We start from the raw sequence: 142,166 nt of genomic DNA on the forward strand, positions 1-142,166 counted from the left end.
CATGGGAGTGTGAGAGCAATTCAATAGACAAAAAATAACCTCTTCAACACACGATGCTGGAGTCACTGGATAGCCATGAGGGGAAAAAAGCCCAAAATGGCTCTGAAACTAAGTCTCACACCGTATGGAAAATGCCTTCAGAGTGGACCAAAGATCTGAATGTAAAATGTAGAGCTATAGAACTTTTAGAAAAAGATCATAAGAGAAAATCTGCAGGGTCTGGGGCAAGGCACAGAGTTCTTAGACTGGACACCAAAAGCACTGCCCACTTAAGGAAAAATTGGGTTAAGTGTGTATTAGCCTCATAGAGCTACCACAGCAAATTCCCACAATCTGGGCGGCTTAAGATAACAGCAGTCTATTCTCACAGTTCTGGGGGCCAGAAGTCCGAAATCCAAGCGTTGGCAGGGTCCCGGTTCTCCCGAAGTCTCTAGGGAAGGATGCTTCCTGCTACTTCCAGCTGTGGCGACTGCCATCCATCTATGGCTTGTGGACACATCACCTCATTCTCATCCTCTTTCTTCACGTGTCTCTCTCTGTACATGAACACCAGTCTCGAATTTAAGATCCACCTCAATCCAGTACGACCTCACCTTAACTTGATCACATTGGCAAAGACTCTGTTTCCAAATAAGGGCACATTCACCAGTACCGAGGTTAGGACCTCGGTGTATCTCTTTCCAGGGACACACAATTAGACCGCATGAAAATTAAAACCTCTTCTTCTGCTAAAGAGTCTGCTAAGAGGGTTAAAAGACAAGCTGCAGAATGGGAGGGAATACTTAGAAACCACATATTCAGAAAAAGACTAGTACCTAAAATACATAAAGAACTCATAGAACAACGATTAAAAAAACCCAAATAATCTAACCAGAAAACGGGTGAAGTCATCAAGAGACATTTCACCAAAGAGATGTATGGATGACAAACAAGTACGTGAAAAGATGCCGTGATGGTTAATTTTAAAGATGCTTCGCTAAGCTGTGTTACAGGCTGAAGCGATCACCCTCCCCCCCATCACCACCAAATTCACACACTGAAGTTCTATTCCCCAGGACCTCAGACTGTGACTATATCTGGAGATGAGGCCTTTAAAGAGGTGATTAGCTTAAAATGAGGCCATTAGGGTGAGTCCTAATCCAATCAGACTGGTATTCCTATAAGAGGAGAGAGTCTGGACACACCCCAGGCCACACCAGAGGCACGCGCACAGAGGGAGGCCACCTGCAGGCCAGGGAGAGGGGCCTCCGGAGAAACCAACTTGCTGACGCTTTGATCTTGGACCTCTAGCCTCCAGAACTGTGAGAAAATAAATTCCCGATGTTAAAGCTGCCCAGCCTGTGGTATTTCTTATGTCAGCCTTAGCAAATAAATACCCCATCAGACCCAGATATTTGGTCAAACACCAGTCTAGACGTCTCTGTGAAGGTATAATTTAGATGACATTAACATTCAACTGAGCAGACTTTGAGTAAGTGAGATTGTCCTCCATGATGTGGGTGGGCCTTATCCAATCGGTTGAAGGCCTTAAGAGAAACAGACGGAGGCTGCCCAAGGAGGTGGGAATTCTGGCTCTGGACAGTTTTTGGCCTCAGACTGCAACATTGACTCTCGTGTGGGTCTCCAGCCTGCCCTACAGATTTTGGAACTGCCAGCCCCACACTTGTAGGAACCAATTCCTTAAGATAAAGACATCATTAAGTACATATTTGTGTTGGTGCTATTTCTCTGGAGAGCCCTGGCTAATACAGATGCACGGCATAATCAACCATTAGGGAAACTGACCTTAAAGCCACAGGGGGCTGTCAATGCACACCTGTCAGGATGGCCATCATGAGACACTGACCACATCTAACAATGGTGAGGATGAGGAGAAAAAGAATCGCTCACACAGGGCTGGCGGGGAGGGAGAGTGGTAGGGCCACTCTGGAAAACTGTTTGGCAGTTTCTTAAAACAACTTAAACCACAGGTTTTATGCAGTATCTGTACTCCCCGGCATTTGTTCAGAGAGATGAAGACTTATGTCACTCAGAAACCTGCACATGAATGTTTACGGCCACTTTTCTCATAGCAGACAAAAACTGGGAACAACCCAGATGTCTCCAATGATTGAATGGTCAGATGAGCTGCAGTGTTTCCATCCCCTGGAGCTCTACTTAGCAGTCACAAGGAACGGAGTATTTCAGCGACCTGGGGGTAACTCCCAGGAGATGGGCCAAAGGAAAAAGACGCTCAATACCAAAATGATAGGTACTGTGTGATTCTATTTATATGATGTTCTTGACATGACAAATTATCAAAATGCAAAAGCAAATTAGTGGTTGCCAGGGGTTGGGAAGGGGTTAGGGGTGGGAGGGAAGTGAGTGTGGTCACAAAAAAGGAAACAAGGGGAATCCTGGTGGGATGGGAATGTTCTGAATCTTGACCGTACCAACGTCGATGTCCTGATTTTGATATTATACTATGGTCTTGCAACATGTTACCTTGGGGGGAAATGAGGTCTCTCTGTGTTCTTTCTCTCTCTCTCTCTGTTTTTTTTAGAGAAAAGGAGGGGGAGAGAGAGAGAGAGAGAGAGAGAGAGAGAGAGCATGCGCACACTAGCAGGGAAGGGGCAGACAGAGAGGGAGAGAGCGAGAATCTTAAGCAGGCTTTGCACCATCAGCACAGAGCCTGATGCAGGGCTTGAACCCACGAACTGTGAGATCATGACCTGAGCGGAAATCAAGAGTCAGACACTCAACCCTCTGACCCACCTGGGCACTCTCTGTTACTTCTCATAATTGCATTTCAATCTAAAATTGTTTCAAAATAAAAATAAGATATATATATTACATATATATATAAGATATACATAAGAGATATATATAACATATATATATAAGATGTATATAAGATATATATATATATATGATATATAATACAATTTTAAAATGGGCAAACAAGTTGAATCAACCTTCTTCTAAAGATGATATACAAATGACGAATAAGCCCATGAAAGATGTTCAACATCATTGGCCATCAGGGAAATGCACGCCCACACCACGAGATACCGCTTCACACCCACAGGGATGGCTATAATCAAAGACATACTACACCAGGTGTTGTGGGGACGTGGAGACACTGGCCCCTCGTCCACTGCTCGTCCCCTTCCTGGTCCTCCAGGAAGGCCCTGGAGGACCGGCCATGGATGGACCACAACAGGAGTGTTCTCTTTCTCGGCAGAGTGGGGTAATGGCACAGACTGTATCCTCTGCCTCACCCAACCAGACAACAGACCAAATATAGGAAACAACTCTGCCAACCAGTGGCCCCTGGGTTACCGCCTAGAGAGTTTGATGGCCGTAGAACCGGGAGGGGGCCCAGGTGTCACCAGGGAGTGGTGGAACCCTGAGATTGGGGTGGCCAAGGGAGTTGGGCTTCACAGGGGAGCGTGCTGCGGAGGAGCGATCACAGACAACTCTAGGAATCTGTCTGCAGAGACTTGACCTGGTTCTGGTAAGTGCGAGTACCTGAGGGGACGGAGGCCAGAGAAAGATCAGTCATGTGGAGCAGCCCTCAGGCTCATACAGTCGAGAGCAACTCATATTCCACCAGTCAGACTGGAAAGACCCCCCAAAACAGCGTGTTGAAAAAGGGTATTGTTTTAGCAGTGGGGACTGATAAGTTCCACAGTAAACAAGTCTCAGAAGGGCCAAATCCTTTCCAGCATCTTCAATAGAATATTCAAAGGGATACAAAAACCCAAAACAAAAACAAAAACCAACAAAACCCAAACCCTGTACCCAAGGACATATTTATGATATGTCATGCAATAAAATATTACCAAATATGCAAAGAAGCAGGAAAATATAACTCATCATTAGTAGAAAAATCAATCAATAGAGACAGATCCAGAAAGGTGCCAATGTTAGAGGTAGAAGACGAGGGTGTTACGACAGCTGAGATCAATATTTTCCAAATATGCAAGTGGTGGGAAGGAACGCATGTGTACAAAAGAGATATAGAAAAAAGGACCTGAATAGAAAGATCTTCAAGAAACGAAAATACAAGTCTAAGATGAAAACTACCCCGATGGGATTCACAGCATCTTAGACAACTCAGAGGAAAGGTTAGCCAAGACGGAGCGACGGAAACCGTCCAAAATGCAACCACACTGAGTTGCGGGGCACGAAAGTGGCCTAATATTTTTGTATGGAGGGAGGGGATTCGATGAACACTCTAAACCCAGAGCTCAAACAAACAAGCAGGAACAAAAAACAGAGCTCAACAACCCCAAGCAGAAGGAACATGAGGAGAAGGACTCGAAGCCATATTCTAAGAACATTGCTCAAAGCGAGTGATGAGGGACAATCTCCCTAGTATCGGGAAACATCGATGCATTGGGGGCAGAAAGGTGACCGTGGTGGGGTGGCCGGTGGCCCTGGGACCCTGTGCCTGGAATGCCTGTCCGTCCCCCTTCTCCTCCAGGGCCCAGCTCAGAGCCGGCTCTGGTGAGGGGCACGGACTGCAGACTCGAGGCTGCCGAGGTCCGTCTTAACTCTCCGTGCCTGTGCCTCTAGACCATCTGGGGAGATGAGTGCTTGGACAGGGCAGGGGGGGCAAGGTCTGTGAAATATTCTGAGACAGGCCTGGTGATGGAACCAAAGGCACGCTGATTTGTTAGATTTTAATATCAGGTGAACGGGCCGTCACAGGAGAAAAGTGACTGTCCTGAAGGGCAGTCAGATGCGAGCGCTTCTGTGTGTCTTGATAGGGGCAGGGGAGGGGCACGTTTTTTAGGAAGGATGACTGGGCCCTAGGAAGAAAAGATGGCACATGTAATACTGTCAGAAACAAAACAAACAGGGCCCCAGATGGTGTCACGACACTGGGGCTTAACACCCAAACTCGCTGTGGGCTCGACCTCCCCCAATCTTAACCGGCCAGTGAGGAATGCTCTGCATGGCACCAGTGAGGTGATCTGCCCCCTGGGCCCTTGCCATCCCCCAGATCTTCAGGATGAGACCCTCGCCCTTCCCCTTAGAGGACCGTGACCTTGCCTGCAACAGTCCTTTCTTCCTTGTGCTAATAGTTCCGCCCCTTTTCTGCCTACACGATGCTTCCCGGTGGCACAGCTCCCCAGAGGTGCCCTCTGCCTGCTAGGTGGCCGCTGCCTGGTTCCTGAGTGCAGTAAGAAAGCCAAGGAGACCTTCAAACTTACTGGGTTGCATTTTTGTTCTTTAACAACAGTTTCGGACAAAGTCTGTCTGGCTGTGGTGGTGGCTTCTGGTGTCCCCTGCTCTGATCAGAGCCAGCCTTGCTGGTGGATGGGCTCTCAGGATGGAGGGCAGCTGTCCTCCCCTGGGAGGCCCTGTCCTCAGGCTGAGGAGCGGGGGTTCAGAGAAAGCCTCTCCCGGTGTTTGCATTTTTTCAAGCGCCTTCATCTCAAAATAATATTCCGAAGAGGCATATTTTTGGGTGGCGTGTCCTGACTCCTCCGAGAGACCTTTGAATTTGTGTGTGCACAGTTAGGGCCTCAGGAAGCACAGGGTCCAAGAACGGTCACTTAAATATCTTACGACCACAAAACGGCAGAAATGCCGAATGCAGAGAGGTTAGCTGCTGTCTTAAAGGGAAGTCTGCAGATGGTTATCTACCACATAGAACCTGAGTCATTGGAATGTGGGCTGGGCTGCCCTTTGGCTCAGAAATATGTTCCTCGCATGGAACGGAGGGATTGGACACGGCCTGGGAAGGCGTCCTCACCCACTCATGGCTTTGCTCCCGTCACCTGTGCCAGGCCACACACTCGTGTCTCTGGTGTGTAAATGTAGTTCTTTCTTTCTTTTTATAAATTGTTTTGAATGGTTATTTATTTTTGAGAGAGAGAGAGAGAGAGAGAGAGAGAGGTAGAGCATGAGCGGGGGAGGGGCAGAGAGAGAGGGAGACACAGAATCTGAAGCAGGCTCCAGGCTCCGAGCTGTCAGCACAGAGCCAGACATGGGGCTCGAACTCACGAGCCGTGAGATCACGACCTGAGCTGAAGTCGGATGCTCAACCGACTGAGCCACGGAGGCGCCCCTAAATGTATTTCATTCCAGGAAGATTTGAGAGTAGGTGTGGACCTGCTGACACTAATCGAACACACAGCATTCATATTTTTGTGCGCAGTTGGCATTTAAAGTATTTTTAAAGTGTAAGGATCTGGGGGCACAACGGTCTTGTGATTTCAGTGTAAAATGTGAAAACAACTGAAAGGGCTTTTTATTTTAAAAGGTGATCTTTCTCTTCATAAACATTATCAGACCATTTGCAAGAATCTACAGTGTATGAATTTGTGAAGGTTGCTGACTACCCTGCTTGTACACTCTCTCTCTCAAAAACCAAATAATAAATAAAACTTAAAAAAAAAGTGTTTTAACAAAATGAGGGCCACACCTGTCCTTTCTTATCAAGAAAGAGTTGGACACAGAGTGCAGCTGTTGATCTGCAGTCCTGGGGGAGGGGCTGGGAGCAGCCTCCCCCCACCGAGGGTCCTGCTCCCCTCAGGGGAGGTGGCCCAGGGCAGCCGAGGAATGATTTGCCTTTTGCTGCTCCAAGAAGAGGGGCCAGCTGACATTTGCTCTTGAGAACCAGAATTTATCTCCCTTAGGAGGATTTTTAAAATAATCTCTACACCCAATGTGGGGCTTGAACTCATGACTTGGAGACCAAGAGACACGGGTTCTGCTGACTGAGCCAGCCCAGGGCCTCTTCTGGGCATACTGAAAGCTTTTAATCTTAGTGTTCATTGCCTACTGGTCAATAACAAAACTCAACCTAGCAAATCTGAAGATCTAAGTGGCTTAGTTTTTTATTCTTATTAATTTTATTTTTTAAAATTTACATCCAAATTTGTTAGCATACAGTGAAACAATGATTTCAGGAGTAGATTCCTTAATGCCCCTTACCCATTTAGCCCATCCCCCCCTCCCACAACCCCTCCAGTAACCCTCAGTTTGTTCTCCATATTTATGTCTCTTTTGTTTTGTCCCCCTCCCTGTTTTTATATTATTTTTGTTTCCCTTCCCTTCTGTTCATCTGTTTTGTCTCTTAAAGTCCTCATATGAGTGAGGTCATACGATTTTTGTCTTTCTCTGACTAATTTCACTTAGCATAATACCCTCCAGTTCCGTCCACGTAGTCGCAAATGGCAAGATTTCATTCTTTTTGATTGCCGAGTAATACTCCATTGTATAGATATACCACATCTTCTTTATCCATTCATCCATCCAAGAGCATTTGGGCTCTTTCCATACTTTGGCTCTTGTCGGTAGTGCTGCCATAAACATGGGGGCGCACGTGTCCCTTCGAAACAGCACACCTGTATCCCGTGGATAAATGCCCAGTAGCGCAATTGCTGGGTCGTAGGGTAGTTCTATGTTTAGTGTTTTGAGGAACCTCCATCCTGTTTTCCAGAGTGGCTGCACCAGCTTGCATTCCCATAAGTGGCTTTATTTTTTAACGTCTATTTATTTTGAGAGAGAGAGAGTGAGATTGCAAGCAGGGCAGGGGCAGAGGGAGTGGAAGAGAGTCCCAACTTGAGGTTCAAACTCACAAACCATGAACTCACGACCTGAGCTGAAATCAAGAGTTGATGCTTAACCGACTGATCCACCCAGGTGGCTTTATTTTATTCTATTTTATATTTGTTTTGTTTATTTATTAATTATTCACTTATTTATTAAATGAATCGGCAACGGCCAACACCCGTCCTAGGGCATAGCGTGTCGGTGTGCAGAGCCGTGGGGACAAAAATCCCTCTGCAGAAGAAAAGGACTGTTGCACAGGAGGCTGACTGCAGGGGGAGGGCAAGGGGTCATCCTCTCCAGGTGGCAGACTCTCTGGCCACTGGAAAAGCACACGTCCTGAGTGGTGGGTGAGGTCCAGTCCACGGGAGGGGACGTTGAAAGGGCAGTGAAGATTAGGAATCAGCCCTGGTTTGGGGACTCGGTCAAAGTGACACCATTTTGGGCCTACGGGTTTCCTAACACTGGCTCCCGCAACATCACCACGGGCACGGCGGCACTGCAAGTGCGCGAGCTGGATTAATCATACTGAATTGAGCTGACGTCAAAGGCGGAGGGAAAAAGCCGTCCTCCGCCAGACTTTCACGTCCTGATGCGCTCATCCGGAGCACATTCGCACGCGGGGATGTGTGTTCAGAAGGCTTTCGGCTGTGGATCACACGTGCTAGGAATTCATCTGTTGAGAACATTTGAACCTCCTCGCCTCAAGGGAGGGGGGATCCGAAGAACTGAAGAGAACAAAATTCTTGGCTTTTGATTTACCAAGTGGGCTTCTCAAGGCAGAGGTTGTAGTTTGAGGCAGAAACGGGAAGTGTTCGAGCCGGGTTTGAGACTCAAATGCCAGTCCCTAAGGACACCTGGGATTTGGGGATGTGGCAAGAGCAAATGAGGACAGCCCTGCCCTCCTGAGATCAAGTTATTTACAAAAACTCTTTACACATTGAAGAATATTCGTCTTTTATTCTCCTCCTCCCAGGCCGAGAAGTCTGGTGATGCCACGAAGGATCGAGACCCTGAGAGTCAGGGGTGGGACAGATCACGGGGGAGGAGCCCACAAAGGATCGAGACCCTGAGAGTCAGGGGTGCGACAGATCACGGGGGAGGAGCCTCTCCTTGTTGGTCTTGTCCTGGCCGCCGGCTGCATGCCAGAGAGGTTACCCTGGACGTGTGTTGTCCTCTGGAATGCCAGTGCTCACTGTGTGTGCCCAGACTTTGCTCAGCCTCTCTGGGTCACCCTCACACCCAGAAGAGGTGTGGTGAGGCCCAGCATCATGCCTGGCAGGGACACTAACCTCACACACTGAAACTGAAGTTGGTGGAAGGCCAGCCTTGAAGGCACATTGTGAAAATAACTTGCTGAGGGTCATTGTTTGCTAGCACTGTGGCTCCACAGATTTAATCTCTCCCATTGTATGCTTATTACTCCCATTCTTAAATTAAAAAAGGGAGCCTTTATGTCCTTGAGGCCAGTAAGGCCAGGGAAGAGGGTGCGGGGCTCTTTGCTCCAGCCTAGTAAACAAGGTGTGCCCCCGAGGGACAGGGACAACACACACGTGCACCACTCCAGACCCTAGGGAAAGCTTGTTCTGGATTTCTAGGGAAGTCATTTGTGAATGATACAGGCTAATATGTAAACATGATAGAGAATAAACGTAAAAGATTTTGGCTATCTGACAATGAAAGCCACGTTAAAAACATGGAGATATGTTTAAAAACAAAGTCAAAATTAATCGTTTCTAGTCCTTAAAGTTATCATCTATAATTCTTTTTTTAAAATGTTTATGTATTGGGGCGCCTGGGTGGCTCAGTCGGTTAAGCGTCTGACTTCGGCTCAGGTCATGATCTCACGGTTCGTGGGTTTGAGCCCCACGTGGGGCTCTGTGCCAACAGCTCAGAGCCTGGAGCCTGCTTCGGATTCTTTGTCTCCCTCTCTCTGCCCCTCCCCTGCTCGCACTCTGTCTCTCTCTCTCTCTCTCTGTCCCTCCCCTGCTTGCCCTCTCTGACTCTCAAAGTAAATAAATACATTTTAAAAATTAAAAAAAAAAAGTTTATTTGAGAGAGAGGGAGAGAGACAGAGAGAGAGTGTGCATGTGTGCATGAGCTGGGGAGGGGCATAGAGAGAAAGGAGAGGGAGAATCCCCAGCTCTGTGCTGTCAGCGCAGAGCTGGACGCAGGGCTCGAACTTACAACTGTGAGATCATGACCCGAGCTGAAACCAACAGTCAGACGCTTAACTGACCGAGCCACCCAGGTGCCCCATAATCTGTAATTCTAAATTCCTAAAGAACAACAAAAAAAAGTTTTCTGAACACGAGAGGAAAAAATGTATTATCTCATCATAGGTAAGGTCTTTCTAAACATGGTAAAAACTGAAGAAGTGATATAAGAGTAATAAATTTGTTTGTATAAAACTTTTTAAAGCTTTGCATGAAAACAGATACCCGGGGAAAAAAAGGACAAATGAAAAGTTAGGTAAAAATTTTGCTAGCATATGATAAAAGACGAATATTCTTCAATGTGTAAAGAGTTTTTGTAAATAAAGGAGAAAAATAAAATAAAAATCCAAATGGAAGAGTAGACTGAGGCCATGGACAATAAATAAGAAATAGCTATCCAATGACTTTTTTCTGTTCGATTCTCTTATTTAAAAATTTTTTTAAGTTTATTTCTTTTGAGAGAGAGAGAGAGAGAGAGAGAGAGAGAGAGCGCACGAGCACAAGTAGGGGAGGGGCAGAGAGAATCCCAAGCAGGCTCTGCACTGCCAGCACAGAGCCTGAGTGGGACTTGAACTCATGAACCGCGAGATCATGACCTGAGCTGAAACCAAGAGTCAGACGCTTAACCCACTGAGCCACCCAGGTGCCCCATGTTTTATCCTTTTATTTAGCAGCTTATTTTAAGATATAATTCATGTACTAGACAATTCACCCACTTATAATGTACAATTCAATGGCATTTGAAGGGGAGTATATTCATATCATCCATCACCACAATTCTGGAGCATTTTAATTACCCCCCCCGCGTGCTGCGCAGTCACTGGTTTTCTTTCTGTCTCTATGGATTTGCCTGTTAGGGACATTTATAGAAGTGGAACCATACCATATATGGCCCTTTTGATAGCTGATGCCATTGCGCATCTTTTCCTGTGCTTACTGGCCATTTGCTGATTGTATTGGGAGAATTATCTACTCCAACCCTTGGTCCATTCTTAATTGAGTTGTTTGTTGTTTTATAATTTTAAGTTCTTTATATGTTCTATATACAAGCCTTCTATCCCAAGCAGGGTCCATGCTATCAGTATTGAGTCAGACATGGGACTTGAAATCATGACTGTGAGATCATGACCTGAGCCAAAATCAAGAGTCAGACGCTCAACCAACTGAGCCACCCAAGTACCCCTGTAGGAAGTTTCAAAATTGAGAAGTGTGATTCCTCAAATTTTATTCTTTTTTTTCAATATTGCTTTGACTATGCTGGATCCCTTAAATTTGCATACAAATTGGTCAATTTTTGCAAAAATAGTTAGATGGGATTTTGATAGGGATTGCACTGAACCCAGAGATCAATTTCGGGGGAATCACAATCTATAAACATTAAGTCTTTTAGTCTGTGACTCAGTTCTTTAATTTCAACACAACTTATTTGGCAGTTTTCAGGGTATAAATTTGCATTTCTTTTATTAAATTTATTCCTATTTTAGTCTTTTGAAATCTATTATAAAAGGAATATTTTTAAAAAAAATTTTTAAAGTTTATTCTTTTTTGAGAGAAGAGAGTACACATGAACACAAGTGGGGAAGGGGGGGGGAGAGAGAGAGAGGAAGACTGAGGATCCAAAGCAGACTCCATGCTGTCAGCACAGAGCCCTGTGTGGGGCTCAAACTGACAAACCACGAGATCATGACCTGAGCTGAAGTCGACACTTAACCAACTGAGCTGCCCAGTTGCCCCAGGAGTATTTTTTTTAATTAAAAATTTTTTTTCATTTTTCTTTAAAATCAAGTATAGTTGACATACGTTACATGACTTTCAGGTGTAGAGCATCATGATTCCACAAGTCTATAGGCTATGCTGTGCTCCCCACAATTGTGGTATTATCACCATACGACACTATCATAGTACCACTGACTACGTTCCTTGGGCTGTGCCTTTTATTCCTATGACTTAGTCATTCTGTAACTGGAAGCCTATGTCTCCCACTCCCCTTCCCCCATTTTGTCCGTCTGTCTACCCCATTCCCCTCTGGCAATCACCAGTTTGTTCTCTGCATTTATGGGTCTGTTTCTGCTTTGTTTTGTTTTTTTAGATTCCACATATATGTGAAATAATATGGTATTTGTCTGGTTTATCATAATACCATCTAGGTCCATCCACAGTGTAGGAACGGTCTTCTTAATTTCACTTTGTTTGCTCATGGCTACTACACAAACCCACAATTGATTTCTGTGTATTGATCTTATATCCTGCAACTTTGTGAACTCCTTTATTACTTCTAACAGTTTTTAGTGGATTCCTTAGGATCAAATGACTTTTAAACACATGGAAAAAGACCGGTTTCTCTTATAATAAGAGAAATGCAAATGTAAAGTATCATGAGATATGGTTTTGTTCACCTACTACATTGGCCAAGATCTAAAATTCTGGAGGCTCCTGGGTGTCTCAGTCTGTTGAGTGTCCAACTTCGGTTCGGGTCATGATCTCGTGGTTTGTGGGTTTAAGCCCTGACCTGGGCTCTGCGCTGACAGCTCAGAGCCTGCTTCAGATTGTCTCCCCCCGCCCCTACCCTGCTTGTGCACGTGCACACACTCTCTCAAAAGTGAATAAACATTTTTAAAAAAAGATCTAAAATTCTGATATCATTGTATAGGTTGCAATCTATGAACACATGTACCTCATTCATCAACCCCACTTCCAGGGGTGTACCCTACAGCACCTGTCTTCCAGGTTGCACACAGTACCGCTGGTGAGGCACAAATACTACTTAAAGAGTATGTGGTATGCAGGCCCGTCATTGTTTGGTTCCATTTTCGTAAAGTTCGAAAACAGTCAAAACTAATCTGCTGAGAGAAATCAGCAGAGTTGTATTATCCTCGTAACAGTTGATCAAGATCTTTAGGACGTGTTTTAAATGAGGATTTTGTCCTTCTTAACCCAACGGTAATACCACCCAATGAAGCAGTAACTCCCCACTATCGAGTATCCAGTTTGCTGGTGGCTTGGAAGTTATTACTATATTATCCTTCCCAAAAGCACTCCGTTCAGCCCAAATCCTGTCCCCCAGCATTATTATCAGGGCCTTCCACATCGTCTCTTGTATTTCCTGATTCTCTAAATTCTCTCGAGCCCTAGACAGACTCGGCAGCCACCCCACAAAGCCGACTGAACATCTTCAGTCGTCTCCTCCTGGATGGTGAAACTCCCTTGTGTGTGTGTAGGGCTGTACAGGGTTTATTTTGATCCTTGACACAACCTTGTGAGCATAGGTAATGAGAACTGAAACTGCCCAGCGTGCTGGCATTTGAGCCCTTGATAAGCCCCGCGTCCTAACAAATCCACATGATCCAGTATTCCCAGAACAAGTCATACCTTCACATAATAAATAGCTGTCGGGTCCTTCCTGCCCCGTAGGAGGTGTATTGATGAGGACAGCAGCTCTTGTCCCTGCCATCTAGACTTTATAACAGGGTGGGGAACAGGCAATGCACATGTAAACCAATCAGTGCGGTACGTAAGCACAAACGAGCATCGGTGCTCCAAAGAGAAATGAACAAGGACGTGTGTAAAAGAGAACAGCAGAGAACCACCCACTTGTGCAGGTGGTCATGGGAGCTTCTGAGGAGACACCTGAAAGCATTTCTTTGCCTGCAGTGTAGAAAATGACCTGGAGGGAGGCAGGAGCCAACCGGGGAGGAAGCTGCACAGTTGACCAGACGGCTGACCTGTGCTCCTGAGGTTTCTCTTGGGGTCACTCTTTCAGCAAACATTTCCCTAGAGCAATGCGAGATTCCCTCCACCGAGCATATTCTTGTGGACTCGGACGTACTGTCCCTTCTTTCTGGTCCCACTGCTGACGGTGTCTGCAGGCTCTGGTCACCTCCGCACTGGATGACAGCCCTAGACCTCTGCAGAGTGTATATCAACGTGGCTTTTGGTCAGAGATCTAGCCCCAGTGCCTTATCAGGACCATCGGAGAACAGATGCCTCTGTCCTGGCCAGGCCACCATCTCATCAGGATTCACACAAGGCTGCCTAATTAGTGTAGCCATAAACCTGTAGCCACAGGTGGGAGTGGCAGGGCCAGCAGGAGCTCTGATCTTAAGGACTGATGTGTTAGACATGGAAGAACCCTGAATGTTCCCAGTTCATCAGCCTCGGCCCCCACAGTCTGGGAGTAGCAGGGCATTGGGTCAATTGGAGGAGGTGACCCAGGTAGCCAATGGTGAGAGAGCATCCTTACCTACAAGGTAACTAGCAGACTGTCAAACTCATCCACCTAGTTACACGAAGAGAGAATTATTCCTGTGTGTAGCATGCATGATGCGTTTAGAATACTTTTTGCCATGTTCAAGAATTGGATTATTTTATGATAAACGTAATTACTCTGAAAAAGCTTCTGAAGACTGGTTTCCAACGATCACATCAATGTCAGCGGGGTAAGTACACCAATACATCAAGGTCCGCTGTGGGTCTGAGCTCACCCCACTCTCCCACCACAGATGTGCTCATCTCTGGGGCAGAAATTCCCTTCTCCCCAAGTGGGAGCCCAGGGACTCAATATTAAGAGACATACGCCTCGTAGAGGTTTGGAACGGTTAACATGCCAATTGATACTTGCCAGAAATAAAGTTCCCGCAGGAGGAAAAATACATGTAGGCTTTTCTGACCTAATCTCCAGAAGTCAAGTGTGGTTGGGAAACTTGCAGAAACTAGCTCTATATTTAAGTTTCTGGAAATGCTTGGTCAATGAGCTGGAAGACAGCAGGGGATGCTTACTTAGCACCCTAGAGATTCATGAGATAACTGGGGCTCCGCCCAACTTTTCCAACCTGTTATTTTGAAAAATTTCAGTTTTCCAGACTCGTTTCAATTGGACAATGAACCACACACACTCATCACACAATGTTAGCATTTTTGTTACATTTGCTTTATCTCTCTGTAAAATACATATATTTCTGAACCATCTGAAAGTTGTGGCCACTAGGACTCTTGATTTTTCAAATAATCCAAGACAAACCTCCTAAGGACAAGGGCATTCTCGTGACAGACATCGTCACACTGACACATTAAGGATAATTCAATAATACTCTCTCTGAAATACATTCCATATGTAAAATCCTCCAACTGTTCCCCTCATCTCTTTGGTTGCTTCTTTCCTTTAAAGTAGTGTAGGTTCGAGGGTCATGTGATGGATTTGGTTGCAGTCTCCTGTGTCTGGCCTGATTCTCTAGCTTTTCTCATTTTCTCCCAATATTTTTGGCAGATTTAAATGGGTGTAATTTTTGACATTCAGCATGCTAATGAGCAAGGCTTCTGAGGGGCGGGGGTGAGATACCTCTGGCAGGAATGGTGGTTGCGTACCTTGGAAGTGCCACCCTAGCTGACATAGGGTGGCTCACCTCCCTGGCCCGTGCATTGTCCTGGCCTGTGCATTGTCTCCCAGTGACCATCGCTAGAGGCAAAATTTAAACCAGGACTTCTCCAAGAGGGAGGGGATGGGCTGACACATTTAGCTTTGCCTGGAGACATTTCTGGTTGTCAAAATGTTGGGGAAGGTGTGTGCTCAGGGCATCTGGTCAGTAGAGGCCAGGGACACTGCCAAACATCCTCCTTAAAAAAGAATTACTCAGCCTCAGATGTCCATAGTGGCAAGGTGGAGAAACCCAGGGGATGCCACTGCAGGGGATGCCACTGCAGTGTTCCAACCAGTGGACTCTTCCGCACCTGCCTCTTTCCCGTTCCTCTGAGCTCCTGATGTGCTCCATGCACGTGAAACACAAGTGGAAGCATCAACCCTTCAACACATCCCCACTGGTGAGCACAGCGACACGCTTCCGTATTTGTGTCTAAACTGGCCCTCTAGTTGGCCTGTGAACTCCCTGTGCTCGCCAAGTGTGTCACCTGAGATGAGCTTTAATTGCTTGAGCAGGCACATATCAGTCTTATTTGAGAGGAAAGAAGAAGGTGCCAGTAAAATCCCAGAGGGCATTGCTAACTAGCAGCTCACTGGGCCGCACGTGAGAGCCTAGTGTGTTCTCCAAAAGTCCTGTCATCCGACCTGACAGCAGTCCGTGAGGCGGTTTACTACGAGGTGGCTGGCCGTTTGCGCTCGAGGAACCAAGTCCCCTCTGTGCCCTGCTCCCTGCTGGAAGACACCTCGCTAGTGGGGGGCCGGGGTGGGGGAGGGGAGAGCTCCGGAGAGTGGAGGACTGTGCGCACAGAGCTCCAGTTCAGACCCAGGATTCAGCTCCTGCACTCATCTCATCAGGAGTCAAAACTGTTTCTCTTTTCCTTCCTCTCCCCATGCTCCCGGCAAACAAACAACAAAACACTCAAAGGGCATCTTGGGTAAAAGAAGTCAAACGAGTTCTCGAGCGACCTTGGGAACGAACGCCTGGTTCCCAATTTCGGAGGAGAGCTAGGCTACTTCTCTTGTGTGTGTCGGGGGCTGGGTTCTCAAGGTCACAGGTGCGTGGACAAGGCCCGGGTTCCTCCCCCCCCATCCCCGGCGGGACAGAGGTGGGTGGGCGAGGCCCGGGTCTGGTCGGACCGGGACCCGGGTCCGCAGGGCGCCCCTCCCTCGCCCCGCGAAGAAGGTGGGTGGGCGAGAAGCGGTTCTGGTCCGAACGGGACCCCGGTCCGCAGAGCGCCCCTCCCCCTCCCGGCAGGGCAGGTGGGTGGGCGAGGCCCGGCGGCGGCGCAGTGCGGCCGCGGGTCCGCGCGCGGGGAACGGACCGGGCTGGGGCCGGCGCCCTACCCGGCGTGTGGCCAGTGTCAACGCAGCCACGGCTCAGCCCGCGGACGCCCCTACCACCGTACCCGGCCTCATCCACCCGGGCGGCGTGCGCGCTGCAGGACGACTTACTGCTTAGATCCAAGAATGAGGAGGGCAGGTCCATCCGCGAAAGTCCTCCCACTGAACGAAAACGAAACTTCCCAGGATGCCTGACTTCCGGCGCGAGCCCTGGCGCCCCAGGCTCCCGGGGCTCGACGCCCCGAACACCGCCCCTTCCCGGCGCACACCTGGGGGCCGGCCCCGCGCGCCCGCCCCGGGGCCCCGCCCAGCTGCCCCCGGCGCCACCAGGTGAGAGCCCCGCCCGGCCCCGCCCCGGCCGCCCACGCCGCCACCGGGAGAGCGCGGCGTCGGGCCCGCCCTGCTCCGTCCCGCCCGCCCAGCTGCCAGGTGAGCGGCGCCAGACCCCATCGCCCACTAGGCCCGTGAGAGCCGCACCAGCCCCGCCGCCAGGTGAGCGGTTCCCAGCCCTGCCCGCTCGCTGGGCCCCTCCCGGCCCCCAGGCCCCGTCCCGCGCCGTCCCTTCGCATCCGCCCGACCGCCGGGTGAGTGGCGCCATTCCCCGCCCGGCCGCCGGGCCAGGTCCAGCTTCGTCCGGCCCGCCCTACCCGCCGCCAGGTGAGCAGCCCCAGGCCCCGCCCGCCGCCCGCCGGGCTCCACCCAGCCGCCAGGCCCTGTCGCGCTCCGTCCCGCCTCTTCCCCGCCTCGCGGCCTGGTGAGTCGCACCAGGCCCAGTCCCGCCTCCCGCCTAGCCCGGCTCCCAGGCCGTGTACCGCTGCAGCGCCAGGCCCCGCCCCGCCTGCAGGTGAGCTGCCCCTGATCCGCTCGGGGCTCCAGGCCGCGCCCCGAGGCCCTCTAGGCTCCGCCCTGCCGCCAGACCCCGCCCGCCGTCTGCGGCGCCTGCGCAGTGCGGCCCGTTGGGCCGGGGCCGGGCGGCGCGGCCGGCGCAGTCGGCGAGCGCAGTGCGCGTGCGCCGTGCGGCCGGGGGCGGGCGGCGGCGGCCGCGGAGCGGAGCGGGGGCGGGGCGGCGCCGTCTGGCTCGGTCGGGCCGGGGCGGGAGTGCGGCGCGGGACGGCGGGGCCCGCGGGCTGCGGACGGCGGCCTCGGCGGCCGGCAGGTGAGGCCCGCGTGTCGCGGGTCGGAGGGTGGAGAGCGAGGGCCGCGAGGGGGGCGCGGGCGGGGCGCGCTGCGGGGCGGCGGCGGAGCCCGGGGAGCGGCGGCCGGGCCGCGGTGCATTGTCCGGGCGCGGGCGGCGCCTGCACAGCGCCCCCTGCCGGCCGGGCCTCGGGTGGGGGGCCTCGGGCTCCGGCCGCGCGCCTTTGTTCGCCGCCCCCGCCAACATGGCGGCCGCCCGGCCCGCCCGGCCGCAGGCCCCCGCGCGCTTTGTTCCGCAGGCCTGGGCGCTGGCGGGCGGGGGGCGGCGGGGGCGGGGCGCAGGAGCGTTGCATAATCGGCCGGGCGTGGCGCGGGACGGGACCCCCCCCCTCCCGGGCGGGGGGAGGGGCGGGGCGCTGCGGGCTCGGGTCGCCCCCCCGCCCCGCCCCCGCCCGGGGCCGCCCCTCGCGCCCCAGCCTCCCGAGTGACCTTGAGAGCGCTGCGCCCCGGGCGCCGGGATGGATGGGGCGACGCAGAAGCTGCGCAGTGCTCGGGGTGGGCTCTGGGGGCCCCGGTGGGAGCGGCCGCAAGGGGGGCGCACCACGCATGTTGACGCAGCGGGGTCGTGCGGACGCGGTGTCGCGTGCCGTGCGCTGGGGGACCTGGGGTCGGAGCGGGAGTTTCCACGCACATCGGGGTGGGATACGCGGGTGGAGGGGCTGCGCTAGCGGGAGCATCAGGAGGCGGCACCGGGCACACTCGAGCGTGTGACGCCACGGCAGCTGGAGACGACATACCTTCCGAGACGTGAACACCTGTAACTTTCCTGTGTTGGAATTTTCTGGAAGGAACTCTGGTCTGGAAAGGGTGGAGGGAGAGGGCTGTGACCGCTTTCCACACAGCTTTTGTTAGGAAATGGAAATCCAGCCTGCCCTTGGTGGTGTATCCCGGGGCAGGTTGAGTTTGAGAATGCTCTTAGAGGTTGTGAGCATCCTTTTAGAGGTGGTGACACTTCACATGGGGTCACATCAACCAGGAACCTCCTCAGTTCCTTCCCCCAGCCTTGGCTGATGGGCAGACACCCCGAAATTGGAAGAGCCAGGAGTTTACAGAAAACATTCGTTATTAGACTTGATAACGAGTAAAGGTCGCACAATGTTTATGTCAAAATTATGGATAGTAGGTATTAATTTCTAGTGAGAAATAAAATAGAATGTTTTTAGTTTTGGTCTTGAGTAGCGAAATGGTTACTGTTAAGATGTTGTGAAATGTGTAAGGTAAAAAAGGCCTGTAGTTCTCTATGTTTAATATATATTTGTCTATATATGTGTATATATTTTTTAAACCTTTGGATAAATCCCAGAAATTCCACCACTACTGCTTCTGACAGTACCCTTAGTTACCAATTCAGAATAAGGCATTTACTTAGTTTTGGAATATCTGAAGTGTTGTTTAAGGTAGTGTCTCTGTGACTCTAGATCTAAGATATACTACAGGAAAAACAGAGGGTTCCTTGGTCACCTAAATTTGGGAAACAGTGCTGTGTTTTGCCCTCCATTAGGGTCACAGTTCATTTCATCGAATTAAGGGCCTTGAGAAATACTGCAGTACTGTTCCCATGGTTGGTGGCAGATCTCTTTGATGTGTTTTTAATGGAACATTTGTTAACACCCATGAAATTCAGGTGACGATGAAGTGTTGGTCGTCGCTGTCCATACAGAGCGTCTTAGATAATGGTACCTGTCCCTTAAGTGTGAACTGGGACGTTGGTGGGGTTTGTGTGTGCCTGTGCATCTTAGGGCAGTATCTCAAATTTGGCTTTTAGTCATAAGATATGAGAGTTATTAATCTGAAGTCTTAAGTTGAGAAATTTGATAATAGTGTTTTCAGTTTCCGGTGATTTACTTGATTGTCCATCATTTGCAGCTTCACTCACTGTACTTCTTAATTGTTAGCAGTTTTTTCTTGGTACATTAAAATTACATGGTAGGGATGCTGTATCTGAAGAATTAATCACATGGGTTATTTAGAGATTAAAAATAATGCTGTTGAGTATTTCTTTTGGTTTAGCTGTTAACAGGATCTTAATTTGCTGAGAAAGAGCAGTTAATACATATCTACGTAAATACTCGCTTATGTTTATTGATGCTTAATTAAATGTTTTCTTTCCCTGTTCCTTGAATGAGAAGAACTTGGAAGAGGGAATCAACTATTTTGCCCAAGTATGTTGTTCAATTTGGCAGACGTTATGGTGTTGTGAGAAGGCTGTGGGCTCTGGAGTTGGCCATGGAGATAGTGTGGCCTTCAACTCTGCGGTGTCTGGGTGGAAATCCAGCCCCACTCCGTCCTGGTCTGAAGCCACACAACTGATTCCCACTCCCACCCCGCCACCTCTTGGCCTTTTGAACTTGCCATTTCTGAGTTGTCACACGAGGCCATCTTGAGCATTAACTGAATTTGTAGGGTTCCCGGTGCAGTCCTGAAATGCAACAGCCCCTGCCAGTCATTGTTGATTTCCTTTTCTTCCTGCTTTTGAACTTTGCACGGTATTTTTAATGTTGAAGTGAACAGTTTGATAAGTTGTGCCCAGTATTCAATGCAATTTTTAATTGAATCTTTGTTCTTAATAAAATGAGTCATGTATGGGCATAATGCATAAAGATGTGCCCTTGCAGACCTTTCAGTCTGGTGGGGAAGATCTGCCTGCATGTGGTGAGGGAATTTGATGCTGAGAGCATTTGGCGGAGAAGGCGATGCCCGAGAAGGATCAAGAGTATAGAGCAGGAGAGCAGAGAAGGACAGCCACAGCAGAGGTGCGCAGAGAGTGTTTGAGACCATCCTGGATTTGAATCCCAACCAAAGATTGCCCCGTGTTAGCATTTACTCCTATGCGTGTGTTTATCTGTTAGATGGGGTTAGAACACCTACCTCATCAAGTGTAAACTTCTGGGTCCCTGTAGTAGGTGCCCTGTGGGTACCGATGCTGGTGATGATGACGTTACCAATGCTGACACCAGCTGTAGTTTGGCAGGGCCATTCTGTGTAGCAAGAATTTGGGGCTAGATTTGACGTAATTCTGCATACCATATCCAGGCAGTTGGTGTTTACCCTGTAGGTGGGGAAAGCCATTGGAAGGCATTAAGCAGCATGAAAGGTGGACTGAAGGAATCTGCCAGCACAGGATCTCTGGTCCAGCCTGTGGGAGGCGGTGGATGAAGTCATTTGGGACAAGGGGAGTCAGTCTGGAGTCACTAGAATGTTGAATGTGATGAGTGTTTTGGGTGGAGGAGGTAGAGGGAGAGGGATACATTCAGCATATGTTTACTTTATCCAGATATCGAGAGTGTAAATGAAGAGACTAGTAAAATATTTTTTATACCATTTTAGGTATTGTTAGATTGTAGTGTTGTCTTTTAGAAAGGCAGAACAACTTTTTAAAAAACTTAGATTGTATTTATAGTAAGTTTTAGTTTGTTTATAGTTATATCCTTATAGCCTATGTGTAATTTTTGGACGTGTATGTGTATGGCCTTGTGTGTATCTATAAATGATCTCTGTAGTCACAGGCATGTGAATCTACATGTCCATATGTTTTTATATTAGTTAGTCGTATTCTTAAACCATAGTAATTAATCTAGGTCCTGACAAGTGGTCAGAATGTCCTTTTTCCTGCGTACAGGATTGGGCTGTTGTGAGTTGCTCTTTTTGCTTTTTGTCTTTAGACCACTGTGGACCCATGGGCTTTGGTATATTCAGTGTTATACTCAAGTAGTCCTCATTCTTTTTCCTCGGCTTGTCTTAACTTGGGCACCATGCAGTCCCTTCAAGCTGGGTGTCTTCCCTTGGTGCCACCCCATTAATCTTTGAACCGTTTCTTGCTTTCTGATACCAGATGCTCATGACTCACTTTGTGCTTTCTTTATCAGCCAGTTCTTTCAGCTGCTTTTATTGGAGAGTGGAAGTTAGATACCAAAATCTGGTTCTGTGTTTCCTTATTGCTACTGGGATGCCCCTACTTTCAGTAGACAGATGTGGGAAATACATGCAACTTGATTTTGTATTGATATTTCCAATTTGTATTTAACAACTCAGGGTTTTTCCTTTGAGTTCATCCTTTTTTCTCTAACATTGAAAATTTGCATTCTTTGCAACATTACTTCCCTTTGTCCTGCAGTGTAAATGACGTTTGGAAACACCAGTAACAGCATAGTGTTGGTTTGTATTTCATTATAGTCCTTTTTGTTCGTAAAATATATCTACATAAGGATGCACAGTCGACATTTGGAATTATGAAATGATTTGAAAATATTTTCTTTCTGATTCTTACCAATTTGATTATTAATTTGGTTTATTTTCACGAAATCTTTAGTGCTTAATGATTGCGTTCATTTTGTTTAATGTATTTTTTTTCAGTATGTAAAACATTTACGCAGTTCAGAAGCCAAAGCCGTGTTACAGAGGTATGGTCACATCATTCCATTCCTGTCTCCTGCACCGTTCCCCTCGTGCCCCCTTTTTGTTAGTTTCTGGTTTATTCTTCCAGTGTTTTGTTTTTGCAGATACAAGCACTGGCATATTTTTATTTCCTTTCCTTTTTTAAACAAAAGGTAGAACTCAACACTTTTCTGTTTTTTGTGGGGTTTTTTGTTTTTTTTTTTTAATTTAATACATTCTGGAGATTGCTTTATACAAGCTCTTTTCCATTCTTTTGTGCTTCTAGTTTCATAACGGTGAACACAGGTTGTTTGTATTTTATTGCTGTTATATGTGCCTGCTGTAGGGAATAACCTTGTAGATGTGTTATTTTGTGTTTTTGCAGGTATAGCTTTAAGATAGTGAGATTGTTGGGTAAAAGGTAAACATGTTTGAAATTTTGTTAGTGTCAAAAAATTCCAGTTTAAAAAGGTAGATCTGATTATGTCACCTTTTTACTTAAGACTCTCAGTGGCTTCCCATTGCTTTAAGGACACAATTTCATAACACGACCTCACAGGCATGTGTAATTTTTATCGTTTGTGCCTCGCCTCACGGGCGTCACATCTCCCTTTGTTTTCCTTGCTCCAGCCACGCCTGTCGTTCTTCTGTGCCCGGCACCTTCTCCGCCAGACCACAGGGCACTGGTTCTTTTCTTCTGCCTGGAATGTTTTTGTTTTGGTTCTTGTTTCGGTTCTTCCAGGTTTTTTTTTTTTTTTTTCTTTTTCTTCCTAAGTCTGTTTGTTTTTGAGAGAGAGAGGGAGAGAGAGAGAATCCCAAGCAGGCCCAGGGCTGTCAGCACAGAGCTCGACGCGGGGCTCCATCCCATGAACCTTGAGATCATGACCTGAGCTGAAATCAAGAGTTGATGCTCAAGGGATCGAGCCACCCAGGCACTCCCCTAGTCTTTCTTTAAAGTTTGTCTTAAGTATCACTTTTTCACGAAATTCTTTTTGTGTGAGTTCGCAGATTTTTGTAATAAGGTAGAATAGTCCAGAGAACTCTGTATATCCATTACCTGCTACCACAGCCATCAACTTTCTGAAGTTTTTGAGTTTTTTCTTGACTTCCCTGTAGTTAAGTTCTCCTATTAGAGACACTGCTGACCTTACTGCTCTTCTCAAAATTATACTGTAAATGAATGTAATGTAATGAATTTTTATTTTCTTTAGAATGTTGAGTTTCGTGAAAACAGAAATTGTTCCTGTTTTTGCCCATGATTAGTTTTCTAGTATTCAGCTTGGTGCTTGGGTCGTGACTGCTCAAACCCGTGCCCTGGGCAGTAGTTGGCCAGGTGCTTTGTGGGTATGTCTGGTCTGCTGTACAGGATGAATTGAAAGTTGTGTCAGTTCTGTTGCCTCTGACTTTGGTGCTGTGGGTGCCATGCACAAGGTGGGCCCTTGTCCTGGAGCTCACCGCACCTGTGGTACGGGGGGCAGGACTCTCTGGGAACCTGGGGGAAGGGCAAGCCTTCACAGCAGCCTTGCAGGGCCGAGTCTGCCTGGCATCAGTGAGGGCGACCAGAAGAGCAGTGAATGCAGGCGGCACATGTGCAGCCACAGGTGCTGCATGAGAACTCTCCCGTGGCCCGCCCAAACTAGAACCGGGGATGTGGTTCAGTCTAGCCAAGTTAAAACATTACAAAGCGAAATGATGAGCTCAGGGTTTTAAATTCTTTTTTTTTTTTTTTTTTTTTAAATTTTTTTTTTTTTTTCAACGTTTATTTATTCTTGGGACAGAGAGAGACAGAGCATGAACGGGGGAGGGGCAGAGAGAGAGGGAGACACAGAATCGGAAACAGGCTCCAGGCTCTGAGCCATGAGCCCAGAGCCTGACGCGGGGCTCGAACTCACGGACCGCGAGATCATGACCTGGCTGAAGTCGGACGCTCAACCGACTGCGCCACCCAGGCGCCCCAGGGTTTTAAATTCTTAACTCAGATTCCACATAAGGGAGCTGAAAGTTTCTGTGACTGCTGTAAAAAATTCATCTTGAATTCCAAATTTGTAAGGAGCACTGATGGATAAAGAATGGGATTCTAAGAATTGGATTAGGGACATACGGTCAGATTGCCATTAAGTTAGAGACCTAAATTCTGCTGGGCTTCCTTTGCCAGTAGAAGCAGCGTTTCTGTCACCTGTGTGAGGAACTTCATCTCCCTTTGCCTGGAAAACCTGTAATTGCCTTTCCTCCCCCAGGGATGGTCCTAGCAGGCCCCAAAGTGGGAGGTGCAGAGTGTGACCCAAAAGATGGTTTGGTTTGCCACTGTATAGGTAGGAACCTGGGGAATATTTGTGGGAATGGATCTTTTTTTTTTTAATTTTTTTTAACGTTTATTTATATTTGAGACAGACAGAGACAGAGCATGAACGGGGGAGGGGCAGACAGAGAGGGAGACACAGAATCGGAAGCAGGCTGCAGGCTCTGAGCCATCAGCCCAGAGCTCGATGCGGGGCTCGAACTCACGGACCGCGAGATCGTGACCTGAGCTGAAGTCGGACGCTTACCCGACTGAGCCACCCAGGCGCCCCTGTGGGAATGGATCTTAAGGGGGGGTGGGATTATGGTGGAAGGGACCTGAAGGTTGGTTAGGCCGTATTTGTTGATGTGGGCTCATCAGCAGACGTTCTGGATCAGTGTTGTAGCTTGAGGGATTAGAGTTCTGGTTGATTACCTGAAACAAACAAAAGGTGGTCTGTCTAAGCAAAGCTGAGGTGCCAAAACTGTTGGTATACCATGGAGAAAGAAGGCATCCAAAGGCTTAGGGAGATTGGAATGTTGTGACAGGCCTGGTCACCCACTCTGGGAGGATTCCGTGCTCATGCCTTACCCTGAAGCTGCAAAGGGAGCCCCAGGATCCTAGAGGGCTCTGGTCACTGTTAAGGTCAGAAATCACAGTGGGAACTGCAGGATCCATAAATGTGGTGGGGATAGTTGGATCCTGGAGTGGCAGGTCTGTGGCATGGTCTTAATTTAGAATTAATCTTTGTGGGGCGTGCCTGGTCGGCTCAGTCAGTAGAGCATGTGACTCTTGATCTTGGGGTCGTGAGTTCAAGCGCCACCATTGGGTGTAGAGATTACTTACAAAAAATGTTTTAAAAAAAGAAAGAAAAAAAAAACTAATCTTCGGGTTGCAACTACTGGTAATTTCTTTGGTTTATTCTGGTGTTGTTTAATCCACACCAACTGTGGAATTGCCGTTCATGTAACCATGTGGTCACTAGAGTTGTTTTTTTTATTCACATATGAATTGTACTTTTCATGGCTCTTCATTCCATTTTTGATGAATATTGGGTTGTTCCTGGTTTGAGACTGTTGGTTCAAGCCTCCAAAGAGCCAGAAGACAGCAAGTTTGGATCACATTTAGATGTAGCAGAGGAAATACATGTGAGGGTGCTGTCAGCACCTTGCTGGTCTGTTGCATATGGAAGAGAAAGGGATAGAGAATGTTTGGTAGGCAGAGTCTGGTGACTGCAGTGTAGTTTTAAGAAAGTTTAAGCAAGGCCAGTGAGGAGTCTTCCAGCCAGAGTTGGGAGTCACAGGAGTCTCTTGTCCTGCAGGAATAAGCCTGCTTTAGTATTCTGCCTGTGGCCGATCTTTGGCTAGAAACAGCCTGTGGGAAGTGTGGTCCTGGTGGGAAGGGTGATGGTGAGTTCAGAGTAGTGCACCTCCCCATGGTAGGTGATTCAGGAGGCTCATTTTCATGGCTGTCACAGGATTCACGAGCGTGGACTTGATGTGAACATTCAGGTATGTGTTTCTTTTGCATGCTTTACTGTTCAGTACACTCAGGAGTAGAATTGCTGGGTCATATGTTCTGTCCAATATTAGTAGATAATGCCAAACTTTTCCAAAGTGGGTATACCAGTTTCTATTCATACTACGGTGAACAAATCCTTGTTGCTTTACATCCTCACCAATGTTTGGTATTGTTGGTCTTTGTAATTTTAGACATTTCAGTGGGTGTATGGTAGTATCTCATTCTGGTTCCTGAGTTAGATGTGGCCATGTATTTATCTTGGTCAGTGAAATGGGAGCAGAAGAGATTCATCACATAAACTTTAAGAGCAGTAGTGAGATTTTCCATATCCCTTCCCTCTTGCCAGTGATCATGTTTCCAGATGCAGCTTCCTACCGTGCTGGTCTTTTATGTGTCTACAGTGGGCAGAAAGCAGAGGGAAGTACAGGAAGGGTGGGGTGGAGAAAAGAAGAGGAGTGGGAAGGCAGGGGTGGGAAATGGGAATTATTTTGTGTTGAGTTTTCTTAACTAAGGTTTCTGGGGTTATCCTTACAGATAAGTCTTTATTTTTAAGAGCAGTTTGAAGTTCACAGCAAAACAGAGCAGAAAGTACTGAGTTCTCCTGGATCTCCTGATCCCCCAGCCCCTGTCCCCAGCCTCCCCCATTATCAATATCCTGCACCAGATTGAACATTTGTTTGTTACAATTACTGAACCTGTGTTAGCACATCATCACCATTCTGAGTACATAGTTTATGTTAGGATTTACTGTTGATGGTGTATACTCTAGAAGTTTTGATAAATATGTGATATATATCCATGATAACAGAGTCATACACAGTAGTTTCACTACTGTAATAATACTCTGTGCTCTACTTATATTTCTACTGTAATTCCATTGTAGTCAGAACACTAAAAGCTTATGAAAATTTTAAAGCTTGCTTTATGGCCCAACATATGATGAATTTTTGTAAATATCCAGTGTGTGCTTGGAAAGAATGTGCTTTTGCATTTGTTGGATGCACTGCCTATATTTGCCAGTTCAACTTGGTTAGTCATGTTAAATTCTTCTGTGTCTTTGCTTGTTTTTTCTTTCACTCTACTGGATGTATCGATTCAAAAGAGAAATGTATTGATACCCTGATCTTGCATTTGTCTGTTCCTTCTTAGTTCTGATAGTTTTTGCTTTATATATTTTGAGGATATGTTGTTAGGTGCATACATGTTTATAGTTGTATATATTCCTCATCAGTTGAGTCTTATAAAGTCATTGAGTGTTCCTCTTTAAGAAAAAAGTATTGTTAGAGATAAAGCTTACTTAGCTGAATATTAATATAGCTGCACTTTTTTTTTCTGGTTAGTATATGCAGTCTGTTATCTCTTTTTACCCTTTATTTTCATACTTTTCTGTGTGCTTACATTTTGAGTGATTATTTTGTCAAATGTATAGTTAGAATTAAAAAAAAAAACCTAGTCTGACAATATTTCTTACGTTTGGAAAATTCAGTTTGTTGACATTTAACAAAATAACTGACACAGTTGGGTTTAAATCTTAATACGTGCTTTCTCTTTATTAAACCTGTTTAATGTACCCTTTTCTCTCATTTTTTTTGGATCCTTGTTCTTTATTTTTTTGTTAACTTGGAGGTTATTTTTTAATGTTTATTTTTGAGAAGGGGAGGGGCAGAGAGAGAGAGGGTGACGGAGGATTTGAAGCGGGCTCTGTGCTGACAGTAGAGAGCCCAATGTGGGGCTCTCCCAAACCATGAGTTCATGACCTGAGCTGAAGTCAGATGCTTAACCCACTGAGACACCCAAGCGCCCAATTAACTTGGAAATTATTTAAAACCTGCATCTTTTGGGGCGCCTGGGTGGCGCAGTCGGTTAAGCGTCCGACTTCAGCCAGGTCACGATCTCGCGGTCCGTGAGTTCGAGCCCCGCGTCAGGCTCTGGGCTGATGACTCAGAGCCTGGAGCCTGTTTCCGATTCTGTGTCTCCCTCTCTCTCTGCCCCTCCCCTGTTCATGCTCTGTCTCTCTCTGTCCCAAAAATAAAAAAAAACAAAACAAAACAAAACAAAAAAAACCCTGCATCTTTGACTTCTCAAAATACAATATTTGGGTATATCCTCCATTTCCTGGGCACTTAAACTCCATTTATCTCATTTTCATTGCAACTATTGTGCTGCTTTAGTTCTGTATCTATTTTATCTTAAAAATATTGTATAATCAATAGTTATTTAGATTTATCCTTTTTATTGTTCTTCATTCCTTGCTGTAATTCCAGTTCCCCATCTTTGAATATTTTCCTTCTGCCTGAAGAATACTCTGTGTTTTGCACCTGTTGTATGGCTGCTAAGAGTGAATTCTCTGATTATGTTAGCTAAAAATTTCACAAATTGATTTTGAAGGATAGTTTTGATGTGTATAGAATTTCCTAACTTGTTTTTCTTCTGAGGCATTGAAAGAAGTTACTGAATTACATCTTCAGCTTCATTTTCTCTATGAGATGTATGTTGTCAGTTTAATATTTGCTCCCATGAGTGGAAACTGTCTTTTTTTACTTAAGACTTCTAAGACATTTTTGTCTTTGGATTTCAACAATGTTACCGTGATGTGTTTAGGTATATACTTATTTATATTTTGTTTTTTAGTTCTTAGTAAATATGTACTAAAGTAATTTTCATTCTTTTCAAAAGTTCATAGACACCATCTTTTAAAGTTTTTCTGCTTCCTGCCTCCTTCCGCCTCTTCTAAGAATCCACCCGAAGCATATTAGACCCTCTCAATTTTTTTCTTCTTTAAAAAAAAAAATTTTTTTTAATGTTTTTATTTATTTTTGAGACAGAGACAGAGCATGAGCAGGGGAGAGGCAAAGAGAGAGGGAGACTCAGAATCTGAAGCAGGCTCCAGGCTCTGAGCTGTCAGCACAGAGCCCGTTGCAGGGCTCGAACTCAGACTGTGAGATCATGACCTGAGCTGAAGTCGGACGCTCAACCGACTGAGCCACCCAGGTGCCCCTCTTTTGTCTTTTTTTTTAATGCTCATTTATTTTTTTTTTTTTAAATTTTTTTTTTTTTCAACGTTTATTTATTTTTGGGACAGAGAGAGACAGAGCATGAATGGGGGAGGGGCAGAGAGAGAGGGAGACACAGAATCGGAAACGGGCTCCAGGCTCCGAGCCATCAGCCCAGAGCCCGACGCGGGGCTCGAACTCACGGACCGCGAGATCGTGACCTGGCTGAAGTCGGACGCTTAACCGACTGCGCCACCCAGGCGCCTCTAATGCTCATTTATTTTTGAAGGAGAGACAGAGCATGAGCAGCGGAGGGGCAGAGAGAGAGAGACAGAGACAGAATCCTAAGCAGGCTCCAGGCTCTAGGCTCTGAGCTGTCAGTACAGAGCCTGGTGCAGGGCTTGAACTCACGAACTAGGAGATCATGAACTGAGCTGAAGTCGGATGCTTAACCGACTAAGCCACCCAGGCACCCCAAACCTCTCAGTTTCTTACCCTCTGCATGCTTCATTCTGGATATTTTCTTCTGGTCTCTCTTAGTTCGCTAATTTTTAATAAGATTAGGCTACTGTTAATGTCTCCATTAAATTTATTGTACTTTTTTCATTTCTGGAAAATTTGGCTCTTTGATAGTGTCAAAGGTTCAAAATAGCCAGAGTAAGACCAATGAATAACTGAAGTAGTAATTAGTAAACGTTTGGTGCTCACACACCAAAATGACCGTTTGTAAGCGGTCAAATCAGAACATAGAATGAAGCTTACAGGTATATTGTTATAAAGAAGCTTATATGGTGAGAAGGCAGTGACTGTATTCACAGAGATTAGTTATGATGTTAGAATTCTCTTAAATAATATGGAATCGGTCAGTGGTTACCATGTATCAACCTTGGGAAACCGTTCAAGTTTTGCTTGTAATTTTTAGAGGCACAAGAAAGTAATGATCCAGGTCAAGTTAGCCTTGCCTGGTAAGCTGCATTAAGCTTTGCCTGCATGAGAAAACTGGTTCTGTCTGCATGGGGGATCCTCAAGGCTGGTCTTTGCCTGTCCTTGATTTTAACAATTACATCCTTTTGGTCATTGGCTTAGCAGGCTGAGAGTATGACCAGCTGTTATACTGTTATTCTTGATTACTACCGCTGAAATAGGCAGAAGAATAAGCACATTTGCTGTTTCCATTAGTAGAGTCATCAGGCTGGAGGCCATGTAGTGACTGTTGTCATTATTCATGTGATTGTTTTTGATACCATCCAGTTGTTTGATCCTGATGGATACCATTTGTCATGTGAGTGGCTGCCAACAGGCATTTAAAACCTTCGAGAGAGGGGCGCCTGGGTGGCTCAGTCGGTTAAGCATCTGACTCTTGATCTTGGCTCAGGTCATGATGATCTGGTTCGTGAGCTCAAATCTCACATCAGGCTCTGTGCTGACAGTGTGGAGATAGCTTGCGATTCTCTCTCTTCCTCTCTGTCTGCCCCTCCCTCATGTGCATGCGCTTGAGTACACTCTCTCAAAAATAAATAAATGTTAAAAAAAATAGTTTTAAAACCTTTGAGAGAATATAGTGAGGAGAACAAGAGCCAAGGATTGAAAAATTCCCCAGAGCAGGGATTCCCAGGAGCTAAGATTTAACCAGTCAAATAAATGGACTATAATTGGATTCAGGTTTTACCTAAGTCAGTTTACACTTTTTAAAAAAATAATTACATAGGCACAACATAATGTCCTAGCAAACACCTATTCTCAAAATATGTAGGACAGGATGAACAAGAGGATATTGTATTTCAGGGGGTGGTGTTGGAGGCAGGTTTTCCACCTAAATTTGGCCTCTGTAAGATGTGAGCGATCAGGTAATTTAATGAGGCATTTCTTTGGTAACAAAAGAAAAAGGTTAGTAGTTCGAGCAAATTATAAATTCAGTTTTCTAAGTTTGGTGAGTAGCTAGTTAAGGTTTCTAAATACAGGGTTCTGAGCATCTTCAGCTGGAGTGAGGGGCAGGCGGTGGCAAGCTGACAGATGTTCCTGGTTTGCAGTGTGAGTGTCCCTGGTGGTCTTTCTGAGCAGCCACGTAGCAGCGGCATGAGGACTGTCTACACATGAACAATTGTAGTTACTCTGAAGTTTATATCAGGTTGTCCAGCTTTAGTTTATATGGCTTTAAGAAAATTAATTTTAGTTTTGTAGTGATTCCATGTCAAAAAAGTGGGAGAAAATTGGAAATGTTAGAGTTCTAGTCAAATAGTGGACGAAACTAGAATTTGGGAACCAGTTCAGTTTACAGGTAAAAAAACACCTCAAAGACAACAGACTACAATCTGATATCCAGAAAGGTGTATTATTCAATATTATTTTTATCTTTATAATTATTACTATTTCTGTTGAAAAGAACAGGAAGACTGATTTTTCAAATTAAGTCTAGTTTTGATAAACTTGGCTTGATTATTTACGTAAGTGCAGCAAAAATAGCAACTTGACCGTAAAGGCTCTTTTCAAATCCACTTGGTGGAACTGTTCGTAAGGAGTTTCAGATTGAACTTTGAAAGTCTCTCTCAAGGGGAGCCTGGTGGCTCACTCAGTTAAGTGACCCACTCTTGGTTTTGGCTCAAGTCGTGATTTCATGTTTCGTGGGTTTAAGCCCTGTGCCACGCTCTGTGCTGACAGCATCGAACCTGCTTGGGATTTTCTCTCTCTCTCTCTTTCTCTCAAAATAAATAAACATTAAAAAAAAAGCTTTTAAAAATAAAACACCTTCTTTAGGCTAAAATGTTTAGCTGAGGACTTGTCTAATTGTTTCCTGTTACAAGGAGTAAGGAGAACAGATTCTTATTGAACTCACGCAGAAACGTATATTGTCAACCTTTGTTGTAAAGATAAACTTTGTGAAATTGACGTTAAGCTGTAGATAACAAAGAGAGGAGAAAAGGGAGTCCTTTAAATCGGTAAAACAAAATATTAAAGAGCTAGCAATGTTTGAAATGAAGTCATAAAAATTAACGATTATCTTTATCAGCTCATTTAGTCTTCTGTAATTATTCTTCATCTTTTATTAGCAGTTTTATGAATTCATCAGTTTTCACTGCAGAGTTTTAGAAATTCTTACTCTCAGTTCAGTTTTATGATTTTAAGAGTTTCAGAAATCTTTATTGTAGAGTACTCGTCAGGGTCTTTTCCATGAATCTCCTCGAAGATAAAGCATTATTGCAGGTACAGGTTTCTAAAAACACCAGAATAAAACAATAACTGTGATAAAAGACTTAAAATTTGGTGATGGTTAAAGATCAGATGAGATATTATAATATAATTGACAAGGGGTTTTGGTTATTTTTGTGATATACAGTTTTTAAAGATAATAGCAGGAATTATGACTTATAATGTGCCAGGACATTTCAGATCTTTAGAAGTGTTTATTTTTGAGAGAGAGAGAGTTGGGGAGGGGCAGAGAGGGAGAGAGAGAATCCCAAGCAGGTCCCAGCACTGTCAGGGCAGAACCCCACATGGGGCTTCATCCCATCAACTCTGAGATCATGACCTGAGCCGAAATCAAGAGTTGGATGCTTAACTGAGCCATCCAGGCTCCCCAGTATTACTTTTTATCTGATAATGCTTCCCATGTAATTTAATATAGCCATTCCTTGTTTTATCATGATTTGCTTTATTGTGCTTCACAGATACTGTTTTATTTTTATTTTTGAGTGTATGTATTTATTTTGAAAGAGAGAATGAGCTAGGGAGAGGCAGAGGGGGGACAGAGGCAGAGAGAGAGGGGGACAGAGGATCCAAAGCAGGTTCTGCGCTGATATCGGAGAGCCCGATGTGGGGCTCAAATTCACGAACTGTGAGATCATGACTTGAGCCGAAATCAGGCATAACTGACTGTGCCACCCAGCTGCCCCTGCTTTTTTTTTTTTTTTTTTAAACAGATTGAAGGTTTGTGGCAACCCTTTGTTGAACAAGTCTGTTGGTGCCTTTTTTCTCTTTGTTGAAGATTTTATTTCTTTTTATTTGTTTTAATGCTTTGTTTATTTTAAGAGAGAGCATATGCAAGTAGTGGGGGAAGGGCAGAGAATGAAGGAGAGAGAATCTCAAGCCTCTCTGTTGGCAGCACAGAGCCCAGTGAGGGGCTCAATCTCATGAACCATGACATCATGACCTGAGCTGAAATCAAGAGTTGGACACGTAACCTCCTGAGCCACCCAGGAACCCGAGAGATTTTATGTTTTTAAGCAATCTGTACACCAACGTTGGGCTTGAACCCCCAATCCCAAGATCAAGAGTTGCACGCTCTACTGACTGAGCCATTCAGGCACCCTGGCGCTGCTTTTCTAACAGTATTTGCTTACTTCATGTCTCTGTGTCACATTTTGATAATCCTCACAATACCTCATACATTTTTATTGTGGTATTTTTTTGTCGTGATGTGTGACCAGTTAATCTTTGATTTTACTGTTGTCGTTGTTCTGGGGCACGACGAACCACGCCCATATAAGATGGTCAGCTTTAAAATGTTTTGTGTGTTCTGACTGCTCTATTTGCTCGCTCTTCCCCTATATCTCTCCCTCTCTTCAGGCCTCCCTGTTCCCTGAGACATAGCAATATTGAAATCAGGCCAGCAAATAATCCTGCGGTGACCTCTTCGTGTTCAGTGGAAAGGAAGAGTCACATGTCTCTCACTTTCAATCACAAGCTAGAATCGATTATGCTTAGTGAAGAAGGCATGTGAAAGCCCACATGGGCTGAAAGCTAAGCCTCTTGTACCAGTCGTCCAAGTTGTGATTGCAGAGGAATTCTTTGAAGGAAGTTAAAAGTGCTACTCCAGTGAACACACAAATGATAAAGTGCAACAGCCTTGCTGCTGATAGGAAGTGTTAGTCGTCTGCGTAGATGATCAAACCAGCCACAACATTCCATTTGGCCAAAGATTCACCCCGAGCAAGGCCCTAACTCTTCAATTCTGTGAAGGCTAAGGAGGTAAGGAAGCCTCACAAAAAAGTTTGAAGCTGGTGAAGGTTATAGGTCTCAGGAAAGAAGCCGTTTCTGTGACCTTAAAAGTACAAGGTGAAGCAGCAAGTGATCGAGAGCATCTGGCTGAGAGGATTAGTGAAGATGCCTCCACTAAACGACAGATTTTCAGTATAGGTGGAACAGCCTTCTAGTGGAAGAAGATGGTACCTATGACTTTCACAGCTGGAGAGAAGTCGTTGCATGCCATCAGACACCGACTAGTTTGAGGGTAATGGCAGGTGGTAACTTTAAATTGAAGCCAGTGCTCATTTACCATTTTGAAAATTTTAGGGATCTTAAGAATTACGCTAAATCTACTCTGCCTGTGCTCTAGAAATGGAACAACAGAGCATGGGGACAGCACATCTATTTATAGCATTGTTTACTAAGTTTTTTTTTTTAATGTTTATTTTTGTGAGTCAGAGAGACCGAGTGCAAGCAGGGGCAGGGCAGAGAGAGAGACAGACAGACAGACAGACAGACACAGAATCTAAAGCAGGCTCCAGGCTCTGAGCTGTCAGCACAGAGCCCGACATGGGGCTCGAACTCATGAACTGTGAGATCATGACCTGCGCTGGAATCAGACGCTTAACCAACTGAGCCACCCAGGTGCCCCTATTTCCTAAGCATTTTAAGCCCACTGTTAAGACCTGCTTAGGAAAAAACGTTCCTTTCAAAATATAACTGCTCATTGACAGTGCACCTGGTCACCCAGGAACTTTGATGGAATGTCCAATGAGGTTAATGTTTTCATTCTGGTAATACAACATCCATCTGGAAGCCTGTGGATTAAGGAGTAATTTTGACTTTATTATCGAAGAAATACCTTTTGTAAGGTTATAGCTGCCATAGATCGTGACTCCTCTGGTGGGTATGGGCAAAGTCAACCGAAAACCTTCTGGAAAGGGCTCACCATTCTAAACGCCGTTAGATTCACAGGAAGAGACCAAAATGTCAACATGAACAGGAATTTGGAAGAAGCTGATCCCAGCCCTCATGGGTGGGTTTGAGGAGTTCAAGACTTCAGTGGAAGATGTGGTGGAAACAGCAGGGGAACTAGAATCAGAAGTGGGGCCTGATGATGGAATGGAACTGCTGCAATGTCATAAAACTTGAGCAGGTGAGGAGTTGCTGCTTTTGGATGAGCAAAGAAAGTGGTTTCCCGAGATGGAATCTACTCCCGGTAAAGATGCTGTGAAGATTGTTCAGATGACAACAAAAGATTTAGAATATGACATGAACTTCGCTGGTAGAGCAGCTGGCAGGGTTTGAGAAGTTGGAAAAAAGTTTCCAATTTTGAAAAAAGTTCTGTGGGTAAAAACGCTATCAAACAGCATCAGTGCTGGAGAAACTGTTCCTGAAAGAAGAGTCAGTTCAACGTGGCAAACTTCAGAGTTGTCTTGTTTTCAGAAATGCCACAGCCGCCACCTCCCTGCGGGGTCAACAGCCATCAGTACTGGGGCAAGACCCTCCACCAGCAAAAGGTTACATCGTTAAATTAATGTTTTTCTTTCCTCATTCAGAATTTGATTTGGGGAAGTTTCTTAAAAATGTCAAAGTATTTAAAATACTTGATCAGACAGGATCATGGGTTTGTGAAGCAGTACTTGGTTGTCCAGTCAGTGGTGGTGAAGAGATTTCAGTGCTAAGTACGTGTAACCCCCCCTCCCCAAATTTAGCTCTTCTAATAGAGAAGATTCTGTTATTTTTCTGGGGAATAAAAGACCTGATAAAGATAATATGGAACACAGGAAATTGTTCTTTGAAGAGATTACATTAAAGGCATGGAAAAATCTTTGATTATAATTTCTTATGTAAGAGCAGACCAGTAGTCTAAGAAAAAGCTTTGTCTATATAACAGAAAACTAAATTCTAATCTTGTACTAGGGCTCTTTTGATATTAAAATTCTTTTTTTTTTAAACTGAAATCTTAATCTTAGCTTGACCACACATAAACATAAAATTTCTAAGATTTCTTTTCCACAACCCTACTACAACTTTCTATGTCTGCTTAGGTTTTGCTGTTTTTTTTTTTTCTGTTATTTATTTATTTATTTTTTCTTATTCTGGGATAAGGATAAAAAGTCCTTAACATCTTTTAACAGCAGTGCATCTCCATTCCTCGTATCGTTTTCCTGAAGTCATCCATCTTTTTGTATAGTCACTTTTTTTTCATCCTTATTATTTCTAGTAGTACAAATGTGTGTAAAATAATACCTTTTTGGTAGTTGGCTGGGAAAATGGCAGAGTAGGAGGATCTGGAGCTCCTTCACATGGATACAACGAGGTAACACTCACAATAACCTAAGTAGCCCAGAAATCAACGTGCAGATTGGCAAAACAGACTCCATGACTAAAGGTCGTGAACGTGCCACATCAAAGAAGGTAGGAAGGGTGAAGATGCAGTCGGGAGCAAAACGGACGCTGTGGTGGGTAGGGAGCTGGCAGCAAGGAGGAGGGCAGAAACCAGGTTGCCCAGAAACAGGGAGGACGAATCCCAGTAATATTTGCTTTTGAAAGCGAGAGGGGCCAAATTTCCTAAGTTCTTACAATCAGTAGGACTTAAGGCCTGGGATTTCAGTAGGCGTGGGAGAGCCTGATGGGTGTTAGGAAGCAGAATCCCCCTCCTAAAAGAGGTAGCATGACCAGCAGCCCGAGCAGGTGCAGTGTGGAAACAGTAGATGGAAAAACAGTGGTGGCAGCCGGGAGGGAGAATGGTTTGCTCAACTCAAGAGTGTGGCCTGGGGAGACAGGGATCACAGGGAGACCTCCCTGGGGACAAAGGAGCTGACAGGCATGCTTTCTCTCCCCTGCCCCCCAGAATAAAAAATGGCCACCTGTGGGAATCAACAACCTAAGTTGCTTGTACCAACACCTCTCCCCACCCTCCACCATGTTTTGGCAAATCCATCCTTCCCGGTCGTGCTCCCCTTAGTCCCAGTGCTGTGGGCTCTTCCCCTAGAAGACCAACACAAACCTGGTCAACTCCTGACCCGCACATTTTGTGGGACCTTAGTTCAGGGGCACATCTCATTTCCCAAGTGGACCACCCCTGCTCACAATAGGGGCACCAAACTACTCACGATAGGCAAATAGGCAGAGAGCCTCTGCAGACAACTGGACTGAAGGAAGAAGTGGCCAAGACATCGCAGCAGGGCACACGTAACACAGGAGACATTCCCCGAAGCTGCAGGCCCTGGGGAGCAGGGGACCCTGTACTTCAGGGCACAATAGGATTTCTTCATAAGGCAGTTACTGAAAAGAGAAAGAGAAGTAACCGATTCTCCTAACACAGAAACAGATATAGAAAGTCAGGCAAAATGAGAAGACAGAGAAATATATCCTAAATGAAGGAAAGGACCAAACCACAGCAAGAGACCCCAAGTAGAAGTAATGCTTGGTGGGAGTTCACAGTAATGATAATAGTGATATTCACTGGACTCGAGGAAAGAGTAGAGGACTTCAGTGATATCCTTAATGCAGAGATTAAAAAAAAAAAAAAAGACCAAGAACACAATAAAAATAAAAATGCACTGGGGAGTAAATAGGTGAGATGAAGTGGGGGGAACAAATTAATGATCTGGAACACAGAGTAATGGAAAGTAATGAAGCTGAGCCAAGGAGAACAGAAAATTATGCAACTTGAGAATAGTCTTAGGGAACTCTGACTCCATCAAGAATAATATCATGTGCATTATAGGGATCTGAGAAGAAGAAGAAGAAGAGAAAAGGGAGCAGAAAATATATTTTGAAGAACTAATAAATGAAAATTTCCTGTGTCTGGGGAAGGAAACATACCCAGATTTAGGAGGCACAGAGATCCCACAGAAAAATTCAACCAAGAGTGATGCACACCAAGACACAATTACAGTAATTAAAATGGCAAAAAGCAGTAGAGAAAAAAAATTAAGGGGCGCCTGGGTGGCTCAGTTATAAGCACCCAATTCTTGATTTTAGCTCAGCTCATCTCATTGTGAGTTTGAGCCCTGTGTTGGGCTCCCTGCTGACAGCGTGGAGACTGCTTGGAATTCTCTCCCCTCTCTCTGTCCTCCTGGCCCCTGCATGCATGCTCCCTCAAAAAAAAAAAGCACTAAAAGAAGACCATTATATGCACAGAAACAGCAGAAGGCTGTGAGCAGATTTTTTTCTAGCAGAAACTTAGGCCAGAAGGGAGTGGTATGACGTATTCAGAGTGCTGAAAGGGAAACTTCTGTAGCCAACAATACTGTATCCAGCAGGATCATCATTCAGAATAGGAGGAGAGCTAAGAAGTTTCTCAGGCAAAAAATTAAGAGTTCATGACGGGCTCAGTAGCCAGTCCTGTAAGGAATAGTAAAGGGGACTCTGAGTGGAAAGGAAAGATCATAAGGGAGAGCATGAAAAGTAATAAAAACCCCCAAACAGTAAAAATGAATATTTCTGTAAAAACCAAAGGATTCATATAATGATGTAAAATATGACACTGTATACTTAAGATGGGAGAGCAGTAAAGAATGGGTTTAAACTTAAGTGACCATCAATAAAGACTGCTACATGCAGAGGATATACACAAGCCTAATGGTAACTACATTCAATACCCAGTAATAGATAATGCAAAGACTAAAGAGGTAGGAATCCAAGTATATCACTAAAGAAAGCCAACAAACCATGACAGAGAGCAAGAGAAGAATGGATCAGAGAAAATCTATAGAAGTAACCATAAAATAAGCAAGAAAATGGCAGCAAATATGTATCAATAATTTCTTTGAATGTAAATGGACTAAACATTCCAATCAAATGACGTAAGGTGATAGAGTGGATTAAAAAACCAAGACCCATCCGTATGCTGCCTACAAGAGACTCCTTTCAGACGTAAAAACACCTGAAAATTGAATGTGATGGGATGGAGAAACTTAATACGCAAATGGATGTCAGAAGAAAACTGGGGTAGCGATCTCATATCAGACAAAGTAGATGTTTAAGACAAAGACTGTTATAAGAGACAAAGAGGGACACTATATAATAATAAAACGGACAACCCAACAAGAGCATAGAACAACTATATGCACCCAGTGCAGGAGCACCCAAATACATAAAAGTTAATAACAAATATAAAGGAAGTTACCGATAATAATACAATAGTAGTAGGGGACTTTAACACCCACTTACATCAATGGACAGGTCATTGAAACAAAATCAACAAGGAAATAGTAGCTTTGAATGACACACTGGGCCAGATGGATTTAACAGACACATTTAGAACATTACATCCTAAAACAGCACAATACACATTCCTTTCAAGTGCATTTGGAACATTCTTCAGAATAGATCACATATTAGGCCACAAAACAAATATCAACGAATTAAGAAAAGTCGAAGTCATACCATGCATTTGTTTCTGACCACAATGCTATGAAAGTAGCAAGTAACCACAAGAAGAAATAGGGAGAGAGCACAAATAAATGGAGGTAACGCAAGATGCTACTAAACAATGGGTCAACTGAAAAATAAAAATAAAAAATTACATGGAAAGAAATGGAAGTGAAAACACAATGGTCCAGAATCTTTGCATCCAACAAAAGTGGTTCTGAGAGGGAAGTTTATAGAAACATAGGAGTATCTCAAGAAGCAAGAAAAATGTCAACCTAACCTTACACCTGAAGGAGCTAGAAAAAACAAACAAAATGGAAACGCAGCTAATGAAAGACAATAAAGATTGGAGCAGAAATAAATGATGTAGAAACTAAAAAAACAGTAGAACAGATCAGTGAAACCAGGAGCTGGTTGTTTGGAAAGATCAACAAAATTGATAAACCTCTAGCAAGGCTCATTAATAAAGAAAAAAAGGACCCAGGTAAACAAAATCAATGAGAAAGGAGAAATAGCAGTCAACACCACAGAAATACAAACCATTTTAACAGAACATTGTGAAAATATATATGCCAAGAAATTGGACAATTTAGAAGAAATGAGTAAAAATTCCTAGAAACATAATCTACCAATACTAAAGCAGGAAGAAATAGAAAATTTGGACAGACTGATTACCAGCAAGGAGATTCAATCGGTAACCAAAAAACTCCCCCCTAAAAAAGTCCAAGACCAGATGGCTTCACAGGTGAATTCTACCGCTTTTAAAGAAGAGTTACTATCTATTCTTCTTAAGCTGTTGCAAAAAATATGAGGGGAAGGATAACCTCCAAATTCATTCTATGTAGCCAGTATCACCCTGATGCCAAAACCAGATAAAGACACCAGGAAAAAAGAGAACTACAGGCTAATATCTCATTAATACAGATGCAAAAGTTCTCAACGGAATATTAGCAAACTGAATCTAGCAATACATTAAAAGAATCATTCACCATGATCAAGTGGGATTTACTACCGACATGCAAGGGTGGTTTGGTATTTGCGACAGAATCACTGTGAAACATCACGTTATCAAGAGAAAGAACAAAAGTCGTATGATCATTTCAGTGGGATGCAGAAAAATCATTTGACAAAGTATAACATCCATTCATGATAAAATCCCTCAACGAAGTAGGTCTAGAGAGAACATAACTTCAACATAACAAAGACCACATATGAGAAACCCACAGCTAATATCCTCAGTGGGGAAAATTGAGAGCCTTTCCCCTACGGTAAGGAACAAAACAAGGGTGTCCATTCTCACCACTTTTATTCAACATAGTGTTGGAAGTCCTTGGCACAGCAATCAGACAAAAAGACATCCAAATTGGTGAGGAAGAAGTAAACCTCTCACTATTTGTAAGTGACATGATACTATTCCTAAGACTCCACTGAAAAGTACTAGATTTGATAAACGAATTCAGTAAAGTTTCAGGATATAAAAGCAGTGTACAGAAATCTGTTGTATTCCTGTACACCAATAATGAAACATTGGAAAGGGTAGCTAAGAAAACAGTCTCATTCACAACTGCACCCAGAAAAATAAAGTATCTAGGAATAGACTTAACCAAAGAGGTGAAACACTTGTATTCTGAAAACTAAAACACTAATAAGAGAAATGGAAGATAATGCAAAGAGAAATGGAAAGGTTCCATGCTCATGAGTTGAAAGAACAAAATTGTTAAAATGTCCATCCTACCCATAAGCTATCTACACATTTAGTGCAGTTTCTGTCAAGGCACCAATAGAATTTTTCACAGAACCAGAACAGTCTAAAATTTGTGAGAAACCACAGAAGACTTCAAATAGCCAAAGCAGTCTTGAAAAAGGTAAACAAATCTGGAGATACCACAATTCCAGATTTCAAGTTATATTACAAAGTGATAGTCATTAAATCAGTATGGTATTGGCATAGAAACAGATACATAGATTAGGGGAACAGAACAGAAAACCCAGAAATAAACCCACAAGTACATGGTCAGTTAATTTTTGACAAACCAGGAGAGAATATCCAATGGGAAGAAGACAGTCTCTTCAACAAATAGTGTTGGGAAATCTAGACAGCAACATGCAGAAGAATGAAACTGGACCACTTCTGTACAACATATACAAAAATAAACTCAGTGCATTAGAGACCTAAATGTGACACCGAAACCATCAAAATCCTAGAAGAAGAAACAGGCAGTAAGTTTTCTGACATTAGCCATAGCAACGTTTTTCTAGCTATGTTTCTAGAGGGAAGGGAAACAATCAAAAATAAACTTTTGGAACTACATCAAGGTAAAAAGTTTCTGCACAGTGAAGGAAACAACAAAACTAAAAGGCAACCTATGGAATGGGAAAAAATATTTGCAAATGACATCTGGTAAGGATTAGTATCTAAAATATATAAAGAACTGATATAGCTCAATACCCAGAAACCAAATAATACAATTAAAAATTGGGCAGAAGAGCTTGGGTGGCTCAGTCAGCTAAGCATCTAACTTTGGCTCAGATCACGATCTCAGGGTTCATGGGTTCGAGCCCTGCACTCTGTCGGGCTCTTTTCTGATGACTTGGAGCCTCGAGCCTGCCTTGGATTCTGTGTTTCCCTCTCTCTCTGCCCCTCGCCTGCTCGTGCTCTGTCTCTCAAAAATAAATGTTAAAAAAATATTTGGGCAGAGAACATGAACAGACAGTTCTCCAAAAAAGACATCCAGATATTCAACAGACACATGAAAAGCTGCTCAACCTCGCTCATCGTTAGGGAAATACAAATCAAAACCACGATGAGGTATCACCTCATACCTGTCAGGAATAAAAAGCTCAGGGTAAAATAAAAAGCACAGGAAACAACAAGTGTTAGAATGTGCAGAAAAAGGAACACTCCTGTGCTGTTGGTGGGAGCACAAACTGCTGCAGTCCCTGTGCAAAACATTACAGAGGTTCCTCAAAAAGTTAAAAATGGAATTACCACATAACCCAGTAATTCCACTACTGGGTATTTACCCAGAAAGTATGAAAACACTAATTTGAAGGGGTGCGTGCCCCTGACGTTTATAGCAGCATTTCCAACAATAGCCAAACTGGAAGCAGTGCAAACGTCTGTTGACTGAGAAATTGAGGAAGATGTGGTAGAGATACGCAATGGAATATTGCTCAGTCACCGAAAAGGAGCAAATCTTGCCATTTGAACAACATGGGTAAAGAGGTACAGAGTATTATTTTGTGAAACAGATTAGAGAAAAACACGTGATTTCATTCATATGTGGAATTTAAGAAACAAAGCAAATGAGCAAAGGGAAAAAAAGACACAAACCAAGAAACAGGACTCTTAAGTATGGAGAACAAACCGGTGGTTACCAGAGGGGAGGAATGGACGGGATGGAGATTAAAGGGCACACTTATCATGATGAAAGAAAATCATATACATACATACATACGTAATTTTTGCTGACAGTTGCAACTTTATTCAAGATGTTCGTAGTTTCCTAAATTTAGGACTCTTCTCTAGAAAAGAAACTTGCGGGGCAGTTGTTACAGATTACAGGTTTATTCTTAGAAGATAACAAAAGTGTTTATATATTACATTGAATGAGTACAAATTCCTTGTACATGATAGGCTTGAAATGGATCAGCTGTTTTTTGGAAATGGCAATATGAGATTGTGTCTGGATTTCTCCTGACACTGCTCTGCCCGAGTGGTAGTGACAGGACAGGTAGGGGCCACAAGGTCCCTCATCATTGCTGAGTGAAGATTTGAAAGGGGATAGCAGAGCTGTAAATATCTGGGGAGCTGTTGCCAGAATTCACAGACTTCACAATTCAGTTGGCCCTCGAACAACAAGCGTGAACTGTTTAGGTCCTCTTATACGCAGATGTTTTCCAATAATTACAGTACTGTACCGTGAACATGTTTTTTTCTCATGACTTTAAAAAAAAATTTTTTTTTTAACATTTACTCATCTTTGAGACAGAGAGAGCACGAGCAGGGAAGGGGCAGAGAGAGGGAGACACAGAATCTGAAGCAGGCTCCAGGCTCCGAGCTGTCAGCAAGAGCCTGACGCGGGGCTCGAACTCACGAACTGAGAGATCATGGCCTGAGCTGAAGTCGGACGCTCAACCGACGGAGCCACTCAGGCGCCCCTCTCATGACTTCTAATGACGTTTTCTTTAGCTTACTTTATTGTAAGAATATAGCATATGATGTAGGTAATGTATAAAATGTGTTAACTGACTCTATGTTATTGGTAAGGCTTCCAGTCAACAGTAGCTATTAGTAGTTAAGTTTTTGAGGAGTCAAAAGTTATATGTGGATTTTCGATGTTGCTGGAATTCAGTGTCCCAACCCCAGTGTTGAAGGATGAATTGTAATAATAAGAAATAGGAGGGGTGCTTCATTGGCTCAGTCGGTTAAGCATCTGACTTCAGCTCAGGTCATGATCTTACGGTTCATGAGTTAGAGCCCTGCGTTGGGCTCTGTGCTGATAGCTCAGAGCCTGCAGCCTGCTTCAGATTCTGTGTCTCCCGTTCTCTCTGCCCCTCCCCGGCCCACGCTCTGTCCCTCTCTCAAAAAGAAAGAAACATTAAAAGAAAAAAAGTAAGAGATGTTCTTTTACATAAAGATTGTTGCCCGGCTGCAAATCTGGAAACATAAGGCAAGAAAGTGTGAGCCTATCGGAGCGTGATTGCAGCCTGGCCTTTCTTGGGGGGTTATCACTATGTGTGTACAGGACTGAAAGAGTGGCTCTTGCACTGATCTTTCCAGCTGGCTGTACAGACCTTTTTGTGGCTCAGTGTACTGTGGTTTGAGAACAGTGGCTTTCAAATATACTGGATCATTCCACGGCAAAAAATACCATGTTTGGCTCAGTATGCATATATGGAGCATGTATATATACGCTCCTATAAATAACTAAAATAAAAGCTTAGTAAACTGACATGTATTTCCTTTTTTCAGTGTATGGCATGCCTGCATGCTTACAATTTTTTTTTAATGTTTATTTTGAGAGGGGGTGGAAAGAGAGAATCCGAGTAGGCCCAACACAGGGCTTGAGCCCACAAACCATGGAATCATGACCTAAGCCGAAATCAAGAGTTGGCTTGATTTCAGACTCAACCGACTGAGCCACGCAGGTACCCCAAAACTCTTTCCTTTCTGAAAAACTTTTTTATCCATGGATAAGTGAATTCATAACCTGCTTGTAAGTTATCAATAAATTGAATATATCTTTGTCCATTTATGTGTATAGGTAGCTACAATAGTGTGTATATTCTCTGTTTAAATAAATGTTAATCACACCAAGGATCTGTGACCGCAGTTTGAGAAACAGGAAGTCACAGATTACTTCATAATCTGGCAATACCTTTCAGAGGTAGAAATATATCACCTCTGTGTCGTGCACATAGGCATCGTAAACGTGCAGATAGGCACAAACATGCTACGGCTTTGGTTTTGAAAGATTTTAGTCATGTCTCAGATATAAACGTGAAAAGAATAGTTGGACCCAGATTGTGTTTTTGGCAGCTGGACGAAGTTCAGGTTACTTGCTCAGATGGCCAAAGAGTTTACTAAAGACTTTTTATTTGTGTGCAGTAAAGGCCCTTTTAGAACAGTTACGGAAGTCACTTTGTGTTTTAGGAGCTTCTGCCTACCAGTCCAATGGCACTCCACTGTCTCCCAGAAGCTTGGGGATCCACTGGCCTCTAAGGGTGCCCCTTAAGGTGGACTTCCTTGAAGCAGTTTCCCTGCAGTGGTTGTTAAATTCCAGATTACCCGAAAGTTCACCTGTTTTTCAAGAAAGGCAGAAGAGCCTGGTCCACGGGCCAGGTGGGACCTATTCGCCTTTGGCGTTCCTGAGATGTCCTGTGAGGGGCCCGAGTTTCCAACAGCTGTTCCAAATCTCTGGGAGTCACGGGTTTCCCCCTCTGAACAGAATGGGTGACTTAAAGTTTCAACAAAGGGCAGTGGAAACCAGGAAGCAGGGCAGAGGCAGAAAGCAACTGTTCATAGGTCGGTTGGAGAACTCCGAAGCCGGAGAGACTTAAAATTCTAGGGAGGAAGCAGGGAACTCCATGGGCTCCAAGGGCACCAGCACCTCTTTGCTGTCTGGCTTGAGTCCCTGGGAGCCTTCTTTGCCTTCCGCTCCCGACACCTGAAATGTCAAAAGCTCAAACTAGCTGAGGAAGACCAGTGGTCATAGCAGTAGCAAGTAGAAGTTTATCGTGCACACACCGAAACCGCAGTTTGCAAACTGGGAGACTCAGGCCAGAACATGGAGTGAGGCTTACGGGGCGTATTACAGAGATGCTTCTCTGGTGATAGAATGTTCTTAAGTGATAGCGAATTGGTCAGTGGTTCACGTTTTGCTTTTGATTTCCAGAGACACAATTAAGAAATGACCCAGGTCCAGTCTGTCTTGCAAAATAATCTAAACTAAATTTTGCCTGCGTGACTAACTGGTTCTCTCTGCTCCGGGAACCTCCAAGGCGCTTTGCTGTCTGTCCTTGATTTTACAATGGTTTTCTGCCAGTTTTTCTGTTAGGTCTTACCCTTCAGAGCATAAATAATGCTGACAGCTGTTTTAGTTTCCATTTAGTAATTACATTGATTTCTGTACCCTTCCCCCAGCTTACTTTCAAGTATGATTTTTGCGGGGTGCCTGGATGGCTCAGCCGGTTAAGTGTCTGACTTTGGCTCAGGTCATGATCTCACGGACCGTGGGTTTGAGCCCCGCGTTGGGCTCTGTCTGGCAGCTCAGAGCCTGGAGCCTGCTTCAGATTTTGTGTCTCCCTCTCTTCTGTCCCCCTCCCCTTCTCGTGCTCTGTCTCTGTCTCTCTCTCAAAAATAAACAAACATTAAAAATTTAAAGTATGATTTTGCAACTCCAAATACCTGGCAGCTCTGTGGGTCTGCTTTTTATTTGTTGTCTCTGCCAGTTTTTGTCTCCTTGCGGGCTAGTTTATATGTGTGCGTGCGCGTGCGTGCACATGCAGTACCTTCAGGATTGTTGGGAATAGTGTGGAGTCTGGACTGGTATTCTGGGGAAGATTTATGCTCGCTTCTGCCAGGCATCTGAGGGGGTGGGCAGTCTGGGCTCCCCTCAGCTCAGTTTTAGGAGCGTAGATGTTCCAGTCAGATGGCACTTCTCAGCCTGGAGTCCTGCCATCCCCCAGTTCCTGAGGGCGATTCATGATCCTGGCTCCCGGCCCCTCCTCCCCTTGCTGGTCCAAGGTAGCCCTCGGGCTCTGGTCTTCGGCTCCTTGCCTTGCTAAGCTGTCAGCCTTACAGCTGCCCCTCGACACTCGGCAGTTGCTCTCAGGGACCCAGGCTGTCCCGGATGTGGGGTTTCCCTCCCCAGACCCTGTTTCTGCGTGCTGCTGTCCAGTCCTTTACGCTTTTGAACATGGGCTCCGTGTGTGTGTGTGTGTGTGTGTGTGTGTGTGTGTGTGTGTGTTCAGGCTGTTGTCATGGAAATCTTGAGCCATACACAGAAGTTAAGAAAACAGCGGAAGAGAACCCTGTCTCTTGGGCGCCCCTCCAGTGACCACTTCCTGGCCTCTGGTATGTCCACATGTTCCAGGCTTCTCGTAGACTTCCTACACCTGACCTGGAAGCGGCCCTGGTTCCTCATCGTTCTCGTTGGGGTATCTAGGTTTCTGTGATTTTCTAGCTTTCAGGAGAATGTTCTCGGTGACTAGTCGCTCCCCACCAGAACCCGTTCATTCTCTCTGCAGTACCTGCGCATGGCCTTTGAGGGATTCAGAGGTGCCCCATGCCCATGGTTTATACAGGGGTGGTTGTGCTGTGGGCCTCTTGGCAGTCTGCTGCAGCCTGTGGATACCTTCTGGTGGCATTTCTGAATACGGTAAATGAAGTAGAGGGTATCGCAGTAGAAATCAGTGATATTTAAATGGTTATAAAACTATGAAAAATTTAACAGGTAAAATTTTTGATTTTAGGATACTTGAACGATGGCTTTTGATGCTCTTCAAAAAATAATTGAAGGTGGTCTTTGACATGTCTTCCTTCATGTATCGATCAGCAGATCATCGGAGAGCAGTGTAGACCTGTGTGTCCCTGCAGCGCAGCCTGGCGCAGCAGCTGCGCAGGTGAGGTCAGACGGCACAGGCGAGGCGCTGCCCTCACTGCAGCCCCCAGCCCCCTGTGGCTCTGACCGGCCAGGTACAAATTTGGGGGTTCCCGCCGCCCGCTTTGGTGAGTCACTGCAACATCTTGAAGAATTCAGGCGAGCGCCGTGCAGGCATCCTTCTTCTCACTGAGTGTCCCTTCCTCGTGCCGGGCAGATACTGTGTTCTTACAAATCGAGGTCCTTCGTCTCCCTGAGTGTCTGTCCCTTCCTCGTGCCGGGCAGATACTGTGTTCTTACAAATCGAGGGCTTGTGGCGGCTCTGCTGAGTGAGCACCGCCATCTTTGCTCACTTCTTGTCTCTGTGTCCTCTTTTGGTGATTCTTGCAGTATTTCAGAGTTCTTCTTTGTGTTTGTTACGGTGACCTGTGTTCAGTGATTCTGACTTGCTGAAAGCTCAGATGATGGTTAGCCGTTTTTTGGCAATAAACTTTAAGCGGAGGTATTGTTTTTTTAGATATAATGCTGTTGCGTACTTAGTGGACTACAGTATAGTGTGAGCGTAGCATTTTTATGCGCTGGGGAACAAAAGAGTTCTTTGACTTCTGGTTGTCTGGACGGAATTTGCAGGATCTCCCAAGGTGTGCCTCTACTCCTGATTACAGTTCTGTTAGATCCAAATCGGGACCAGCCTTAACTAGAAACCCACAGGGTGAGGTCTGGGAGGGTCTGAATGGGCAGCTTGGAGTTCTCTTGGGTGGAGTCAGGAGCATCGCCTACTGTGCCACTGGTTGTGTAACTGTTCACGGGGTTGGAGCACTGCTGACCAGGGAGTCCAGCTCTGCGTCCCGAGTTTTATTGGGGTTCCTTTATGTAAGCATGGTTGACGGATCATTGGCCATCAGGTTGAATTCGACACCTAGCCTCTGTCCCTGGAGTTGGGCTGCCATCATGGGATCGGAGCTCAGTCCTGTAGTGACGTGGTTGGTCTTTCTGGTGTGACCAAACCCAATCTCGGTCACCTTGTTTGCATGAGTGATCAAGGGGTCACCATGAATCACAGAGACTGCAGAAGCTTCAAGGATTTAAATGTATGTTTGTTTTAGAGAAAGAGAGCAATAGCGTGTGCAAGTGCTTGAGCAGGGGAATGGATGAGAGAGAGCGAGAGCGAGAGAGAGAGAAAGAGAATTCCAAACAGGCTCTGCACTGTCAGCACAGAGCCTGACACAGGCTCAATCCCACAAACCGTGAGATCATGACTTGAGCTGAAACCAAGAGTCAGACGCTCAACCGACTGAGCCCCCTAGGCTCCCTGAGAAGCTCCAGGGATTCAGAGGAAGCCTCCCTGGAATTCGGACCAGGGCTGGCTTGGCTCTTTGTCTTGCAGTGTTACTGGTTCTGTTTCCACAGTTGGAGGAGTGCTGACCCGGCAGCCAGTCTGCTCTGGTCTGGTCCGGTCTGGTCTGGTCTACGGCAGCCACGTGGCATAATTTAAAGTGTTGATGAGCTTACAAGCTACTTTGAGATCTGCAGCACGTGCCGTGGGATGGACAGACAGCGTCCTGCTGAGGAAGTCCTGGGTTCTGGGCACACTGTGTTAGTCACACGCATTCAGGGTGGACTGAGGTGCTTTCAGGTGAAGGTTAGCAAAGTGAAGACCGACATTTCCCCCGTCCAGATTCATGACACCTGTGCATCTGTCTGTGCTTCAGAGGTCCCGGATTGGAATGTGGTGTTTGGGTGTGTAGTGATTTAGGCCATTCATTTTGCCTATGTTGAAACGTGAGAGTTTGGGGCTCTGGAGGCCTTCAGATATCCCTCAGTGTTCTAGCCAAACGTTGGGTGATTCACAGTGGCTTTATTCACTTTGAGCCTTCTATTTTAATCTTGAGGTTTGAGTCAGGGGGACAGACAGCCTGCACTAGAGGCCTCTGTAATGTTGTTTAGTGCCATGCATTGGACTATCTAGTAAATTCTAGGAAGTAGATTTCCAGTCAACCTAGGAAGGTTCTGAGTTGTACTCCACTGGGTTTCTTTCCATATTTACAAAGTCTAAAACTAAAACCGCTGGTCCTTTTTCTCTCTTAACATTCTATTGCGAAAATTTCTGGGCATATAGTAAACTTGACCGAGGTTGAACATTAATCTGTTTTTAAAAATCACATTTTAGAAAGTAAGTTACAGACCTTTGAGCATGTACAGTAAACCTGTGTTGTCGCCAGTTCCAAACTTGGCTTTTCGCTTCCCTCTACTGTTCTTTTCCCCAGACTTTTTAAATGAAATTTTCTAGACACAGAAGAGTTGAAACTGTAGCTGCGTTATGTCGTATGCACACCCTTCTTTGAGGCCCATTCGCTGTGTTGCTGCACTAACATTTTTTGTGGAGCCATTTGAGAGCTTGCAGTAAATTGCAGACGTCGTGACGCTTCTTACGATAGGAATATTTTTCCTTGTAACTATATTGTAACTAAGAAAATTACTTCATTTCTTCTTTCAGGAATAGAATTTAGTGATTCATCACTTACATAAAAGTGTTCATCCCAACCAGTGTCCCCCTTAATGCCCCTCACCTCTTTAGCCCATCCCCCCACCCAACACCCTGACAGCAACCCTGTTTGTTCTCTTTAAGACTCTTTAAGAGTCTCTTATGGTTTGTCTCCCTTTCTGTTTTTATCTTATTTTTTGTTTTGAAAATAATTTCTCCTTTAATATTTAGACTCTTCAGAATTTAGTGGTATATCATTTTTCACATAAATATTTGTGGTAATACACACTCCTCCTGTCTGTGTTGAACCATTTGTAACAACCTCTTTAAGACTGCTGTATTTTGGCCACTAGTGCTCCCGTTTGCTTTTCCAGTAGTGGTCCAGGTGTTGGGACCTAACATCTTTGCTTAGTTTTGGAGATGTATTTCTTTTTTTATAAATAGCACTGTTGGGTGGTAGCAGCTGGCAGCAAATAGTTTGATAACTTAATTTCTATTATATGTTTATTACTAACTATACCTGAAATGTTGAAACAGTCATTTCTTACCCTTTTTGGAAATAGGATATAGTGTCGTTGATTTTTGTGGTGTTTTCTCTTCCTTTATGGCAACAGTCTATATGTTTATTGTTAAAGTAGGAGGTTTATCTTAGCAGCGCCCCTTGCGGTCTGAATGACCGTGAGCCAAGCTACTTTAACTTCATGCTGCAGTTTTTAAGTTTCTAGAGTAGTGTGGTCACTGTGTGTGCCTCTTTGGGGTTGTGAGGCATCTGGGCAGGTGCACACACAGCAGTGTGTTATGCACGGTGTGTATCCTGGGACATTTATTTTTCTGTGAAACCGTTTGTGAGAATTGTGTGGTACCCTTTATGATTATTACAGAAGGAGAATTTTGAGTTTCAAACCTAATTAATGGCACATTTTATTTATTAACAATTTTTTTTTTAACGTTTATTGTTAAGAGAGAGACACAGAGTGCGAGCAGGTAGGAGCAGAGAGAGAGGTTGACACAGAATCCGAAGCAGTCTCCAGGCTCCGAGCTGTCAGCAAAGAGCCCGATGTGGGGCTCGAACTCACAGGCTGTGAGATCATGACCTGAACCGAAGTCGGATGCTCAACTGACTGAGCCACCCAGGCGCCCCAAGCCTTATTTTATTTTAAATGTTTATTTTTGAAAGGGAAAGACAGAGCGTGAGCAGGGGAGGGGCAGAGAGGGAGGGAGACACAGAATTCCAAGCAGGCTCCAGGCTCCGAGCTGTCAGCAAAGAGCCCTACGTGGGGCTCGAACTCACAGGCTGTGAGATCATGACCTGAGCTGACGCTTAACTAAGTCACCCAGTTGCCCCCTAATGGCACATTTTAAAGATTGTTTAGCAAAATTGCAAGACTGGAGAGTTGGCTGTATTTAGTAGAGATGGATTTGGCAAAAGAAAATCCAGGATTTTGTCTTCCCCAACTTTTTATTAAGAAAAATTTCAAATTAAATAAAAGTTCAAAGAGTAACATTAGCATGCCTGTCAGATTCAGAAATTTGTAGTTTGCTGTTTTCACTTTATCCTATGTACATTTCACTTTCTTTTCCTGAAGTATTTGTATATGTGCTGCCGAAGCGAGCACATTCCTGAAGTATTTGTAATTCCCTTGCAGATATTATAGCTGTCTGCCTCCAAAAATCTCAGCACGCATTTCCTGAGGGTGACTGTGCTCGAGTGCGCCCTCAGTATCACTGGTGTGTGTTCCCACGGTGTCCTCCACCGCGCCCTAAGAGTCCTGTTTACATTTCTCCACTTGCCCTAAGTGTCCTGTACAGCTTTCCCTTCCAGACCGTGTCCTCGGGGTTCACATCTCTGGCTGGAAGAGTCCATGGACGTTTCGGAGGGTCTGGCCTGCTTGTCTTGCGGGCACTTGAGTGTGGCTCCCGTGTCACCTGTTTACTGTAAACTGGAGATTGGTCTGGAGGCTGGGAGGTGTGCCTGTTTGCGTGGCCCCTGCAGGGATGTCCTTCCCCACCGGTCTTCACCCCGCAGTGCCAGCATCTGCCAGGCCCTCTCCAAACCTAGCACCGCCTTTTCTCTGTCTTTTGACAGCATTTTCTGTAAGTACTTGCAAGAAACTTTGATAATTCCCAGTCTCCTAGAAATAATGAGATTTTTCTGTCTCAGAGGGTAAAGTTTTTTAAAAAAAGTTTATCTGCAATTTGTCTTCTTTACTAAATTAATCATGTTAGAGTAACATAATAAGGTAAAGGTGGTATGTTTAAAAGTTTTTTTTTTTTTTTTTTTCCCAATAAGTTTTGCCCTTTCCAGTCAAGAGTGAGATATTGTTTTAGGAAAGTTTTTTGAAGCATCATACGGTGAGTGTGGGGACAGCACAGTGTTCGTGTGAGTGAGAGCTCAAGAGTGTGCCTCTCTTGCTTGGGCTCTCTGTTTCTGGATAAGATTAGGCAGTTGGAATATTAACTGCAACTCAGAAATGGGAGAGGACTTTGATCTAAAGTCTTGCTTTCTTATGTTCAGAAAGCTCCCTGTGTAGCCTTCCCCCACCCCGCGGCTGTGCCTTGCACGTTTTAGAGGAGTGACGCTCATCCTGGGGACTGCAGTGGGGACTGGTACCAGGAGAAGCTTGGACGTGCCCGTGAGGAGGGCGCACTTGGAACAGGAGCGGGCTTGGTCTCCCATGTTGTGGAACCAGTGTAGTGCACCGGGCTCCGACCTGCTGATGTGTGCACGGTACAGCGTTCCCCGGTCTTCGAAGTGATTTTGTGAAGAGCAGCAGGGGGCCGGTGCTCTCCATTTGGGAAACGGTACATCGGGTGAGGGGGGAGCAGATGGGGCAGAAGGGAGCAGGGGGCGCCGGTCAGGGTCAGGTGGTGGCGGGAGCAGTCCTCTCTGGTGTGTGGGGGGCGGCCCCCTAGCAGGTGGCCACTTGCCCACCCAGGCGGGGACTGTCGTTGGATGCTCACTCCAGGTAGGAGATTATAAGTTTGTTGGCCTTGCCTGATGGCTTACGATGTGGGCACCGTAGGAGGGGGCTGGGTCAGGGTTTGCCAGGAGAGCGAGTGACAAGACAAGAAGAGTAAGGAAACGGAGGAAGGCAGTGGAGGAGCTCTAGTGGTGGATGTCCGAGGAATCACAGTAGTGAGGAGGGCACTTAGTCCTCGAGGAAGACCGTGGACAGTGGCACGGTGGTGAGGCCACGGAGGGAGGGAATGGTGGCAGCCGGGAAGCGTGGGTGGGCATGTCCGTGTGACGGAAGGGGACGATCGAAGGTGGCTGAGGATGTTGTGGTTCTTGGTGATGAGAAGGTGCGGGCTGTGACCCTGGAGGCGTGGGGGCCGGAGGGGCAGCTGTTTTGAAGCGATGATGTCCAGGACCTGAGGGGTGAGCTGCGGAGTCCTTGTTGCCGAACACGGAAGAGGAGAGTGGGCCCCGGGTCCCCGGGTGGCTGGAGGACCGGCTGGCAGGGGCTTCGGCCCCGTGGGCTGCATTCGGCCTCCTGGAGGTGGGCGGGGTCCTGCAGGGCGGGGCTGTCACGTGACAGTTGCCAAGGGAGCGGAGCAAGGCTGAGCGGCTGAGAGTGGGCTCTGGGAGACGGGTGGTAGCCACTTGTCGGGCAGCCTTGGGCGGCGAGGCAGGCAGAGCCCGGAACCTTAGGGGGAAGAGCCTCGTCCAGAGACGGGGGCTGTGTCCTCGCTGTGTGTGCCACCTCTGTCCTTCCTGAGCCCCACACAGTGAGCACAGCCTGCAGGGTCCCCCAGTGAATGAATTCTCAGATCCTGTCATTTTTGAGTCTGTCTTCCTCGAATAATGAGAAAGCTTTATATTAGTTAAGAATTTTTAGCAGTAAAACGGACTCTTCTCTCCTCCACCAATTAGGCTTTTTAATTTTATTCCATTCTGTTGCATTTTTGTCTCTAGAAAATGAATTCAGCGTGGTCTTCAGTTAAACCTGTGAACACAGGGCTGTGGTTGTGCGCGTGAGGACTGAATACGCGAGAGCCGAAAGCAGTCCTGTGCGTCCGTGCAGTTTGCAGTAGACGCTCTCGTGGTCTGGAGAATGCGTGTCCCCACACGAGTTTCGTGCAGACTGACCCTGCACCGGAGTCACATTTGGTTTGCAGGATAAGCTGCTTCCCTAAGATGACTTGACTGTCGCACGGGTGCAGAATTTGCTGGTCCCTTCCTCTGGTTTCTGGAAGCCTGAGGGGCCTAAAGGGCACCGCCGGCTTGTTGGCTGTTCTCTTGCCCCGGCGGCCGGCCTGCTGACCTGGTGCCCGGCTGTGCTTCGGACCTGAACTTGACTCCTGTGCTGCCCCTGCTCCGGGTGTCCTGGCACCCTTCCTCCCTGTGACCGCCACCCCCTCACCACCTCCGTGGGCTCGGTCTTTGTGTCCCGTTGAGGAGACGGGCCATAGCAGTGTCTGTGGTCACTGACGCCCTAGCGTCCGCCTTTTACTGATCCTGGCAGCAAGGGGGTGTCGGGGTAGGGTGAGGGGCAGGTGCACCCTCCGCTGCCTCCCCCGTGTCCTCCGCTCGCGGGTCTGAGGAAATCAGGCTGGTCGCTTCTGGGCGGGGCACTTCATAGCTGACGTCGTGTTTAAAATTTTACGTCAGCTGGCGGCTCGCTTGTGTGGATGCTCTAGTAACGAACTATTACTTCGCTGTTTTTACAGAGTCCTTATGTTCACACATGTCTCTGCTGAACTTGTAAAAGAGGCACTTGGATGATGGACTGAAAGGAACGTTGAGAGTCCGGGAAAAGTTTCAAATCGGAGAGTTTTCAATTTTCACCCTAGTCCGGCAGCTGTGCTGCTCACGTACATACAGATGAATGAAGACCCCATTCGGGAAGACACCTGGCCAGCGGTCCAGAGCGGATGCAGGTAGGCGGGGCGGCCCGGCGTTCTCCAGTCAGGTGCCACCGTGGGGACCTGCGCGGATGCGTCCGCACGGCTCCGAGGGTCGGCTGTTCTTCCAGCCCCGTGACGGCCAGTGTTTCGTACACCTACGTGTGGAAAAACAGGTTCCTTGTTTGAAAGGCGGGGACGAAGCTAGTGTTTTTCTCCGCGGTCCTTCGCCTCCCGCAGGTTGGACCTCCAGCACATTCGCCAAGTGAAGCGTAAATACCCGCTTAATGGGGTTGTAATCAGGAGAGGATTTGTCATTTCTTTTTGAAGAAAGAAGTGAAAGGGGTTTGACTAGAGGAGTAGGAGGTTTAGGGTGTTTATAGTAGTTTTGATGAGAAAAGCTTTTGTATGTTGATTTGGAAGAACTTTATTGGAATGAAAGGGATGGAAATGAAACAGATATTTAATGGAAATTACTTCCTACTTTGGTGGCCCGCAGTTCGTGCAAGTAGAACAGAAGGTTAGACTTTGCGTGATTTTTACCCTCCCCAGAAACCAGGATGATACAGGGCGTGCTGTGAAATAGTTAAGTCCTGCTTAGGACCTGGGCTCTTCTCCATGCCAGAAATAAGTCTGTCGTAGCATTTTAAGATTCTTTGATGAGTGAATCTGAGAATCATGCTAGCAAAACTCATAAACCTACAGAATGGTTGCTGTTTGATTTAGAACTGTTCCTTGTTTTTATTAACTATAGTGTTTGGAATTCCTTTGTAGAAGAGCCACCGGGATTCACATTTTTAAGTACCCCTTTTCTTTTATTTTCGTTTCTCATTTGTGAAGATAATATGGATTCCGGTGTTCGGCATTTGTCAGTAGGATTACTTTGGCCCGAGATGACAGACTGAAGTGTCAGCCATCTGCCGGTGTGTTGTTCAGATCTGGGCCCTCGCGGCCGCGTAGACACAGGTGCACGTCGCGTCTTCTCGAGCCCTGGTTCTTACCGCCTAAGCAGGGGTGTGTTGTGGTGTGTACCTGCGGAGGTTCCGAGGATGAATAAATGAGCTCGTGTGTCGGGGCGCAGTTGGGTGCCCGGCACACTGGCTGTTCTATGGAAAAGCATTGTTATTGTTGATCATGGTGTTTACAAGAAAATATTTTTATTTTAATTGCGAGAGTTGTTGTCAGGTGCTTTGTTGATCAGTGAAACCTCCCGTGTTTCTGCCGTTTGAAACAGTAATTCATTTTCCAGAGTTCTTTTTATGCACACCATTCCAAATTCAGCACTCCTGTCTTCTTCCTTGATTTTGAAGTCCTTGTCAGGTAGGAGAGCAGATTACAGCGGTGGGTCGCGGGGTGTAAGTGCCCGAAGGATCTAAACCGAGAGAGGCTCTTGATCTTAAGGGAGACATTGTTAATCCTAGCCAGTACTTTGATCTTGTGTTTTTCTTATTCCTTGGCAGTTTTAAGAGTGTGTGGTATAGGCTGAAGACAGAGTGGGTACCCTGTTCCAGGTGGCCCGTTAGATACGTTAACATGAGACCGTGGAGTCTCTTACCGTTCCCAGCTGTTGTGTGGTGGTGTTCGATTTTGGAAAATTGCCGATCCCTTGATCAGTATTGTTTATAAAATTGTCTTCAACCGTTCTTCCCATTAACATAGACCAAGGCTCTGTTGCTTTTAAACTCCTATGTCAGTTATGAATGTGCCCATTTACAAATAAAGAAAATTCACCCAAAAGGGGGGGTTCTCTTTCTCCTGCAGCAGGAAACCCAGGTAGGCCTTCCAGGGTCGGTACGGTGGCTCAGCTGTGACCATAGGCTGCTGCCATCTCAGAGCTTATAGCTGAGAACCTCACCGGGTAGGGCCTTTCTCCTCCTCTGTGGGCCTCTAGGGAGCTGGACTAACCCGAAGGCCCCCAGAACAAGTGTCCCCAGAGAAACCGGCACAGCTGCAGGGCTCTCCTGGTGAAGCCTGGAACTTTGGTGTGCACACTGGCTGACTTCTGCATTGCATTCCTGGAGGCCTTCCTGGGGGAGGACCCAGGTTCAAGAGAGGGAGCCAGTACTGTGCTTGATGGGGGGAGGGGCTGCGGGGGGGAGGAATCTGAGGTCATGCCTTAAAATCCCCACAGCAGTAAATAGATCAGTAGGCGGTTCCCAGTTCAGGGATCTATGTTTGACAGAGCGTGGGTGATCAATAACAATTTGAAAGTTGAATATTTGTGTGCTCTTTATGTATCTAGTTCAACATATTAGGGATTTCTATTTTTTTTTTTTTAATGTTTATTTTTGAGAGAGAGAGAGACAGACTGAACATAAGCAGGAGAGGGGCAGAGAGAGAGGGAGACACAGAATCCGAAGCAGGCTCCAGGCTCTGAGCTGTCAGCACAGAGCCCGACGCGGGGCTCGAACTCACGAGCCATGAGATCATGACCTGAGTCGAGGTCAGACACTTAACTGGCTGTGCCACCCAGGCGCCCCAGAGATTTCTATTTTAAAGTAACTTAGGTTTATCTGTGTAATTCTGTTGGAATTTAATTGGTTACTAAAGTAGTAATTTATGTACACCTAATGACATTGGACAGCAAGTCCTATTATGTACTGTACTGTTACATATATATAATTATATGTATACATACTATAGTATTTTTCATGTGTTTTTTTTCCCCTAAAGTCAGGCTCCATTTTTTTACTGGTTTATCCAAGGTTTCCGTTTTTCTCCTTTGTGACATAGTTTAATCATTCTGATAGGTACAGGGAATGGTAATGATACATAACCATGTACATAATGCTCAGATTTATTTAGCAACTACTTTTGCTCTGTTTAATTAAAATAATTTTAAAACTTTGATTTTACTTTTATCCAGTTGATGAAAATTGATTGTTGAAAATGTCAAGTAGTGCCAAAGACTTCTAACAAAAAGCAGGCCCTCTATTCCTTCTGATATTTACCTTAAGTGTTCGTTAATACTATGCGGAGACAAATTTCTCTGGATTCTGACAGTGCTGAACCAAGTAAGGCAGTGCGATGACTTTTTTTTTTTTTTTTTTTTTTGGTACATTTTATTTTCCCTGGAATTTAGCCATTTCTTAATTTTTTCATATTTGCTTAAATTTGTTTGCAACTTGGTCTCTCAAACCATCCAACAGCTTTATAAAACTCCGTGTACTGTGCCACGTGGCCAGTGCCACACATGGCCCATCTGTCCGTGGATCCCCAGAGACTCTTCTCGCACTTTCAGCTCTGTTGTCATCTGAGCCATGGCCTCTAGCTGCTGGTGCCCTGTCGTCCTTGGAACTCCATTTTCATCTCTGTAGCAGGATCCTCCTTGTTTGTGCTCGCTGTGCCTCCGGTGTTGGTGTGTGCTCTTGCCTAGGAAGAGGCTGTGTGGCCTCAAGCAGCTTTCGGAGTAGACCGCGAAAGAGTTGGTGGTTAAAGTGGCAGGTGGAACGTGTCGTTTATTTGTACTCTCGACTTTTCTGCATGTATGAAATTGTCTCTGATACGGTTTTCCAAAAGTGCACCTAGAAGATGAGGTTCTTTCTGAGACCCTGCATCAACATTGTCTTCATGCTGCCCCCGTGCTGGCGGGGCCCAGGATTCTAGGTGGAGGTCACTCGTCATTCAGAATTCTCCAGGCATTGCTCCGTCTCTGGCCTTCCAGATCTCAGTGCTGCCATTGGGAAGTTGGATGCTGTTTCCAAACCTGTCTACGTGTCCAGTGGTCTTTGCCTCTCCTCTGGAAACTTCTGGACTGCTGCTTTATGTGCTATGACCTGTACTGCAGTGAATGTCCAGTTGGGTCTTTTTCACTTGGTGACATTTTCAGTCAGTCCCCCCACGGGAGTGGGGGTTCAGAGATCCTTCCGATGGTACCCATCCTCTCTCTCTGGCTGTGTGCAGCTTGGATGTTTTGCTTCTCAGGTTGACCTTTTTTTCCCTAAGCTTTGCCAATTATTCATTCCCATTTTTTCATTCTTAGGAAGTTACTGACTTTATTTCCCAGCCTTTTAAAAAGATTTCAGTAAGGGGCGCCTGGATGGCTCAGTCGGTTAAGTGTCTGACTTTGGCTCAGGTCATGATCTCGCGTTCATGGGTTCGAGGACCACGTCGGGCTCTGTGCTGACAGCTTGGAGCCTGGAGCCTGCTTTGGATTCTGTGTCTCCCTCTCTCTCTGCCCCTTCTCCACTCGCACTCTGTCTCCCTCTGTCTCAAAAATAAAAATAAACGTTAAAAAAAAAAAAGATTTCAGTAAGCATTTTAAATTTCTAGGAGCTCTTTTTTGTTCCATTTGCTATTTCATAGATGCAGGTAGCTTATACTTCTGAGGCTATAAATTGCATTTTTTAAAAAGTATATTTTTTAAAGTTTATTTATTTGAGAGAGAGAGCACCGCATGTACAAGCGAGCAGGGGAAGGGCAGAGAGAGGGAGAGAAAGAATCCAAGCGGGCTTTGTGCTGTCATTGTGGAGCCTGACATGGGGCTCAAACCCACGAATCATGAGATCATGACCTGAGCCAAAATCAAGAGTTGGTCACTCAACTGACTGAGCTATCCAGGTGCTCAATAAATTGCATTTTTAAGAAGACTTTCTTGGGGGCACCTGGGTGGCTCAGTCGGTTAAGCATCCAACTTCATTCAGCTCAGGTCATGATCTCTTTCTCTCTCTCCCATTCATGCTCTCTCTCTCCCTCTCTCTCTCTCAAAAATAAACATTAAAAGAAAAACTTTAAAATGACTTTCTTGAACTAGCTTGGCCTGTTAGGAATGTCTTTGTGTTGATTTGCTTTTTAGTCTGTTTCGCCTGGAAGTTTTCCTTAAATCTCTTAAGATCCAAGGTGGATCCTCTAGGAAGGCACAAAGAAGTTGTTTGGAAGCTGCATAGGTAAGGGAAGTGCTCTCTCTTGAGCTTATCACTTTTGCTCAGCAGCAGGGACAGGGTCTCCTTGACAGCCTCCCAGGAAGATCTCACAAGAGGCAGATCTCCCACAGGGAGGAATGAGTGAGGTGGCAGGGCTGGGGGCCCTCAGTGTGGTGTGGACGAGATTGGTGAGGGTTCCTGATTTGAACAGGTTGCTGGAACAGACATGGGTCTTTGTCTTTGGGAAATCTGGGTCCACACAAAGCTGACCGCTGGTTACAGGCACATCTTGGAGGCGTTGGAGGTTCTGTTCCAGACCATGATAACGCGGATGTCCCCGCAAAAGAAGTCAGATGAGTGTTTTGGTTTCCCAGTGCATATAAATGTTATGTTTACACTGTGCAGTAGTCTGTTAAGTGTGCGCTATGTCTGAACAATGCACCATAGTGTGATCAAAAATGAGTTTATTGCTAAAATCTGCTGACCATCAACTGAGCTTTCAGCGAGTCAGAAGCACTGATTCCCCGATCACTGTCACAAATATAAAAATAATGAGAAGGCTTGAAATATTGTGAAAATTACCAGAATATGACAGGGAGACATGAAGTGAGCAAATGCCTTAGACAAAATGACGCTGATAGGCTTGCTTGACACAGGGTTGCCTTCGGTTTGTTAAAAAACGGAGCATCTGCAAGGACACTACCACTACAGCAAAGCGTGATAAAGGAGGTGTGAGTGTTGTGGAAGATGGGTCCCAATGAGCTTCTGCTAGAACAGTTTGAGTGTATGTGGTTTTGTTACCCATCACGGTTTAGTCCAGTTTGAGTAACTTCTGTGAGTCATAGAAGAGTTAATTTTGTAAATTATGGCTATACTTCTTTTCACATTTCAATCAGCAAATAGATGCAGCACCTAGTAAAGGGTCTCGTTCTGTTTTCTGTTGGAAAATCTGTGACCCTCAGATGAGTGATGCCACCCACTTCCAGTGACAAACTGCCATCGGCGCCCAGTGACTATAAACATGCCTACCTGCTCCTCTGTCACTCTTCCGCTGAGCAGCGTGCGGTGACCACCCCTTCGCAGCGCATAGAGCGCCTACACCCCACTCGTCACAGCTCAATAGTACCTTGTATTCATTTATGCTTAGTTATTTGGACATTTAGGTTGTTTCCACTCTTCTGTATTAGAAATGATGATACTGCAGTGAATAGGCTTGTCTGTTTTGCCAGTGTGTCATCACTGGGATAGGTTTTTAGGAGAGCTGAATTAGATCTTACATGCATACGTGATTCTGTGAGGTGTTCATGGGCTTTGTACCATTGTGCCTTCTTACCAGCAAGCGGTGTGGAAGTGTGTCTCTCTCCCCCATCTTGCTTCTGTAGTGTGTTGTCAGCTTATGAATCTTTGTTTGTCAGATGGGTGACAAAGGAGTCTGTAGTTTCATGTGTGAGGCCTCTTTGGCCTGCCTTTTTCTGTTCTTATCTCCGATTTTCTTCTACCTTTAGAAGCTCTTTTATTTTTAAAAAAATTTTTTTAATGTTTATTTATCGAGAGAGAGAGAGAGAGAGAGAGAGAGAGAGACTGAACACGAGTGGGGGGAGGGGCAGAGAGAAAGGGAGGCAGAGAATCCCAAGCAGGCTCTAGGCTCTGAGCTGTCAGCACAGAGCCTGATGTGGGGATTGAACCCACAAACTCTGAGATCATGACCGTAGCTGAAGTCGGACGCTCAACCAACTGAGCCACCCAGGCGCCCCTCGAAGCTCTGTTAAAGTTGGAGTTACTAGCCTTTGCCTGTGATATATTTCTTACACTTGCTGCTGTGTGGTGCCAGCTTCTGGGAGACCACTCTCCTTAAGTCCCTGGCCTCTTACTCCTGTCTGCATGGGTCTCATCCTGTATCACAGATGTCATGCTGGACTTAAACATCTCTGGTTTCTCGGATCCTGTGTGTTTATGATGCTTTTCTGTCTTGTTTTCTGGAGAGTATCCTCCAGTTACTTCCAGAGATTTGTGGGAGGTGTAACTTTTGAGCCCATACATGAATGTAAATGTCTATACCCTCAATTGGTAATTTAGCTCGGTATGGAATTCAGGGTTCAAAGTCATTTTACTTCAGCATTGCAGGTATTGTTTGCTGTTTAGCTCAGTGTTAATGATGGAAGAATAAGTCTAGTACCTCTTTTTTTAAAAAGTCCTTTTTAAAAAGAACTTTGCAAAAGGACTTCTCTTTTTTTCTAAGTTTTTTTGTTTTTGGTTTTTTTTTTTTTTGAGAGAGAGAGCGCGCGCGTGTGCACAAGCAGAGGAGGAGGAGCAGAGAGGAGAGACAGAATCTCAAGCAGGCTCCGTACCATCAGCACAGAACCCGACGCGGGGTTTCAACTCACAAACTGTGATATGACCTCAGCCGAGATCAAGAGTCAGATGCTCAACCGACTGTGCCACCCAGGAACCCCAGGACTTTATTTTGCATAAAGTAGTTTTAAGTTCAAGGCAAAGTTGATCAGAATGTACATTTCTTGTATATCTCTGGTCCCCTCCCCCTCAACATCCTCTACTAGCCACATCCCCCACCAGATAGTACACTTGTTACATTGGCATGCCCACATTTACATGTCATGATTGCTCAGAGTCCATTGTTTACTTTGAGCTTCACTCTTGGTGCTGTACATTCTGTGGGTTTTGACAGATGTATTCAGATCCACCATTCTCGTATCATTCAGGGTAGTTTTATTCCCTGAAAATCCCCTATTCTCCAACTATTCATTCCTTTTTCCCCCAACCCTTAGCAGTCACTGCCTTTTATTGTATCCATAGTTTTGCCTTTCTCAGAATGTCATAGAGTTGGAATCTTACGTAGCTTTTTCACATTGGCTTCTTTCACTTAGCAGTATGCACTTAAGGTTCCTTCTGTCTTTTCATGGCTTGATAGCTTATTATTACTGAATAACATTCTATTTGTTGACATGCCATGGTTTATTTATCCAGTCACCCACTGTAGGACATTTTGGTTGTTTCCAAGTTTGAGCATCATAGAATGAAGGTGCTATAAACATCCGTGTGCCCAGGTTTTTGTGTGGACATGTTTCCAGCTTCTTAGGGTAAATACCAAGGACCATAATTGCTGGATCATATGGTTAAGAGTATGGTTAATTTTGTAAGAAACCACCGAACTGTCTTTCAAAATGGCGACACCAATTTGCATTCCCACCAGCCATGAATTAGAGTTCCTGTTGCTTCACATCCTCTCCAGTGGTTGGTGTTGTCAGTGTTCTGGATTTCGGCCATTCTGATAGGTGTGTCGTGGTGTCTCCTTGTTTTTAGTTTGCATTTTCTGGATGACATATGATGTGTAGAGCATCTTTTTGTATGTGTTTTGCCATCTCTACATATATCATCTTTGGTGTTAAGGTGTTTGGCCCATGTTTTAATCAGGTTGTTTTTTCTTGTCGATTTTTAAGAGTTCTTGTTGTATTTTGGTTAACAAGTCCTTCAGATATGTTTTCTTCCAGGTGTTTTCTTCTTCTGGCATGTCTTCTCATTTTCTTGATAGTGTCTCTCATAGAGCAGAAATTTTTAATTTCAATGAAGTACAGCTTATCAGTTAACTTCTTTCACGGATTATGCTGTTGGTGTAGTATCTAAAAAGTCATCAACATAACCAAGGTCATCTGGATTTTTCCCTGTGTTGTATTTTAGGAGTTTTATAGTTTTTCACTTTACATTTAGGTCTGTGATCCATTTTGAGTTAATTTTTGTGAAGGATGTAAAGTCTCTGTCCAAATCCGTTTTTTTTGTAGGTGGATGTCTATTTATTCCAGCACCATTTGTTAAAAAAACTATATTTTCTCCATTGTATTGCCTTTGCTCTTTTGTCAAAGATCAGTTAACTATATGTGGGTCTTTTTCAGGGTTCTTTATTTGTTCTATTTGTCCATTTTTAAAGAGTCAGTACCACATTGTCCTGATGAGTGTAGCTTTACAGGATGTCTTAAAGTTGGGTAGTGTCAGTTCTCCAACTTTGTTCTCCTCCTTCAGTATTGTGTTGGCTGTGCTGGATCTTTTGCTTCTCCCTATAAACTTTAGAACCAGTTCATTGATATCCACAAGATAACTCATTAGGATTTGGATTGGGATTGCACTAAATCTATAGTTCAAATTGGGAAGAACTGACATCTTGACAATACTGAGTCTTCCTGTCTATGAACATGGAATATCTCTCCATTTAGATATCTCTCCATTTAGATTTCTTTCATCAGTTTTGTAGTTGTCATGTAGATTTTGTATATGGGGTCTGTAGTGATGTCTCCTTTTTGATTTCTCATGTTAGTGATTTATGCCTTCTCGCTTTCTTGTTAGTTATCCTGGCTAGAGATTTATCAATTTTGGTATTTTCAAACAATGATCTTTTGATTTCATTGGTTTTTCTCTGTTGATGTCTTGTTTAAAATATTACTGATTTCTGTTCTAACTTTTATGACCTCTTTTATTTTACATTTAATATGGTTTCCTATTATAATTTCCTAAGGTGTAAGCTTAGATTTTTAATTTTAAATCTTTCCTCTTTTCCCATACATGCATTCAGTGCTGTAGATTTCTCTGTAAGCATTGCTTTCCTTGTATCCTACAAATTTTGCAAAATGTATTTTGCTTTTCATTTAGTTCCAAATATTTTTAAATTTGTGTTGTGATTTTTTCTTTGAACAGTGTATTTAGAAGTGTGTTGCTTAATCTCTGAGTGTTTGGGAATTTTCCAGCTATTTTTCTGTTATTGAATCTAGTTTGATTTTATCGTGGTTTGCGAGCAGTTCCAGGATTTGTTTGTTTATTTATTTATTAGCTTTTTCAAAATTTATTTTTGAGAGACAGAGAATGAGCAGGAGAGGTGAAGAGAGAGGAGACACAGAATCTGAAGCAGGCTCCAGGCTCTGAGCTGTCAGCACAGAGCCTGACGTGGGGCTCGAACCCACGAACCATGAGATCATGACCTGAGCCGAAGTTGGATGCTTAACTGACTGAGCCACCCAGGCGCCCCTGTTCCTTTAATTTTAAGATGTATTTTATGCCAGAATGTTGTCTTGGTGAATGCTTCTGGGACCTTGTAAAGAATTTGTATTCTGCTGTTGTTGGATGAAGTGGTCTATTGATGTCAATTATATCCAGTTGATCAGTGGTGGTGTTGGGTTTGACTGTGCACTCAGTGATTTTCTGCCTGTTGGATCTGTCCATTTCTGATAGAGGGTTATTGAAGTGTCCCACCGTGTAGTTGTACAACTTTGGCCTCCCTTGATTTGGTATTCTTTTGTGAGGTACATACATGTTAAGGATTGTTGTCTTCTTAGAGGATTGATTGCTTTATAATAATGTATCTCTTAAAAATTTTTTTAACATATTTATTAATTTTTTGAGAGACAGACAGAACGTGAGCAGGGGAAGGGCAGAGGGAGAGAGGGAGACACAGAATCCTAAGCAGGCTCCAGGCTGTGAGCTATCAGCACAGAGCCCAACGCGGGGCTCGAACCGATGAGCAGTGAGATCATGACCTGAGCTGAAGTCGGACGTTTAACCGATTGAGCCACCCAGGCGCCCCATCAGAATCTATCTCTTTATCCCTGATGACTTCCCTTGCTCTGGAATCTGACTGAAATTAATGTAGCTACTCTCGCTTCTTTTGATCAGTGTTAGCATGGTATATATTCTTCCTTCCCACTATTTTTAATGTAAGTATATATCCTTAAAGTGGATTTCTTGTGAGAAGTGTACAATATGGTCTTTTATTTTGATCTACGTTGACGGACTTGGTCTTCTAATTGGTGTACTTAGATCATTGACATTTAAGGTGATTATTGGACTAATATCTGCTATATTTGTTACTATTTTCTATTCATTGCCCCTGTTCTTTTACTTTAAGAGACTGCCCTAGAGTCTGCAGGATCCTTTTACAACTAATCCAGTTCACTTATGCGTGAGCTATAATCATCTAATACATTGTTAATATTCTGGAAAAATGTTACCATTTCTGTTCAGAAAGATGGTCTCTAATGATCTTTATGTAGATTCGAGTTTTTGAACTCATTTTCTTCTCTCTGTAGAATTTCTTTCAACATTTCTTGAAGTGCAGGTCTTCTGGAAACAAATTCTCTTAACTTCTGTTTGTTTGAGCAAGTCTGTTTCTTCTTTACTCTTGAAGGTTAGCAGAATACAAAATTCTGGGTTTTTAGTTTTCTCTCAGCACTTAGACACTTCACTCCTTTCTGCCGCCGTGCTTCCTGAGGAGAAGGCGGATGCAACTGCTCTTCGCTGCTTCTCCATCCATAGGCGTGTCTTCCTCTGGCTGCTTTCAGGAGTTTGTCTTTGCCCTGGATTTGCGCCGTGAATATGGTACGCTTATATGCGGTGTTCGGGCATTTATCCCACTTGGCGTTCTCTGAACTTCTGCGTCTCTGGTTTAGCGTCTGACGTTAATCTGGGGAAATCCTCAGTCATTATTGCTTTGACTGTTTTCTTCTGTTCCTCCGTCTCCATCTTTTCTTCCTGGCATTCCCCTTGTACATGTTACCTCTTTGTAGTCGCCCCACGGTCCTTGGATATTCTGATTTGTTTTTTCCTGTCCTTTGCTCTGCTTTTCAGGTTTGGACCTTTCTGTTGGCATGTCCTGCGGCTCAGAGACTCTTTTCTCAGCCGTGTCTGGGGCTCACTGGATTAACGTCTGCTCTGTTTCTTACTGTGCCCTGTTCCTTGCCCTGTGTTTTCTTCTACTTTCTCTCCCACTTTTCCCTGCTTTTTGTAGTTTGGATTGCACTTTCTCCATCATGAGTCCCTCATACACATTCTTCATTTCTGTTCTGGTGTTTTGACCTCTGCCGTCTTTTTTTTCCCTGATAATTTCTACCTTTCTTTTTACATGACTCATTTTTTTCTTGCACGTTGTCTAGCTTAATTTTGATAGTTACTTGGAATTCTTGGAATGATCGTTCCACCACCTGTCATGCCAGAGTCTGGTTCCTGTGCTTTCTGTCTCTTCAAACCGTGTTGTTTCCTTTTTCATGTGCTTTATGTATTTGACCAAGTTGGACAGGATGTGCCAGATGAAAGGAGCTCACAAGCCTTTAGTGACCTTCGATGGGGCGTGGGGGGCGGGATACGTTCTGTAGTGCTCTAACTAGGCCTCGTGTCTTAATGGGTCTGTGCCACTGGCTGACCCTCGTGTCCTCCTCCTGTCCGCTGTGGGACAGGACCCGCGGCAGCTGGACTTTTAATCTCCCTGCCCTTGGGCAGGGATCGGGCTCTTGGGGATGGGCCTTGTTAAGAACCAAACACTTTGTTCTGTCTCTGAATGGCTACTTTCTCCCCTCCCTCTACTGGGGGCTGGAGGGGAGTTTTCTCTCCCCTTCCTCCCCCACCTCCCCCACCACCCCCCCCCCCCCACCCCTCACCTGGAACTGCGGCACTCCCAGAGGTGAAACCCGGGAGCACGTGGACCCTCCCTCCCTTCCTGCCAAGATTGGCCACTGGGGGCTGGGCCCCAACTTGTGGGTGCGGAGGCCGTGGGTCGGCTTTTCCACCTGCTCCCCCTGCAGGCTCTGCCCGAGGCGCCGTGTGGGTCCCTCTGCAGGCCTGTCTCTGTTCACCCTGGGACTCCTCCTCCGGCCACTTGAAAGATTCCTGATCTTGTGCAGCTTCTCCCCTGTTCGGGCAGAGGGAGGACTCCGCTCCTCACGTGCAGGCTTCCGAGAGCTCCCGCTCTCCGTGTTCGTGCCTCTGGCCCTGTGTGGTGACTGTGAAGGCCTCGGTGGCCTTGAGGACCGCCGTGCGTCCTCCTAGTCCATCTGCAGAGCTCCGGGGTCCTTGCACATGTGGTGGTGCACCCGGCCTGGAGCGTTTGCACCCAAGGGGCCGTGTCTCCACGAGTGTCGATGCCCGTTCGCCAGAGCAGAGGCTTCCCTGGGAGCGGCTCGCTCCTCTCCGGTGATCTTGCCACAGCCCTCCTGTGGCGGGAGAGCGAGCCCCGTCGGGACACGAGGTGACAGGTGGGCCCCAGCGTTGCCTGGCACGTGGGGGCGGGGGCAGACAGGTGCAAGGCCGGCTGCCCTGTCCCAGTGAGCTCCATGTGGGAGGCAAGGTGGCCCTGACACCAGGGGGGTAGGGTAGTTTCCGTGGACCCCCAGTGATCCTGTACCCTTGGGTCTGTTTGCCTGTCCGCTCTCCTCATCCTGTCCACCCCAAGCCTGGAGACATTCCGGGGTGACGGCGGCGGGGGGGTGGGGCGTTCAGGGAAGTTTGGTGTCCTTCCAGGCTGTCTTCCATTGTCCGTGAGCTGTCTGCCTGTCTGCGTGGGGGTGCCCGGGCCGCTGGGGACAGCGGGGAGGATGGCGCTGGGCACCCGGGACCTGCCTGTCTCACCGTCTTCATGAACAGGGACAGACAGCCCTGCACTGACCGGTTGGCCGTGTGTCTGCTTGTTCGCTTCACTTTGGAATTGTAAGTGGAAGTAAGGAAGTGTGTGTGAGCATGCACACTCTCAGGGACGGCCAGGGAGGGCGGATTTGCAGATAACCCCGGAGCCGCCTTCTTCCAGTCAGGGGACCGCTAGACTGAGCTTGTGGTCACACGTTCTTTGTTTTCTTTATATTTTGCTGCCTAGCGTGGATTTTGATCACTGTAGTCAGGGGTGCTTTTGCCGCATCCCACGGATAGCGTTTCCAGTTTGATTTTCTTCAAGGCCAAATTTCATTGTGATTTTGTCCTTGAACTGTGGATTAAACAAGATTGTGGTTTAATTTTCAAAAACAGGGGTGTTTCCAGATATTATTAATTTCTCTTTCCCTTCTGATGTGGTAAGAGAACAAACTTCCTAGGAGTTCACGTCGTTTTAAGTGCATGGAGGGTTTGTGCTATGGGTGGCAGATGGTGTGTCTGAGTGAACATCTCAGGTGAACTTGGGGGAAAAAAACCTGTGTAGTGTAGGCTCTTTGTGGTGTTCTGGTCTTCTGCGTGTCCTGTCTGATTTCCCACCCACTCCTTACTTCCGTGACTGAGAGAGGAGAGCTCACGTCTGAATGTCTGATTGTGGATGTGTTGATTTTTCCTGTCAGGGCCGTCGGGTTTTGCCTCACGAACTCCAGTGTTCTGTACCCAGTGCACGTACCGTCAACCTGTGAAATGTGCCGGCTTCTTGATTGACTCTCACCGTTTTGAAATGTTGTCTTGATCCCTGATAACTTTGTCCTGGGGTTAATTTGTGTGATGCTAGCAGCTGTCCCATCCTTTTTTATATAGTCTCTGAATTCGTGTTTGGACGGTCTTCATTTGATGCCATTATCTGTAGCGTTGAGGCTAGAAGCTCCTTTGGCCGGAGATAGTGCTCTGAGTCCACGAGTTTTTCTCCGCCGTCTTCTGTTTGGACTCACGCTCTTTCTGGCAGTGGATCTGGAGCCAGTATTGTGTTCGTTTCTCTGTGTCGCTTCTTTTTTACGTTTACTGTTTATTTTGAGAGAGCGAGCATGTGTGTGTGAGCAAAAGAGGAGCAGAGAGAGAGGGTGAGACAGAATCCCAAGCAGGCCCCGCAGTCTCAGCACAGAGCCCAACGCAGGGCTCGAACCTGTGAATCATGAGATTGTGACCTGAGCCACAGTCGGACGTTTCACCGACTGAGCCACCCAGGCGCCCCTGTTAGGCTCTTTTAAAGTATTTCACCGGCCACCGTGATTCGGATGAGCCCTGGCAGATTCATCCTTGTTTTCATCCCACGTGGGCGTGGCTGAGCTCATTGGCTGTGTGGCCACGTGGCTGTGTGCGCACCACATCTGGAGAACTCTCTGCCACTGCTGCTTCTAGCTCTTTCTTCTCTCCCGGTGCGCTCCTCTCTTCGTGGGTGTGGTAAACCATCCCATTTGCCGTGTGTCAGGCCAGTTGACACGGGCCGTGAGGGTCCCCACGGCCGCTCCTGTCCCCACCGTCTTTGGGTCTGGTCCGCTGTTAACCGTGTCCACTCATCTTCATTTCAGATCATGTGTTTTCACCACTTTCATTTATTTCTTTCCTTTTCTTCCCCACATTTTTCTGTTTTGAGTATTGTCTGTCGTCCTTTATATATTTGAGCAGATTATAGCTCTTTTAACATCTTTGCTGTTAACTACATTCTGGTTGTAACCCCCTTGGCGTGGGGTATGGACTGCCACTTTCCTGCGTGTCGAGTGGCCTCTGTTGGGGTGTGGGCCATTTGAGACGTGTGGTGGCGCATTGGGACTGTGTAGCCGTGCTCGGACTTTGTTCTGGCCACCAGATGCCCGGGTGGGTCTGGAGCAGCCCTCTTGCTGAGGGGTCACCTCTGTGTGGTTTTTACCAACTGCCCTACGGGTTTGAAGAGGTGGCTGGCCGGACTTTGAACAACTGCCATCCCTTTCCACCCCCAGATGTTTGGAGTCCCTCTGAGACCCCATTCGCCAGCACTCTGCGCCCCCCTGCCCCTTTGTCCTCCCAGCCTGGGGCACAACCATCCCGTTCTCCTTGCTTCTCTGTGGGCCGGGTCTGCACATCACTCTGAGACCGTGGGCCGGGCGGGTGCACAGCCTTCTGGTGCTGTGGTCCTGTGCCTCAGCCGTGCGGTGCCTGGGTCTGGGTGTCTCACATCTGCCCGCTTTCTAGTGGCTTGTCGCAGGAAGACAGCTTCTGTAACTTAGTACTTTACGGCCAGATTGTCACTTGTGTTGTGTTTTTTGTTCCATGTGATTTTGGGTTTTTTATGGCAGATCTGGGGAGATGAGCTGTTGTCCTTGCTATCTTATTTTCCTAGAACCCCTTTTATTTCCTTCTTAACAATTAAATAAACAAATGACTTCCTACAGGTTGGCTCTTTATGGCTTATTTTCATTTCATGCTTTTTTTTTTTTTTAATGTTTGTTTATATTGAGAGAGAGGCACACACACAGAGCCCTAGTGGGGAAGGGGCAGAGAGAAAGGGAGACACAGAATCCGAAGCAGGCTCCAGGCTCTGAGTTGTCAGCACAGAGCCCAGTGCGGCAGTCAAACCCACGGACCATGAGATCATGACCTGAGCTGAAGTCGGACGCCTAACTGAGCCACCCAGACGCCCCATTTCATGCTTTGCATAGCAGTTTTTTAGAAGTTCATTTTTTCCAAGGTCTGAAGTATTTTTGTGTCCAGTTTTTATTGACTTATGCTCACTTCTCTTTTAGGCCATGCTGGTGTGTCTGCAAGCATGATGAAGAAAAGGACGTCCCACAAGTAAGCAACTCTGAAACTTGCTTTTAGATAACAGGTTGTGGCCTTAGGTGACGTAGGACTTGAGATGCCATCGTGCTGCCCTCTTCTCCGTGCTGAGCAGGTCATGCCCCCTGTCTTTGGCTTGTCCTATGGCTGCCTAGGCCTGTCCTTCCACTCTTGAAAGCCTCCGGGCGATGATTTCCCCTCCAGCTCCCAGGGGTTGCGCTGTCTGCAGGAAGCCCCAGTGGTGAGGGCGGCGCTCTCCCGCTTCCCTCCTGGGAAGGGCTGCGTGCTCTCCGCTCGCAGGTTCTTGGCTGCGTCTCGGATGCGCTGCTGACAAGGAGGGCCTTGTGGCTGGAGGACCTGAGTAGTATGCCGACAGCTGCTTGCTCACTGCTTTTCTACATTTTCAAGTACATGAGAAGCTTGAAATCTAGAGAAAGAATATGCCTGTTGAAAGATATTTTAAAAAGCTGTGTATTTCAAGTGACCAGTATAAATCCTAAATTCTGTAGGTACCAGAGCGAACAAGCCACTTTTCCCTCCCTTTAATCTTGTGTATGACATAGTTACGTTTACAAAGAAAATTGAGGTACTGTCTTAAATAAGACTGTGCTTGTACTGAGTTACATATTTGAATAGATTGCACAAGTACCCACCGGGTCCTGGTCACCGCTGCTGCACCATGGGCGCTGCTCTAACAAGTAGGTTCTGATCGTTTGGTCTTGATCGTAGATTGTTAACTACAGACCAGGCCCTCTGACCCTAGCTGGCACCTCCCGAGCCTCTCAGTATAGCAGTTCTTTCCAAATTGTTCATACCGAAGTCACCATCCTGTGTGGTCGAAGGGCCCAGGGCGCCTTGGCTGCGGTGGCACATCTGGATGACGTTAAACGTGCCCTTCCGTTATGTCGCTGATCCGAGCACACGTGCCTCCCGTGTAAATGCGTGCATGCATAGTGATGTAAATGTTTGTCAGGTTAGGTTCACGAAGTGTCCTACAGTGTAAAACTGTGAAGTTGAGGTCTGTGTGTCCCTGAGGGTTGATAAGGCATTTCCCAGATTTCATTGACTAATGTTCGTGGTTCTGCCATGCCCACCGAGCTGGTAATCTATGTACTCTATCTCCACTCATGGCGCACCATTGCCATAAGTAATCAGCCATCTCTTGGCCCAAGTGGGAGGTAACAAAACAAATACAAGCTGTAATATCAGGTAATGATAAAAACTTAGTGGGGAAGAGAAGCAAGTTAGATGTTGATTTGCAAGACCAGAACAGTTCATGCAAAATAGATTTTACCAGTTAGTTTAAAATAACTGGCTTTCAGAGTGTAATGTGCATTCAGTTTTACCCATTTTTACACATTTCTGGATATCTCTGGTTGGAAGTTCCTTTAGTTAGGATTTCAGGCATTCTTGGGTTTGTGCAAGGGTTTCACATGCCTGCTCGTAAGCACTGCTTTCCATGGACTCGTGGCTCTGATGTGCTGGTAATGCCCCCCCCCCTCCCCCCAAGCACAATGAATAAACGCCTATCTGTTAAAACTTCTGAGAATCTGCTCCCCTGTGCTCTGCAATGCAGGGAGCTCAGTCGGGTGCTTGTTTCAGTGAAAACAAGCTTTCAGTAGACAGCCTTGAACTTGGTACTCTGTAGCCAGAGGGCGCCACGGGAAGAAAGGACACCCTCTCAGTCCTGTTCGCCTGTCTTCTGATCTCTGTGCACATCTGAAGACGGTTGGAAAGAAAGAGTCTGCACATTTCACAACAGGTGGCCATTGCTCACTGCCTCTGGATGGGCCCACAAGGCTGGTGGCGAGGCCCCTGGGCAGGAGCTGGCTCGAAGCGGGGAGCTGGGTGGTTCAGCTGGGCGCCTTGGCACGTTCCTCTGTCTGCCTGGGACCCTGCTTACCGCGCCTAAAAATCCTGGTCTGGACTGGAATGGTGGGGCGTCAGCTTTTCTCTATAGACAAGGCTTTCTGCCAGCAAGATGTTTATGGAAACCACGAACAGAAAAGCAGACCCGGAGCCTCACTCTGCCCTTGCTGCCTCCACTGTGGCCCAACAGCGAGCGAGGAAAGGCACAAGGGCCCACCGCCTGCAGCCGCTGACCTGTGGCCTTGTCTCCTCTCGCCTCCTGTGTTTCTGGGAATCTGAGCAGTAACTGCACGTGCGGAGAGAGTCATAGGAGCTCCAGGGGACGAGTGTGGCAGCCCCGTCCCTGTGGGTATCAGCAGGACTCGGAGTCGGGTCCGTGGCCGTGGGAGCATTGCTGCAGCAGACCAGGGACATTGTGTAGCCGCATCTTGTTCTGGTTTTTAAAGTGAAGGCAGCACACTTCCATGCCTCCTGCTGACCAGGCCCCCCACTACATTTTGGGAACAAGTTGGTAGGCAGGCCTTTCCCAGCTTTGCAGGACGTCGTTTGGGAAATGCATCTGCAGGGAAAGTATACTTGGCCCTTGAACAACATGGGATCAAGCAGCACAGGGCCACCTGTGCCCGGATTTAAGTACGGCACAGAACTATGAGCGTATTTTCTGTTCCTTGTGATCTTTCTTTCTTTTCTTTTTCTTTCTTTCTCTTTCTTTCTTTCTTATCTTTCTTTCTTTCTTTCTTCTTTTCTTTCTTCTTTTCTTTCTTTCTTTCTTTCTTTCTTTTCTTCTTTCTTTTTCTTCTCTTTTCTTTCCTTTTTTTTCTTTCCTCTTTCTTCCTTTTCTTTCCTCTTCCTTCTTTCTTTCTTTCCTTCCTTCCTCCTTCCTTCCTCCTTCCTCTCTTCTTCCTTTCTTTCCTTTTCCTTTCTTTCCTTCCTTTCTTTCCTTCCTTTCCTTTCCTTTCCTTCCTTCTTTCCTTTTTCCTTCCTTTCCTTTCCTTTCCTTTCCTTTCTCTTTCTCCTTTCTTCTTTCCTCTTTCTCCTTCCTTCCTCCTTTTCTGCCTGCCTTTCTCCTTTCCTTTTCTTCCTTTCTTTCTTTCCCCATTTTTGAGAGAGTGAGGACGAGCAGGGGAGGGGCAGAGAAAGAGGGGGACAGAGGATCTGAAGATAGTTTGATCTGGGGCTTGAACTCATGAACTGTGAGATCATGACCTGAGCAGAAGTTGGATGCCTAACGGACTGAGTCACCCAGGTGCCACCCCCCCCCCCCATAATTTTCTTGATGATATGTTCTTTTCTCTGGCTTACTGGATTGTAAGAGTACAGCAGAGGTTACATACAGTGTACAAAGTGTGTGTAAATCGTTCATGTAATTGGTAAGGCTTCCGGTCAAGCTATCAAGTTTTTTTTTTTTTTTTTTTTAATTTTTTTTTTTCAACGTTTATTTATTTTTGGGACAGAGAGAGACAGAACATGAACGGGGGAGGGGCAGAGAGAGAGGGAAACACAGAATCGGAAACAAGCTCCAGGCTCTGAGCCATCAGCCCAGAGCCCGACGCGGGACTCGAACTCCCGGACCGCGAGATCGTGACCTGGCTGAAGTCGGACGCTTAACCGACTGCGCCACCCAGGCGCCCCCAAGCTATCAAGTTTTGAGGGAGTCAGAAGTTATACTGGGGGTCAGCGCCCTGATCCCTGCTTTAAGGGGCAGCTGTGCATCTTGAAGGGAAGGTAGAGTGGGGGGATCTCAGGCGAGATTAGCCGTAGTGGTTCTTTGTTGCAGTCTTCAAACAGAAATCCGGTTCTTTGTCTTCCCTAGTTGGAGTAGTGGATGCCTTTCCATTTCAAGGCACTGTCAGAAAACACGACGGGTTTTGGTGTGTTTTTAGAGAAATGGACCAGGGCTGTTACTCACTAAGTAGAGGTATTTCCAGCCAGTGCTTTTCCATTTGTTAAATCACAAGTACCAGTCACTGACCGCAACAGCGACAGAGACAACTCCCCTCCTCCTCCCCCTCCCATCCTCCTTGTCCCCCCTCTTCCTCCTCTCCCTTCCTCTTCCTGGAGTCCCTGGCGTGGGCTCAGGTACTTTTCATGGCACCCCTGTCAAGTAGGAACCCTGGGCCCTTTGATGCAAGAGGTTAACTGACCAGTTTGGGGTCATGCAGCTGAGAAGTGACTGAGCCAGGGCTCCCAGAGGGGACAGCAGGATTCTAGAGCACACAACCACCACACCGTGCTTCCTCGTGGAGTGGTTGCTTGTCTCACATTGGAAAAGCAGGTTACACAGACAAGGTAACAGTGAAGCAGGCATCTACATGAAGTGTGGTGCTGTCTTAAATTGGACAAAAAGAATAATACTTTTGAATCGACTTTTAAGTGCTTTTTACACCAAGGAAGTGAATAGTGTATTGGAAGGCCTTGGCTTTGGGAGGTTGCCGCAGACAGCTCTGGCATTCTCTGGGATAGAGTTAATGAAAGAACCCATAGTGTGTGGATGGAACCCCGACTCCCCATCTTGTTTTTATATCGTCATTTTGAGCCGGCAATGGCAGCATCAGCTGTACAACTTTTGTTAAGCAACAGGAACCAGAAAAACTTCTCCTTACTGGTGTGCATCTTGTAAAAAGACAATTATGTTGATACAATCAGTAGTTTCTTCTGAAATGTGCTGCAACACGAGTAAGGGAACTGCTCTTAGAAGACAGTACTAAATAGAATAAGGAAAGTGTCAGTAATTAATTTGTGCAACATAGTACATGGTGCGTGAGTGGCATTTCCTGGTTCACGGCAGAATGGTGCTGGTTGAAGCTGAAGAAGTGTGGTCCCTTTAAATACTGACCACCAAAATAAGATCTTCCAGTCCCGGGGAGGAGGATGTGCTTTGAACACAGAATCTCTTTTCTGGGTGACAGAACAATTAGCGGGGTGTGTTCCAGACTTCCTTAAAGTGTCCGGCAAGGCACAGAAAATGCCCCTGCAATCCAGCTTACCTTTTGGGGAACATGGGTACGTGGAAACTAGTGTTGGTTTTGACTGGTGCTCCCTAAGGTATGGTGCCTGGGGCAGCAGCGGCCCGGAGCGTGTGCTGGAAGGTCTGGGATCGAGGAATCTGGCGCCAGGTCCGGGCCTTGCCCACACGCTCCGGGTGGTCGCTCGCCTGCCAGAGTCTCCTCCGAGGCCCATCTGAGAGCTACGCGGGCTCGTGGGGAAATCCGCTCCTGCCGTACAGGGAGAGTGGCTTTCTGCCGAGGGGTTGGCCGGCCCCGTCTGCTCCCCGGGGGCATCCCCATGGGCGTAGGAGAAGAGCCGGTCCCAGTCGTGAGGACCAACAGCAGCGCATCCCTCCAGAGCCCGGGGGCCTGTCCGTTGTTCCCAGAGGCGGCTGTGGAGAGAACCAGCAACGCGCTCACAGGTGCGCGTACCTCTGGCGTTCTGTGCTGTCCTCCTCGAATCGTTGGGATCGTGACTCAGTGCAGCCCTTTATTTGCGCGTGGCGGCAAGTTCAGCCGTCCTCCCGGAGCGAGGTGCCTGCCGTCCGCCTGCGGCAGCGCTGTGTGTGTGTCGGCCTCTGGAGGCTGGGCCTGGAGAGCCCTCTAGACTCTTCGCAGGGACGCACACGAGCTCGAGGGCTGTTACGAACACGTGTATCCAGGGAGAATGTAGGTCCGCGGCGCCATATTCAGGCAGCCCTTAATTTCTTTTAAGTTTGTTTATTTCGTGAGAGAGACAGAGCGAGCAGAGGAGGGGCAGAGAGAGAGTGAGGGAGACCGAGAATCCCAAGCAGGCTCTTCTGAGAGCCCGGAGCCTGCTTCGGATTCTGCGTCTCCCTCTCTCTCTTTGCACACCCCCACCCCCGCTTGCGCTCTGTGTGTGTGTCTCTCTCTGTCTCTCAAAAAAAAAAAAAAAAAAAAATTAAAAAAAATTAAGCTGAGCTGAAGAGCTCTCTGCCACTTTGAGTTGAAAAGGAAGCCCTCCGAAAAGTGCGGATCCAGAGTGGACCCTGGAGTCTGTACGGGTTGGAGACTGCAAAGGCTGGCTGCAGCCGAGGTGGCCGGAGGAGAAACCAGCCGTGGAGGAGGTTTGCCTGCCCCTCGTCTCCGTCCCAAGGCCTCTGCTCGCTCCGCTCCCGGCCACTCTGCAGCCGCCTGGGTCACTGCTGCTTCTCCGATCCCACACCTCCTGCTCAGACGTCGGGGCCCAGCTGGGCCTGAAGAAGTACACCCGCGCTCCAGACGCCGTGGTCTCGGCTGGCACGGAGCACAGGAACGCCGGCGACTGTCGGGCACCTGAGGAGCACTGACCGCATGAGAGAGGGTCACACACGGCGGGAGAGCTAACCAGGAGTCTGCGGGCGGCACCACCGCACCCAGACGAGGCCGACCCGCAGAGCTCACAGAGGAATCGGGAGAGGAGGCGAACGTTTACGGCCGATAGAGGAAGGCTTGTTAATTAAAGAGACACGGTTCAAGAAAAGGTGAAGAAACATTTGTTTCTTATCTATCGGTTCGATAGAGAGGCTGAAATTCAAGCCTGTCTGTTTTACCTAATTCAGGAGAGCTTGGTCTGAGGCTTTCTGGAAGGTGAGCAGTGTCAGGGGAGTGGGATCATGGAGGAGAGGCCGGGAAGTGCTGTGTTCCTCTGCTAAGGAAGGGACAGTGGGTGAAGGATCCAGAATAAATGTAAGAGAGGGGCACCTGGCTGGCTCAGTCGGTTAAGCGTCTGACTCTCTATCTCAGCTCAGCTCAGCTCACGATCTCACAGCTGTTGAGTTCAAGTCCCACGTTGGGCTCTGTGCTGGGTGTGACGTCTACTTCTTGAAAAATGAAATGGGGTGGGTAATTTTGCACAGCTGTCTTTAGATTGGTCAACTGCTAGTTGAGGGGTTGAATCCAGGATAGAAGCTCTTCTGGTTGTGATCTGTATTCTCCAAAAAGCCAGGACCGTGGTGATTGTGTGCCTGTGCACGTACGGAGAGAGATCAGAGGCCGGTGTGGCAGCTCCGGTCCCAGGGCAAAATTGCTTCCTGTGAGGACACTTTTTCTTAAGACCTTCAACTGATTGGATAAGGCTCAGCTACATTATGGTGGGCCATCTGCTGATTTACAGGTTGCCTTTCTAGAAAAATGCCTTCACAGAAAACATCTAGGGTAATGATTGACCACATAGCTGAGTACTGTGACCCAGCCAGGGTGACAAATTTAGATAAACCGTCACACTGGCAGAAATGCTGTATTTGCTTATAATTTTGGTAGTAACGGTGGAATGTTTGTGTGAATTAGGAAACGGTGCATGTGACTGCATTCCTTAGTCAGCGAGGCTGGGAATCAGCCTGTTCCTTTGCTGTGAAGAAAGCCTGATGCTGTACACAGCATGCATCGCTGGGACTTCTGCTGAAATCTCACAGATGGTAATTGGTTGTCTGAGGAGACACATGATGCCGAAGATCCCTGTGCTCTCCCGGCGATACGTAAGGGCTGAGGTTCGCGGTGGCTGCTGCCGAGTTCCTGGGCGGGCAGCGCTGACGTGAGCTCTTGGCCCTGCCTCTTCCGTGCATCCAAGGGAGGGCGATTGTCCCAGCTGCTCTTCTGTCCGGCGGGTGGCCCTGCCTTGCGCATCCCTCTCTTTCCCTTTCCTCGTGCAGCTGTGGGGACGCACCCAGGGCCGGCGGGGGGCCGCCGTGGAAGCTCCCGGGCGCTCCTCGGTTCTCCGCAACCGTCCTGTAACCTCCCGGGCCCCTGCGGTCAGTGTGGAGGCCTTGGCTCACATTTCCCTTGCCGAGAACCGTAAACTCTGCTGTCTGGTGGCCCCAGTGTCACTGTCTCGTTCTCCCGTGATGTGGTCCTCGTGCCTGGATGCCCACAAGATGTTCTTTTCCTTAAAGAATTTGTCTTAACTGGAGGATGTTCGCGTCAGAGGTGGGGTCTGTTTTCCCAGGGCTGCCTGTGCACACGGGTGTTGTTTCTCTCGGGGTTTTCCGTGAGTTGCGTCAGCGTCCTAATGTCCTACGACAGCTAGGAGCCGTGTCCATTAGTCACAGCTGTGTCGTGTCCTCCCAGGCGGGCCCCGCCGCATCTGTTGGCCGTGCTCCTCTGGGTTAGTCCTCGTTTCTGAAACGGCCTCCTTTCTGGTTCTCACTCCCTGCTCTGGCCTCTGGTGTGTGCCTGGCCGTGGGGAACGGTTTCCATCTCCCTCCCTTGTGGGTAGATGGCCTGTGGGTGTGCCTCCCGACTGTTCCATGTCATCCATGTGCAGCCGTGCCACTGTCCTCTCGGGCCCCATGTGTGAGGAGGGCTGTGGCTCCCTGGATGGCCATCCCCTGCAGAGCTCCGAGCCCCTCTGTCTCCGCAGGGCTCTGTGGGGTCTTCCCTTCTCAGCCACCACCCCCCCCCCACCCCCGCCTTGTTAGCCTGTGAACCCCATCCTCCTGGAAGGCAGGTCTGCTGGGCGCCTGCAGAAAACCCGCTCAGAACCTTGGGAGCCCTTTTCCACCCGACGTGAGCAGTTTTCCGTCTGGGATGATCTCCCTCTTGCTGAGGAAAGGCCTGCGCCAACAGATGCGGACCTCGTTGGGCAGCCCTCGAGGTTCCTTTACCAGCTCGCCTCCTTGAAAGTCCGTACGTCGTACCTTTAAATGTCACAGCCTACAATAAATTGTTTTTTTCAAAGTTTGTGTGTATGCCAGTCGCTTACGACTTTCGCTCGTGGTGTAGACGAGAGATCTCTGCCCACCGGACGTTCTCGGCTGAGCACGTGCAGTGCCCCGGGGCCTGGCCGTCCTCTCTGTCCACACCCAGCTTGGTCCCTTGTCCGCGACTCCTAGGTGGAGCCCAGATGCCTTCCCTGATACCAGGACCCACGTGTGCTGCTTGTAAACGTTGCATGTAGATTTTCCAATTGTTAATAATCTGGAAAGAATGTGGTTTGGTGTTGCTCCAATAATTTTTGATAATACATTAAGTGTTTGTCAAAATTCAAGTCTTGTTTCAAGTTACAATTTCAAAATTCAAGTCAGAGTCTGTTTCCTAGAGAAGTACTAACGGTGTAATGCCTGGATGCCAGCCGGCCTGGACTGCTGGTTAAAGAGAAGTTAAAGGTCTAGTTTTTTCTCCTTGATTAAGGTGGTGGGGGCTCATTATGTGGGCACCACAGTGGGTGAGATTGAACAGTTGCACGTTTCTGCTTGACGAGAAGCGGGTTCATGTTCTGTAAAGCCGTGTGCATGTATGCGTATTTTATGCGGTCAGCCCTTCTCTATCTATGATTAACCGAGGTCACTGTGAGTTGACTGCAGTAATAGAAACTCACAGTTGAGAAAGCGATGCTCGTGTTCCATATCAGGGTGAAGTTGCTGTGGCAAAGTGCTGTTCCTGCGCCTGCCCACAGGGCGCACAGGGAGCAGGACGTGTGCACACGGTGACCCGGAGGGCCCCTGGGGGCGCCTGGACCCGGAGAGCATGCTCGCTAGCAGTAGGGTTGGGGGTCGGGGTGTGTACTTCTGACATGATACCTTACGTGTGTTATGTGTGAATGCAGAAAACATCGGAGCAGTGTGGGGCCGAGCAAACCCGTTTCCCAGCCCCGGAGGAACATCGTAGGCTGCAGGATTCAGCATGGGTGGAAGGAGGGGAATGGCCCTGTCACCCAGTGGAAAGGAACCGTTCTGGACCAGGTGCCTGTAAATCCTTCTTTGTATCTTATAAAATACGATGGATTTGACTGTGTTTATGGACTAGAACTTAATAAAGATGAAAGAGTATCTGCGCTCGAAGTCCTCCCCGATAGAGTTGGTAAGTTCTCTTTACTATTTGTGTGTTGTATTCTTTACAAATAATTGTCGAAGTGATTGCTTTGTGATTATTCTTTTGCATTGTTGGTATTTTTATTTTTCCTGGAGTGCAGGCACTCCCGATATACTCTTAAGTCAGTCACCTGAAACCACAGTTCAAGTCAGGGGTGTAAAGATGTGTGAAATGATTGCTGAACAAATTGACAAACTGATAATTTCTAACATTATTTCCCACGTTTTGCTCACTGTTCATGTGGACTCTGATGGGTAAGAATGTTTTCTTGTTAGCTCAAATATCTTGTGTACCTCTTTCATCAGATTATAGTAGCTTATGCACTTACTTTAGAATCCTTATGTGAGGTATATCTTTCATTGTGTGTTATCACATAAGTGATAACTGTATTTTCAGCCAAAATTCAAGCAGCCCAAACCCGTGGGCTTTATTCTGCATTCTTTAGATGGTTGTTTGCACAATGTGGAAATGAACGGCCCTTTCTTTTCTTAAATATTGTACAAATATGTCCCCTTATATAGCTTAGTTCCTTAAGGCTTAAGGTGTCAGTTAAATAATAACGACTGATTTTATTTTTAAAGATAAGGTAAAATACCATTTCTAGGATGAGTAGGACGCACCCACGTTAACGTTACTTTCTTAAAGAGTGTTCACTTTGAAGTGCTTTCTTCTTACCACGGCCATGCTGCTCGTGCCTGAGCGCTGGTTGATGCTTTTGGAATTGTCTTGAAAAGCCTCTATGTTAACAAACCCAGTCTCAGCAGATGTGGACTTGTGGGTAGAAGTGTGGGGCCAGATTGTCAAGAGGGGAAACTACTCTGTCCCCTTGTCCCTTTGTTTTTGCCATTGTGTTCTTGGGACACACGTACTTCCCTAGCAAGTTAACTCTTTGCCAGAGCAGCAAGTTTTCTGTTTGCCTTCCCTTTAGATGACGATGCTAAGTCTATATTTATCCCGTGTAAATACAGTTCTGTTTTCGCAGAAATCTTCATGTCTTTATTATTATCAAAGGTAACTGTGTAATGTTACATCTCTGGCATTTGTCACATCTTTACCTGTTCTTGGTGCCACTGGACCTTCCTCCTTCCTCACGAGGCACATCCTCTGTTTCCTCTTGATCTTGACGTTAGCCTATTTCCAGTGTGAGAAACTAACATTGAAGAGTCTTACCTTCAGGTTTTAAAAAAATACCTAGACTTTCAAATCCATTGTTTGTACTAAGTAATTGTCGTGTATCCTTTTTCTGATCTAGATGTTTAGTCTGTCCCTTTTGGGGTGAGACTGCCCTGCTGGCCTGTGTGAGCTCTTCTGTCATCATAGGACAGAGGAGGTCATTTCCTCTTGGTAAAAACGTGATTTGATCAAACCAAGATACCCCCAAATCTATAAGTATCTCTGGTGATGGACTTGAGTTGCTTAATGGTTTTTTTTACTGTTTCCAGTGGGAGATCAGGCTTGTTTTTGTAAAAAGCAAAGCATTTTAAAAAGGAAATCCAAAGGCGTCTATTGCAACCCAGCAGTATTTCACGTGCTGAATTTAATGAGTAGTTAATTCTGGTACTTCTCGCATGCTTCAGTCTGGAAGATTATTTGCCCTTCGCTTACGTTCCACGTAGGAAGGAAACCGTCTTTCACGATCAGCCTCAGGTTGTACATCAGACTGTACTTGCAGTTTTGTTTGCGATAAGCTAAGGAGGGGACCCGGCCTGAAGGCCTGTGGTGGCACAGTGTATGGGTGCCCCATGTGTGGTCAGGGGCCCTCGAGGTCAGGAGGCTTGTGACATCGGTAAAAACACAGAACGTGAAATTCACTACCTTGACCATTTTTAAGTGTTGAATTCAGTTAGTGTTAAGTGCATTCAGGTTGTTGTGGAGCAAATCTCCAGAACGTTTTCATCTTGTAAATCTGTTGCTCCGTTCCCCACCTCCCCCCCCCAGCTCTTTTACTTTCTGTTTCTATGAATTGGGTCACATTAGATACCATTAGATAGAATATTTGTCTTGGTGACCACTTCCTTTCCCAGCATAGTGTACTCAGGGTTCGCCCACGTAACATGTGACAGCATCTCCTTCCCTTTCGAGGCTGAGCGGTACTCATCGTGTCGACCCCGCATTCGGCTCGCCCGTCGCTCTGCTTGGGTTGCCTCCACCTTTTGGCTGTTGTGGAGAGTGCTGCCATGAACATGGCGGTCAGGCACTTCGGGCCCCTGCTTTCCTCTCTTTTGAGGATAGTCCTGGAAGCAGAATTGCTGGATCATGCAGAAATTCTGTGTTTCATTTTCTAAGGAGCCCATGTACTGTTTTCCACAGTGTTTGTAACATTTCACATTCCCACCCACAGTGCACAGGGCTCCAGTTTCTCTACATCCTCGGCAACACCAGTTGTTCTTGTCGGTTTTGGTTTGCATTTCTCTGGTGATTAGTGATGTCGAGCACCTTCTCGTATGCTTTTTGGCCACTTGTCTGTGTCATCTTTGTAGAAATGTCTGTTCAGGTCCTTTGCCTGTTTCCCAATCAGGTTATTTGATTTTGTTGAGTTGTAGGAATTCTTTATGTATTTTGGAGATAAGTGAGTTTTAACACAACAGTGTGACAGGTTTACTGATAATGATTTCAGATTCTGCGTGCGGTTAACCTTTAACAAGCTTGTTGAGCTGTGACGTAGTGTCACAAGAGTATCTGAAATTATCTGACAAGACTAATAGAATACTCCCCCTTTTCAACAACACATCTTTGTGAGGCTGGGTTTCATATGTCAACCAGAAGAGCGTGTAACAGATGCTTCAGAATGCTGAAGCCAATAGGAGAATCTCGCTTTCCTTTTGTGAAGTTAGACATTGAGAGATTTAAACAAATGTAAAATCATCCCGCTCTTCTTACTAAATCTTTCTTAGAAAATATGGTTATTTTTTATTAAAAATGCTTTATGTAAGTATTTAAAAAATATTTTTAGACTTACTTGTAATTTCTAGTAGCAGATTTTGGTAGCTATCCATGTAAAGAATTGCTCTTTTAGATCCTCAAAAATTATACAGGAGTCCTGAGATCAAAAAGTTTGAGAACTTCTGAAGAAACGCGAGTGGGCTTTTAGTGCACACTGGGGAATTTTGTGTAATTTTGGATAGTTCTTGCATATGTAAGCAAAGAGAACCACCATATGTGTTTAGAGTGTCCTTCTGATAAAATTGGCTAGCAGTATCTTCAGAAATTCTGTGTTCCTTTGAATTTTAACAGAAGTAAAAGCACTTATGAATGAGTAAAATAGAAGTGCTTTTTTTTAAAAGACGGTTGTCTAAAATGCGAGGACCAGAGAAACCTTAAAATCATTAGGACCTTCTGTAATTTTCCCAGTATTAAAAACAAGTTAGGTTGTGATTTTCCACCTGCCCCTTAACGAACACGGCAGGGCCGTCGATTAATTTGTACGGCGGGTGTCGGAGTGCAGTGCTCTTGGTATCGGAAAGCAGACGGAAGGGGTCTGTGCTTGCATCCCAGGTGCCCGGGCCAAGCAGGACGACTGCCGATGGTGGGGAATGCCATTAACGAATAAAGCCGGAGGGGGCAATGGTCTTGGCCGGGCTTTCACTCCTGGTCCCGGAGAGCCCCTGGGAGGAGACCTGGAGGAGGAGGAGACCGTGCGGGCAGGGCCCTGGCAGGAGGCAGAAGGGAGAGGGCGGCTGGGCCGGCACTGAGAAGCAGTTACTCAGATGCTGAAGTGAAAGCCCTGGGGCGTTCCAAGCGAAAGCACAGCCCAGTGTGGTGTAGCGCCCAGGAGCAGTTGGCTTGCTGTGGAAACAGATTATAGACCCAGAGGAAGACCTCAGGCCTGGGGTAGGGTGACCTCTTAGTTTGAATAACTGCCCCGTGGTCACGGAAGGTGTTACCAGAGGGAAGGTGGGTGAGGAGTGCGTGGGAATGCTCCTGTTCTGCAGCTCCAGGCAAGCCTAGAATTATCTTGACTTTTTTTTTTTTAATGTTTTTATTTATTTTTGAGACAGAGAGAGACAGAACATGAATGGGGGAGGGTCAGAGAGAGAGGGAGACACAGAATCCAAAGCAGGCTCCAGGCTCCAGGCTCCGAGCTGTCAGCACAGAGCCCGATGCGGGGCTCGAACTCACGGACCGTGAGATGATGACCTGAGCCGAAGTTGGATGCTCAACCGACTGAGCCACCCAGGCGCCCCTTGAAGTTTAAAATAGCTATTAAACCTACCAAAACCCACTGTATACCTCGAACGAACCATTGAAAGTTCTAATTTCAAGGTACCGCACCAAGAGCAGTTGAGTTCGGAAAACAAAAAAGAAGGAAAGCAGGTTCTCGCAGTGACTGACCTGGGACCCCCAGAGCCTGTGGACTCCAGTGGGGCCTGGGCGCCAGCCCGCTGATTCTTGTGCCGCTCACACGTCAGGCCATCGCCTTGTGTGAGTTCAGTCTTCACACACAGTACATGTCGGTAAGATCCTGTGTGAACCGCTGTCTGCTTCTTGTCCCCAGCGAGCTCTCGAATCAGCGACGCGCACCTGGCCGACACGATGATCGGAAAGGCGGTGGAGCACATGTTTGAGACAGAGGATGGCTCCAAGGACGAGTGGAGGGGGATGGTCTTGGCTCGCGCCCCTATCATGAACACGTGGTTCTACATCACCTACGAGAAGGACCCCGTCTTGTACATGTACCAGCTCTTAGATGATTATAAAGAAGGCGACCTTCGCATCATGCCCGATTCAAGTAAGTGTGGATTGTCAGCTTTTATTTTTGATAATTCCAAAGGAACTTGAATTTTAGAACAAGATATTTGATTATTTTTTGTAGATTCATCTTTCTTACTTTGATTACTAGGGTTAAGGGATGATTCTTTTAGTCCTGCACCGAGTGTAGATTGTGAAATTTTGCACCTTTTGCCAAGACTAACGTGCTTTCTGTGTAGATCTGTCCTGGATTGTGGATGTGGGGGTGAATGGAACATGTAACACGGGCTCCTTCGTGAGTGGCTTCCTTCACTCAGCGCAGTGTTTTCAGGCTCCTCCAAGTTGTAATGTGTCGGTGCTTCATTCCTTTACTGGCCAAGTGCAAGTGTAATCTATGCGTGTGTATCCACCCGTCTGTTGATGGACGTATGGGCTGTCGCCCGCCTCTTGCTCCTTATGAAGGATGCTGCTATAAACCTTTGTGCGCAGGTTTCTGAGTGGATGTTTGCCTTCCCTTCTCCTGGGTGGACACAGAGGTGTGGGACTGATGGGTCTGTGGTTACTGCTGTGTTGTGTGGGGGACCGCCGGACTGATTCACAAGGCCACTGCACCATTCTGCACATGCTCTGACCATGTGTGATGGTTCTGATTGCTTCACACCCTCACCCCTTTGTGTTACCTGATGTTTGGCTCTGGCTGTCCTCATGGTTGCAAAATGCTAGCTCGTCATGGGTTTGGTTTGCATCTCCTTGATCGCTAGAGACATCGGGCACCTTTTCCCGTGTTGTTGGCTATTTCTGTGTCTTCTCTGGAGAAGTGTCTGTTCGTGTTGTGTGCCTGTTCAGTCAGGCCACCTGTCTGTCACTGACTTGTCTGGGTCTGTGTTCTCCATGCGGGTCTCCTGACACGTCGGACTTGCAGACACTTTTTCCTGTTCTGTTGGTTTCTTTTTGCTTCCTTGATGGTGTTCTTCGAAGCCCAGAAGTTTTAAATTTTGACGAAGTCCAATTTATTCTTTCTCCTGTAGCTCGTGCTTTTGGTGTTTTCTCTGATAGTCTTTACCAAGTTCAAGGTTCTGAAGATTTACTTCTTTGTTTTCTTCTAAAAGTCTTGTAGGTGTCGCTCTTACCTGTGGGTCTTTAGTTCTTCTATTTAGGTCTTTGATACATTTTGAGCTAACTTTTACGATGTGGTGAGAGGGTCCATCTTCATTCTCCTGCATGTTGTCTGAGCGCCATTATTTGGAAAGACTGTTCCCTCCCCTGTTGGGTGGTTTTGCCGCCTTGTTGAGAGGGAGTTGGCTGCAGACGTGTGGGGGGTGCCGCTGGGCTTCAGCCCTGCTTCGTCGCCCCAGGCTGTGCTTGCGTACGTCCGGCGCTTGGTCACACTGCTCCGGAGTCAGTGTGGACACTGGGAAGGGTTGAGCCCTACTTTGTTCTTTTTTCACCATTGTTTTGACTCTTCGGGATCCTTTGCGATTTCGTGAATTTTGGTATCAGTTTGCTAATTTCTGCAAAGCAGTCAGCTGGGATTCATCCGGGGATTGTGTCGAAGCTCTGATAACTTGGGGGGTAACTGCCGTCTTGACACCGTGACGCCTTCTGACCCACGAGCATGGGCTATACTGCCATTGCTGAGATTTAAGGATTTCTATCAACAGTGTTTTGTAGTTTTCAGAGTAGAAGTTTTGTACTTCCTTTGTGAAATTTATTCCTAAACATTTTGCTCATTTTGATGCTACTATGAATGGAACTATTTTCTTAATTTCACTTTTGGGTCAGCCTTTTCTTTTTGAAAGTACTCTTTAGCATTTCTTCCAACACAGAGGTGCCTGGGCCTGAACAGATGGGGCTGGCGGACGCACGATACATGAGCGGTGTGACAACCATCTCTGTTGCTGAGTTCTGCCAACGAGCCAGTCAGGGAAACTGCTCTGACGTGTGCTCATCTGGCCCTGACTTTCTGCCTTGTGTACATTTGCCACGGGTGGTAACAGGAAGTATTTAAATAGCAGGAACTTAATTCTCATGAGAGCATTCTTTAAAAGCATTTCTCTGGCCTGGGGCGCCTGGGTGGCTCAGTGCGTTAAGCATCCGACTTCCACTCAGGTCATGATCTCGCTGTTCGTGAGTTCGAGCCCCACGTCGGGCTCTGTGCTGACAGCTCAGAGCCTGGAGCCTGCTTCAGATTCTGTCTCTCTCTCTCTCTCTCTCTCTCTCTCTCTCTCTGCCCCTCCTCCATTCATGTTGTCTCTCTCAAAAATAAATAAACATTAAAAAATTAAAAATAAAAGCATTTCTTTAGCCTATATGAAGTTGATTTTTAATTTTTTGGTAGAGAAGTATCCCTGTTAGAGCTGCTGTCTTGCTGATGGAAACTATGAAGGCGTTTGCACCATCCCCAGTGTCTCCCAGCCCCTCTTTCCCCCCCGGCGTCTCTCCCCTGTTCGCTACGTGCATTGCGAGAGCGGAAATTAAGGAAATTAAGTTACCATTGGAACCCGTGGTGATGCCCTGCTGGGGCGGCCTCTGTGCGAGCCCCTCACCTCTCGGCTCAGTTGCTGTGGCGTGCCTGGTAACCACATACTTGGAACTTTGTGGACGTGAAGTGCCCCGAAAGCGGGGCGGGCCCGTGCTGCTGCTGAGGAAGAAAGGACTTCCGCCTCGGGTTCGGCATCACTTCCCTGCTCAGATCGGATAGCGTCATACTTTGGCGTTGTGTCGCGCGGTGGTCAGAGTAGCAGGGTTAGGATTTCATCCTCGGGCAAGAGGACCTGCGGCGGCCAGTGAGGTGGACCGTCATTAGTGCAGTTGGGCACTCGGGCCGCCAGCGGGCCGCGCGGAGCTCCAGGGCCAGACCCGGGCTACACAGAGAGGGGCTCGCCTTGCTCGGGCCCTGAAGAGTTTTCTGGAGGTGGAGTTGGAACCTCCCAGCCCCATCCCTGTGTCTTCGCTGCTGGAGGGGACAGTTGGCTGTCCTTCCGAGTGCACTCGGGGACACCTCGCAGCCCCTATGCGCTCAGGACGGTGTTCTCCAGCACTCAGGCTTTCTGGGGGGCTCGTCTGAGAGGTGCACTGCCTCCACGGTCCTCAGAGATCCTGTCATGGCCGGGCTGGGGAGGGGCTTCACTTGGCACCTGTTTCCAGAGCAGAAGTCTCTTATGTTGAACCTGGGCTGGGACGATGGTGTGCAGTGGAATGAGGTGGAGGAGAAAGACACTTTAAGGATTCGCAGGAAAAGACCAGGGAGAAGTTTGAGCAGTGTATTCTCGCCCCCCTGTAGGTGTTGTCTGCTCTGAAGGCCTGTTTTGAAGGAACTCCAACTTACTTTTAAGAAGTTTTGTGGATTTAGGTTTTTCCCTGGACTTTTCCTTGGTGTGGTCCTCACCTCCTCAGGCAGTCACAGCTGTAATTGAACACAAGCCTCAGGGATTTCTGGTCATGATTTTCAGAATCCTTCACATGTTACGGCCTGAGGGTGGGAGGGGGGCGGCAGAGTGTTTTTGTAAATAAAGTTTTATTGGCACACAGCTACACTTTTCATCTGTATATTCTCTGAGGCTGTTCTCACTTGACAAGGCAGAGCCGAGTAGTTGGTACAGAGACCACATGGCTTCAGTCCTCACATATTTATTGTCTGGCCCTTGAATAAAAAGTTTGCTGACTCTTGGGTCTAGATAATCAGGATGAATTGGGGATGTTAAGTTTTTTAAAAAAATTTTAAATTTACATTCAAGTTAGCATATATAGTGCAATAATGATTTCAGGAGTAGATTCTAGTCTTTTATCCTCTATGTATAACACCCAGTGCTCATGCCAACAAGTGTCTTCCTTAATGCCCCTTACTCATTTAGCCCATCTCCCCCATCCCCAACCCCTCCAGCAACCCTCGGTTTTCTGTATTTAAGAGTATCTTATGTTTTATCTCCCTCCCTCTTTCTATATTATTTCTGCTTCCCTTCCCTTATGTTCAACTGTTTTGTATCTTAAAAGTCCTCACATGAGTGAAGTTCTATGATATTTGTCTTTTTCTGGCTAATTTCGCTTAGCATAATACCTTCTGGTTCCATCCACATAGTTGCAGATAGCAAGATTTCATTCTTTTTGATTGCTGAGTAATACTCCATTGTGTGTGTGTGTGTGTGTGTGTGTGTGTGTCTGTGTGTCTGTGTGTGTGTGTGTCTGTGTATACACAAACACACACACACCACATCTTTTTTATCCATTCATCCATTGATGGACATTTGGGCTCTTTCCATACTTTGGCTATTGTCGATAGTGCTGCTATAAACATGGGGGTGCATGTGTCCCTTCGAAACAGCACACCTGTATCCCATGGATAAATGCCTAGTAGTGCAATTGCTGGGTCGTAGGGTAGTTCTAATTTTAGTTTTTTGAGGAACCTCCACACTGTTTCCCAGAGTGGCTGCACCAGTTTGCATTCCCAGCAACAGCGCAAGAGAATTCCCGTTTCTCCACATTCTTGCCAGCATCTATAGTCTCCTGATTTGTTCATTGTAGCCATTCTGACAGGTGTGAGGTAGTATCTCATTGTGGGTTTGATTTGTATTTTCCCTGATGACGAGTGATGTGGAGCATTTTTTCATGTGTCGGTTGGCCATCTGGATGTCTTCTTTGGAGAAGTGTCTATTCGTGTCTTTTGCCCATTTCTTCACTGGATTATTTGTTTTTTGGGTGTTGAGTTTGGTAAGTTCTTTATAGAGTTTGGTCTTTACAGACCAAGTCTTTATCTGATATGTCATTTGCAAATATCTTCTTGCATTTCATTGGTTGCCTTTTAGTTTTGCTGATTGTTTGCTTTGCCGTGGAAAAGATTTTTATCTTGATGAGGTCCACATAGTTCATTTTTGCTTTTGTTTCCCTTACCTCCAGAGAGTTGTTGAGTAAGAAGTTGCTGCAGCCAAGGTCACAGAGGTTTTTGCCTGCTTTCTCCTCTAGGATTTTGATGGCTTCCTGTCTTGCATTTAAGTGTTTCATCCATTTCGAGTTTATTTTTGTGTATGGTGTAAGAAAGTGGGGGGAATGTTAAATTAAAAAAAAATTATTATTAAAATAGACCTATGAGTTGGTACATACTGAAAAATTGACTTCAAATTCTTTTTCCTCCCCTGTTTAATGCAGATGATTCTCCTCCAGCAGAAAGGGAACCAGGAGAAGTTGTGGACAGCCTGGTAGGCAAACAAGTGGAATATGCCAAAGAGGACGGCTCTAAAAGGACTGGCATGGTCATCCACCAAGTGGAGGCCAAACCGTCCGTCTACTTCATCAAGTTTGATGACGACTTCCATATCTACGTGTACGATTTGGTGAAAACGTCCTAGATGGCATCATGGACTTCGCCAAATTTGTGGAACTATTAAATGTATAATTTGTAGACATAAAGACTTGATTGCTTTCCAGTTTAATGAAAGCTTAAATGTCCCTGCGAACCCACAATCTCTGCCAGCAGAACTGGTTTTGTTCCGAATAGTACAAATTCATGTGAACACAAAGCATTTTGTGTAAGGAACTCCTTCCTCTTAAAAGAAGTCTGTCTGTCTGGAGGGGAGTTAACAGGCAAGTTTGGTACAAGTTAGGCTAGCCCCATAGTCATTTCAAACTGTAGTAGATCTTCCCCACTTCCCCGCCACTGTTGCGCTCTCCGACTCTGCCGCCACAATGCAAGCATAGTTTGGTATTTTTGTTATTGCCTTTTTTGAGATATGTATGTATCTATATCTACCTATCTATATCTGTGTGTGTACATATGTAATATATACACACACATAGATCTGTGCGTGCGCGCGCACACATACACTTAATTGGCAGTCATTTCTTTGTGGATTGGGGCGGGGGGTAAATAATATTCTCCAGTTTAACAGGAGTACTTGTCCGAAGTCAGTCATACTTAGCATATTACTGCTGCTTATTTAAAATTAAATGTGGGCACAGGAGACACAGGGATGTTCAGCTTGTTTTCAAAGTCAGAAGTTCAGACACCTTTTCAGTCTGGAGGCTTTAAACTGTGAGTCCAAACATGAATCATTGGTGAGCAGTTGCTGGACCCACATTAGGATTTAACAAAACAGGAATCTGGGTAAAAAGCTGCCTTTAATTCTAAGCTTTGTAAATTTTTGTTTACATTTTTTACTGTACTTTTTTTTTTTTTTTTTTAAAGCGAAGCCCAGGTACTTGGTCCACACAGTGTGATGCGGGCGTATTTTGGACGGCACAACTGGTCTGTTATTTGTACGAGTCCGCAGTCTGCATTCTAGTACATGGATTTGAGAGGCAGCAGTGCGTCAGTGGTTTGTGTGTATGTGGTAAGTTCCTGGAAGAACCTAGTGGTTTCGTATTAGAAGTTCAAGGTGAAGAATGGCATTGCTGCCTTCCAACAAGTTCTCTGGGACACTTTTTTTTATTACCGTTCTTACTGATACGTGATTGTGGTCAGAAGGCTTTCCTCCCCGGCTTTTCCCCACAAAGAACATCTAGACAGATGACAGCTTCGGTCCCCTGACACCTTCTGTGGTGCTGTTACGGTCTTGCCCCCGGTGTGCTGTGGATGTGGACGCTTCCCGTCCTGTGGGCCCTACCACGTCGGGGTCCGTCACCGCACCAGCTTCCGTGGCTTATTCCCGCAAGGTTGTTTTAACCGAAGTACAACTGCAGAAGTGGGGGTAGTGGCGGCATGGCCATCTGTCGCCTTGTGTCGGATGAGCCCTGATGGTTTGGCAGCTAGGAGAGAGGCAGTACGTGACACCAGTCTCCTGCGGAGGTTGGAAACCTTCCCTGCATTTTGGGCAGAAGGTTGAGTGCATGTGTTGTCAGTCCAGTACGAGAAGGCCACGTGGCCTCAGCGTTGGAGATCCTGTACCTCAAGGCCTCCCCACGTGTGGTTCGCGTGGCCCCCGCTTTTGCCTTCGGGAAGTCCGCGTGCTGTCGCGCTGTTGGATGGTAGCCCTGCGCCCCATTCTGGTGCAGCGCCCGGTGTCCGCGGTGTGTGGCGTGCCGCGCCTCACCTCACCTCGGGCGGCGGCCGAGTGCCTGGTCTCAGACGCTCCTCCTGCTCGGACAGGTGTCCTGCTGCACGTCTGTCACCTCTTTTCCTGGTGGCTCTTCTAAGAGTCCCTGCATGGGAATCTCAAGGCTGAGCCCGGCTCCCCGAGCGCCAGTGGACAAGCGTGCCCGGAGGGTGGGTGCGGCCGGCGTGAGCGCGGCACAGAGGCGTTGGGCTGCAGAACCGGTGTTCTCTGGCAGCATCCGGCGGGGCGGGTCCGTGGAGGCGTCTCCGGCATCACTTACTGACTTGCTTTGTGGTTTTTCTGCAAGTACCCTTAGCACCTTCAGTACCACACGGTCTGCCGCTCTCCAGACGAATGTGACACGTGATTGGCGTCCTCATTTTAGTCAGCGTTCCATGTATTGCCGTTAGGGCGGAAGGAAGGGGAAGGGGTTTTTTGTTGTTTTCTTTTATTTGCCCCATTCTCTTTTCTTTCGGCGGCTTAACTCCCACTTCTGTGGTGACTGATCCCACTCCTTTGCCCGGGATTTCAGGCTTCGTTTTAGGCTCACGTTTCCGATCTGCATGCATTGCTTGCCTTTTCCTGGTATTGGGATGTTGGTTCCTTGTTCTGGGAGCCCAACATTAGTTTCCAAAATTATCACGGGACTTGTGACCGCACAAGACCTGAACCTGTATAAAATGTCCTGGCCTTCCTCACTGACCTGCTGTAGTGTTCTTGTGTCGTGTGCGTGTGACGTCTGGCTGCCACGTGAAGCTTCAGAGGAGAACCTTAAGCGCAGACCATCCTTTTTTGCATGCTCTATTCTAAGTAGGATGTTCAATGTAACTAACTGAACTTGCATGTGAGAGATATTTAGGTTTTTTGTTTTCTATCTTTGTTTTTATTTGTTTTCAGCTGTCTGTATATTTGCTTCCTGTGCTGTTGTAGTGGTCGTAGGATACAGATGCACTGGTGAAGCAGTGTAGTGCCAGCAGAAGGTGATTTTCCAGCCCTGTCTGTCGTGCAGCATTTGAAGGGACTGTGCATTCTTGAAACTCTCACAGTTACTTCTAAGCCAGAGTTCATTCCTATTATTGTTTTACGTGCCAAACCCCGAAGTGCATTGGGCTTGAATCTCTGAACGCTGTGGACCCATTAGAAGACTGTTCTGATTGTCACAAATTGTAGTGCCTGAAAACATTCTTAAGCTGATTGTCTTAAAAAAAAAAAAAAAAAAAGAAAAAAAAAAGAAAGTTCTCCAAAGACAAAACAGGAACAATTATTATAACAGAAAATAATTATGGTTGAAATGTCTGTGGTTCCTTGGAAATGCTGCGCTTTTTGTATTTTCCACCGTTAGTGCAGTTTGAACGAATGTGTATAGTTCAGAGGTCTTCGTGTTCGCATTTTAAAATTAGGTAAATGACCTCATCTTTCAAGCTTGAATTCATTTTTAATTTTAATTTTATTTTATACAATGTGTAGACAGTTCCCTGTTCTCTGCATTTAGAAGTATAAACAATATAAATCTGTTAATTCTGTAAGTAATTTTTATAATTATGATGTAACTCTATCCTATCCTTAAAACATTTAAAATAAACCCTTTATGTGCAACTTCTGCCTGTAAATTTTGTGCTCATAAGCAAAATGTGATGTGTTAAACCTGCTTCTGAAAAAGTTTTTAAAGTTTTACTTTAAGATCCTTTCACCACGTGTAAATGTCAGATATATGCAGAGACAGAAAGAAGTCCGACTTTTACTTGAATGGTAACACTCAGTAATTCCCGAGGGGAGAGGGGCAGTGATCAATATCCCAAATACATTCACTAGTCCAAAATATTCAGTTTGTGATTCGCCGCTAATGAGAAAATTTATCATAAAATTTTAAACTGAATTGTTTTAAATAGAATTAAATAATATGTATTTTATACTTTCACATCTAGTTCTGCTTTGTATATTGCCTGTAATGCTGTTAATACTTCAGTACCAACTGGTGAGAGTCTGTAGGGGGAAAGCCCCATGTCTTGACGGCAGGGACGAGGAAGCGCATAGGTAATGGCCTAATGGCCGGGACGGGTGCGTGTTGTGTTTTATCTTCTGGGTGATTACAATCAGGAAGAAAGTAGATTCACAGTGTGTCTGTAATCACATTTGCTTTTTGCTGTTTCCCTATTGAGTTGGGCCAAAGGATCTTGTGGTTAAGGCTGGGGTGGGACAGGCCACCTTCTCGCTGCCAGAGTTGGCTTGCAGGAATGGCCCCCCCCCCCACCCGGGCTGGGTGGAGGTGCCTGCCCGCTGGAGGCCGGATCTCGCGTCCTCCTCCTGCCACACCTCAGCCTTTTTGTGCTACTGCACATGTAGCTCGGGAAGCCTTTTCCCTACAAATGACAGCAAGTCTCGTCAGAAGTTGATGGTCGCTGGCTGCCGCCAGCGAGCAGGTCTGCACGGCTTGGAGAATCATGGGTGGGCCTGCCGGTTTGACCGCTCTCGGCACGGCCACGGCGCTGGCGGTGAGTAAAGCGTGACAGATGCTCTGAAGTCCTTGGCCATCGCCGTGGGAGACTTCTGATGGGGGGAGGGGAGGCGCACCTTTTCTCCGTGGTGCCGATGAGGAGGGCGTGGAGGCCACGTGTCTGGTCCAGGAGGATCACCAGCCTCAGTGCAGGGATCTGAAGGACCCAAAGTCCAGCCATCTCTGTGGCTAGTTTTGTACCCTTGCTTCCTAAGTGAGGGCAGGAAGTGTTTTCTTATTTTCCAATTATGCTGAAGAAATATAAATTTCCCTCTCGAGATTGTGGAAACTATTTTATAGTTAGATATTTTAAATATGTCATTACATTCATATTCTTACAAAAGCTGCATTTCTTATGCCCACAGAACACCACAACCTCACACCTAATTTTTACAGTAATTGGTTTGTTCTGTGTCATATGTTTGTACGGTCTTAGGCTGCCGAGTCTCAGAGAATTAGGTGAGTGAGTCTTTGAGTTATTTCTGCGGACTTTGTCAGATGGTCTCTGTCTGCCCTCTTACTCAGCGTGAAACCCTTCAGCTTAGTTGACGCAGCTTTTAGGGTTATTGCCTTGGCACATCATTTTGCCTAAAATTGACCTTGCATTCTTTCTGCTCAGTTTTTATGCGAGGATGCTGGACCAGGTGGCGCATTGATCCCTGCCAGTCCAGGCGACAGTGACACTGGAGTGCGGGCACTGGCTCGCGTTTCGTTTTTGTGCTGGCCGTTCCCGTTGGGTGAGTAGGCTGCCGACTGCAATGTGGGCGCATCCCGCCGCCTCTTACCTCTGTCCTCCATTCAGTCTGTGCTCTGGACTTGGGTGCTCCTGGAGCACCGCCGAAAACAGCGCATGAGCTACCCAGGGCCCTTCACTGGATCAGACATGCACATAACTTCCAAGCTGTCTGTGAGTTGGAACAGCTGTGGCAGGTACGATGTGAACAGGACAGACTCAAGCCTTCCACAAACGTCAGTGCTAACGTAGAGCTGCTGAGGGGTCCAGGTTGAATTTGCGCTCTGAATGGACTTTGGGGTGTAGACTGCAAAAGTGGCTCTAGAGCTTTGCCTTGAATTTGTGTTCTGAAGGGTGTGTGAGCAATCTGGTAGCTTCTGCCCAGGAGTGTATGTGTGTGTGTGTGTGTGTGTGTGTGTGTGTATGTGTGTGTGTGTGTGTGTGTATACACGTGACATGTGCTGGGTGTCCCCACCAGGGAGATGCAGAGTGGCTCTGTCCCTAGAGGTGGTTCTTCACTGGGGACTCTGCGTGTCATGTATGGGGACCTTATTTTAGCAAATGTGGCTTTGGGTTGTCCTGTAAGGCTAAGGTCCAGTTGTCTCAAGCCCTGGGTTTGTGTCCTCTTCAGAACAGCCCTCAGGGGAGCAGGCATTAGGGACTGGAAGATTGGAGGGGATGGAACCCATGGTCTGTGTTGTCCTGCAGCTGGAGGGGAGACTGACACCTGTTACCGGGTGTCCCTTTGCTTGACTCACACACGTTCACAAGGATACTGATGTGTGTCAGCTGTCCTCACTGGCCCTCTCTCTGTTTTACTTAGTGATTGTCTGTTTTTACAAGGGTCGTGCCCTGAGTCATCACACATGTGGTGGGCCCCTGAAGGGAGTGTTTGCGAGGACACTGCATGCTGGTGTGTTCATTGACTCAGGTGGCTGCAGCAGATACCAGATGGGACAGGGGCGTTTAAACCACAGACCCTGTCCTTGTGCTGGTGGCTGGGAGTCTGGGATGCAGGCGTGGGTGGGGCCGGCTTCCCCTGAGGCGTGTGTCCTGGAGTGTAGATACTGTCTTCCTCCCGTGCCCTCAAGGGGTTGTCCCTCCATGTGTATCCGTCCTGATCTCCTCTGCTTATAAGGACACTGGTCACACTGGGTCAGGTACCTCCCATATAAACTCATTTAATGCCGTCCCATTCTGAGGTCCTGGGGGTTAGGGCTCCAGCTGGTGGTTCAGGGGACACAGTGCAGTCCATAGCCCTATATTCAAATTTGGGTGGGCTTTCTAACAAGGAAAATAAATCTTATTGGCAGGGCATTGTTTTTTATTTTATTATTTTTTAATTGTAGAGAGCGAGTGGGGAAGGGGGGCAGAGAGAGGGAGAGGGAGAGAAGGAATCCCAAGCTGGCTCCACACTCAGCACAGAGCCTGATGCAGGGCTCGATCTTATGACCCTGGGATCATGACCTGAGCCAAAATCAAGAGTCAGACACTCAACCAACTGAGCCACCCAGGTGCTCCGGCAGGGCATTACTTTTGACAGACTGATTATTTTTAAAGTGGCCCTAATGTTCTCTTTCGATATAAAAGGGCGGGTAAATTTCATGCCCTGGAAGGCGGGGAATCGCAGAGCTCTAGGTGTGGCAGCTGCCTCCCTGGGCGCACTCGGGCACGTCAACTCACCCCTTCCCTTGCTCTCATGTGTGAGTGGGAGCCCTGCCTGACTCCCTGTAGATGCGCCTGTGTCCAGCGCAGTGCAGACTGGAGCCTGACGCAGAGGGGATGCACCGAGTCGTGCAGGGCCTGCCTCACACAGATGGCTTTGTCCCTCAGGCCTTGCCATGTTCCGCTCTCCTTTGTTGAGTTCTGCTCACGCTTTCTGGGTCCTGTGACATCAGCAGGGAGGTTCTCGTTGGTACTTTCCCCAGAACACTGGCATCTCCCAGCATCCCCACACGTCGTAAAGCACTGTTGACGTGTCAGCGGGGTGTTCTACAGTTTGTTTGATCGTGATGGAGAAGTAGACTGTGACCCTGACCTTTGTGAATAAAGGGACGCACGTGAGTCTGCTTGTGTTCTCAGCGTCGTCGTGGGGGGTCCTCTACACCCTGCTGTGCAGGACCCGGTCGTGGGGGTCCTTCCTGCTTCGAGAAACATGGTGTGGTGGTGGTTCATTGTCCATTGGCGGCCCGGTTTGTTGTAATGTAGAAAGCAGGTCTCCTTCCAGAGCGTCCTGCAGCCACACAGGGATGCCGTGTTCTTTAGATGTCCCGGGAAGAGTAGCTGTGCTGTGCAGGGGTGGGGAGGGGGCGTGGTGATCCTTGCCTCGTCCACCCAGAGTTGGGCCTGATGCACCGTGAATTTCATCTCCGCTTTGCTTCTCCTTTCTACTATAATCTGAAATTGCCCCCACCTCCCCAAACTGGAGTTTTAAAAAGTTGATCAGGTTTCTAGGGGAAGAGAAATTTGCAGGTGTTAAAACTCACCTTAGTTTTTGATTTCCATCATTAAGTTTCTGGTGTGGATAATTAGTGTTGGTCCCCACACACTTTCTAAGGGAAGCTGGTTGTGTTACTTAAAGTATCACAGATTCTTACTCTGTTTTAATGTGTGCCCCAAAGAAATAGCCAGCAAGATACTCAGAGGAGAGACTGGAGGCTGGTGCGTACCTGCATCTTCCGCGGAGTGCGGGCTCCAAGAGCACATTCTTGTCCTGAGGAAGCAGATACTGGAATGTTTTAGAACTTGTGGGTCTCCATCTGGAGGAGAGGGTTTAATTGAACTTCTTAAGACGGGCATTTCAAACGTTGCTGCCCTGCGAATCTGTATTACAACTTAGAAGCAAGTTAGTTCTGACCTAATTGAGCTTTAATGCCGTTCAGACAGTGGCTAAAGCGTACGTTTTCTCTAGTCTGTTGTGTAAATGTGGACATATACCAACAACTGCATAAGGAACAAAACAGGTATACTTACTTAGTCTGAAAGTCCCTCATCCTTTAGTTGTGAATTTTTAAGCAGTGCCATGGGAGATGGCTTTTCTTCCAGATGACATGGGTGTGGTTGCCACCATCCCAGAGCTGTGACCCCCAAGGGGCAGTTGACCAAAACTGCTCCTAAACCTTGTGGTCACTGGTCTGTGATTAAGACATGCCAGTGTGTGTGGTTACATGGTGCTGATTGGGGGAAATGCAAAGTGTGGTGCCTGGCCTTCACGGGGCCAGTTTACAAGGCCCCAGGAGACCAGCCTGGCAGGGTTTGGGGTCTGGTCTCTTTTCTCTGTTTGAAAACGTCTCTGAGCCCCAGCATCTCTCCCTTTATGGTTTATTTTAGCCTCCAAACTTCTCATTTGTTTATCCAGAATAATCCTACAATTTCCCCTTTCTTTAAAGCACTCAGGAAAGATGATCAGTGTTTGCAAAAATGCGTCATCAGTAAGTGACAGTGTTGTGTGCACAGTGGTCAAGCTCATGCCTGCCCTGAGGATCCCTGCATCAGGCTGTCCGCTGATCACCTGGTCAGCGAGCTGCCTCGCACCCCATTATGTCAGGGTGCTGGCCGATGAGCCTGGGGTCATGACAGCATTTGTTACTAACCAGTGTCCTCCCCGCTGCGCCGTGCTCCCGGAGGAGCTCTTGTCCTCTGGCTGTCGCTGGGGCAGTTTACTTCTGTGTGCAACCAGAGAGCGGCATGGGACACGATGCAAAGCGCAGATTGCCGCGTGTTCTGGGTTTGCACTGTTCCCAGTTGTCCAGCAGCCGTGCGAGCGAGCGTTCAGAGTGCGGAGTCCACCAGGGCCACTGGAGCAGGGCCAAGGCCCGGGCCTTCTACTGGCCGCCTCCCAGGGCACGTGCACACCCCTGCAGCTTCAGTGTGGATCCCAGAGAGCTGTCCTGCCATTTCCCGTTTACCATCAGAAAAGTCCAAACCCTTTTTCCTAGTTTCCGTGTCTACGTTATTTGAAACATCCTAAAAGTATGTGTCCTGTGCTTTCCCTGTTTATCAGTAGTTTATGTTGTTGCTACACTGAGCTGGCCGTGGGGTGAAGAGCTGTGTGGTTTTGGCTGGACACCCATCCTGACGGCAGCTGCTGAGTTAGCAGGGCTCCGTGGGGTTACCTCCACTCCTTTGGAAAAAAGACCAGCCTTCCCCTTCTGATGGGATATTGTTCAATTTGGTGGATTTCAAAAACATTTAAGTGTTTTGAAGAAAGAAAATGGGACTTTTGAAAACCAAGGCACTTTGATGTTTTCCTGATACTCTGGAAGGAATTGTAGGTTTTACTTAGTAGTTTACATGCCAGTTCAGCCCTGAACTAAAGGTAAATTAGAAAGTTTTTGAAATTGATTTTAGAGGTCATCATAATCATCTGCTTTGTTCTGAGATTAGTTGTTCATTTTTCCAAGAAAATGAAGTTCCTTTTATTACTAACTAAACATACTACCAGAATTCCTCTGCACTTTGTGAAAATATAATGTCTGTAAATAAGGTAAAATTGTCATGTCTTTTTTCGGGATCCTTTTTAAGGATCACGTTAATTCAGTTTTGCGCTTGATTTGTTTGTTATGATGTTTAAAGGCAAGATTTTAAGAATCTTGTGTCTTGAATGTTTTCAGATGGGTTAAGACCTAGTTCCCTGGGAAGTACTATCTAGAGTATGCTTTGAAACAGTTCTGGGTTCGAGTGACTTGAGAAGAAAATCCTCCCAGTGGGACATAGACGGAAGCACTTTGCTGGAAGAAGGAAAGTCGTTCATGCAGCACTGGGGCACCTGTGAGTGTTGGACAGAACGCTCGGAACAGGTGCGTCCCAGGCTCACCCGGGATACCATCCTTAGTGCTCCCTGCTCTGGTCGGCCGAGTGCTCAGCTGAGACCGTGTTGGAGTTGGGAAGCTCCCCAGCTGTCCCATTCTCTTTCAGGGGATCTGGCCACCGGCCAGCATTCCCATAACATTGTGGCGGGCGTCCCGGGCCACCTTTGTGTTGGTGCTGCGACGTCTGCGGCACGGCCCAGGCCGGTAGCCAGTGTGAGTGTAGTCCCTGGGAAGATGGCCGTGTGGTCAGCGGGGCACAGAGACAGAAGGTGGGAGATCCACCTGCCCCGGTGGCTGCTCGGCCTCCCCCAGGCCACTTGGCCTCCCCCAGGCCGCTGTGTCCCTTAGGCTGTCAGCACTGAACATACTTACGAAGGCCATTAAAACGGCCGTCATAAGCCCAAATAAGCCCTTCCAGAAAACTTAGTTGCTACCTTCCCGTCTGTGAAAAGTGGCTTTTATGTGCTTTTTCCTTAGTGTCTGACATGGTGCTTTAAGCTGTGGACTCCTCTGAGGCAGATGGGTTCCAGACCCAAGATATAGGAATTTACTGTACGTAGATGTTGTTAATCATCAGAAGTGGATGGTCATTAAAAATGATCAGCAAGAAGGAGATGCTAACCCACCTGGGTCCAGTGTTCCCGATCACAGTGTGAGGAGGTCTGGGTGAGGCATAGTGAAGATGCAGATCCCTGGACTTCACAAGTGCACAGACATCAGGGCCCAGGAAACTGCAGTCTAAGAAAACTCCTGAAACCCAGAATAATTTCATGCACATTCATGTTTGAGACTTGCCATCATGGGTCTCGGGGCCACTTAAAAGTCACGGGTTTGGTTTTTTTAGTATTCGCAGAGCTGTATCTCTGGGATGATGAGGCAATGCTTTTATGTCTCTAATGACTGTGACCTGACTCTTCTTCTGTTTTAAACCTCCAGATTACGTTTTACATCAATACAAGAATCTTATTCTTAAAGGACGTTGGAACTCTGGAAATGGCTCAAGTTGCGAATGCTTTCCGCGGTTGCTCAGGTTATCGGCTCGTGGCATTCCTTTGTTAAGCCGTCCATGAGCCAGGCTGTGGGTTCCCCTGTGACCTCAGCCAGGCGGCCCTGGTCTGCTGTTGGCCTTCTGGATGGAGAACCACCCTCCGGCATCGGCACCCTAATGATGTTGATGGCTCCATCTGAAACAAAACTGCCTTCTAGATCAGCTCTGTTCTCTTCCTGAAAGCCTAACTGCTGAGTTTCAGAGCAACGCAGGAAGAAAACCTGAATGGCCGGACAGAAGGAACCCCACACCAGAATGATTTTTATTCGCAGATGCTCTTGCATCCTTGTGTTAACATAACCCTGGAAAATGGATTGATGTTGCCTTACGACTTTGGAAGATACGTATTATTTATTATAAGAAACAACTACTTTATTATAGGAACAAAATAACAGTATTTATCACAATGCATTTGTCATATACCCTTGGAATTTCTGTGAGTAACCACCTTATCTGTGTGTTTCACAGAATTGATGTTTGTCCTTAAGAGGGTGGAACTCAACCCACAGACCATCCCAGTTATGACTTGGGTGTGTGTGTGCAATGGCGTAGTACCAAGTGCATCCATGTTTACTCTCCAGAGAGCTCACACCAGCCTGCTTCCTGGACTGTGCAGAGAAAGAGAGATCATAATATGCTTAATGTGACTTTCCAGTATATGCGATACAGAGTTGAATTAGTTAGCTATAACAATCTTATGTTTTATATTAAATTCCTTGTTACCCTCCTGGAAGGGAGTTTGACTATAGCAAAAACTGTAACAAGTGATCATCAAAGAAGTGTTTATAAGTTGATTATTACTTCCTAGTAAGCGTTAATCACAACACGGTACCTCAAAAATCTATGAGCTGCAGCTACACCATGCTTAGAAATTTATAGCTGCAAATACTCTCTTAAAGAGATTTTAAATCAATAGTCTAAGATTCTACCTTAAAAAATTTAGAAAAAGAGAAGCAACAGAAGTCCAAAGGAAACAGAAGGAAAGAATAAAGATTAGTATGGAAATCAGTGAAATAGGAAACAAAAACAATGCGGAAGAATCAACGAAACCAATAGCTGGGTCTTCAAAAAGATCCACAAGTTTGGCATACTTTGAGCTACAGTGACAGAGAAGACATGAATTGCCATTACCAAGAACGAAAGAGGGGACATTACTAACAACCTTACAGAAGTTAGGGTTGTAAATAAATGCTGTGTACAACTTCATGCCAACACACTGGACAAGTCAAGTGAGATGGAAAAATCTTAGACACAAAAAGCTACCAAGATGTAGTCAAGAAGAAATGGAAGGTTTTAGTAGGCCTTTAACAAATTGAAACAAAGCCAAGGGCCAGATGGCTTCACTGGTGAATGCCACCAAATGGTTGACAGAAGAAATCATGCCAATCTTTTCACAGATTTAGAAAATAGAAGAGGGGTATACTTACTAGCTGTGTGCTCTGAGGCTCCTATTACCCTGATAGTAGGGCGAGACAAAAACGTAATGAGAATATTGTGGACTGGTATCCTTCATGAATTCTGAGTATAGCTACAGAAACTTCATCAACTCTAGTGACACACAGGCACATCTCTGAGATACTGCAGGTTTCTTTCCAGACCACCCTAATGAAGCCAATATCACAATAAAGCGAATCAAATGAATTTTTTTGGTTTCCCAGTACATATAAAAGTTATGTTTATACTGTAATCTGTTAAGTGTGAAATAGCATTATGTCTAAAAATAGGTACATACCTTATTTAAAAATACTGCTAAAAATGCTAACCATTATCTGAGGTTTTCAGGGAGTTCTAATCACTAATCCCAGATAGCCATAACAAATATAATAATAATGAAGGTTGAAATATTGTAAGAATTACCAAAATGTGATGCACAGATAAGAAGTGAGTAGATGCTGTTGAAAATGCCGATAGACCTCCGATGCGGGGTTGCCACAAATCTTTGATCTTAAAAAAAGCAGTACTTGTGAAGAGCTATAAACAAGGTGTCCCTGTATGGAGTGGTTAAGGTACATGACCAAGTGAGTTTTAATATCAGAAACCAGATGTATTCATTCCACCATATTAACAGAAGACAGAAGGCACAAGTCAGCTCAACAGGTGGGAAAAAAGCATTTGACAAAATGTAACACCCATTCATAATAAAAACAAAAAATGTGGGAAAGGAGGGAATTTTCTCAGCCTGATGAAGCGCCTCCATAAGAAATCTACAGCTGGGGCACCTGGCTGGCTCATTTCCCGGAGCGTGCTACTCTTGATCTCAGTGTTGTGAGTTCAAGTCCCAAGTTGGCCGTAGAGATCGCTTAAAAATAAAATCTTAAAAACAAAAAAATCTACAGCTAACATCGTACCCAGTGATGGCAGAATGACTGTGTTTCTCGTAGGATCAGGAACGTCAAGGGCATCCATGCTCGTCCTTTCTACTCAACATTGTACTGGAGTCCAGTGAGAACAAAATAGCATCCAGAGAGAAAAGGAAGAAAAAGTTGTTTTTATTGCAGATGACATGATTCTGTGAAAAATCTTAAGGGCTAATGAATTCAACATGATGGAAACCTAGATCTATATGTAGATGTCAACCACGTTTTTCTATATACTAGTGAACTTTCTGAAATGAAATTAATTCTATCCATACAACATCAAAAAGATTAAAGTACTTGGGAATAAATTTAATACAAGATCGTACACTGAAGACTGCAAACATTAGGGATTTCATGTTCGTGGGTTGGAAGACTCATTGGTTATTAATATGGAGATCGTTCTGAGAATCCCTGCAGGCTTTGTTGCAGAAATTAAGCTGACCCTAAAATTTTTAGGGACATACAAAAGCCTCCCAATATTCCCAAAGGAGTAGTGAAAACAAAATTGGATAAAGTTCTTCCTGATTTCAGAACTTCCTGTAAATGTACCATAATTAAAATAGTGTGTTAGTGGTATAAGGATCTGTCTAGATCAGTCTCTCTCTGGAATTACAAATGAGAATCCTGAAATCAGCACTTAACGTTCACGGTAAGTTGATTTTCCTCAGAGGCACCAAGGCAGCTCAACAGGGAGAAGATGAGTACATGAAGCTGGAAAAATTTGATATCCACATGCAGAAGGATGTAGTTTGGCCCTTTGCTGTATACAAATACTAACTCAGAGTGCCCCATGGACAAACCTGAATGTAAGGGCTAACACTGGAAAACTCGGAAGAAATCCTAGGTGAGAGTCTTCGTGACCCTGGGTTCGCAGAGATTTCTCCTATACTACCCCCAAAAGCGAATCCATAAAAGGCCAGGCTGACACGTTAGATGTCACCAAAGCCAAAAAGTTGTATCATGAGCTATCGTGAATGAGAGAAGCTACAGACGGGGAGAAGTGTTGGCGGATCATGTTGATAAAAGGATCGGTATCCAGAATCTAGAAGGAACGCTAAACAAGACGACCCAAGTGAAGATGGAAAGGAGTTGAGTTAGACGCTCCTCTAAAGAAGGCATTCGAGCACCGGAAAGAGGTGCCCAGCGTCCTCCGTCCCTGGGGAAAAGCAGAAGAGAGTGGGGTTGCCACTTCTACGGGGACTGCTGTCCTGTGCAGGACAGGCGGTGATGGGTTGAACGTGGGAAGGACAGTGTCGCCGCTTGCTAAAAAGTCACAAAGCTGAGACCCTAGTTCCTAGGGGCGTACCCGTGAGGACCGACCCGTCTACAGAAAACACGTGAACCAGTATTGGGAGTGCACTTACAGCAGCCCCAGGGTGGACGTGGGGCAGCTTTCCGGTGGCCACTGTGCAGGGGGGCAGCATGGCCTGTCGTGGGGTGGAGCCCTGCTCAGGGACGGCAGGGTGTGGCTGGAGGAGCCTCAGAAACACGAAACCTGAGAGGAGCAGGTGGGAACGACCACTTACCGGGTGATTCCGTTTCTGTGGAAGGGCTCGAGGATGGAAAATGAGACGGAGAGCGGACTCTGGGCCGAAGGGCTGCGCCGGGAAGGGAGAGCACCTGCTGGTGGGCGCGGGAGGTTCGGGGTGAGGGAAGTGTCTCCAGTCAGAGCCTAGTGACCCCCCGTCCCCCCCGCCACAGGGCAGGGTTCTCGGCCGGGCTGTCCTCCCGCTGCCGCGTGGGCCGGGGACACCCTCTCTCGTCACGGGAGAACTCCAGGACAGGCCCGTGGCACCGCGGATGACAGACACGGTGAGGAGACGCGCTCCGGGGACGCGAGCCACGGCTGGGGCGGGGTCCCGGCGGCCGGCTGTCCCTCGTCGCCTCGCGGAGGCACGTGCTGCTCACGGGCCGGGGGCGGGGCGGGGGCGGGGCCGGCGCCGGGGCCGGCCTTTCTCCTCGGGGAGCCGCCATCTTGGGCCGGGTCGGCGGCCCGGCTCCTGGCGCGGCTCCGACCTTCCGGCCTTCAGTCCCGCTGGAACCTGCCAGGCCGCCGCGCCCGCCTCCTCGAGTGCCCTCGGGGGCGGCAGGTGGTGGCCGAGGGCCCGCGGCGCCGTGAGCGAGCTCGCCGCGGCGGTGTCGCGGAAAGAGAGCTTGTGAGGCGACGCCGCCGTCCGCCTTCCGCCTTCGCTACCCGGCGTCTCAGGAGTTCTCCATGATACGGCCGCTCGGCGGTTGCCGTGAAGACCCCGGACTTGGCCGTGTGTCTCTGAGTGAGTGTCTGTCTCGGCTGAAAGCGGTTCGGCCGTGTGGTCGCGAACCTCGAGAGACCAGCCTGGCGCTCGGGTTTGGCGGCGACCGCGCGGGGGGGGGGGGGGGGGGGGGGAGGCTGCGCTCAGGCACGGCCGCTGCGTGTCACCTGCGGACGGCCTCCTGCGGGAGCCTCAGCCCTGACCTGCTGGCTGCTCTGGCCTTGGGTTTCGGGCAGGGGGACACTGTGTGCGGGACGGGGACGTGGCCGGCGTCCCTGAGCCGATGGTCTCCCTTGGGTTTGGGCCGGGGGACCGCCGTGCGGGACGGGGACGTGGCTGGTGTCGCCGAGCCGACTGTCTCTCTTTCCTGGCGCACAGACGTGTCTCTAGCCCTGGACAGAGTAAGGCCCCGGGGAGGAGCGGGGCCGTCCGTCCACCTTAGGTCATATCCGATGGTGACCAGTGTGGCCTGTGGGGGGTTACCTCTCAAGGCTGGAGCCCCTAAAGGGTTAGTGTCCTCCTGAGAGGGGCTCCAGGGAGTGCTCTGGCCCACGCACCATGCAGGGACGGAGGTCGCCATCCCTGAACCTGGAAGAGGTCACACTCTCTCTGGACCTCAGCCTGCAGAGCTGAGAAGCGTGGTTCCACCGTGCAAGCCCCCAGCCCAGGGAGTTGCCACCGCCGCCCGCACGGGTGAAGTCTCACTGGGGCGCCGTGTGTTCCCGCTCAGAATCTCACGGCGACTCCCAGGTGGCGGTGGGCCCCAGAATGTCTTGTAGGAGACCTGGACCACGGGGAGGGTCTTTCTCTGAGCGCCTGACATAGGGCTCTGCCCAGAGCCTTTGTGATGAGTGGGGCATGCCCGGTGCAGTGGCCACACTGACTTCCGGGACCCTGCCCGGGGCTGACGAATGTCGTTGCTCTGTTCTGGCATTACCGACCTTGTGGCGTGCGGCTCAGAGCGGCTGTGGTGGCCCGTGCAGGTGAGGCACTGGCAGTAGCTGGCGGTCGTCTGTCTCCTTGCTGTTCTGGAGCTGCACAGGCGGGCCTCACATACTCGCTGGTGCGTGTGGTAAACTCCACGCCTTCAAAAGGCAGGCATCTGTCTCCTTCCCGTTTCTCCCCTTGGGTTCGGCCAGACTTTTTCAGGGGCTTCGGTTCAGGCACGAAGGGGTCTTATTCTGTGACATAAGAGACCCCCCCCCCCCCCCCACCGTTTCTGCCCGTGAGCCAGCAGGGACCCTGTGCAGACACGACCCTGGGGGACGGTCCCGGCGGCCGCCTGCAGCAGAGGCAGTGCATTCTCAATGCCTGGGGAGCAGGCCAGCTCAGGGCCACCCCCGCCTGCCCACTGGCTGCGCCCCAGATGACCTTGAGCCCTGAGACCACCCGAGGCTGGGCTCCCAGGGCCCCAGCCCCACTGTGAAGAATGGTCTCGTTGCCACCTATTCCTTACTTCCCTCTGGGATTGTCCACGTGGAGGCAGACTCGTGCCGAGGGCTCCATGGCTCTGTCAGGTACAGCATCAGACCCAGAGCAAACAACAGTGCAAGCCCCATTCAGGGCCTGGAGGAGATGGAACCCCATCTGTGCCGTTCAGCCCCTGACCTAGCTGTGTTTGGGTCTGAGCAGTGTATGAGTCCCTTGGGAAGCCTTTGATATCCCAGGGCCTACCTGTGGCAGTTGTGGGAAAGACCCCCCAGGATGCCTACCTTCAGGGCAAGGTGACAGTGGCGGTGTCCCCACAGGACTTGGGCCTCAGGGAGCATCCACCATGAGGGCCCTGACCCTAGGCGTGTTGCTTCTGCCCACCTGCCCTTTGCTGGCCCAGCCGCTGGCCGGACTTGTGTGAGCGCGTGTTCCTGCATTCATGGTTTACAGAGACAGAAGGCAGGGGGGCACCTCTGCCAATGAAGAAGTGCACGCCTGAGGTCAAGGGTCTGTCCAGTTGGGGACACCCCCTGTGGAGGGCACTGCAGGGGTTGGTTTCTGTCCTCTGCATGTGCTCACGCTTGCCTGTTCATTGTAACCTGATGACCGTCGCTGTCCATGCAGCTGAGCCTCGTCAGCTGTCACTGTGTCTTAAGTACATATTTACAAAACAAGCTCGAACAGACAGCCTGGAAAGTTCTGATCTCTCTCTGAAGACGGGATGGTGTCTTTTACCCCCAGGTTGTACAGTCGATGCACATTAGAATCAGTCGTGGTTTTTCCTGTTCTTTGCCAGTCCCAGAGATTGAGGACAGGTGTATGTGCTCACTCGAGTGTGCGTGTGTACAAGATGTATGCAGCCATGTGTTTAGATGTGCATGTGCACGTGTCTGTGTGCATGTGCACGAGCAGGTGAATGAGTGTGTGAGCGTGGGTAGGTGAGTGTGCACGGGTGAGTGTGTGTGTGTACGTGTGGTGAGGGCCTGTCTCTGAGGACTGGGGGGTGAGAACACAGATGGAGGGAGAGCAGGCCAGTGAGGAGGAGGACAGAGTGCAGGCTGAGATGCGCAGATTGGGGCCAGGCACCCAGAGAATGGATTGTTTCCAACTAGGCCTCTGTTGAGACAGATGTGTGTGCCCAGGGGTGCTCTGGACACTAGGGGGTGCTGCACACAACGCTCCTGGAGGTAGGAAGTGCATGTTCGGATTCAGTGGGTCTGTTGCGAGCATTTCTCACCAGCTGCAGGGGCAGCTGCCGTCCTGGGAGTGGCCGGGTGTGTAGACGAGGGGCCCCCAGAGAATCGGGAGACCTGGGGAGGCGGCCAGCCTCCAGAGCTGTTGTCAGGCCAGTCGAGTGAGACTCCTGCAGGCCGAAACGGCTTGTGGGTGAGGGTGGGGAGGCTGGGCCTCCAATCTGCCAGGACATTGGAACCCACCCCCTGGGGCTGGGTGGGGGAGCCTCTGTGGAGTAAAACTGCGGCAGTCACCAAGATGGACACCACCTCACCAACCACGTTAACTAGTGAGCATGTGGCTGCTTAGAAAGCAGTCACCAGGCTTGGAGGACAGGTAGCCTCCACTTGGAGGGCACAGCCTAGTAGGAAGAAGCCGGGGCCTGAAGACAGGGCTGTGGAAAGGCCCTTCCCCTGAGCGTCTTTTCTGGGCAGCCCTGCTGGCCAGCCTCAGGCCCTGGGAATGCTGTGGGGTGAGTGTGCACCCCACACTTCATGGTCAGCAGTCAGAGCCTGGAATGTCACAACCAGAGGTCAAGCACGACGTATGAGGGCCTCCCTCAGGCCTGCACCCAGCTGGCGGTCTTACAGGGATGTCCCTGGGTCGTGGGCACTTGGCTGGGTCACTGTGGTCTCTGCTGTGACAAACAGAGTCACTGTCACTTGTGGGAGCTCAACAGTACCAGTCCATGTTATAAGAACAAAGAAAACAGAATATCTTACTATTTGCCGGTTACTTTCCAGACTCATTGCATATTTCTCACAAAGTCTTCATAGCAGACGTTACCTTCTCTTCACAGATGTGGAAACTAAGGCAGAGAGCCAGGAGGTAACTGCCCAAGGTCACACCACCAGGACATGGTGGTCCCACGTCCCTCACCTCCACAGATGTAGCGCTCATGCCATAGCCCTGAGGGACACGCAGCCACATGCATGATGACGGGTTGTGACTGCATGTCCTTGGCGCTGCGCTCACATTGCGCTGTGGTGATGAGAGGGGGAAACTTACTCAACACACCCATATTCACGCTGTTTCACACATGCCACGTTGGCGTGGCTCAAAACGACACAACTTGGTGTGGATGTGGGGGCGGCAAGCCTCATTCGCTGCTGCCAGTCTGCAGGAGTTGAGGCCTCTGCAAAGGAATCCCTGTGAGACCCAGCATCCTGCCCCAACAGGTGTCAGCCCAGCAGAAGTGAAACTTGTGTTCACATCAAGTGTGTCCGTTCAGCTGAGGTCAGAGTATGTTTGCAGGGGCCAGGAAGTGGACCAGCCCCTGTGTCCGTCAGCTGATGCGCGAGCAGTGTGGCCTGTCTACACAGTGACTGGTGTGCAGCCGCAAGAGGGGTGACCTAGGGGTACTGGCCACCACGGGGTTGAATCTTGAAACGTCGCAAAGTGTGAGAGAAGCCAGACCAGGGGCCACATGCGTGTCCTGTGCTTCTGTTTCTGGAACGGCCTGGAACCGGCAGAGCCTCAGAGACTGGGAGCTTGGTGAGAGGTTGCAGGGCTGGGGTTCCTTGGAGACCCTGGAGACAAATGAAAGTACACAGTGATCATGGTTGCACAGCAGCCCACGGAATTGCACCACTGCGGGGTGGACTTTATGGTCTATGAACTGTGTCTCTAGTTTTAAAAGGTCTGCGATGGGCCCCGGGGAGGATAAAGGCTGCAGCTGCACTCACTGAGTGGAGCCTCCGGGCTCACGTGGAGAGCTGAGGGACAACAGCTGAGATGGCACCGGGCTGGCAGGAGGTGTGCGCCCAGCTCAGATTCACTGTAGTGTCCTTCTGGTCCTGAGGACATAGGTGACCCATCGGCTGTCATACCCAAGCTTTACGCCAGCAACCTGGGATGAGGAGTTAATGGAAAGCTGGCATCGGGCATGGGAATGTCTGGAGCACCAACCCCAGAGAAAAGAGAGTGGTGACAGGTCTGACTCCACACACGGCCCCCAGGACTCCCCAGTGTGAACAGCCTCACCCTGAAACTTGCCAAGACAGGCTCGGCCCTGGGGGAGAGTCGGCATGTGCCAGAAAGGGGAGAAATTGGATCAGAAACTGTCTAAATGAGATCATCAAATAATCCATCATGGTCATTGCCCACGTTCACGGAAGGCTAGAACAAACCACTGCTCTGAGCAGTTTGTTAAATAAGTAGGTTTAAAGGAGTTAGCAGAGTAAGACACTGAAGGCATAGTGGGCAGATCTGAACTAAAGAAATAAGATTCTGGACGTGGCAGATACAGTCACGGAATAAGCATCCGGTGAAATGTTAGTAGAGTGGACATCTGGGGAGAGACCGTGAACTGGACGGCAGGTCTGAGACGTCTGGGGTGGGGGTGGGTGTCCATGGATGGGACACGGGACATGTCCCTCAGTGGTTCTGAAAGAAGAGCGTGTGGGGTGTGGGGGCGGGGCTGGCTTCTCAGTCGGTGGCTCAGAATTCTCCAGACTCCGGGAGAGCTGGGGCCTTAGGCTGATGAAGCACAATCAGACCCAGACAAGGTAATCAGATCAATAAACCAGCAGCAGAACGGTCAAAACAGAAGGGTGAAAGCTGGGAAGCGAAACGCAGACCGCTTACCTGCCCAGATCATTCCAGAAGGAGGGAGAAGAGAATATTTTCAGAAAAGCAGGACTAAGAGTATTTCCTATTGTAGATACTTGTTGAAACCACTGGTAAGTGGCAGACCGTTTGTAGCACAACGAAGACGGTGGAAATAAATCTTGGTCTGTGGTGATTGCCACACATGCAAGGAGGCTGAGCCCATCATCGAGAAGTGAAAGGTCCTAAGGCTGGAGGAAGAAGTCCAGGTTCCTTCCTGCTTGCACACGGTGTCATGAAAAAGGAGTTTAAAGTAACAAGATAAAACAGGCTGATACTCTCCAGAAAGGGGTGGCACAGCTGTGTGAACATCAGCCTCCCTTAAGGTTAAAAGCATCAACAAGAATAGAACAACGAATAAAGTCATGACTGCTACTTGCTGACGCAAAGGAGAAACCTATGAGGCATGCAGGATCATCTTAACCACGCACGCGCTCAGAGTACATCAAAGACGGTACCGGCATGACGAGGAGGTGACAGCTGGAAAAATGGGATGTGCTTCTGGGAGATTAGTGAGACAGAAATGAATACCGGCAGATGAGGTCTGAATCATAACAGTTGGTGAGCGTAGATCCCTGTGCCAAACGGGGTAGATAATGTGTCCTTGTTTTCCAAGCACACTTGGTGCCATTACACACACCAGCCAGGTGGCAGGCATGCAGATAAACCCCAGCAGATCCCCCACAGGCTGCATCATGCAGACCCCTCGCTCTGAGCACAGTGATGAAATATGAATCCATAAACAGAGGCAACCAACACTGGATAGTAAAACCATCTTTCTAATATCAAACGAGTTGAAGAATCCATAGTAAAATTACAGCATATTTTGAATTTAACAAAAATTGCCCATCAAATTTTATGGGATGATCTTAAAAACTTTCAATGGACGTTCAGTGGGAATTGATGCAGCCTTAAATCCATCTATGAAAGAATAATGATTGAAAACTGATAATATACAAGAAGATAAGCCCGAGGGAAGCAGAGAAATGGACGCAGGTGTGGATAGATAGCACTGAGCCACGCAGCCGGAGTGAGGGAGGACACGGGTGAGGAGAAGGGAGAAGCCGCAAACGATTTTTAAAAGACCCAATTATGGACAAAATAGATATTTTAGTTTCAAGGGAAGAGTATGAACAATTGGATGTCTCTGAATGAGGCCCTTAGACAAAATGGCAGTTTTCTAGAAAAATAAAATAAAACTCACTGAATAAACTAGGAAATCCTAGTAAACCTACAACCGCTAGAGAAACAGAATGAAAAGCTCACGATCTGTGCACAAAAGTGAAACCAGGAAGGTAAGCCACACTGGTTTTGTTGGACCTTCAGGGCACAGGTCCTCCGCAGTTCTGTCCCTGAGGACCAGGGAGAGAGGCCCTGCGTCCGTCCCACAAGGCTCAGATGCTCCTGGAGCATCCCACATGGGTCCCAACACCTCTGCTCCCCAAGGATGAGGCCACCACCTGATGGTTGAAGGAAGGTGTCGGGGAGCCAAGGAAGCGAGGAAGAGCCTTGTAAGGTTTTCATTTGAGTTGGGTGGGATCACTTAAAAATTTTTTTTAGTGGGTCGCCTGGGTGGCTTGGTCGGTTAAGCATCCGACTTCAGCTCAGGTCATGATCTCACGGTCCGTGAGTTTGAGCCCCGCGTCGGGCTCTGTGCTCACAGCTCAGAGCCTGGAGCTTGTTTTCAGATTCTGTGTCTCCCTCTCTCTCTGCCCCTCCCCTGTTCATGCTCTGTCTCTCTCTGTCTCAAAAATAAATAAATGTTAAAAAAAATTTTTTTTAGTGTTTATTTTTGAGAGAGAGACACAGTGCAAGCGGGGGAGGGGCAGAGAGAGGGGGAGACACAGAATCCAAAGCAGGCTCCAGGCTCCCAGCTGTCAGCACAGAGCTTTAAAGGTCTTATTTCTTGAAAACACTATTTTGATCCCCAGTGGGATGGGTCCTAAGGACAAAAAAAACCAGAGGGACATCTTAAACTGTATTCAGGTGACTTCTTTCTAGTAGCAATATTGTCACCATTATTTTGAAGCTATTATGTTTCTAATATAACGTTAGTCATTTTGGATTATTTGGAATAAAACTTTATCATGCAAAGACGACAGTTACAGGTATAAAATTAGAAATATCAGCATGAACTCGAGATTGAGTTTTCTCTTTTCACAACATCCGTATCCCCTAGCTGTGTCCATGACCGTGCCTAGGAGCAGCGTAACCCTGCAGGGGCGAGCGCCTCTATGCCAGTGCACTCACAAACATGCCTCTGGAAGTGGCCGGGCTCTCTGGAGAAATGCCTCATTCTGCATCTCGGGCAGGAAACGCACACAGTGAACTGATAAACTGGGCCTCCTTCTGTGCCCGAGAAAAAAGACCACAAGGCTCACTTAAAAAGGACACACAGGTGTCAACTTGTAAGGGGTCCCACTGGCCAAAGAAGTGACAGTTTGAGCACTAGAGGAAAAATGACTACACTGGATCAGAACACATGAAATTTATAAGTTTCATTATGATACTTGATAAAATGCACTGGTGGTCTTCCCGGGTTGCTAGGCACCAACAGACTGAAAACTGGTAAGAATCGTGTATTGATCCAGGTCTTTGTGCACGGACCTCGGGGTAACCACTGTAGAGAAAGGACAGACTGTTTTTACAGAAAAATTCTGGTGCCTGAGGCCAAGTGGGGGATAGATTCAAGAAATGGTCATTTACAACACAATGGAACAGTGGGTCAAGATGGGAGTCATCAGTAGATGCTAGACCGGTTGGGGAAGGTCTGGTGGAGAACTCTACACTGGGGAAGGGGTGTCCATACCTGGACCACTGATGATCCATCCGTGTCAGCAGAAGTGAGGCAGGAAACCCGTGGCATCACGTAGGGAATCGTCCCACCAAGATGACCTTCTAGTTCAAAGCAACCTTTTCTCGAAACCAGGGCTAGAAGTATTAACTTGGTATTACCACCAGAAGGCAGTCCACTGGCTTCTTCCATGGATAGCGTGGACAGGAGTGGGGCCATAAATAGATAGCGTGGACAGGAGTGGGGCCAGTGACCAGAGGAAGGGAGCTTTGCAGATTGAAACAGATTGAAACAGACTTAAGGGACTGACCATATTTGTAAGGGTGACTCTTCCGTGGATCCTGGTCTGAGCAAACCATGTGTAAGAAGATGTTTGGTTTTTAACCCTTGGGAGATTTGAACGTGGCTTGCTGTTTGATGGTATCAAAGACTTAAATTTTTGTGAGGTGTGACGGTGGCATAGCAGTTGAATGGTGAAGAGGCCTCATGTGTTTAGAGACACATGCCGAAGCGTTGGCACGGTACGCACAGTGTCTGGTGGTGCAGATAAGTCTTAGTCCCTCGTTTGCGTCTAAGAGTTGAGAAGCGTGGGTTTGACCTAAGGGTCAAGAAAGGCACCACGGACCCTTTAGGATCATGTCTACTTTCCGGTGACAGGAAAGGGTACCCCAGCCCTGGTCCAATCATGACATCCAGGGGGTGTCTGCAGATGAAGCAGGGTGGGGCTTGGACCCTGGAGTGTTCCCCGTGGGGTGCCGTTCTCCTTCCAGCAAGGTTTCAGTTGCACAGGAAATACAGTGGGTTGAGGCCGTTGCGTGCCCATGACCAGGGCTGGCCCTCCTCCCTCATGAGGCTGTGCCCACGCCGAGATGTGGACAGTGCCAGCTGTCCCCCTGGGACCTGGTGGAGGCACCCCAGCTGTGCACTGCGAGGCCTCGCCTCTGCTCTGGCCCCCACACCCGCTGGAGGGCCAGCTCCATAGTTACTCTGAACCCAAGTGGGGCTCAGGAGAGCATCCGCTGCTTGTCAGTTCACGAAACTGCCACCTTTCAGTTGGCAGCACACGGACAGCCGTTCCTGTGTTTCGTGCTTTTTTTCCTGACGTGGAGACCCTTTTCCCCTCGCAGACGCTGCTAGTGACCGGCTTTCTTGGAGCAGAGGCATTGCGTGTGCGTGCGTGTGTACTCGAACCTGTGTTGGGAGCTGGTCCGAGAAGGGACATGGGAGACCCAGCGGGAGGGAGAAGTTCCAGCTCTGCTTTCTGGAAGAGAGCTGGGTTTTCCCTTTGACCTGCATCCCTGGTTTTCGTGGGATCCTCTTTGCGCTGCTGAGGGGTGACCTGGGGACTGGGCCAGAGGCAGCTTGAAATGAGCAAGTCAGCAGCCCTGGCTGCGGGCAGTGACGCATAGGGGCCACTGTCTGACGGTGGCACTCCCTCTGGCTGGCGCTCGTCTCACCTGCAGGGACTCGCGGGCAAAGCGGGAGGCAGGTGCATGCCGTTTCTCTTTAAAAAGGAAAACTGGGAGTGGTTTTCAATAGCTGTAATTGGGGATAAAGAAGTGTTGAGGCGGATCCCCTTGTTGGGAGGCTTGGAAGGAGGGAAAAATCGGGCGTCTCCCGACGTCAGGCCTGGACCCAGCAGGCGAGACCTTGGCAGAGCCCCGGGTCGGGCCTGGACACGACTGCCAGGCGGCCCTCTCAGGTGGCCGCTCTGCTAGGGCAGTGACTCCCGTTCCCACGTGAATTAGGGCACAGCAAGTTGTGCACCGTGTAGTTTTGGCTTTGTTGCCGTTGTCCTGCCAGTGGCCGTTGTTGTGAGGCCACCCGCCCCTCCAGGGACCACGGGCCCCCTGTTCCTCACCAGACCCCAAGAACTGCCCTCTGTGAGGGTGCCCAGCTGTGTGCTCGTACTGAGCCCCGAAATCACGTCTGTCCCTGCAGTGACTTGCCTCATCCCTTCTCGTGTGCACAGTGGGGAGAAGGATGCTGGACACCACAGGGGCCGGCCTTCACTGGGGGGCTGGGAGGGGGCCGCCATCCAGCAAGCAGTTCCCGTTCCAGCAGGACAGGAGGACTCGAGGCCAGAGGGCACCCCGGGCTGGCAGGTGATCAGGACCCAAGGCCAGAGGGCACCCCCGGGTGTCGGGGGGGGGGCAAAGCCGCTCGGGACCTGGAGGAGTGGCAGGACTGTTTTTTCTAAGAGAGCTGCGCATTTGTTTCGTGTGGTTTTCGGGATCTTTCATTTTACGGTAAATCCCCCAGGGTGAGGTATGAAAACAAACCATGCAGCGGCCAGAGAAAGTAGCAGGAACCATGCATCCACGGGCCTCTGGACGACACATCTGGGAGACATTTCAGGCTGACAGGGTTTTACACACACACACTTGCCTTTGTGACCTTGTTAATTAAAACTTGGAAGCAATTTTCCTCGACGGTGGGTGCCCTCCAGCTGCCGGGCGCTTTGGGCTAGGTGTGGCTAAAAAGACGAGCAGGCCCAGTAGTGTTGTGGTCTTCTCAGTATCCAGATGCTTTCACTTGAAGCCTCCAAGCTGGTCCTGGTGCGCGTGGGACGGAGCTTCAGTGCTCCCCGCCAGCTCTGGAGGCTCAAGCCGGTCCCGTTCCTCGCCAGGTCACCCAGCGGCACACCTCAGTCACCCCACAGCCCATCCTGTCCCAGAAGGGACTCACAGCAACAGGACCAGAGACACTAAAGAACACAACACTTGGGGCGCTGGGGGCTCCGCCGGTTGGGTGTCCGACTTTGGCTCAGGTTGTGATCTCCCAGTTCGTGGGTTCGAGCCTCGCGTCTGGGTCTGTGGTGAAAGTCTGGAGACTGCTTCGGGATCTGGTCTCCTTTCTCGCTCTGCTTCTCCCCCGCTCACACTCTGTCTCTCTCTCTCTCAAAAAAAAACACTAAAAAAAAAAAAAAAAAAAAAAACACTAGATGCGTAAAAGAAAGGGGGTTGTGGCCCTGATTCTGGGCCCTGCGTTGGGGGGACCCTCCAGTCTGGCTGGCACTTAGGAATTTATGGAGCCCGTAAATCAAGTACCTGGGGATGGGGAGGGAGGGACACGGGTGAACACTCTGACAAAATGACAGAACCAAAAAGTTCTCAAAAGTTGTGTGATTCCGGGTATACTCCAGGAACACGAGTAAGAAGGAAAAGCATTCAGGGTCCAAAGCTGTGTGGGTCCGCGGAGCCCCCACACACCCCACACATTATTCTCGCGTGGCTCCTTGTTTACCCATACTTGCCCTTGTGTGAAGTTCGGTTTTGGGATGGTTTTGCTCTGGAATAATGGTAGATTGCACGTTATTGAAATAGGACGGATGTGTGGGACATGGGACGCTAACGTCCCCAGGTTCATCAGCCAGGGGCTGTCCCCCGTTGTCTGGTACCTGGGCCTGGCTGCTTGCCCCAGGTGGACAGGGGGGGCACACCCGAAGGAGATGGCTGGCACTGTGGGCGCTGGATCAGGTTGGTTTGCGCCCGGGCTCTCCTTACCCGTCTAGGCAGTCGGTAGCCATGGAGAGGGCGTTGGGGGCGGGCTGTCCCTGCAGGTCAACAAGCCTGATGTCACACGTCAGAAACTCATGGTTGATACACTCGCATGAACACTCCTCCCTGCTACAAATGTCCATTACATTAATGCCTGGGTTCTAAACCTCACTCAGGACTGGAGGTGGCTGTGATTTCCTGATGCAGCGCCACGGGTGACCTCTGCTGCCCACGTGGTGTCTATTGGGAAATGGGAGCCTGCCTATCCCGTGTCTCACTGAGAAGCATCTTGCAGGTGCTTTTTCTGAAGAACAGGCAAAGTTACTAACTCCTATGGGGCCATCATGAAATTTAAGGAAAACTGGACTTTTCACCGTGATGCATGGAGGTAAAGAATGTGCTGACCGCTGAGTGCAGTGTGGTGCCGCGGGCGTGGTTCAGGTTGTGTCAGCTTTTCCCCGCTGTTCCTTGTGCACCTTCAGGGCCAGTGTCAGCACCCAAGGAAGGCAGCTGCTGTCTTAAGTGTTACCATGAGGACAGTTTTCAACCTGCATGTCCCCTGAGAGGGTCTCATGTCACATAGTGCTCTGCAGAACGTACTGTGAAAACTGCTGACATCAGGGTTTATTTTCCCTCAGAAGCCATCTGTAAGCATCCTGGAGATTGGTAGTTGCTGGTTTGGGTTCAGTGGCTCATGCTGTCAGAGGACTAGGCCAGTATCTCTGAAATTCTCTAGGCCTATTCCTCACAGTCTCAGAATGGCTGCAGCATCTCCAGACATCACGTCCTCACTAGCATTCAAAGTCAGAAAGAAGGTTAGCACCAGGCCGGGGTTCTCAAGAAATCCCTTCATATCAGGGAGAGGAATACCATTCCAGGAAGAGCCTCACATCTCACTGGGCAGGTGTTGAGGAGGGAGGTTGGGGAGGGTGTTGGGATTGTCCTAACACATGTGGTGGGTGGCAGGCAGGGAGAATGGGGTTAGCAACAGGAAGCACAGTACCTGAACAGTACTTTGGGATTTCACTCTCATTTTAATAAAACCAAAGTCCACATTCCAATTTCATAGTTTGTTTTACAAGAGAGGAGCTACATTTATTACTGTGTTTTTGCAACACCTCGTACGCCTTTTGTGAAGATTAGATAACACCAAGTAGGTAAAGTGCCCAAACACGGTGCCTGGTGCATGGCGTGAACGCACACCCACCCACGTTACCATGTACCGGGCGCCCGGCCCTCCACAAGCTGCCACAGCCCTCCTTCCCTCGTCCTCTATCAGCTTCCTGCACACGGCCGCTGCAGCCACGTGGAGATATTTGCTCTTCCCTGTCCCCAGCCCACCCGAGCCCACCCCCTACCCCTCACTGCTCCTGGGCCTGCCCTCCTACGCCGCCTTCCAGTCCTGCCCTGAAGGTAACTGTCCGTCCTCAGCGCTGCTGTTAGGGGTTGAATTGTGTCCCTTCAGCAAAGGTATGCTGACATCCTGGCCCCCAGAACCTCAGGATGACTTGGAGAGCGGGTTGTTGCAGATATAAGTAGTTAAATGAAGCCAGTGTCGTGTGGATGTCCTGCTGCCGTGTTGGGAGCAGGTCCAGCATCGGGCGTGGACTCCTGCAATCTCAGGGGCTCAGACCTCGGCTCAAGCACACTCCCACCTCCCACTGCCCCACAGCCTTCTGGGAACGGGTTCCAGACTGCTCCGTCCTCCTCTGTTGGTGTCCCTTAGTGTCCCGACTCCACCTGGGTGTGGGGTGCAGAGGGTCCCCTTGGGACATGTGAGTCTCGCTGAGTCTCAGGGTGGGCACGGTGGTGGGAGCAGCTGGCAGGACAGAGAACCCAACAGCTGTGCGGCCGCTCACGGGCCAGCCCCCTGGGCCAGTGTGAAGGTCGTGTTCACCCTGTGCCCAAGACAGTGGCACATTCAACCATGAGGGCCAAGCGAGAGCCACTGGAGAAAGGGAAGAGCTCTCTTGCACACTTGAGTGCGGCCACCAGCCCTGGGTTTTCATTTTGCGCCAGGCCTAGCAGCTGCTGTGGCCAGCCCTGGTTGGGAGCCGTGGAGAGGTGCCCCAACGCAGAAATGATGCACAGATCCATTTCGCTGCAACTGGGACCGGTTCTCGTGACTTGAACCTGGGCACGCAGCCTCACGACGACACAGGTGTCCAGGAGGTGTCCGCCACCAGGTGGTCACCCTCCCTGGGGAGGGGCGGTCTGGCCGCCAGACCTCATGCCCGGTGTGCAGGGTCGGCCAGGCTGCTCCTGCAGAGATGGGGCAGGGGTTGTGAGCCGCATCTCAGATTCCACAGCCCTTGGCAAGGGCACCCGCAGCCTGGTGCGACCCCCACCTCACCGGGTACATTTCTGAGGACGGTTTGGTGGGATATGGGGTGAGCTTCAAAAAGAGAAAATGAAGCCGTGTCCTGTGTGGCACGGAGCCTTGTCCCACACGATTAAAGTCTCTCCAGATCCTGGCACATAGAAGCCATTGTGCAGTTGTGAACGCCTCCCCCCACCACCCCATCCACCTGAACTACTGTCACCCCCTGCTGGGTTTACTGTTGACTTGGGACACCCATAGGACTGCTCTTTCCCTCCACACCTTACTTTCCCTCGTTCAGAGGGCACTGCAACCAGGCTTTCTCTCACACTAGACTTAAACATTTGGGGTCAGGACACGCACTGCTTGTGTGTGGGTGGAGCCGTGTCCCCCAATTCCACGTGCTGAAGCCCTCACCCCCAATGGGGCTGGTCTGGAAGTAGGGTTTTTAGTGGTAATGATGCGCAAACAAGTTCCCGATCTGGTAGGACGTAGCTTTAAAGAAGAGGAAGACAGCTCTCCCTACTGCCATGCGGGGACACAGGGAGAAGGTGTGGGTCTACAAGCCGGGCAGGGGCTTACCAGCACCTCGACCTCCGACTTCCCACCTCCAGAGCTGTGAGATGCGAGTTTCTGCTGTTGCAGCCACCGGCTCTGTTAGGGCAGCGGGGGAGCCTGAGGCACACTGTCACCTTCTCCTCTGTGCCTGCGTTCTGTGTTTCAGTCCATCTGCTGGAGCAGCACAAATGCTTCTAGAACCATCTAACACATTACTGGGAAGAAGCTGGCGGGCCGGGGAGCACTTCCTCAGCCCAAAACCATATCTGTTTTGACCACTTCTAACACGAAGTTGTGTCTGGGAAGCTGGGCCTGTGGGGTGACTTGCTTGTGACCCCGTAGCTGGTCACTGAGAAAGCCAGCCTTCTGTTCGTCACTTTGCCATCCGTTCCCGGCAGTCCGGTTCAACCGCCATTTAAAAGTGAGCCATGAAGACCTCATGTCATTCCCTGAGAACAAATACTTAAGTACAGGAAAATAAATAACTCCAGCATGAATATTTAAAACCAGGAAATTCAGAGTGTGATATTTGCACACTGGGAGGTCTAATTTGTTTGCTGTGCTGATCAGAGCAGAAAAAGCTTCCATGAGAATATTTGTGTATTCATAACTAGTGGTAGAAATAAATGAATCTTCCTGTGTACATCTTGTAGTGAAAAAAAAAAGTCTATTTGATGGCAAGTGGCCTCGGGTCCCGTTTCTTCGGTGCCTCTCTTCTGGAACGTAGACGCATCTCGGCATGCAGCATGCAAAGACGGAGTGGGGAAGAGGCGTGCTGGCTGGGGACTTTCCAGGTGTCCCTGCTCAGAAAAATACTTCCTCTGAGAAGCAGCCTCAGTCAGAAGTGGGGAGAGCCTGCGTGCCGAGCACAGACAGGCAGAGCCATGATCGTACCACACACAGTGTTTCTTTCCAGAGAGGCTTTGCAGTCTCCTGTGCCAACCAGCCAGTGTTCGCTCCCGGAACATTCTGCCCCACAGTCAGTGCCCTGGCTGTGAGCCAGCCGAGGTATCAGAGCTCTTGATAGCTGCTCGGGAGAAATAGGCTGGATGCCAGTTAAAGGTGATGACAGATTCTATTCAGTACCGCTGCACCGGCGGGGGGGGTGGGGCGGGGGGAGGGGGCGCGGAAGCTGAGCTCAACTCTGAACACAGGCCAAGGGAGGGTTTACTGCCAAGGGAGAGGGTGGGGTGGGGTCAGTGTGTGGAGGCGGATGGAAAGCCGGTTAGAGGAGACACCAAGGGCGGGGGATTGTTGGTGAAGGTAGGCGGGGTGATCAAGAACGGGGGCTGACTCAGTGGGATTCTTGGCAGGCAGGGGACGGGGCCCAGGGACCAACCTTAGGTGAGGAGCGTCCTGGGAGCCTCTGGGGACTTTTGTCCTCAGACAGGAGGAGATGCAGTTTGGGTGGGGGATGGATGGTAGGGCAAGAATCTAGGTCACAAACTGTGTAGGTGTGGCAGGGGTTAGGGAGGAGGGGGTTCGGGGAGGGGGGCAGACCCAAGAAGGCCCTCCTGGAGCTGCTCACAAGCCTCAGGAGTAGGAGCGCTGTCCAGCGTGGCTGGGGTTATCCAGGCATGTGAAGCTGCTTAGCAGATGCCCTGCTCAAGGCACCCTTACGTGTCCAGAAGGAAGTCCCAGTACGAACTGACTTTGAGCGTGCCAGCGGGGATTAGGGACAGCAAGCCCTGTTTCTGGGACTGCATTTGTGGCTGTTCCTGCTTTGGGTGGAGGAAGTTGTGCAGGACACTGACAGAGGCAGGAGAGGGTTCTGGGTTTCCTTCTGCCTCTCATGGCTCCTGTAGCCCCCTTCCACCTTAAGGAGTGGCCAGTGGGGTGGGATGGTTGTCTGAAGACACAGGCTCATGCCCCAGGCACGGCCCTGAGAAGTCCCTGACAATGGGTGGGGCAGGTGAGTGAGCAGAACAGCACCGGTGTCCCTTGCTCCCTGGAGGAGCTCTGGAGGGCAGGCCCCATCCTTCACACACACACTCAGAGCAGCCAGAGGAGGGTCCCCTGGTGCGGAGGGGTGCTCCCCCACATCTCCTCTCCCTGGAAGGCTGCGCAGGCTTCACCGCGGCTGCAGGAAGGCACCTCAGTATTTGTACAAATAACTGGAAATTTCCCCCGTGGGAGTGTGTCGCTGAAAGGAACGTTCTCTACTTCGCTCACTGTTGAGATAAAAGGGAAAAAAGCCAAACAGATCAAGACAGTCTTGACATTCACAGTTTTAGCTGCATTCCATTCATCATAAGGAATCCTGAGTTTTAACAAAAGTCGGACCTCCACCTGCAAGGGCCCCCTCCCAGCTTTTTTCTCCCATTCACCTGCGTCTCCCCCAGGTCTTACAATTCCACAGGGAAACGCGGCTTTGGCAGCGCGCTGCTGGGGCAGCGTGGGTCGGACCGAATCTCCAATCGGCGGGTGCGCCCTCCCGCGGGGCTCAGTCCAGTACGCGCTTTTCCGCCGCGCGTCGCGGCTGGCAGTGGGGCAGGCAGGATCCTGCCCTTATTACAAGTTTGATGTTTTTGTTCACCGTGAAGTTTTTTGCATTGATTTGAAGTTTTTAAAATACTGCCTTAGAATGTGATTCATCTGATCACTGAGTTTTTTGCGGCAACTGCCTTAAATCTGCGCCTCCCCAGAGTGCCCCACCCTCCGCTTCCCCGCCCCTGCCCGCGCAGGAGCTGAAATTATTTTGCTCGCTGCTGGATCCTGAGGGCCTCCAGCGTGCCTTGGTACTTTAATACTTGTGACCTCTCAGATCATCAGGACACGTGGGGCGGGGGCGCAGAGAGGACCGTCGATATGAGCAACGGAGATGGGCGGGGCGCGGGGCACCGGGGACACTGCCGAGCGGGATGGGGGCCCTCGGAGAGGAGAGGAGGGGCGGGGCGGCGAGAAGGCGGAGCTCCGGACGAGGGCGTGGTGGGCGGGGCGTAGGGCGGGCCGGCAGCCCGGCTTCAGGGAGGCGGGTGCTGTGGCAGCCGCCGCTTCGGGGTCGCCGCGGGTGTCTGTGTGTCCCTCCTCCCTCAAGTGCTCACGCCCAGTGTCGCAGCTGGGGCCGGAGCAGAGGAGCAGGTGGGGCCCCAGGTAGCGGCACAGCCCGAGCGGGTCCTGTGCGGCACTGCCGCCCGCCCGCGGGTGACCGTCCGTCTGCACTCACCGCCGGCGCGCCGCAAGAGTCGGTGCGCCCGTGCTCACTGCGTCCCCCTCAGGTGTTCGCGACCCGCAGGTATCCGTCCCCAAAATTGTGGGTGCTGCGTGAAGTCCATGCTTCCGCCGCCCCCCGCAGGTGTCCGTGCGCCCGCCGCCCCTCGCCGCCCCCGCCCCCCCGCAGGTGTCCCTGCGCCCGTGCTCCCTGCCCCCCCCCGCCCCCCGCAGGTGTCCCTGCGCCCGCCGCTCCCCGCCGCCCCCCCCGCAGGTGTCCGTGCGCCCGCGCTCCTCGCCGCCCCCGCCCCCCGCAGGTGTCCCTGCGCCCGTGCTCCCTGCCCCCCCCCCGCACCCCGCAGGTGTCCCTGCGCCCGCGCTCCCCGCCGCCACCCCCGCAGGTGTACCGTGCTCCCGCGCTCCTCGCCGCCCCCGCCCCCCCACAGGTGTCCCTGCGCCCGTGCTCCCTGCCCCCCCCCCGCCCCCCGCAGGTGTCCTGCGCCCGCGCTCCCCGCCGCCCCCCCCCGCAGGTGTCCGCGCCAAGCCATGGTGGACGTGCTGGGCGGCCGGCGCCTGCTGACCGGGACGGCGCGTGGTGGAGGCCGAGGAGGAGCTGCAGAACAAGGTGGTGGCGCTGTACTTCGCCGCCGGCTGGTGCGCGCCCAGCCGCGACTTCACGCCGCTGCTCTGCCACTTCTACGCGCAGCTGGTGGCCGAGGCGCGGCCGCCGGCTCCCTTCGCGGTGGTGTTTGTGTCGGCCCGACGGCAGCGCGCAGGAGATGCTGGATTTCATGCGCGAGCTGCACGGCGCCTGGCTGGCGCTGCCCTTCCACGATCCCTTCCGGCAGTGAGTGGGACGGGGTTGGGCGGCCGCGTGGAGCTCGTCCCTCCCCCCACCCTCGGGCGGGCCTCCCCGGCGTCGCTCGTGGCCCCCACCCCAGGCCCCCGAGGGGTCCCGTGGGGCTGCCGCATCCCTGGGGACTTGGAGAGCCGGGCCCTGACTTAGCGGGTCTGCGTTTCCAAGGAGTTCTGGTGATGTGACTGTTGCGGAGCCTAGCGGTGGTGGGACTCGGGGAGGGGTGTGGAAGCAGGAGAGGGTGCCTCGGGAGGCTCGCGTGGGAACTGGGTCTCTGCGTCGGCTGCCGCGAGCGGCTGGGGGCAGTGCCCAGGGGCGCACAGAACTCCAAGGCTGGAGGAACTCCCTCTCTGCTGGCCGGGGTGCGGCTTGGTTATCGCTGCCAGGCCTGGAATTGCCTGAAAGTGAAGGTGTTTACCATTTCCACAGCTGTAGGAAGAACCAGGTCCCTGGGCTCCTGGGGTTAATGTCAGAGGCCACCAAAAATCCCCAGGGGGTAGGGACCTGACTGGGGAGGAGGGAGAAGGTGGGAGAGAGGAAGAGAGGAGGTGGGATGGAGGAGGGGGATGGAAGAGGGAGGAGGAAGAAGGTAGAAAGGAGGGAGGAGAGAGGAAAGTAGGAGGGAGGAGGGGGGACAGAGGAGGTGGGAGGGGGGAGTTGGGAGGGAAGAGGTGGGAGAATGGGGGAGCCGGAAGGAGGAGGGAGGGTGGGGAGGATCTCAGGAGGGTTGGTGGACTGGAGTGTGACTGGGCTCTGATTGCACCTTGGGGTCCTTGTTGTGGTGAAAGCATTTACACTCTGCACACGGTGTTACCCCACTATCCTTGTAATGGACATGGAGTGGGTTCTGGGTGTGTTTTACAGGGCATGTTTCTCATTTATGGTCCTGGGGGGGGCTATCATTCAGTTGTGGTGGACCCCCCACCTCCCTCCCACAGCTGTCCTGATGAATTGGCTCGTGAACAGTTAAAAGTGGCAGGGGGCTTTGGAAAGGTCCGTAGAAGAACGTTTCTTCCCACAAACACATGCCGCAGGGATGCTGAGGAGGAGGTGAGGCTCAGGCCTTCCAGGTGGGCACCTGCTTCTTAGAGGCCTCGCTCCAGGAGCATCTTACAGATGTCTAGTTTACGCGACAGTGGAAACAAACCCAAGTGACAATTTTGAGAGGGTGAGTCTCAGTGACTTACTTGGCAGAGGGATTCGCCGTAGCATCTTCTCTGGTGGTGTTTGCGAATGCCTCTGATACGCTTAGCACCAGAGTTATGCACGGCCTTGGAACCAGTACAGGTTTGAAAGTGACAGGGGGACCGTGTGGGTAACTAGGCAGCGCTCAGGGTCGGGGATTTCTTTGTGGCTTGATGGAGGCAAGGGGGCTCACTGCCGGGTGATGAGGCCCCTGTTGTGTATGAGGGCGGCCCTGATCCGGGAGTTTGGAGCCATTGGCGGTCACGTGCCAGCACCTTGTCCCGGTTCGCAGATGTGCCGCTGAGGCTCTGGAACCTGAGTCTCTGCTTAGAGCTTCTCCTCCTCTTTCTCCTCGGGGCTACCTGGGATCTCGCTGGGGGACGGCCCTTGCGGAGCTCCCTCCTGCTTCTCCTGTGCTGCGGTCAGAGCCCCTTAGGGTCCACTGCAGGCAGCAGGAGGCCAGCGTGGTCTCCAGAAGAGTCTAGCGTCAGTTTTTCTGCTGGTGAGACCTTGTCCTTCCTCTTTCCAAAACTGCACCACACTGGCTCTGTCCTTGCAGTTCCTGTGGTAGGAAGTGGGATGTTCTGTGAGAATGTTTGGAGCTACTCCCTTATTCTAGCGGGATAGTGCTCTGCTCCCGCTAGGTCAGTCATGGTCAGGGCCCTGGGCTTTCTTCCTCAGCGGCTACCCACTGAGTCCCAGGTGAGGGGAGGAGGAGGAGGAATCACTGGGGAGCCACCACGGGTGCCCTGGGCACGGCTGGAGGCCACATGGCTGCAGGGCGTCGACAGCCCTAGACAGACATGTCTACTGAAGTCCCTGCGGCTGGTGCCTGTGTGCAGGTGGGCGAGCGGCCTGATTGTGGACACCAAGGACAGGTGTCCTGCCCATCTCCTTTCCCTTTGTTATGGGCCCAGTGCCAGCAGGAATTCCTGTCTCCTGCTGTCGCACGCAAGACCTGCTCAGTGGTGATTTTTCATGGCCTTTATGATTGTTTGTTAATAATGCTGGTACCCACTTGGGCTCTGGTACCCCGGGAGGCCCCCAGTAGACTCTGCCCCCCTCTGGTCTGCTCTCGCGCTGACCACCACCCCCACCATGGGCCAGGAGGATGGGATGCCTCCTGACAGGTTTGCACTGCACAGAAAAGACACTTGGCCGTGGCATCGTTTCATGGGTGGAGAGTGGCTCTGTCAGAGCCACTCACTTGGTGGGGTGCCTGTGCCCCCTGCCATCTCCCCAGCCTTGGGTTCCAGCTCCCCCACACCTGCCAGGCCTCCTGACTCAACGTGTCCCCATTAGGCACTGAATCTGCTGAGTCTGGTTTCCTCCTCATTGCTACCTCCTTCAGGTAGGGCCTGGACCGTTGGAATAGTCTAACCTCAGCCCCAGTGTCCGTGTTTAATGGATTCTTGTTCTGGAACCCACCTCATCTTTCTTGTCTGAGGCAGGCCTGGTCCTGCTGTGCCTACCCCAGCTCTCCGGGGTGCCTGTTGCCCAGGGGGCTCAGTCCACGTCTTGCCCTGCCCTCCCACACTTGCCCCATACTCACCTCCTGCCCCAGCCTTCTGTGACCCCCCTCTGCAGACTGGACAGCAGTGTTCCAGAATACCCCATACCTTTCCCACCTCCACAGTTCGTACACACGCTTGCAGCCCCCCCAACCCTGGAGCCCTCACTTCCCCGCCCAGCAGCCCCGCCTCCTCATCCATGCCACTGGGGACACGAGGGGCATTTCTGGCCCGGGAGGCCCATGCCTGTCTCGCGCCCAGCGCCACCCGTGTGAGCAGTGTCTCTAGCATTCAGGGTGGAAGCAGCCGTTGCTCCTTGCTTGGCGCCTGTGGGCTGCTCCTTGGCTGGAGCCACTGCAGAGATTTGCTGGCCCGGGGGGGGGGGGGCGAGAGACTGGAACCAGCGTTGTCATGACAACCCAGAAGTGGCTGTGCCAGTGGAGGACGCGCTATTAGGTGAAGGAAGGGAGCCACTGTCGCAGCAGCGCCCGCCCCGAGCTGGGCCCTCGGACTCCCCCAGAGCATACCGCGCTCAGAGTTCTCATGCCTGCACTCTGTGCGGCCACGGGGCTCTCCTTCCAAGGCGCCGTCCGTCCCGCGGGACACCGCGCCCGAAGCCGGTGGAGACGGTGCTTGCGAGCCTCTCCGTGCAGCTCCAGGGTTACGGTCGTCTCCACGCAGACGCTGCCAGGCTGGGGATTCGAGGGCCCACACGGCTGACTGCAGATACTCTGGAGCCAATGTCTATTCCAGACTCCTCCTCACTCCTCAAAGCCCAGCCTGCCTGCACCCCCCTCCGCCCCCGCCCGACACCTGTCAGAGCTTGATTAATGTTGCGAGGGAGTGAAACAGCAGCGGCAGCAGCCCAAAGCTTAAACTGTAAAGATTTACTGATGAGCTTCAGTTACACGCCCAGCAGCCAGGAGCTGGTCTCCAGGGAGGTGGGAAACCACCGAGGACAATTTCATGGCTCTGCTTTCTGCCATGCCTGCCTCATGCTGAGGCTGCAGCCAGGGGCCACTTGGCAAATGCAGTCTCTCCTCATGGTGGCAGAGTGGCTGCTGTGCCTCGGGCTGCGTAATCTCACACCCTCCACTCTCCTAGCTCACACGGAAGTGTTCCGTGCAGTCACACTAGTTCTGAGTCTGCTGGTTACCCGTTCCGGTGCTGGTTGGTGTAGCCAGCACTCAATGGTTGTGCTGCATTGGACAGCTGGCCCACCTTGGGTTGGACGTGGCTCCATCAATAACAGCCAGTGTTTTCTGAGCATTTACGTGCCAATCCCTTAGCTATCCCGTATGCATATTAACTATCTAAACCTCCCAACAACCCAGGGAGGTATTTCCCATGGTACAGATGGGGAATTTGGGGTACAGGGAGGTTAGCTAGCTTGCCCAAGTCCCACAGCTAGTGAATACCAGAAGGTGGAGGGTCACGGATGCTGAGCAGGGAGCCACATGCCTCTACCGCCCAGGCCATCAAGGGCACCGTCCTCAGCTTCCCTTACTGCCTGCTCTCTCCCCCATCCCCAGGGTGACTCGATGGTGGAGGGAGGGGGATGCAGGCGGCCCTGGGAGACTGGCAGGGTAGCATGCTTCAGCAGGCGTGAACCCAAGGGATCGTGGGCTCCACCCGCCCCACCCCAGCAGGGACAGGAAACTCTGCACTTGTAATGAGCTCCCTGGTGCTGCTGCTGCTGGTCTGGGAACCCTGTGCCCTTAGCACTGCTGCTGCACACGTGGGGCAGGGCCTCCTGGCCTTGGGGTAAGCCCCAGGCCCTGGGTAGCAGAACCCCCGCGGGACCATTCAGACGTGGTGGGCACTGCCCGCCCCGCCTTGCCCAGAGTGAAGACCCTGCACGGACCCATCTGCCTGAGCTGCTGGACAAAGCCGGTGGCAGCCTCTGGCCACCTCCCTGCAGTCTTCAGGCCAAGGGCTGTGCAGCCGTTTCTCTTTTCTCCATGTGTTGTCTTATGCTTTGGGGGAAAGCAAGTTTCATAGGCCCTTCAAATTTCTGGGGTTGTTCAGCATCCTTAAAACACTGGTGGGGGGTCTCCTCCACCCCCCAGCCTACCGCTGAGTTGCCGGGCCAGCTGGCTTGTCAGCAAAGGCCTCAGCTGGTCCCGGGGCTGGCGTCTCTCCACGTCTGTGGTTTGTGCGTTGTCAGCCCTGGTGTCTGTTCCACAGATGATGACCACTCTTACATAACACTTTTTCTCTCCTCCTTGGCTGTTTCTTCCTCACGTGAGCAACGGCTTCCAGAAGCTGCCGGAAGTGGCAGCCGTGTGCAGGTTTCCTTCGGGACCTGGTGGTCCTGGCAGCTGTCGGGTATAGTAGGAGCGACCTCGCCCGCCTGCCTGGGTCTGCAAGCAGGGTGGAGTCCGCCGTGGGCCCAGGACCGATGTTCCCGTGCCTTCCTTTTCCCCTGAGCAGTGCTGGTAGCGCCTTGGCCCGTTAGGTCTTCGCGCAGCCAGGTTCGTTTTGAAGCTCACCGGATCTTGTGCGTTTCTCTGCTGTGACTTCTTCCCGCCGTCTGCCTTTCCTAGTGTCTGCTGCATCAGTCCTGTTCTTGCCTTTTGAGTCAGTCACACAGCTCGTCTACAAGTCGTTGGAAAAGTGTGTTTGGGACCACAACTTCCTATGTCTAATTGTGTCTACGGCTGCAGATCAGAAGTATATTCCATATTGTTCCCTTTTGATTGTGTTGTGGTCTGTTTCGCTGTTTCACATGTAGTGGTAGTGTATGGTTAGTTTTTAGACTCATTCCAAAAGCTGCATTGTATCGGTGTCCCGTTTTCATTGCATTGTGGTCTGATTAAGTGGTCTGTGTGCTCTTGCTTATTTGAAATTTTGTGACGATCCCTTGGTGGCCGAGAACATGCTGGGTGTGTCACCGTCTCTGGACGTTTGAGACAAGGCTCTCTTCCTTTGGGTGGAGGCGGGAGGTCTTCTTCCCCCCTGATTTATGCCTTTGTGTTTGGCCTGGGTGCCAGAAGGCAGCAGGAAGACCTTGATGGAGACGTGACGGGGAGACTTGGTAACAGGAGGGTTTCAAGTGCGTTTTTCCTTCCACTCAGACCCACAGTCCCTAGGGTGACAGGTGAGTGCAGTCAGATTACTGAATGAGAGACACTTGCAAGGTGGCCTTGGGAATGGGGAGGGGTCTTCATCAGCTGCCCTGTCTGAGGGCACTCATTTAGGAGAAGGTTAAGGGGAGAGACAAAGGAGGTGGTTGCTCCTTTTCCTGCGTCAATGCAAATAATTCTTGTTACACGTGACGGAAAAAGTAGCCAAGAAATGTGTCGTCCATAATGTAAATCAGCCTCTCCTTGAGTTTGAGGGGCAGAAAGTCTCACACAGCTTTGTTGGAACTCACAGAGTTTTAACACTGATGGTTGTGTGTACGTGGTGTTTTTCAGCCTCTTGAGACAGAGGAGGGATATAAATTTATTGGGGCGTATTTGTGGGTTTAGAATTGTACCGTCCGATATGGTAGCCACCTGCCACTCGTGGCTACTTGAATTTAAATTAACGAAGATGAGAAATTCAGTTTTGCTGGCGCTCCTCCACCTCTTGGGTGCTCCGTGGTCCCACGCAGCTGGGACCTGGGCTCTGGGATGGGCAGCCCAGGCTCAGAGCAGTCCCCTCCCTGTGGACGCCCCTCTGGGACAGCACACCTGTCCCCTCCCTGGGACACCCCTCAGGAGAGGCTCGCAGCAGGGAGAGAAGGTGTGGGCAGGCTGGGGGCTAAGGCTTTGCACGGTCAGCCAGCCTTGGGGATGTGGGTGTGGCGGCCTGCCCACTCCCCCGCTGACCCGGCCCTCCCACTTCTCTCCCGCAGGGAGCTGAGGACCAGGTACCACATCACAGCCATCCCCAGGCTGGTGATTGTGAAACCAAGCGGGGAGGTCATCACCGACAAAGGGCGGAAGCAGATCCGGGAGCGGGGGCTGGCCTGCTTCCAGAGCTGGGTGGAGGCGGCCAACATCTTTCAGAATTTCTCCGGGTGACGCCGGGGGTCTCGGGAGCACCCGCTGCTGCATCCTGAGCGCGGGAAGGGGAGCGGCCATCTCCTCCCCGCCCGCACTGGTACGGTTTATGTCCCGGCACAGAGAAACGCTGCCAGGGAGGATCCCGTAGCCTGCGGATCCTTATCTCTATCACTCTTAGCAGAGCTGTCTTCACGCGAGCCTGAGTATGCTCCCGTTGGGCTCTTGGGAATCCATGGAAAACACATCTTTATACCACTCCTCAGGTGAAAGAACACATTTACGAATACGTCTTCTGGAGAGTTACTTCGGTTAATGCTAAGTTCTCACGACTCATGTATCACTGAGGTTTGCAGAATCCGTACGCTTTAATAAACATTTCCGGCACAGCCCTCTGATCTCCCTCCTTGTCCCCGCAAACCAGGCGCTCGCACGGGGACAGTGAGGTGCTCCCCCAGTGCTGGTCTCCACACTGTGCTCCCATTTCCAGAGTCTCACAGCTGCTCGAGGCTGCACGTTCACGGTGTCAAACCCGCGTCTCCTGTGGGTGCAGATGGGTCCAGGTAAGCGGGAGCCACCACAGGCTCTGCCAGGAGCCCTCTGCCCTCGCACTGCCGGCCGCCGCTGGCACACCACACACACACACACACACACACACGTACACACACCCCTTGTACACTACACACACGCCCTACACCCCACATACACACACATGCTATGCACACACACCACACAGATACGCACACAGACATACACCCAGCACGCACGCACATGCACACACGTGGACACACACACACCACACTCACCTCACCCCACACACCACGTACACACACCACCCAGACACACACACACGCCCTACGACACACACTCTACACCAGACACACACCGTGCTCTTGTCTCCACCGGCAGCCTTGACTGCTGTACGACCGATGCTCAGAGCACACGCACCACGTGTCTCCTGGAGCGGGCTTTCCCGGAAGTCACCGTAACCACCCAGCTGAAAGCAAGCCACAGCTGGACAGGACAGGGGCTGGGGGGATGGTCCGCGGTGCTAATGCTCCTTGCAGGCTGCTGGCTCCTTTGTGACACTGCCTGCGAGGCCCCTCTCTGCCCTTCCGGTCACAGCATCCACAAGGACCCAGAGCCCGGGGACTTGGGGACCTGGCCCTCGGGTGGGTGTCAGAGCCGCCCTGGAGCTTCTGTGGGGGAGGTTCGGGGCTGGGGGGCCACTGCCTCGGGGTTCTGGGGCACACTCTTGCCGCTGAACAAACGGGCATGCAGACACATAAGCTGTCAGGGTTCATCCCCACGTGCAGTCTTTTTTCCTCTGCTGTCAGCCCCGGGCAGGTGCTCCCCCGCCATGGCGCCCACAGTGAGCCCCGGGGCGGTGCTCCCCCATGGTGGGGCCTGCCGTCAGCCTAAGGCAGACGCTCCCCCACCGTGGCGCCCACCGTGAGCCCCAGGGCAGTGCTCCTCCGAGGTGGCACCTGCCGCCAGCCCTGGGTGGGTGCTGCTCTGAGGTGTGCCCACCGTCAGCCCCGGGGTGGGTGCAGCAGCAGCCGCCTGGTGGGAAAACAGGCCCCCATTGGTCTTGGTGGTTACAGATGTGCTTCCGACCCTTGCCCTATCGGGAGAGGCTGCAGAAAACTTGCTTGTCCTTCCTGTCCCCAGGAAAAAAACATAATTTATGGGAGGGGTCCTCCTGTTTTATAATAAACAGTTGAACAGGGGTCCTCCCCCCTCACATTTCAGGGGGTCCCCTTCGCACTTTGTCCACCCTTGCTTCCTTCAGCAGACTCCCCAAGGATTCGTTCACAGTGGGGGAGGGGATGTGTGTGTGTAAGGGGGAGGGGACCGTGCCTTCTCTCCCTGGCCCCACCTTGAACCTCTTAGCACCTGTATCAGTCAGCTTCGGCTGCCTAACAAAGTCCACAGACAGGGCGGCATGAACAACACAGACCTCTTCTTTCCCCGCCCTGGAGGCTGGATTCCAGAATGAGATGTGGGAAGGGTGATTTGTCCCGAGGCCTCTCTCCTGGGCTGGCAGATACCAGTCTTCTCCCTGCCTTCTCAGGAGGTCGTCCCTCTGTGCATGTCTGTGGCCTCCTCTCTTAGGAGGACACCAGACAGGCTAGATTAGGGCCACCCTTGTGACTCCATTTTACTTTAATAACCTCCTTAAGGCCCTGTATCCAACTAGTCACATGCTGAGGTTCTGGGAGTTAGTGGGGGCACACCTGGCCCCCAGCACCCAGCGCTCGGCCTCCCAAAAGCAAACTGTGGTGCACAGACAGACGCGTGCTTGCAGCTGAGTTTCCCAGCAAACAGCACAGAAAGGAGGAAGGAGAGGGACAGGGTCCAGCCTGCCCCCCTGAGGTGGTCTCTGGGGTGCAGGACCAGGAGCTTGGGCCCTGCTCGGGGCGGGCAGGTGGGCCTGCTTGCAGCCCACGGACGCAGTGGCCGGCAGGTGACACAGCAAGTCAAGTGTGTGGACACCAGCAGGAGGGACAGCAGCTCTCGAGACTGGATGCTGATTTTAGGCTGCACTCTAATGAGACCCCAGACGGGTTGCTGGCCCCGCAGGAGACTCTCCTCTGAAACACAGCTTTACCACCTACTCCGCCCCGTCTTCCGTGACCGGCACCTCCAACAGCAGGAGCTGCAGTGGGCTCGCTCATCCTGTGGATGGTCACCCTCGTGGTCCCACAGGCCTGGGCCGTCAGCGCCTGCGGTGGCCCCACGCTTCCCCAGGCAGGGCAGCCTCCCGGATGGTGCCCGCTCTCCAGCTGGCCGTCCTGGCCACTGCACTCCCCACGAGGAGCAAAGCCACTGGGACATGTGGCCGTGCCCAGGCTGAGAGCCTGGGAAGTGTCTGACTCCTTCTCAGGTTAACCCAGCAGAGCTGGTGGGCTCCCCATGCCGGAGTGGTGCAGCCCCATCACCTGTCCTCAGGCTTCGGTGGGGGAGGTCGCCTGCTTACAGATCACTGTCCCCAGAGGCGGGCTGGTCTGCAGCAACCCAGTGCGGGAGGGGAGCCTGCCGCCCTCTCACCAATAATCGCGGGGCCCCTTTCCTTCGTCATCAGGGAACCCGAATGCACATCTTCCCCCGGTGGTTTCAGCCGTGTCCAGTGAATTCTGGCCTCAGCGAAGCTGGTTGAAAGAGGCTGAATCGCCTTCTGCACCACAGCTCCTCCTGGAGCAACTGGACGCATCTACCTGTTGGCTCCGGCGTCCCCACCCCTTGGCCACCTTCCCCGTGGAGGTGAACCTGCCGCTCTCAGGCACTCTCCACCTGCCGGGCACCTGCCAGGTGCCTGCCTGCCTTCCGGGGGCAGTTGGCTGAAAAGGCCCAGAGCGTCACTGCAGGGCCCTCAGGGTTGGAAGAAGCGGGCCATGGGGAGGGGGGTGTGGCCCCAGGACCATGTCAGGAGAGCCCCCAGAGCCCAGGTGATAAGTACAACTTTTAGGACTCAGGTTTACAGAACTGGTGGGCAAGGGATAGGACATTGGACCGAAGCGCAGAGGGGCTCCTGCCCACGTTGTCCATGGAGCGCCCACAGGGGTGGGAAGGGACAGTGGGGACGTGCAGAAGTGCCATCAGGCCCACTGCAGAATGGGGGCTCCCCGGGGCTCCCAGGCCACGAGCGGATGCCCACCCTGCAGTCATGGCCGCCACGCGAGGGCGGGACCTGTTCTCACGGAACGAGTTCTGCAGACTGAGAAAATAGAACACACAGAGAATGCTTCCTGTGTGCGGGCCAGGGGACTTAACTGGCCACCCACCTATCCCTTGAAGGGCTGCCATGGTCCCTGGCTGGGTTCCAGGTTTCCACTCCCATCTCCTGGAATGTGAGGTCCACACAGCAACTAGACCCATCCTTCATGTGGAAATCGGGTCGTGTTATGTCCCTGCTTCCCAGCATCTCAGACCGAGGCCAAGTCCTTCTGGGACCATCCTCCCCATTCTCTGCATCCACTTGCTCCTCCCAGACACACCTCCCTGTCCTTCCTGTCCCTCTGTGTCCTGTCCATCTCCTCGCTGTGCTCACTCTGCCCACATGCCTCCTCAGAGGCTTCATCCCTGACCCTCCTGTCTAGATGGCACCCCCCTCCTCGTTCCGTGTCACTGTTGTCGACCCCCTTCTCTGGGTTGTCCATCTGTCTTTCTAGCCGTCTGTCAATCATTCATCTTATCTATCATTTATCACATCTTTCTGCCTATTCTGTCATGTCTGTGTCACATCTGTCTTCTATCTCCTATTCACCATTCATCCATCCATCCGTTCATCTGCTATCATGTGTCTATCTGTATCATCTATTATCTACCTAGCTTCTTTCTATCATCCATCCATATATCTGTATCATCTGTCTACTATCTAGTTCTTGTCTATTTATCTATATCTATCTATCTATCTATCTATCTATCTATCTGTCATCTGTCTCTACATCCTTCTCCCCGACCACCAAAATCACTACCTTGAGAGCAGAAATTGTATTCCTGTCTGGTTCCTGGAACGAGTGGATACTGGATGCTTTGTGACTGTTTGTTGCCTTATTGAATTCTGATGTCCGCTGAGCATGATCACGTGTGGCACACCGTAGGATACTCTGTCCGGCCCCACATCAGTGGACGTGATGCCAGTCTCTAACTGGTGCTGCACTGAGTGCCCTTGTACATGTGACTCCTAGCACTGCTGTTGGGACACAGTGAATTTGTGTGTGAATTGGTAAAGAGAGAAGGAGTGAGCCCTCTCTGTGTTTCTGGACCGTGTGGTGTTCTGTCACCATTTGGGGAGTGACCTTTCTCCTGCTGGCTTAGTCAGGGCAGTGGGCTGCACTTAAATAAGTCAGGCCTGTCTGTGTGGCAGTGCAGTGGAGCGGCCCCAGGCTGGGCACACCTGCCCTCCATCGGGTGCTCTGGCTTCCCGAGGGGGTGCAGTGGGAGGCCAGTGGGGTGCGTGTGCTCAGTGTTCAAGGTGGCCTGGTCCCCCTGACCTGGAGTGCCCGTGCCTCCCTACGCCTGTCCTGTCCAGCCCTGCCTACGTGCTGCCCCTTCCCACGCGGCTGGCCAGCAGAACCTGGGGAGGTGTCTTGTTAAGGTCAAGATGACTGAGCGCATGGAAATGGGAACTGGGCACAGGGAGTGTTTGCAGCTGAGTTCTTGGCTCTGCTTCATGGTAATTAATTTGTGTCCCATTTAAGTGGCCACCCGCGGCCGGTGGCTACCGCCTGGACTGTGCCAGAGACAGCACACTCAGCAGTGTGCTTTGACCCGGGGCCCAGACTCCAGCCCCTGGCCACCCCTAGCAGACAGCTGGCACCGGCCCTACGGGGTGGGGACGCTGGCCAGGACCCAGACGGCTCTCCCACCAGCGGTCCCCGTGCAGCTGTTCGCTCCATCTTCCTGGCCCCCTCACAAGGCACGCTCCCGGCTGTTTCCACGTCTGCGTCTTCACGAGGTGTTCTGACGTCTGGCAGGGCTGGTCTTCCCTGGCTTTGTCTTATTTTCCAGAACTTTCTAGGGTATTCTCCTGTACTTAGTTTTTGCACGGCAAGCTAAGTGTGGCGATCCAGTTCGGAGGGGAAGCCTACTGTTCTCAGGAGAAGAGCCCCCGCTCCGTCGCTGCTGAGATCCGCCGCTTTTCCGTCTCTTCCCCAGTGGCCCTGCGTGCCTGTGCCTCTCCCTGTGTGGTTGCTGCCCCTGCCTTTATAAAGAGAACTCTTTCCTCTCCTTTTCTCCCTGTGACTGGTTTTTATTTACGGAAGGGGCCCGTTCGGCACGTGGGTCTGTCCCCAGCAGCGTGTTGTGTTTCCCATGGCGCTGGGTGCTCTCGGCGCATGTGTGTCCACAACAGCGGACGTTGCCTCCCTTGTTACAATTTGCCTCTTGTGTTCCTCTCTGTCATTAAACTGACCCTTAACCGTGGCAGAGACGTGGTGGGAATGTTTCTGGTTCTTTGCTGTCAGGTCGGATGCTCCTTTTGGTTTTAGATATCCTTTTATCGTAAGAAGAAAATAATCCACTTTCTGGTAGGTGTTTTACAAATTTAATCAAGAGTGGATGCTGAAGTTTCTTAAATGCCATTTTAGCCTCTCTGCAGGTAATTATGTGGTTTTTCTTGTTTGTCTTATTAATGTAGTGAATTCTGTGAACAGATGTCCTAGTTTGAATTACCCTTGTATTCCTAAGGGATGCATCCTACTTGGCCATGGTTTATTATTATTTTAATGAGCTTTAGAATTAAATTTGTTTAAGGTTTTATTGAGGCTAGTTGCAGAGATATTCATATATAAGATTGCTCATTTTGTGCTATTTTTTCAGCCCTGCTGTGCAACCCGGTCTCACCACGCACAGCACCTGCTTCGGGAGACTTTGGTGCCCAGCCGGGGGTTGTCCACTCACCAGTGTGGTGTGCACTGGTGCCTTTACATAGGTTGTAACTCTTGGTTTTGCTTGTTTCATACTTCTCAAAGATGTGTTTTTCTTTTGGCAAGTAAAGAATACGGAGCCATGCTACCTGGGGTCCAATCTTTTGTTTAGAAACAAACTCTTGGGCGTGTCCTCACCTGAAAAGTGTAAAAATAGCATGTCCTCTTCTATAAAATAGATACTACACCTTTCTCAGAGGCTGTTGGGGAGTAAACGGGTTACTAACACACACAAACTTGTAAGATCAGCGTCCAGCACACAATAAACATCATGGAAATGCTATTATTGCAGCTAATGCCATTAATCACTTGTTAACAACACAGAATGCTGGGTTTAGCTGGAGGAGCCCAGTTGCAGCTTGATGGCCTCACATGGCCTGAGCTCAGAGCCCTCCGTGTGTGGAAGGGAGCCTGCTGCGTGGACAGGAGCCTGGGGGCTGCAGGTGGAATGGCCTTACATGCTGGTGAAGTCGCTGGAGGACTTGGAACCCACGTTTTCTTGATCGGCTGAAGCCCTCCTTCTCTCTGTGAAGAAGTTGTGTGTCCTGTAGCTGAAGGTTTTTTGGGAGTGGACGTTAACGTCTGACTGGAGACCACTTGCCCTACTTGGTATTTGTAAAAGCAAAACCTGCTGGTGAGGTCCCACAGTGAGGAGTGCAGGGACCCATGGGTGAAGGGGAGTGTTTGGGCTGATTGGGCATGTCTGTGGGGCTTTCCCCTGGTTGTGAGGTTTGTGTGTTGTGGTTCCGGAAGCAGGGAGAGCCGTCCTGCTGGCAGGGTTAACCGGACATGTGGACGGGAATCGTAGGACTCCCCCTAACCTCGCAGGTTGTTCATTTCACGTGAATGTTCATCCAAGGAGTGGGGGCTAAGCTTGCTGTGTGATGGTGAGTGAAACTGCTGTCCGGACCAACCAACATAAAATACTCTTGAGATCTGAAATACCCTCGATGTCTCCGGTGATGTCTGAGGGACGCTCCCACGAGAGGTCAACAGTGCTGGGAAGAGTGCCATAACACAATGGAAGTGCTTGCACGGGACCATGCAGCAGGGGGGTGCAGAGGGTGAGTGTCCCCACTTCTGTCCCAGAGACGGATATAGGGCGGCGGCTGAGGGCCTGGGGACTTGAACAGGTGTGAGAAACTTCTGTGTTGCTCGCACAACAATGGAACGGATGGAATGCTACCCAGCTGTCCACACGTGATCAAGATGGTAAAATCTGTGTTCAGAGTATTTTACCACAATTAAAAGAGAAAAAGATCTGTATGGGTATTTGTCCAGAGAGGGTACACAGATGCTCAACCTGAGTAGTCAGGAGGGAAGCAGATGGAACTTCAGTGAGACGCCACTTCGCAGCCACTGGGGGGCGGGCGTGAGTCACAGTGAGAAAGCAGCGTGGGAGGCTTGGAGACACGCGGGGAAGGCAGGACAGCACAGCCTCCTGGGAGAACAGTTTGGCAGTTGAAAAGTTAGAGGCGTGCAGTGCGTTCCAGCAATTCTGCTTGTATCCATGCACTGAGGGAAACCACAAACATCCACGGAAAAACTCGTGCACAAATGTTCTAGCGGCATTATTTGTAAATACTCATTACTCATAAATATTCATAAGTGTTTGCAGACAGTTGGAAACAAGCCAGAGGCCATCAGCTGACGTACAGGTGAACAAAACATGGTACACGCACACGGTACTGTCATCAACACCGGAGGGACTGATGCACTGACACGTGCGACCACGTGGATGAGCTTGGAAAGCTCCGTGAAAGCAGCCAGTCACGAAACTTGTACGATTCCTCTTATACGAAAGTGTTCAGGATTGGACACCAAAGACACAGAGACAAAGGGGTGTGTTAGGACTTGGGCAGGGGTAGGGCTGTGGGGAACTGGGGGATGGTTGCTCGTGGATCGTTTTGGGGGTGATGAAAATGTTCTAAAATAGTGGGGGTCTGTGAATGTCTTAAAAACCATGATTTATGTACTTAAATGGGGAAATCATGTAGTATGTAAACTACTGTCAATAAAGCTGTTACAATAAAAATAAACTATAAAAAGGAGAGAGAAATTATTATCTTGCATCTATCCTGCTGGTGGTGCAGGGGCAGTGAGGCGGACCAGCCGTCCGTTTCCAGGACTTGATGGCCCACAGGCGAGCAGTAGTTACTCGAGAAGAAGAAGGAAGCCGACAGTTGCCTGTTGTGTTGGGCCATATACCTGAAAGAAATAGGGTGTGAGGTGGGATTGGGGGCTCCCCGAAAGTGCGTATTCAGGGCAGGGGCCAGCCTGGCGGGAGTGGTTGGACTTGAGATGGTTCCTGCCAGGCTGGCAGGGAGCCCCGTGTGTTCTGGAAACTTGTGTTTCCAGAAACCCAGAAACAGGGCTGGGTGGTCTGAGCACAGGAGTCTGCAGATCCCATCCTGAGGACAAGACCCGAGGACAGAGATTTCTCTGCCATGCTAGTGTGATGCAAGCCAGATGATACTTTAAAATTTTTTTAAATTTTGTTTTAAAGATAGAGCCGGGGGGGGGGGGCGGGTAGAGAGAGAATCCCAAGCACCAGGCAGGCTCTGTGCTCCATGTGGAGCCTGATGAGGGACTCGATCTCCTGACCCTGGGATCATAACTTGAGCTGAAATCAAGAGTCAGACGCTTACCCAGCCACCCAGGCACGCCTGCCAGATGGCACCTTAAGTCATTCCTTCTTGTGGATCTCGTTAATTCATTTCCAAACCACACTTTCCAGGTTAAAAGCAGATTACTGAACACTCTGATGTTACCCTTGGAGTAGAGCAGGAAAATTGCAGAGGAGCAGCTGCCCCGTTAAGCGAGCCCTGGGTGCACCCCATGCAGGGGGGCCAGGACCTCACAGGCAGAATCGGGCAGAATCTGGTCCATCGCCATGGACAGAGCCACCGTGTGGAACTAAATGCACCTGGGGTCTCTCTACTACACCTGCTTCAACAGCTAGCTTCTCCTTCCTCATTTTGGGGGCACCTGTCAGATCCCATTGAAGGAGCCCGGGGCCCCCCAGAAAGAGGCTGTTCAACTCATGTCTTCTGGAGGAAGGGAGGGATTCCCCAGATATGGGTGAAGGGGCAGAGCTCTGTTCCCCGTGGGGCCCCAGGCCGCCTGGAGGCCTCTGAGCCGTGCGGGCGTCGGAGCCTGAGTGCCGGGGACCCTGCCACAGTGTCTCTATGAGCCGCCGCCTCTTGACCGTGTTTCAGGAGGGTCAGCCATCCTCCCACATGGTACGGGGTACAGGGTCCCCCTTCCAGCCCCGGAATGACGGTGAGAAGCAGGTAGGGGGAGTGAACAGGCTGGTCTTGCCCCTCCCTTCCCTCCCCCTCCTCCTGTTTTCTTCCTGTTAAATGTCGAAGACGCTTTATTGTTTAACCTTTAAAACCTTTTATTTTGAAAGTCTTTGAACTTAAAGTTGCAAAACAGTACAGACAATTCCCATGTGTGTCCCCAGTGTTAGCGCCTTGGGTCATGTCACCGGCCGCTCCCACTGCCCATGCTGCGTCCAGCAGCCGCGTGTCCTGCTGCCTTCGGTGTGGAGCGCCCCCTCTCTTCCTGGTCTCTCTCAGGTGGCTGACGAGCAGTGGCCAGTTTGGGTTCCTCAGTTCGGGTTTCTCTGCTGTCTCCTCGCCCTTGATTGTAGGCTATGCCCTTTTGGCGAGAATGTCATAAAAGTGCTATCGGGGCCCCCTCACTGCTCTGCATCTGGACGCATGTGTGAGGAGGTCATGTCCCTGGTGCTGTGCTCAGGTGGGTCTTCAGGCTTCTCCGTGAGGCTGTCCTCGTCCCCTGTGTGAACCCGCCACTTAAACGCCAGATGCTCCGTCTCCCTGGCCTGGCCTGCCGCAGGGAAGGGGCAGGTGCAGCTAAAGGGTGAGGGGGCAGGGGAGAAGCTGGGGGTCAGTTCCCAATTAACACGTTCCCAGATGGGGGCCATCGAAGACAATGCAGACAGTAGTGCTCTTAAGAGTTAGTCGGGGGGTTTTGGACAGGTGGTTTCACCAACCCACTTATCGTGGATGCGCTCCCTGAAGGCAGCTGAAGCATGTTTTCAAGTGGGCCTCATTGCACAGCACGTGGTGACGTAGGTGCTGTCTCCGTGGTTGGGAGGTGAGCCCTCACGGCGGGCAAGGTGACAGGCTCGGCGGCTGGTGCCCTGGAACACTGGCCTGTGTTCTTATGGGAGACCCCGGCTTCTCCTGTTACCCCTTCTCCCCAGAGCCCCCTCTGTGCTCACTCACTGGTTTTCCATCCCTCACCTGGGTTCTGGAAGGATATTACTCTTTGCTACCCCCAAGCCACGTCTTTGTAAACACAAACAGAATGTTGTGTGGGGAAGGGGCGGCTGTTCGTGGTCAGAGGAGGAATTTAAGTGGGGTCTGCCCCGTTAGTTTTAGCTGCATACAAAGCACGGAGGTCAGAGACGTAAATCGCCACCGTTTCCTTCAGCTTACAAGCCCAGAGCTGGGTGGGCCACCTGGATGGCCTGTGCGGGGCTCTCCCACGTGCTGTGGCCCATGGGCGGCGGGCAGCTGGGTGCTCCCCGGGGCCTGGTTCCCGTGGGGCTTGTGGGATTCCGAGCAGGTGCAGCTCTGTTCAGGTTTCTGCTGGTGTCCCATTTGCTGCCTGGTTCTGCCCAAAGTCCCGTGTGGGCTGTGAACACAAGGACGCAGACTACCAGCCCTGTTTGCCAGCCATCTGCCGCGGGAGAGGTGGGAAAGCCGCAGCCGACAGGGCACTAAGCATCAGAGTGTTAACAAAATA

At 49.2% G+C, this 142,166-nt stretch overlaps 2 protein-coding genes across 4 annotated transcripts; both read left to right on the top strand.

Moving 5' to 3' along the window:
- Positions 1–16,930: 16,930 nt before the first annotated feature.
- SPIN1 (spindlin 1) lies at positions 16,931–102,023 on the top strand. 3 transcript variants are annotated; one of them, XM_030294448.1, is made up of 9 exons: positions 17,631–17,674; positions 54,487–54,696; positions 70,718–70,766; positions 80,151–80,404; positions 84,912–85,145; positions 90,248–95,361; positions 99,971–100,156; positions 100,646–100,720; positions 101,105–102,023. In XM_030294448.1, the coding sequence occupies exons 2-6, from the start codon at positions 54,645–54,647 to the stop codon at positions 90,445–90,447; spliced, it is 789 nt and encodes a 262-aa protein (XP_030150308.1). In that variant the 5' UTR covers positions 17,631–17,674; positions 54,487–54,644; the 3' UTR covers positions 90,448–95,361; positions 99,971–100,156; positions 100,646–100,720; positions 101,105–102,023. The 3 variants fall into 3 exon arrangements, with proteins under 3 accessions (XP_032451534.1, XP_030150308.1, XP_030150307.1); XM_032595643.1 differs by lacking the exons at positions 17,631–17,674; positions 100,646–100,720 and adding an exon at positions 16,931–17,010; XM_030294447.1 differs by lacking the exon at positions 100,646–100,720.
- Positions 102,024–123,964: 21,941 nt separating this feature from the next.
- On the top strand, positions 123,965–131,514 carry NXNL2 (nucleoredoxin like 2). Its single transcript, XM_030294026.1, is given in 4 exon segments — positions 123,965–124,008; positions 124,010–124,178; positions 124,180–124,265; positions 130,812–131,514. Coding segments are annotated over 4 exon segments (468 nt in total). The 3' UTR covers positions 130,981–131,514.
- Positions 131,515–142,166: the final 10,652 nt, after the last annotated feature.

The sequence above is a fragment of the Lynx canadensis genome, chromosome D4, assembly GCF_007474595.2.
Source record: "Lynx canadensis isolate LIC74 chromosome D4, mLynCan4.pri.v2, whole genome shotgun sequence".
Taxonomy (NCBI): Eukaryota; Metazoa; Chordata; class Mammalia; order Carnivora; family Felidae; genus Lynx; species Lynx canadensis.

Excerpts from the sequence above, each read along its gene's own strand:
- SPIN1 (XM_032595643.1), top strand. The coding sequence starts at position 54,645 with ATGAAGACCCCATTCGGGAAGACACCTGGCCAGCGGTCCAGAGCGGAT. Across the intron at positions 54,697-70,717 it reads GCGGTCCAGAGCGGATGCAG|GCCATGCTGGTGTGTCTGCA; the intron begins GTAGGCGGGGCG and ends CTTCTCTTTTAG. Across the intron at positions 85,146-90,247 it reads TCGCATCATGCCCGATTCAA|ATGATTCTCCTCCAGCAGAA; the intron begins GTAAGTGTGGAT and ends TGTTTAATGCAG.